General features: G+C 35.1%; 2 protein-coding genes across 7 annotated transcripts; both read left to right on the forward strand.

Annotated features, from left to right (window-relative positions):
• The first annotated feature begins 2,810 nt into the window (after nucleotides 1–2,810).
• On the forward strand, nucleotides 2,811–74,778 carry LOC123550870 (two pore channel protein 2-like). Its single transcript, XM_053540021.1, has 24 exons — nucleotides 2,811–3,346; nucleotides 12,891–12,940; nucleotides 15,862–15,938; nucleotides 16,418–16,595; nucleotides 18,082–18,198; nucleotides 18,909–19,015; nucleotides 28,811–28,961; nucleotides 31,040–31,127; nucleotides 31,600–31,665; nucleotides 40,881–40,945; nucleotides 41,687–41,814; nucleotides 44,705–44,823; nucleotides 47,492–47,496; nucleotides 49,343–49,399; nucleotides 49,675–49,803; nucleotides 53,416–53,462; nucleotides 56,288–56,387; nucleotides 57,486–57,557; nucleotides 58,726–58,808; nucleotides 59,640–59,703; nucleotides 62,567–62,649; nucleotides 63,501–63,582; nucleotides 64,164–64,276; nucleotides 64,918–74,778. The coding sequence occupies exons 1-24, from the start codon at nucleotides 3,034–3,036 to the stop codon at nucleotides 64,994–64,996; spliced, it is 2,373 nt and encodes a 790-aa protein (XP_053395996.1). The 5' UTR covers nucleotides 2,811–3,033; the 3' UTR covers nucleotides 64,997–74,778.
• A 5,015-nt stretch (nucleotides 74,779–79,793) lies between these two features.
• LOC123550871 (outer dense fiber protein 3-like) lies at nucleotides 79,794–113,147 on the forward strand. Of its 6 annotated transcripts, none has more exons than XM_053540235.1 (6): nucleotides 79,794–79,952; nucleotides 90,585–91,003; nucleotides 94,536–94,660; nucleotides 97,746–97,886; nucleotides 101,771–101,877; nucleotides 111,280–113,147. In XM_053540235.1, exons 2-5 carry the CDS (start codon nucleotides 90,604–90,606, stop codon nucleotides 101,858–101,860), a joined length of 756 nt encoding a protein of 251 aa, XP_053396210.1. In that variant the 5' UTR covers nucleotides 79,794–79,952; nucleotides 90,585–90,603; the 3' UTR covers nucleotides 101,861–101,877; nucleotides 111,280–113,147. The 6 variants fall into 6 exon arrangements, with proteins under 6 accessions (XP_053396210.1, XP_053396209.1, XP_053396205.1 ...); XM_053540234.1 differs by lacking the exon at nucleotides 111,280–113,147 and adding an exon at nucleotides 102,820–104,692; XM_053540230.1 differs by lacking the exon at nucleotides 101,771–101,877.
• The last annotated feature ends 9,136 nt before the right edge of the window (nucleotides 113,148–122,283 follow it).

Here is a 122,283-nt window from a genome sequence, read left to right on the forward strand (position 1 = left end):
GCATCTAAAGTGTTGAATTTTATATAAAATAAAGAACAATTTTATTGATATAAAAAACAAAGACAAATATCAAACAGGGAATGCCACGCACCAAAAACGCAGCCTCCTCCAAACGAAACCCACAGCACGCAGACGCGTGCACCACACACACACACACACACACACACACACACACAGCCAACACATTAAAACCTTAAATGTGTCTTGTGTCACAGTCTGTGTGTATTTTTCTTTGCTTTATGTCTGTTCTTTCGCATTTGTTTTTATCGTTGCTTTTATGTACATGTCTAAGACTGCTTCCCCTGTTGCCAGTCACTGATGCCCTTTGTGCTTTTATCTATTTGCCATAGAAAAGCCTATCTGTTGTCGGCTGGACGAGTACACTGGCTGGGCAGATTAGACGTTCAAATGTCAGTAAGAGCCAAGTGATCTGGTTTGCAGTAGAGACAGTGTGTTGTTTGTTTGTTGATGTTTTAAACATAGTTTGTTCATGTTTTAAACTTAGTCTTATATGTGCTTTAAACATAGTCTTTTATGTGCTTCCTTTTATATGATCTAGAGGAAGGTGCTAAGGGCTACACCAACCTTAGTAAAATGCTACCAGCATTCACTAAATCTTAAATGACTTTAAAAATATTCTTTTGCATTTTACTTGTCTTTTCTATATTGCTGCTGCCAAAATTCCCTGTAAACATGAAGTCATTGGGCCAACGACGGAAAACCGTTAATGGATAATAGTTGTTGGGCCACTGCTGACCCAATATTGATTAATAAGTATTGTAATACAGCTGTTGGGCCTATAGTGAACCAACCTTAAATTTCAATCAGAGATATCTCTGCATTGGCCCAATATTGATTTTCAGGGAAAGATTTACACAGAGAAAACATCGTTGGTCCAACATTGGCCCGTTAGAAATAATATTATAATAATTATATATTTTACAGGTTACTGTTCTATCACAAGCCCCTACAGCTTAACACGTTGTGTAGGTGTAACATGCAGTATTTAATTAAATACTTTTCTGCACCAATTTGTAATCATAGTTTGGACTAATTAAACTTTATACTTATCTGCAGCCATAATGATATTTTGAACTATTTCAAATCTATTACCTGAATAATCTAATTTGTGAAAAAAAAAATATTTGAAGAAAAAACTGCTATAATAAATATTTAATTTTGTACAATCATAAAATGTTTACAAGAAACCTGTTAAACGTCCCAGATTATGAACTCTCGTTAACCCGAGTTATGTAAGAAATCCCAGAAAATGTGGTTAATTTTACTCTCTAGGCGAGATTTCTATTTGTGTAGACATGTGAAGTAAAAGAAACTGTTATACATGTGATAGATCTAGATTTAACAACAACCCAGTCTACTAGCTATAAACTGTAAGTAAAAGTTTTTGAATACCTTTTATAAAGTTGTGGAATCTGATAGAGAATGTCATTTATAGCCTGTATGCATGTAGTACCCATGTGACTTGAACATGTGTTAAATACTTTTATCTAAAACTGTCGGATGGAACTAGTGTTGAGTATCTAATTCTGTAAATAAAAATAACTCATATTTTTATTAATCTTAACATTATTTTTCTCCGTTAAATACAGACAAAAAGAAATTCCATACATTTACGCAAGTTTACGTCTAGAGGTTTATGTGCATCTGTAGTTATTAATTGTTATCAATTTGACGTAGATGGTTAAATCATCATTGTGATTTTCGATTTTTTACAGGGTGCTGTTCAAGAGAGTAATAATGAAGCGCCCAGCACTGTAGTGCACAGGAAAAAAGAAGAGATAGAAAGCTGCAACTTCAGTGGGAACAGAAAACAATCAGACAGAACTTGAATGTATAAGAAAAATGGTTGATTTATAAAAGACTGGAATCAACATTTGACATGTTGCAGTGATGAAATGTTCGGTTATATTTCTTCAGGAAACTTGCAAACAAACTTTAAATAAATAAATGTTAGATTTCTTCTTGTTAAATGTTAAACAAAATCACAATTATTTGAAAATAAAATGTGTACTAAATAATATTAGTTTTAGGGGTTTTTTTGGAGTTTTTTTTTTCAAATTCATAATCGTTGGGATAGCTTTGGCATCCTTCTTTTGACCAACAAAGAAACAGAGTTGGCCCAACGTTGGACCAACCATGATAGACGAAAAATGCTGTTGGTCCAATGGAGGGCCAACGATAAGTGTAGGATACCAGTTGTTGGCCCAACAGAGAGCCAAAGATGAGTGTAGGATACCAGTCATTGGCCCAACGGTGTACCAACCGTTGGGCCAATGTTGCGCCAATTAGCAAAATGGCATTTGGCCAATGTTGGCAATCTTCGTTGGGCCAACGAAGAGTATGTGGTTGGGCCAACGTTGGGCCAATGCCTGTCTGCTATCTGGGTTAGCACCTTTCTATTCAATAAACTCACTATGTAGTGTATTATATGTATGTCATTTCCCTTTTTACTTATGTACTTATTTTTACAGGTTTGTGCTTATATGTGCTATGTATGTAAGTTTCTTTATAATTATTTAACCATGACATTCTTAACCGCTGTCATTTCATTTATGTTTTAATATGCCTAACTTTCGCTTATCTTTCTTTTATCCGCTTTATTTTTGTTATTTCTGTTTTCTTTGTTTGTCGGGAAATAGCTCATGAGCTAATGTTTTTTGTTATACTTTATCCGACGTAAAATAAAGATTCTTGTATCTTGTATCTTGTATGCTTATATACAGCAGTGTTGCTGGTCAATAGTAAGTAACATGTTCTGTAGAATGGTTTGCAGAAAATACGCAATCAGATGTGCAGACGAGGGAGGTTACTCTGAGTGGACTAAGGAGAAAAAATAATATCAGTTTAAAGATCTGTCATTTCCCTCATTCAAAACATATGACAGGAAATGTGTTACATATCCGGGAAAATTGAAATTTACATTGAACATATTCATTTATTTCAACGTATTTTGTCTTCCCCGAAGAGAATCCGGATGTGATTTTCAAATTTTGATTTTTATGATAAAAAAATATGGATTCAGGCATTGAAACTTCTCCTATCCCGTCTTTTGAGCCTTCAAAACAGGCTGAATTGAAACCAGAGGATAAAAGTTCTGGAGATAAACTAAAAAGCGATGACAGTGAGGATCCAGTAAGGATATCGGTGTATGATAGCAACTCGGAGGCTGATGAAAATGATGACAAAGAGTTTCTCATTCCAGATCCTGTACCAAACAGGGGTTTTGCAAATGAAGGGGCAGTGCCAGTTTCCCAGTATGGCTCTATTCAGGCTGGGCATACAAGGGTGTCATCAAGCACTACTGGTTCATCTTATGACAATAATGGTAAGATGTAGTTTTTTGAAATGTGTGCCAAATTAACTTCTTTTCAGCGTGTTCAGCATATATGTCTAATTTTGTTTTCATAAACCTATGAAAAGGTAATTAAAATATCTGTTTTATTAAAAGTGATCATTCCCACAATTAGCCCAGTCAACTTTTAAAAGTGATAAATAGCATTTGACACCTTTCAGTCAGCCCATTCATTGAAAGTTAAGGTGATTAATCATCATTGAATTTATAACACATTTTCAAATACCCCTTGAATAGTTATAATTAAGTAACTGGCAAAAATACTAAATATTACTATTAAGATAAGATAATCTTTTATTAGACTGACATGTGTGTGGCATCGTAATATACATAAGATATATGAAATAATACAAATTATTACAACACCTGGTCCAACAGGTCTATCATGTCACCTTTCATAAATACTCAACAATATTTCACGGATACACACACTAGAAGTATGCAGTAATGAACAAGGTCATAAATTTTAAATTCAAAGTGCTTGAATAATTGTTAAGTTATTTCGTCATTCATATATATTTGACAATATAATCATGATAATGTAATGATATTAGTTAAAGAAAGCAGGGTATCAGTGTTGTTGTTTGTATGTCTTTACGTAACTATGATTTACACAAAATATTTAAGTATATATACCGTATTTTCCCATATTAACGCCCCCGGGGGCATAACATTTTCCAAAGAGGGGTCGTTTATTTGAGGTAAAAAAATAAAAAATGAAAATTTTACAAAACTTAAAAACATCGTTCAGACTAGCTGTAAAGTGTTTCTGTGTTGTTTAATCCCCACAAAACGTAATTATTTGGCATCCAATTTAATGCAGTGTGTCTTTTATGCATTTAGATATGGTACCTCGTGTACTCCATGTCTGGCTTTTGACATGCTCGCGACACTACACATTACGTCATGACCCAAACAGCTGTGTACTCCGATAACATTTTCCTTAGTACATGCGGGTAGCTAATAGCGCAATACACAATGTCAATGGTTTGACACGCTGCTGTGCCTGCTTTTAAATTAAAAGTTCTTAAAACTGCCGAAGAAAAGGGTGTATCGTAAACACATTGCTGCAAGTTTGTTTAAAGTCGACAGGAAGCATGTGCGCGAGTGGTGTAAAAACAAATCAAAAATGTATTTACCGTTTAATTTTCTGTTTGATGACTGGATATGTACCGTACTTAGTACAAATGTTTTGGACTTACAGTACATGGACTGTTTAAAAGTGTGTTTAATTTTTAATACATTGGTCTTTAGTACTGTAAATTACTTATTATATGGACTTATAAAAATGAGGTAGGTGATTTTTCCCCTCCAAAATGGGTGGGGGGCGTTAATTAGAGGGGGGGCCTTAATTCGGGAAAATACAGTAGATCTGTTAACATTTATATAATATTTTCCTGTATCCTGAAAACAGCTCTGTAAGTTACCTGAAGAGTATTACAAAATATTCTAATTATTCTCCAGTTAAAGGTTTTAAAAAGGATGTACTTTATGATGTACTTTAGGTTGGATGTTTACAAACTACATGTATGATGTACTTTAGGTTGGATATTTACAAACTCAATAGTTACAGAGTATTGTTCTTGCGTGTGCATTTTAAACAATCAAGAGTCCATGGCTACATTACTAGTATAGCGAAAACGAACTACACACACACAGTTCCATAATTGCCTGTAAAAATCGATTTGTATATGATTGGAAACATATTCTCGAAACATATTTACAATAAAAACAATTATTTGCATTTGTATTATCACATAATGTATGTTATGTTGTAGTCACAAATTTCTCGTGACCACTTTCATTATCGAGGTATTTGAATATTCGGATAAAACGATTCGGATTACTAGCAAGCTGTGTATCATGTTCAGATATTTATGTGTGATATACATATTATTTTTGGGGGACATCTATATGTCTGCTGTTGGTATCATTGTTGAACATGAAAATGGTTTTTGAAATAAATCATTTACATTATTAATATCATTTTGGGGGGGGGGGGGGGCAATAGATTGTGAAACTTTGACCATTCTGTAAGTTTCTAGGACTGACAGAAACCCTACTTGCTAAAGGATGTATATCAGTTTTTACAGTACATCAAATGGTGTGTCTCTTGAACTTTAAAGTTATTGCGGCACTAAGAATTTGACTAAGAAACAGTACATTGACATCCCATATTCAGTCAAGCTGCAGGATACCCGAAAGTACTGTCCATCCAACAGCAACTACAATTAATATACAGGAAAATCATCGAACGTGAAAACATGCATTGACAAAGTTTACAGAAAGTTTCATTCAATGTTCTTTTAATTATAAAAAGTAACACAAAGTGGAATTTACACAAAATTACTGTGATATATTTGCTAAAAGTCTTGACCAGTTTAATATATATTAAAACATTACCATCTGTATTATGATGATATTTTTTTATGAAATTAAAATGTATTCTAAATATTTTAGTCGGCATCTGGTAATGTTTTAAACTAAACAATGTCTTTTATATGAAGTATATCACTGTATGCATTTGCTTTTAAAAACACTACACTATGATTGATGAACATTCACAACATTGTATCATCATACTGATTGTTGAAAATTAAATTGCTATATAATTTTATGCGGAGACTGAAATAAAAAATGAAAAAAAACCCTGAATTTCCTTGAATTTTCCTGTATTATGGCAGTGCCTGTTTGCACTATACAAAAACTGATGACAGAAATGGATTCTACAGGAAAATTCCTATCTGACTGTGAAGTTTCATGAGTATAGCATAAAAAATAAAATAGTTATGAAGATTTGATGTTGAAAATTTCCCTTTCTTCGGTCCATGAACGCGAGTTGATTTCCTATATACATGTAATATACTGGTAAAAATTTCCAGAAAAATGCGACTTTTTCCAGACTTCAATTCTTAATAACTTTTTTATTTTTTAAGGTATTTCAAAATTTAAACTGTTCTGAGTTAGGAAAACACAGCCCTTTAAGATGTATTTAATTAATTTGCAATATTTTGATTTTAAAAATTTAGCTGGGGTTGCTACTTGAATGGTGTGTCCTATAGCTCAACAATATCCATTTATTTTGTGCAAATTGCTTTTCAAATGACCAAGTTATTTCAAATTGAAAAACATGCAGTCATAATTATACACTGACCAATTTACTAGTCACATTGTAAAATGGACGAAAAGACTGAAATTTGTAGCTATATTAAATGCCGCATTAGGCTTGATATAGATTCAAAGCAGATATTTGAAGAATTGTGTGGTATATATGAACCTCAGACCATTTCATTGCGCACAGTTTTTAGGAGGGTTAAAAATTAAAGCTTTTAAAGCTGGAAAATTATCTGTCGAAGATGATACCCATTCTGGTAGGCCTAAAACCTCTGTTACCAAGGCAAACATCGTTGCTATAAAAGTTGTTGTCGAACAGCAGTGCTAGCCCTGGCTGTTATAAATTATTAGCCACTTTTTTTTTTCAGGGAAAAAATTAATAGACAAACTTGGTGTGCGCATTATTCACGTGCGCTTTCGCATTTCAATAAAAAACATAAAACAGGGCATTTTATAACTATTTATTCTTTTTTTGTTCATGGACCACTTAAACACACATTATTTTTCAATTATTATTATTCATGGTTATCAAAAGTCATAAAACAGTATGTATTTATTAAATAAACATGAATAATGTTTTTTTTTTTCTTTTTTTTTCATTCGAATTCATTGCAAGTTTCTTCTACTGTTCTAGTGCAAATCTGAATACATTTTCAATGAATGTCATTATACATCATCATATCACTGAACATACCGTTGATACTCGTGTAAAATGCGCAGATTTATGACCCTCGGGACCAACCCTGAGTCGTGAATGCATAATATTCACGGGTATAGACAATTTTATTTTTGCCATTTCGGTAAAGGGAAACTACTCTCAGCGCTTACTGTCTACGCTAAAATCTAAGATTGCAGTTACATACTGTAAAAGAGCGAGTTTTTTTTTTTTGTTTTTAAACAATTTTAATTTCATATAAATTTGATATTATTTTGATGAAAGAAATAATATAAAAAAATCATAGATATTGTGATACTAATTAAAGATCGAGTGTTATCTCCAACCGAGATTAAACTGTGAACAACAAAACTGACACGAGGTGTCACGCTAATTGCCGATAATTACTGGCCATTTAATAAACAGCAGACTGTGTTCAATTAAGCGTGTCAAAGTCACTGTTTTGAGGGGTAATTGTGCCTCTGGGCAAATACACTTCCTGCTACCGACTTCGCACGTTTTTGTTGATAAAACTATGTATATTCCAGCTGTTTATGGACAATTTTTCGCAATATTTTTTGTAGCATTTTTATTAGTTAATCGCCATTTTCTATCGCCAAAAATTGCATTTTAATCGACTTAAGAATAAAATAATCGCCATTTGGCGATAATGTCGATTGGCAGCGCGAGCACTGGAACAGGATGCGTGATTGTCAGCGAAAGATATAGCCAGTTGTACTAGCATATCAGAAAGCAGTGTGCAAACAATCTGAAAAAGCGTTTGGACCTGAGAAAGGTTTGCGCTACATGTAGGTGGGTACCTCATAAAATTCGCAAATTGTAAACCATTTGCCTTATTCATTGACCTGAATCCCTGTTATTTTTTTTTATTTCCAAGGCTTAAGAGAATGCTTTCTGGATAGAAATGTAAGTCCAGAAGTTCTTTTGGCCGCGCCATTTATCAGTGTCTTCAACAGATACCAAAAGAAGAATATTTATCTGATTTTCATGATTGGATAAAAGGTTACAAAAATGTGATTCAGTAAAGGGGGGAATACTTTGAATGTTTGTAATAAAAATAATTTTGATAAAACGTAGGGCTTAAGAAATCCGAACCCAATGACAGATCTTTTTGCAGGACCCTCATAGAAAGAAATGTCTCTCATATATATTTATTTCTTTAGATATTTATAAATAAGTAAGTGTTAAAGCAGCATTGTAATAAGTGTGATTGCACAGTAAGGTATGATTTATGCAACTGGTAAAACTAGCTAACTGCTATAATTATGGTAAAGGAAGAAAACCAGTCAGACTAGTATCTGTAAAAAAAAATAAATAAACAAACAAATATGTTCATTTTGTAACAATATCATATCTGACACTCAGTTTGGTTTCAAATAGGGACGTTAATCCACTGATGCTTTATTTGTTTAATGAGTACTGTTCAAAAATATCTAAGAAAAAGGGTTCTATTGTACATTTGTTGATTTAATGAAGTGTTTTGATACCATAAATAGAAATTTTAGTTTTAGTAGTTGTACAAAACAGGTATACAAGGCAAAGTATTAAGAATTGTAAAGGATATGTATCAGAAAGCTAAGTCTTGTGATAGAAAGTGTAACACTTATTCAGAGTTTTTCGAACATGCAGTTGGCTTAAAACAAGGGGAGATGATGTCCCCAATACTATTTTCAGTATTCATAGAAGACTAAGAGCTGAAGTTACAAGAATGAGTTGTTTAAAGTATAATGTGATCTTCATTAATACATTAATAAAATTAGGCACTTGGACAGTCAGTAGATTTTGATGACATATATTTTGATCTTTTTTACAGTTTTTTACATGCATGTTATTCTTTCAATATATTTTTTCCCCAGGCCGCTCCCAATAAAGGGGTAACCCCAGGTATTTTTCTCGTCATTGGTATACTAGGGGTCGAGGAGCATCTGCCTACCAGCCAAAAAATGAAACGTGTAAATTTAAAAAAAAACAAAAAACAACAGAGTTGTGATTTTAGCAAAGTATTCTTGAGAGTTGTATGAGTGAACATCTGTACTTTAGCATACAAGTTATGATAATTAAAACTGAGCATTCATATAACAGTCATTTTTCTGGAAAAAAACAACAAAACAAACAGATATTTCTCTTATATTGTTCCTAAATGTTGTAAAATAAATTGATGTGATTAATACGAAACAAATATTTGACTGTAATATCATTGACTTGTCCGAAAGGGGAAAGCAGACATTAGGATGAAAAATGAAACATAACTGTATTGTATAAAAACTTTTTGTTATACAAGCTATATTTTGCTGTCAGTTCTAAAGCTCATCAAGTTTCAGGCCTAATGGTCTTGCTGATTTTAAATGAAAATTTATGTTAACAGCTTGTGGTATATAATTATCCTGTGCTTCTGGTTGGTGCATCTGGCTTGTGCATCAGCCTTGTGCTTACAGATGGTATTTCTGCCTTATGCTTCAAGTTGGTGCTTACAGCTGGTGCTGACAGTTGGTGCTTTCACTGGTGCTTCTAGTTGGTACTTCTGCCTTTTGCTTCAAGCTTGTGCTTCTACCTTGTGCTTCAAGTTGGTGCTTACAGCTGGTGCTTCTGCCTTGTGCTTCAAGTTGGTGCTTACAGCTGGTGCTCCTGCCTTGTGCTTCAAAGTGGTGCTTCATGCTGGCGCTTCTACTTTGTGCTTCTAGATGGTGCTTACAGCTGGTGCTTCTGCCTTGTACTTTAAGCTGGTGCTTCTGCCTTGTGCTTCGAGCTGGTGCTTCTGCCTTGTGCTTAAATGTGGTGCTTACAGCTGGTGCTGACAGTTGATGCTTACAGCTGGTGCTTCTGCCTTGTGCTTCAAGTTGCTGCTTACAGCTGGTGCTGACAGTTGATGTTTACAACGGATGCTTCTGCCTTGTGCTTCAAATTGCTGCTTACAGTTGGTGCTGACAGTTGATGCTTACGGGTGTTGCTTCTGCCTTGTGCTTCTAGTTGCTGCTTACAGATGGTGCTGACAGTTGATGCTTACAGCTGATGCTTCTGCCTTGTGCTTCAAGTTGAAGCTTACAGCTGGTGCTGACAGTTGATGCTTACAGGTGGTGCTTCTGCCTTGTGCTGCAAGTTGATGCTTCTGCCTTGTGCTTCAAGTTGCTGCTTACAGCTGGTGCTGACAGTTGATGCTTACAGCTGGTGCTTCTGCCTTGTGCTTCAAGTTGAAGCTTACGGCTGGTGTCGACATTTGATGCTTACAGGTGGTGCTTCTGCCATGTGCTTCAAGTTGACGCTTCTGCCTTGTGCTTCAAGTTGCTGCTTACAGCTTGTGCTGACAGTTGATGCTAACAGCTGATGCTTCTGCCTTGTGCTTCAAGTTGCTGCTTACAGCTGGTGCTGACAGTTGATGTTTACAACTAATGCTTCTGACTTGTGCTTCAAATTGCTTCTTGCAGCTGGTGCTGACTGCTGGCAGTTGATGCTTACAGGTGTTGCTTCTGCCTTGTGCTTCTAGTTGCTGCTTACAGCTGGTGCTAACAGTTGATGCTTACAGCTGATGCTTCTGCCTTGTGCTTCAAGTTGAAGCTTACAGCTGGTGCCAACAGTTGATGCTTACAGGTGGTGCTTCTGCCATGTGCTGCAAGTTGATGCTTCTGCCTTGTGCTTCAAGTTGATGCTTACAGCTGATGCTTCTGCCTTGTGCTTCAAGTTGGCTCTTACAGTTGGTGCTGACAGTTGATGTTTACAACAGATGCTTCTGCCTTGTGCTTCAAATTGCTGCTTACAGTTGGTGCTGACAGTTGATGCTTACAGGTGTTGCTTCTGCCTTGTGCTTCAAGTTGCTGCTTACAGCTGGTGCTGACAGTTGATGCTTACAGCTGATGCTTCTGCCTTGTGCTTCAAGTTGCTGCTTACAGCTGGTGCTGACAGTTGATGCTTACAGCTGATGCTTATGCCTTGTGCTTTAAGTTGCTGCTTACAGCTGGTGCTGACAGTTGATGCTTAGCTTACAGGTGGTGCTTCTGCCTTGTGCTTCAAATTGGTGTTTCTGCCTTGTGCTTCAAGTTGGTGCTTATAGCTGATGCTGCTACCTTGTGCTTCTAATTGATGCTTACAACTGGTGCTTCTGCCTTGTGCTTCTAGTTGATGCTTACAGCTGGTGCTTCTGCCTTGTGCTTCTAGTTGGCTCTTTCAGCTGGTGCTGACAGTTGGTGCTTGCAGCTGGTGCTTTTCGTTGGTGCATACAGCTTGTGCTTCTAGTTGGTGCTTACAGCTGGTGCTTCTAGTTGGTGCTTACAGCTGTGCTTCTAGTTGTTGCTTTCAGCTGGTGCTTCTAGTTGGTGCTTACAGCTGGTGCTTCTAGTTGGTGCTTACAGCTGGTCCTTCTAGTTGGTGCTTACAGCTGGTGTTTCTAGTTGGTGCTTACATCTGGTGCTTCTAGTTGGTGCTTGCAGCTGGTGCTTCTAGTTGGTGCCTACAGCTGGTGCTTCTAGTTGGTGCTTACAGCTGGTGCTTTTAGTTGGTGCTTACAGCTTGTGCTTCTAGTTGGTGTTTACAGCTGGTGCTTCTAGTTGGTGCTTACAGCTGTGCTTCTAGTTGTTGCTTTCAGCTGGTGCTTCTAGTTGGTGCTTACAGCTGGTGCTTCTAGTTGGTGCTTACAGCTGGTCCTTCTAGTTGGTGCTTTCAGCTGGTGTTTCTAGTTGGTGCTTACATCTGGTGCTTCTAGTTGGTGCTTGCAGCTGGTGCTTCTAGTTGGTGCTTACAATTGGTGCTTCTAGTTGTTCCTAACAGCTGTGCTTCTAGTTGGTGCCTACAGCTGGTGCTTCTAGTTGGTGCTTACAGCTGGTGCTTCTAGTTGGTGCTTACAGCTGGTGCTTCTAGTTGGTGCTTACAGCTGGTGCTTCTAGTTGGTGCTTACAGCTGTGCTTCTAGTTGTTGCTTTCAGCTGGTGCTTCTAGTTGGTGCTTACAGCTGGTGCTTCTAGTTGGTGCTTACAGCTGGTCCTTCTAGTTGGTGCTTACAGCTGGTGTTTCTAGTTGGTGCTTACATCTGGTGCTTCTAGTTGATGCTTGCAGCTGGTGCTTCTAGTTGGTGCCTACAGCTGGTGCTTCAAGTTGGTGCTTACAGCTGGTGCTTTTAGTTGGTGCATACAGCTTGTTCTTCTAGTTGGTGTTTACAGCTGGTGCTTCTAGTTGGTGCTTACAGCTGTGCTTCTAGTTGTTTCTTTCACCTGGTGCTTCTAGTTGGTGCTTACAGCTGGTGCTTCTAGTTTGTGCTTACAGCTGGTCCTTCTAGTTGGTACTTTCAGCTGGTGTTTCTAGTTGGTGCTTACATCTGGTGCTTCTAGTTGGTGCTTGCGGCTGGTGCTTCTAGTTGGTGCTTACAATTGGTGCTTCTAGTTGTTCCTAACAGCTGTGCTTCTAGTTGGTGCCTACAGCTGGTGCTTCTAGTTGGAGCTTACAGCTGGTGCTTCTAGTTGGTGCTTACAGCTGGTGCTTCTAGTTGGTGCTTACAGCTGGTCCTTCTAGTTGGTGCTTACAGCTGGTGCTTCTAGTTGGTGCTTACAGCTGGTGCTTCTAAATGGTTCTTACAGCTGGTGCTTCTACCTTGTGCTTCTAGATTGTGCGTGTAATTGGTGCTTCTTGTTGCTGGTTCTAGTTGGTGATTCTTGCTGGTACTATGTAGTGTTGATCCAATTATCATACTGTCTTATTGTTGATCTGATGAGGTATCTTAAACATTACATTTTTTTTTTTTCAGAAAACCTGTGTTTGTTGCAAGCTCAAGTGTTCCTGGAAGATGCAGCCATGGTATGTTAATTGCTACAGGATATTTATACCAATATAATTTATTATATTCATTTTTACCAGAATATGGAAATCAGCTGTGACCTGTTAAGCAATGGAATACAATATATCAGAAATAAATATGACTTTTGTATTGCAGTTTATATCTGGTGACTTTATTTTTGCCATTCATATTTATGTGTGTCAAAAAATGAATGTTGTTGATAACATGACCAAAATTAAAAGGGTTGGTAGGCAGTTCTTTTATGGCAACTACAAATGTAGTCGAAGTGTGACCTGATAGCTTAGGGTCATGTATCTATATACGAAGTATAAGGAGAGCTATCCTACTCGACCCGGCGTTGGCGTCCTTCCGCATCCCCATCTTGGTTAAAGTTTTTTTACACTTTCTCTTTTTTCTACTTATCTCTGTAATTACTTGATGGATTTGATTCAAACTTAAAATAGTTATTCCTCATCATCACCCACATCATCTGAGATAAGGGCACCAAAATTTCATGATTTATCCCCCTTTTCATTTAGATTTTCAGGTTAAAGTTTTGATGCACTTTCACTCTATCTCAGTTATTACTCAATGGATTTGATTCAAACTTAGAATAATTGTTCAGCATCATCACCCACATCATATGACATAAGGTGCATAACTCTGACACAAATATTTCATGAATTATTCCCCCTTTTTACTTAGAATTTCAGGTTAAAGTTTAATGCACTTTGACACGCTATCTGTGTTGTTACTGAATGGATTTGATTCAAACTTAAAATAATTGTTCAACATCATTACCCACATCATATGACACAAGGTGCATAACTCTGGCATCAATTTGTTCATGAATTATGCTCCCTTTACTTAGAATTTAAAGTTAATTTTGATGCATTTTCACTATTTCTCAGTTCTTACGAAATGCATTTGATTCAAACTTGAAGTAGTTGTTCCACATCATCACCCACATTATATGGCACAAGGTGCATAACTCTTGCACCAATATTTTATGAAAAATGCCCCCTTTTTGCTTAGAACTATACTTATCTAGTGTTTGGATACACTTTATCTTTAGGTCTCTCATTACTTAATATTTTTGACACAGACTCAAGCTATTGTGCAATACTTCCATCTACCATTGACGTCATTTAAAACACTCCAGTGACAGCTCCAGTTTCCGCAGATGTGCCCAGTTTCACTATCCAGCATCGAAATTGTCGAGCGCGCTGTCTCCTGTGAGGCTCTTGTTATAAATTATGCTCCCTGAAGGGGAAGTATTAAAGTCACTGCATTGTCCATCCGTCTGTCCTGCTTTATTCAACAGTGGTATACACTTATACGCACTCTAAGTCAAACATTTCTCACCCGATCTTCACCAAACTTGAACAAAATGTGTCTGACCATAAGACCTTGGCCAAATTCGATTACTAGCCAAATCGACCCAGGCACTTCGGAGTTATGGCCCTTGAATTACCGAAAAATCCTCGGAGCACATGCGCTTTCGTGCACCCAAACCATACCTTACACTACTTTTATTAGGGTACATTTTGGTTGCAAGAAAGCGCATGCATAAGTAGTATAGGGTACATTGTGGGTCCAAGAAAGCGCAGACTGACTTACTATTTAGATGATTAGGCAGTTGTGGGAGACATGCGCTTTTCTCAAAAGCATCTCTAGTTTTTGTCCAGAGTATTTTCTCAGCAACCACTGGTTGGAATCTATCGATACTTTATAGGAAGCTTTATCTTTAGAGGAGGTGCACATATTACCTTCATGTTTTGGTTGGATGATTTTTATACACCCAAAGGGAGGTATTATTTTATAGTCCCGGTGTCTGTTTGTCCATCCATTAACAATTTCGTGTCTGCTCTGTAACCCTTGAACCCCTTGAAGGATTTTGAACGAACTTGGCACAAATTTTTACCACATCAAGACGACGTCCAGAGCGCATGTTTCGGATGGCTGGCTTCAAAGTCAAGGTCACACTTAGGGGTCAAAGGTCATATGGCTTTGTTTCGTGTCCGCTGTGCAACTCTTGAACTGCTTGAAGGACTTTAAAGAAACTTGGCACATATGTTCACCACATCCAAACGACGTGCAGAGCACATGTTTCGGATGGCTGGCTTGAAGGTCAATGTCACACTTAGGGGTCAAAGGTCCTATGGCTTTGTTTCGTGTCTGCTCTGCAACTCTTGAACTGCTTGAAGGACTTTAAAAAAACTTGGCACATATGTTCACCACATCCAAACGATGTGCAGAGCACATGTTTCGGATGGCTGGCTTGAAGGTCAATGTCACACTTAGGGGTCAAAGGTCCTATGGCTTTGTTTCGTGTCCACTCTGTAACTCTTGAACTGCTGGAAGGATTTTAAAGAAACTTGGCACAAATGTTCACCACATTGAGGTGACATGCAGAACCCATCAAGGTCAAGGTCACATGTAGCAGTCAAAGGTCATATGATTTTGTTTCGTGTTTATATTGCTCTGCATTGCGTTTCTCTTATTTTTATTTGGCAGATCCCTTTTTTGTTCACTTGCTATAATTCTTTTTTGAATTACTTCCCTTTTATGTTACTATAAATAGTTTTTGGAATTTCTTCCCTTTGTTTATCCTGTCCTTTGGGTTTCAACAGTCAAGTTCTTTAAATTTTGCCCCTTCCTCAGATAAAACCCTTCGGGTGAATGTTACCCCACTTGGCGGAGCTCTTGTCCACTGATTTATTGCTGTTTGATTATTCAACATTTAATTAGTAAACTATAGTGCCATCATATGATGCAAAGTTTAGTTTGAAACATTTACACTGACCTATATTCACTGAACTTATGTTAGATTTTCACTGGAGATCAGTCAGCACCAAGCTGTTTGCTTGTTTGAATGAACTTCCTGTGCAGTGTTTTCTTTTCAGTGGGTAAATAGATTATAAAAACTTTTGTCTTTCAGTACCGGTCTATAGATCATAAAGTAGACTTCAAGTCTCTGAAGGTGTACCAGTTCTATCACTCAAAGCCATTCTCTTTGTAAGTATAACATACTGTCTTTACAAAAGTGAGGTAGGCCTTTTGTTTGTTTCAGTTTAAGATAGAAATATATTTCACCAAGTGGACACCATAATTAAATATTTTCACGAGTGGAGCAGCCACAAGTGAAAATGTAAACTATGGTTTCACAAGTGAAATATATTTCAATCTGAACTGAAAAGCATAGAATAAAATGTATTAAACAGTTGAGCTATTGAAATAAAATAAGATCTATAAATCCCTGTAAGAATTTTAATAATTATAATTATGTTTTATTTAAAAAATGTTAAAGTCAGTTTATGGGATGAAAAAAAAAAAGATCACTATAATAGAAATTTTGTTGAATTTATGGAAGTGGCATTTTTTTAACAGTTTATAGATATATTCATAATGTTTGTGCAATATCTTGTTGCTTGTTAGTGCTTAAAATATCATTGTTTATGTGTTGATTTTAAAAAAAAAACTTCTGTAACTTTCAGATTAAGAAGTTTTGTGATACTAGTTCTTCATATGTTGGCATTTTTTGAATTTCCATCTTCTCTAACATGGACGTCAGACATACGCACGAGGGATGAAAGAGTGGAATTTCCTTGTGGAGTCACTGAGACTTTAGAATTATTTTGTTTAGTTTTCTTAATTGCAGACATATTTATGAAGGTAACCTATTTCCGCAAACAAAAGATTTGGAAGAAAATATTACATATATGTAATTAAAGTACACTGCTGTTTGATTAAACATATTTGTAACTTGGTATCGTTTTGTGAATTTTGGCTTTATTTTGCCAAATCAAGATGCCACTAGCCCACCTGCTTAGCTCAGTAGGTAGAACGTTGGTCTACGGATCGCGGGGTCGTGAGTTCGATCCTCTGGCGGGGCGTATGTTCTCCGTGACTATTTGATAAGCGACATTGTGTCTGAAATCATTAGTCCTCCACCTCTGATTCATGTGGGGAAGTTGGCAGTTACTTGCAGAGAACAGGTTTGTACTGGTAGAGAATCCAGGAACATTGGTTGGGTTGACTGCCCGCCGTTACATGACTGAAATACTGTTGAAAAACAGCGTTAAACCAAAACCAACAAACAGACAAGATGCCACTTCTACACTGTTCTAGGGATGGTACTAGGAACTTCGTTAATTTCATAAAAGATATTTTCAGTAATGCAACTTTTGTTATTAAAAATCTATGTTTCTTAAAAACACTGGCCTCCAGATTATACGACGAAAAAGAAAAAAGAGACAGTTTTTAGGTATCAGGAAATTTATGTTATATTTCTTAAGAAAGCTTTAAAACTTATTTAATTATAAATACCTGTATTTAACAAACGTTTAATACACATTCCTCTGTGGTATATTGGTAAAGACAGCGGGGAAGATTTTATTGTCGCGGCAGCCCAGGTTTGATTCCCGACTTGGGCATCTTTTTTCTCTTGATTTAGCATTTTTGAGATAATTTAGAAACAAAACTCATATTCTAATGTTCATAATATGACCATACTTCAATTCAAAGAAAGATCATTTTTAGCCAAAATCTGGAGGTCATTGCCTTTAAAAACAAACAAAGCTGTCATTTTCCTGGAATAAAATGCAAGCACATATAATAAGTGAAAGAATTTATTCAATCTGATTAAAATCTCAATCTTCTCGTACATGAAGCCTCAGTCGTAATGTTATTCTGGCTTGTCTCCTGGAAGATATGACAGCAGGGCCTCGCCATGTATATTTACTGAAAACACACAAGCAAAACCTCTTTGTGCATATTTTCTGCAACTTGCTGGCAGAGCCTAACAGTGTATGTTAGCTGCAAGCTGCCCACAACACCTCATAGGCAAAGTCCATCTGTATATACTGATTGTGACATTCCTGATTAAATTACAGAAAGGCAGTAACCTAATTTTTAACATAAATCATATATACAAACAGCTTGTTGATAGCAAAAACTTGACAATTTTCAAACTTCCTTTTTATTCTGAAATCACTTGCTTAAGCTTTTATCCATAATTTATATCTGATCCATATTTATGACACTTTTTCTTACTTTAGTGTTTTTAATTTCTGTATTCAAATAAATACAAATAGTTCTTTTCTTTTATGTTTTTTTTTCTGTAACATAAAATAAAAGCAAAATAAATGTCTAATTTCAGTCTCGTATCTATGGAAACCGGTATCTACTGACAAACAGATGGTTGTTAGTAGCTGAGTTTATTCTAGTGGTGTCATTAACAGACTGGATAGTGTCATTATCTATGGGTTGTAAAGAGGTAAATATCTTCTTGTTTGTAGCTGTGTTTTTCTAAGAGTGTTATTAACCTTTAGCCTGCTGGCAGCAAGTGATTTTGCCTTTGTGACCAGAGCAGACCAAGATCAGCCTGCACAGATGTGCAGGCTGATCATTGTCTACACTGTTCGCTATTCAGCCAGTAAATTTTCTGTGAACACACCTTCGAATAATAAATGGTACTGCCTACATTGAATGATGGACCAGTCCATTTTAGAAATTTAGCAGGGTAAAGGTTAATGATATAAGCACTTAGCTGCAGGTCGTGCTGATGTGACTGTCTTGTTGTTTGTAGCTGTGTTTAGCTGTGTCCTTGCTTGTAGGTCAGGCATATATAACTGTCCTGTTTGTAGTTGTGTTTATTTTAGAAGTGTCATTGATGGACTGGACTGTGTCCTTACCAGTAATTCAATGTAGATGTAAATATGTTGTTGTTTGTAGCTGTATTTATTTCATGACTGGCAATGCCATGTCCTTGTATTGTAGGTAATTTTTAAAATTATTGTATCATTTACAATATGTAGTAACTTAGTACATGTATCAGATATTTTTGAAATTAAGATAATTTCATTTTTTTTCTCTAAAATTAAAATCTTGCTGAAAGTGAAATTACATTTAACATATATTATTTGACTTGGGAGAAAACTGAGCTACTGGTACTCTTTGTTATGATATAAATTGTCTCTGTTTTAGGTGGTTCGTGTAAGAAGAATGTTGCGTCCTGTATTTATTATACAAAACTCTTCTCTGATGAAGAAAATACTCAACTGTCTGAGGAAAACTTTATCTCAGATTCTAGGGTAAGGTTATACAAGGTGTTTTTCTTGAAGAAATTACTCTTAACCCTCAGCATGCTGGTGGCAACCTGATCATGGTCTGCACTGTTCGCCATTCAGTCAGTATCTTTTTGGTAAGCACCCTTTTTAACAGTTAATGGTACTGTCGTCCAAATTGAAAGATGGACATATTTTTTGTAGAAATTTAGCAGGGTGCTTATTAGGGTTAAACTTAGCATTGTTTTAAAACAGTATCTAGGTACTAGTAAATAATAGGTTTGCTGAATACCTGAGAAATAATTTATTTAGTGATAAAGTAAAGTAACAACTGTTAAAGGTTGTGAAATAAAGTATTTTTTATAGATATTGTCACAAGGTTTTCTGTGACAATATTTCTCTCAAAAGTAAAACACAGGAATTATTACTTGATTTTTAGCTGGACTATACGAAGTATAAGGAGAGCTATCCTACTCTCCCCGGCGTCTTTCCGCGTCCCCACCTTGGTTAAAGTTTTGGTGCACTTTCTCTTTTTTCAGCTTATCTCTGTAATTACTTGATGGATTTGATTCAAACTTAAAATACTTATTCCTTATCATCATCCACATCATCTGACATAAGGGCCATAACTCTGGCACCAATATTTCATGAATTATCCCCCCTTTTCACTTAGATTTTCAGGTTAAAGTTTTGATGCACTTTCACTCTTGAAAACCTGAGTTATTAGATTGGGGTATGTCATTGGTCAGCCGGGCGGGCGGATGGACGGGCGGCGGCGTCAAACTGGTGTTTCCGGTCAATAACTTTTGTTTCGGTAAAGATATTTGAATAAAACTTGGTGTGTATGTAGCTTATATCAAGACAAAGGCTGGGATTGATTTTGGGGTTTCTGGGGTCAAGGTCAAGGTCACTGTTACTTAAAATAGAAAAAGGGTTTCCGGTCAATAACTTAACTTAGGAATGAGCTATCATGATGAAACTTGGTGTATAGAAAACTTATATAAAGTTGTAGCTTGGGATTGATTTTGGAGTTTCTGGGATCAAGGTCAAGGTCATTGTTACTAAAAATAGGGTTAGGGTTAGGGTTTTGCTTTAAAGTGGTGCACTGTGATTCAGTATACTTTTTATACGCCCGAAGGGACGTATTATGTTATGACGCTGGTGTCCGTCTGTCCGTCCGTCTGTCCGTTAGCAATTTCGTGTCCGCTCTGTAACTCTTGAACCCCTTGAAGGATTTCAAGGAAACTTGACACAAATGTTCACCACACCCAGACGACGTGCAGAGCGCATGTTCCGGATGTCTCACTTCAAGGTCAAGGTCACACTTAGGAGTCAAAGGTCATATCAGTTTGTTTCGTGTCCGCTCTGTAACTCTTGAACTGCTGGAAGGATTTCAAAGAAACTTGGCAGAAATGTTCACCACATTGCAACGATGTGCAGAGCGCATGTTCCGGATGTCTCGCTTCAAGGTCAAGGTCACACTTAAAGGTTAAAGGTCATATATGACTTTGCTTTGTGTATATTGCTCTGCATTGCAGTGCTCTTGTTTTTAGCTCGACTATTCGAAGAATAGTCTAGCTATTCTACTCACCCTGGCGTCGGCGTCGGCGTCGGCGTCACACCTTGGTTAAGTTTTTGCATGCAAGTACATACAGCCATCAATTAAAGGCATATAGCTTTGAAACTTATTTTTTCTTTTTCTAGGTCAATTACCAACCTCTCTGGGTCAAGTCCCATAACTCTGACATGTATTTTGAGCAAATTATGCCCCCTTTTGGACTTAGAAAATTTTGGTTGAAGTTTTACATGCAAGTTACTATCTCCAAAACTAATGCAGATATTGTTTTAAAACTTCATATGTGTCTTCGGGGTTATAAAACTAGTTGATAGCAGCAAGTCCCATAACTCTGACTTTCATTTTGGCCAAATTATGCCCCCTTTTGGACTTAGAAAATTCTGGTTAAAGTTTTGCGTGCAAGTACATACAGCTATTTCTAAAAGGCATATAGATTTGAAACTTATTTTTTCTTTTTCTAGATCAATTACCAACCTCACTGGGTCAAGACCCATAACTCTGACATGTATTTTGAGCAAATTATGCCCCCTTTTAGACTAAGAAAATTTTGGTTAAAGTTTTACATGCAAGTTTCTATCTCCAAAACTAATGCAGATATTGAATTGAAACTTCACATGTGCCTTCGGGGTTATAAAACTAGTTGATAGCAGCAAGTCCCATAACTGATATGCATTTTGGTCAAATTATTCCCCCTTTTGAACTTAAAAATCTTTTGATATTTAACCTTTTTGGGTAATATTTTCCTGCTTCTGGGACAATATTTTGAATAGTCGAGCTTGGCTGTCCGTTAGCAGTTTCGTGTCCGCTCTGTAACTCTTGAACCCCTTGAAGGAATTCAAGGAAACTTGACACAAATGTTCACCACACCCAGACGACGTGCAGATCGCATGTTCCGGATGTCTCACTTCAAGGTCAAGGTCACACTTAGGAGTCAAAGGTCATATCAGTTTGTTTCGTGTCCGCTCTGTAACTCTTGAACTGCTGGAAGGATTTCAAAGAAACTTGGCAGAAATGTTCACCACATTGCAACGATTTGCAGAGCGCATGTTCCGAATGACTCCCTTCAAGGTCAAGGTCACACTTAAGGGTCAAAGGTCATATATGACTTTGCTTTGTGTATATTGCTCTGCATTGCAGTGCTCTTGTTTTTATTTGGCAGATCTCTTTTTCTTGTACTTACAATTATTTTTTTGAATTGCTTCCCTTTTATGTTACTATAAGTAGCTTATTTTGAAACGTTTTTATTATTGGCCGTAGGGAAAAACCGAGACCACTTTTCTGTGGTACAACATGGATGGTACCTCCAATTTTAAGGTGTATTTTTACATACATGTACCTGACAAGGATTTTTTTGTAGACTTTGAATTTTTTTTTTAGGACTTAGATTTGTTTTTAGCTCACCTGTCACAAAGTGACAAGGTGAGCTTTTGTGATCGCGCGGTGTCCGTCGTCCGTGCGTGCGTCCGTGCGTGCGTCCGTCCGTCCGTAAACTTTTGCTCGTGACCACTCTAGAGGTCATATTTTTCATTGGATCTTTATGAAAGTTGGTCAGAATGTTCATCTTGATGATATCTAGGTCAAGTTCGAAACTGGGTCACGTGCCTTCAAAAACTAGGTCAGTAGGTCTAAAAATAGAAAAACCTTTTGACCTCTCTAGAGGCCATATATTTCACAAGATCTTCATGAAAATTGGTCAGAATGTTCACCTTGATGATATCTAGATCAAGTTCGAAACTGGGTCACGTGCCATCAAAAACTAGGTCAGTAGGGCTAATAATAGAAAAACCTTGTGACCTCTCTAGAGGCCATATATTTCACAAGATCTTCATGAAAATTGGTCAGAACGTTCACCTTGATGATATCTAGGTCAAGTTCGAAACTGGGTCACATGCCATCAAAAACTAGGTCAGTAGGTCAAATAATAGAAAAACCTTGTGACCTCTAAAAACCATATTTTTCATGGGATCTGTATGAAAGTTGGTCAGAATGTTCATCTTGATGATATCTAGGTCAACTTTGAAACTGGGTCATGTGCGGTCAAAAACTAGGTCAGTAGGTCTAAAAATAGAAAAACCTTGTGACCTCTCTAGAGGCCATATATTTCACAAGATCTTCATGAAAATTAGTCAGAACGTTCACCTTGATGATATCTAGGTCAAGTTCGAAACTAGGTCACGTGCCATCAAAAACTAGGTCAGTAGGTCAAACAAAAGAAAAACCTTGTGACCTCTCTAAAGGCCATATTTTTCATGGGATCTGTATGAAAGTTGGTCTGAATGTTTGTCTTGATGATATCTAGGTCAAGTTCGAAAATTGGTCACGTGCGGGTAAAAACTAGGTCAGTAGGTCTAAAAATAGAAAAACCTTGGGACCTCTCTAGAGGCCATATATTTCATGAGAACTTCATGAAAATTGGTCAGAATGTTCACCTTGATGATATCTAGGTCAGGTTCGAAAGTGGGTCACGTGTCTTCAAAAACTAGGTCAGTAGGTCAAATAATAGAAAAACCTTATGACCTCTCTAGAGGCCATACTTTTCATGGGATCTGTATGAAAGTTGGTCTGAATGTTCATCTTGATGATATCTAGGTCAAGTTCGAAAGTGGATCACGTGCCATCAAAAACTAGGTCAGTAGGTCAAATAATAGAAAAACCTTGTGACCTCTCTAGAGGCCATATATTTCACAAGATCTTCATGAAAATTGGTCAGAACGTTCACCTTGATGATATCTAGGTCAAGTTCGAAACTGGGTCACGTGCCATCAAAAACTAGGTCAGTAGGTCAAATAATAGAAAAACCTTGTGACCTCTCTAAAAACCATATTTTTCATGGGATCTGTATGAAAATTGGTCTGAATGTTCATCTTGATGATATCTAGGTCAAGTTCAAAACAGGGTCATGTGCGGACAAAAACTAGGTCAGCAGGTCTAAAAATAGAAAAACCTTGTGACCTCTCTAGAGGCCATACTTGTGAATGGATTTCCATTAAAATTGGTCAGAATGTTCACCTTGATGATATCTAGGTCAAGTTTGAAACTGGGTCACGTGCCTTCAAAAACTAGGTCAGTAGGTCAAATAATAGAAAAACCTTGTGACCTCTCTAGAGGCCATACTTTTCATGGGATCTGTATGAAAGTTGGTCTGAATGTTCATCTTGATGATATCTAGGTCAAGTTTGAAACTGGGTCAACTGCGGTCAAAAACTAGGTCAGTAGGTCTAAAATTATTAAAATCTTTTGACCTCCCTAGAGGCCATATTTTTCAATGGATCTTCATGAAAATTGATCTGAATGTTCACCTTGATGATATCTAGGTCAGTTTCGAAACTGGGTCATATGCAGTCAAAAACTAGGCCAGTAGGTATAAAAATAGAAAAACCTTGTGACCTCTCTAGAGGCCATATTTTTCATGAGATCTTCATGAAAATTAGTGAATGTTCACCTTGATGATATCTAGATAAAGTTCAAAACAGGGTCACGTACCTTCGAAAACTAGGTCAATAGGTCAAATAATAGAAAAACCTTGTGACCTCTTTAGTGACCATATTTTTCAATGGATCTTTATGAAAATTGGTCAGAATTTTTATCTTGATAATATCTAGGTCAAGTTCAAAACTGGGTCACATGAGCTCAAAAACTAGGTCACTATGTCAAATAATGACGTCATACTCAAAACTGGGTCATGTGGGAAGAGGTGAGCGATTCAGTACCATCATGGTCCTCTTGTTTGAAGTTTTCCTTTTGTTGTTCCAGTCCTTTTGGGCTTCAGCAGTCAAGTTCTTAAAATTTTGCTCCCATCCTATGATGTAAGCCTTCGGGCGTATATTGCCCCACTTGGCGGTGCTCTTGTTTATTCTTATGAAAAGTGTTGAAAATCTGGTTTCCTGGCATTGCCGCGTTTCTTGTTACTGAATGGATTGATTCAAACTTAAAATAGTTGTTCAGCATCATCACCCACGTCATATGACACAAGGTGCATAACTCTGGCACCATTTTTTCATGAATTATTCCCCCTTTTTACTTAGAATTTCAGGTTAAAGTTTTGGTGCACTTTCACTCTACCTCTGTTATTACTGAATGGATTTGATTCAAACTTAAAATAGTTGTTCAGCATCATCACCCACATCATATGACACAAGATGCATAACTGGCACAATTTTTCATGAATTATTCCCCTTTTTACTTAGAATTTCAGGTTAAAGTTTTATGCACTTTCACTCTATCTCTGTTATTACTGAATGGATCTGATTCAAACTTAAACAGTTGTTCAACATCATTACCCTTATCATATAACACAAGGTGCATAACTCATGGACCAATCTTTCATGAATTATTTCCCCTATTTACTTAGAATTTTAGGTTAAAATTTTGGTGCATTTTTACTCTACCTCTGTTATTACTGAATGGATTTGATTCAAACTTAAAATAGTTGTTCAACATATCACCCACACCATATGGTGCAAGGTGCATAACTCTCGCACCAATTTTTCATTAATTATTCCATCTTTTTACTTAGAATTTGAGGTTAAAGTTTTGATGCACTTTCACTCTGTCTCTGTTATTACTGAATGGATTTGATTCAAACTTAAAATAGTTGTTCAGCATCATCACCCACATCATATGACACAAGATGCATAACTCTGGCACAATTTTTCATGAATTATTCCCCTTTTTAGCCCACCATCATCATGATGGTGGGCTATTCAAATCACTCTGCGTCCGTGGTCCGTCTGTGTGTCATTCCGTCCGTCCGTTAACAATTTCTCGTTATCGCATCTCCTCAGAAACTACTTAGGGGGATTTTGACCAAACTTTGTCAGAATGATGTATTGGTACCCTAGTTGTGTCCCCCTGAAAATCAGACGGGTTCAACAATCGTTTAGTGAGTTATGGCCTTTTGTTTATTTCTATAATTTACATATATTTATATAGGGAAAAACTTTGAAAATCTTTTTGTCCAAAACCACAGAGCCTAGGGCTTTGATATTTGGTATGAAGCATCATCTAGTGGTCCTCTACCAAGATGATTCAAATTCTTTCCCTGGGGTCTAATATGGCCCCGCCCCGGGGGTCACATGTTTTATATAGACTTATATAGGGAAAAACTTAGAAAAACCTCTTATTCAAAACAACAGGGCCTAGGGCTTTGACATTTTGTGTGTGACATCATCTAGTGGTCTTCTACTAAGATTGTTCAAATTATCCCCCTAGGGTCAAATATGGCTCTGCCCGGGGGTCACATGGTTTACATAGACTTATATAGGGAAAAACTTCTTGTCCAAACCACAAAACCTAGGGCTTTGGCATTCGTAATGCAGCAGCATCTAGTGGTTCTCTACCAAGTTTGTTGAAATTATCCCCCTAGGGTCAAATATGGCCCCGCCCTGGGGGTCACATGGTTCATATAGACTTTTATAGGGAAAAGCTTTTAAAATCTTCTTGTCAATAACCTACAACATTCAAATTTGGACCACATGTATGGTTTTGAGTGGCAAGATGAACCTTGACATGAGTTGACCTTGATTTTGACCTAGTGACCTACTTTCACATTTCTCAAGCTACAGCCTTCAAATTTGGACCACATGCATAGTTTTGTGCACTGAAAAAAACTTTGACCTTGACATTGACCTAGTGACCTACTTTCACATTTTTGAAGGTACAGGCTTCAAATTTGGACCACATGCATAGTTTGTGTTCGAAATGAAATTTGACTTTGATTTTGACCTAGTGACCTTCTTCCACATTTCTCAAGCTACAGCCTTCAGATTTGGACCACGTGCATAGTTTTATGAACAGAAACAAACTTTGACCTTTACATTGACCTAGTGACCTACTTTCACATTTTTGAAGGTACAGGCTTCAAATTTGGACCACATGCATAGCTCTGTGTTCCGAAATAAAATTTGACCTTGACATTGACCTAGTGACCTACTTTCACATTTCTCAAGCTACAGCCTTCAAATTTGGACCACTTGCATAGTTTTGTGTACCGAAATGAACTTCGACCTTAAGATTGACCTAGTGACCTACATTCACATTTCTGTAGCTACAGGCTTCAGATTTAGACCACATGCATAGGATTGTGTACCGAAACAAACTTTGACCTTGACATTGACCTAGTGACCTACTTTCACATTTTTGAAGGTACAGGCTTTGAATTTAGACCACATGCATAGATTTGTGTTCTGAAGTGTAATTTAACCTTGATTTTGACTTAGTGACCTACTTTCACATTTCTCAAGCTACAGCCTTCAAATTTGGACCACTTGCATAGTTTTGTGTACCGAAATAAACTTTGACCTTAAGATTGACGTAATGACCTACTTTCATATTTCTCAAACTACAGCCTTCAAACTTGATGCACATGCATAGTTTTGTGTACAAAGAACTTTGTCCTTTAAATAGATCTAGTGACCTACATTCACATTTCTCAAGCTACAGCTTTCGAATTTGGACCACATGCACAGTGTTGTGAAATTTGACCTTGAGCTAGCCAATAAGTCTTGAAATTTGGAACACTCAAAAATGGCACATTGGTGGGTGCCAACATCACTCTGTGATCTCTTGTTACTTAGAATTTCAGGTTAAAGTTTTATGCACTTTCACTCTATCTCTGTTATTACTGAATGGATCTGATTCAGACTTAAACAGTTGTTCAACATCATTACCCTTATCATATAACACAAGGTGCATAACTCTGGGACCAATCTTTCATGAATTATTTCCGCTTTTTACTTAGAATTTTAGGTTAAAGTTTTGGTGCACTTTTACTCTACCTCTGTTATTACTGAATGGATTTGATTCAAACTTAAAATAGTTGTTCAACATATCACCCACACCATATGGTGCAAGGTGCATAACTCTTGCACCAATTTTTCATTAATTATTCCATCTTTTTACCTAGAATTTAAGGTTAAAGTTTTGATGCACTTTCACTCTGTCTCAGTTATTACTGAATGGATTTGATTCAAACTTAAAATAGTTGTTCAACATCATCACCCACACCATATGACACAAGGTGCATAACTCTGGCACCAATATTTAATGAATTATGCCCCTTTTTGCTTATATAGTGTTTTGATACATTTTATTTTTACCTCTCTTATTACTTTAAGTTGATATTTTTGACGTAGACTCAGGCTATTGAGTAATATCTTCATCCACAATTGGAGTCATTTAACACTCCAGTGACAGCTCTAGTTTCCTCAGATGTGCCCAGTTTCACTATCCAGCATCGAAATAGTCGAGCGCGCTGTCTCCTGTGACAGCTCTTGTTGATTTTCTCAAAATTTTTCTGCTAGAATATGTATTTTCAGAAAAATCCAATTTTGTTACAACTTATTATTATCCTCTTAAAAGATTTCTTACTAATTTACAGACATGTTTTAACTTTGACCTAATATGTTTTAGCTTTTACTGTATAATTTTATTGTGTTAAAAACATTGCTATTATGCTCATTATAATGTTGATTGGTATAATGATTATGTATGATTAACTGTTATACAAATTGAAATTTATCTTGACCAATTCTTACTGTAAGAGTCTATACTTGTTTAGAAATGTTCTTTGGCATATATGTTCCCTTGCCAACATAATATGCTATATAAAGCATGGTTTTGAATGAAGAAAAAAAGAAGAAAATATTAGGACTCAAAAGTAAGAACTGAGACAATCTCTGCAGAGTTGAAATTTATGTCAGGAATATCTGTAGTTATGTAAAAAGTAAACTTTTATATGGAAAATCGTTTGGACATTCATTTTGAAGTCAAGATTTAATTGTCGAAAGAACTCGTATTTATTTGTTATTTATATTTGTGTTGATTTCAATGCATGACGTTTAAAACAGAGTTGGAGTTATTCTTCAATTTTGCTGATTCCCCATCAGCGAATCAACAACAGTCGCTGAGCATTTAGCTCTATCACAATATATATTAGTTTAGTCTGTAAATTATAGCTTGATTGTGAAGAAAGCTTCAAACTTATTTGAAGCACTCCCAAGTTTGTTTCCTGGAAAAACAGTTCTGGTGCAATATGACAAAGCATTGTTGTGACCCCAGATGGACTTGAACCCACAACTCCCCGAGTTGAGCAGCAGACACCTTAACCACTAGATAACAGCCCCTCCCCTGCCCCCCACTACATAAAAAAAAATATTTGGCATCAGCTGACTTTGTTTTTATTACACTGATTATCTGGGTTGGGAAGGGTGCCATCCTTCATGTTTTCTATGAATCTTCTATTTCAGTGTGCTGCTACTGATGGCATTACACCTGTATATATTTACACTATTTGGAATGCTGTTATTTCCCAAGCAAGGTTCCACAGATGCCTCAGTAATTGATGATGGTCTTGATATTGAAGGTTCCCCTGGCAGCCAAAGTGGAAATGGTACCCAGGTGAAGTTTGGTCTAGATGAAGGGATATTGTCACTGGATTTTTGATAGAACTGAAAAATTTCAGATGCATGCATATACAGTTGTTTGATATTAGAAGTTTCCAATTTCTAGTTGATTCACATGGTTTATATGTGAGAATCACAGTGAACAGAAAGATTTTGACATTTTTAGCTCGACTATTCAAAGAATAGTCTAGCTATTCTACTCACCCTGGCGTCGGCGTCACACCTTGGTTAAGTTTTTGCATGCAAGTACATACAGCTATCATTTAAAGGCATATAGCTTTGAAACTTATTTTTTCTTTTTCTAGGTCAATTACCAACCTCACTGGGTCAAGTTCCATAACTTTGACATGTATTTTTAGCAAATTATGCCCCCTTTTGGACTTAGAAAATTCTTGTTAAAGTTTTACATGCAAGTTACTATCTACAAAACTAATGCAGACTTCACATGTTTCTTTGGGGTTATAAAACTAGTTGATAGCACCAAGTCCCATAACCCTGACCTTCATTTTGGCCAAATTATGCCCCCTTTTGGACTTAGAAAATCCTGGTTAAAGTTTTGCGTGCAAGTACATACAGCTATTACTAAAAGGCATATAGATTCGAAACTTATTTTTTCTTTTTCTAGATCAATTACCAACCTCACTGGGTCAAGTCCCATAACTCTGACATGTATTTTGGGCAAATTATGCCCCCTTTTGGACTTAGAAAATCCTGGTTAAAGTTATGCGTGCAAGTACATACAGCTATTATTAAAAGGCATATAGATTTGAAACTTATTTTTTCTTTTTCTAGATTAAATACCAATTTCACTGGGTCAAGTCCCATAACTGTGACGTGTATTTTGGGCAAATTATGCCCCTTATTGGACTTAGAAGATTCTGGTTAAAGTTTTACATGCAAGTTACTATCTCCAAAGCTAATGCAGATATTGAATTGAAACTTTACATGTGCCTTCGGGGTTATAAAACTAGTTGATAGCAGCAAGTCCCATAACTCTGACCTTCATTTTGGTCAAATTATGTCCCCTTTTGAACTTAAAACTCTTGATATTTAACCTTTTTGGGTTATATTTTCCTGCTTCTGGGACAGTATTTCGAATAGTCGAGCTTGGCTGTCTTACGGACAGTTCTTGTTGTTCTATGAAAATTTGATTTTCTTTGTTAAAATTTTTGTTTAGATCCACGTTTTAGGTCAAAAAACTATAAGAGCTACAGCTTTGAAGCTTTGCACATTTGTTTATCATCATTAGATGAGTAAGTAGACCAAGAACCATAACTTAAACCTGCATTTTGTGGGAACTGTTGCCCATTTTGTAGTTAGAAAATTTGAATTTCTTGGTAAAAATTTGTGTTTAGGTCCTTTTTACTTGAATACTACAAGAACACTAGCTTTGAAACTTTGTAGACTTGTTTATCATCATTAGATGAGTATACATAATTTAAGAGCCATAAGTCTGATATGCATTTTATCTGAATTATGGCCCTTTATGTACTTAAAAATATGAATTTCTTTTTATTTAGGTCCACTTTTCTTGAATTCTGTAACAGCTATAGCTTTGAAACTTTGTACACTTGTTTATTATCATTAGATTAGTATGTAGGTCAAGAACCATAACTCTCTCTTGCATTTTGTAAGAATTATGGGCCTTTTTAACTTAGAAAATCAGTATTTCTTGGTTGTTTTTTGTTTAAGTTCACTTTTGTTGAATACTTACTATAATTTTGAAACTTCATACATTTTTTTTGTCAGCAATTAAGATGAGTAAGAAGGCCAAGAACCATAACTCTTTTCTTACATGTTGTCTAGCACCCGCAGGCAGTGCTCTTATTTAATGTCTTAGGAGTATGGTAGTCTTAGTCAAATATATAAAAATAAGTGTATACATACAGGCCAACAGTTGGCTACAGGTTTACATATGAAATCCTCATCAGTGTATCAAATGGTGGAAACAAAACTATTTTATCTAATTCTTTGTTTTTTATAAGGTAAATATTTTGAAATAAAATAGTGAAGGTTTTATCCCCAGTTATGTGCATAACTGTTGTATTTTAACAAAATTTGCTACCTTTTCAGGGTCACTCGGAGTCCGAGTATTTCCGAACATTGACAGATTCCTTCATGAGTTTATTGGTGCTTCTGACTACTGCAGATAATCCAGATGGTAAATAATTTACAGTTTTCTTATGGCAGATTGTAATGTCCACAACTGAATGGATATTTTAATATTACATGATCTGCATAATTCATTTATTATTTATCAAATAATCAAGGTCTGATTTATCAGAGTTCAGATTTTCACAGGAATTGAACCATAATGGCGTTAACCTAAGTGGTTAAAGATCTAAGCATCCTAACAATTAACAGTTGTATATCACACAATAAAGCACAAAAGGCCTTGTTTATTTTCATCCTTACATGCTTGTAATAATTATGCTAAACTTTTTTCATCTGAGTACATGTAGTAATAAACTGGATGTCATGTGGCTGTTTGACATAATAATTGATGTTATAATGGCCTGTCATCAGTCTGCGAATCAGCTGTTATTTATTGCAGAATACACAACACTTCATTTTTTTCATTGTTAAAGTGAGAAACAAGCATTATTGAAATGAAAGTTTAATTCTGATTTCAGTGACATTACCAGCCTATAACAGGAACAGATTGTATGCCGTATTCTTTATTGTATTTCTTATCATTGGTAAGTTCTTACACAGAAGTGCAGAAAGTATAGTATTGTTTGTAAGCAAATTGACAGTTTTGAAATTACTAATATTCTTTGGGGAATAATTCATTGTGGCAGTCCACAAAGTTAAATGCAAATGTTCATTTTAAATTCCCATGTATTTTTATGCCCCCTTCGAAGAAGTGGGGTATATTGTTTTGCAGATGTCGGTCGGTCGGTCTGTCGGTCGGTCGGAATGTAGACCAATCCGTTTCCGGATGATAACTCAAGAATGCTTGGGCCTAGGATCATGAAAGTTGATAGGGAGGTTGGTCATCACCAGCAGATGACCCCTATTGATTTTGCGGTCTGTATGTCAAAGGTCAAGGTCACAGTGACCCTGAATAGTAAAACGGTTTCCGGATGATAACTCAAGAACGCTTGGGCCTAGGATCATGAAAGTTGATAGGGAGGTTGGTCATGACCAGCAGATGTCCCCTATTGATTTTGAGGTCAGTATGTTAAAGGTCAAGGTCACAGTGACCCTGAACAGTTAAACAGTTTCCGGACCGGGCAATAACTCAAGAACGTTTCGGCCTAATGTCAGGAAAATTGATAATTAGGTTGTTCATAATCAGCAGATGACCCCTATTGATTTTGAGGTCATTAGGTCAAAGGTCAAGATCACATTGGCCAGGAACAGTTAAAACAGTTTCTGATCTTCTTGCCTAAAACCACAGAGCCTAGGGCTTTGATATTTAGTGTGAAGCATCATCTAGTAGTCCTCTACCAAGATGATTCAAATTATTGCCCTAGGGTCTAATATGGCCCCGCCCCGGGGGTCACATGGTTTATATAGACTTATATAGGGAAAAACTTTGAAAAACCTCTTGTCCAAAACCACAGGGCCTAGGGCTTTGATATTTGTTTGTGACATCATCTAGTGGGCTTCTACTAAGATTGTTCAAATTATCCCCCTAGGGTCAAATATGGCCCCACCCCGGGGGTCACATGGTTTACATAGACTTATATAGGGATAAACTTTGAAAATCTTCTTGTTCAAACCACAAAGACTAGGGCTTTGATATTTGTAATATAGCATCATCTAGTAATTCTCTACCAAGTTTGTTCAAATTATCCCCCTAGGGTCAAATATGGCCCCGCCCTGGAGGTCACATGGTTCATATAGACTTATATAGGGAAAAGTTTTTAGTCTTCTTGTCAATAACCTACAACATTTAAATTTTGACCACATGTATGGTTTTGAGTTGCAAGATGAACCTTGACATGAGTTGACCTTGACCTTCATCTAGTGACCTACTTTCACATTTCTGTAGCTACAGCCTTCAAATTTGGACCACATGCATAGTTTTGTGCACCGAAATAAAATTTGACCTGGGGTCTGTATGTCAAAGGTCAAGGTCACAGTGACCCTGAACAGTAAAACGGTTTCCGGATGATAACTCAAGAACGCTTGGGCCTAGGATCATGAAAGTTGATAGGGAGGTTGGTCATGACCAGCAGATGACCCCTATTGATTTTGAGGTCAATATGTTAAAGGTCAAGGTCACAGTGACCCTGAACAGTTAAACGGTTTCCGGATGATAACTCAAGAACGCATAGGCCTAGGGTCACGAAAGTTGATAGGGAGGTTGGTCATGACCAGCAGATGACCCCTATTGACTTTGAGGTCAGTATGTCAAAGGTCAAGGTCACATTGAACTGGAACAGTAAAGTGGTTTCCGGGCAATAACTCAAGAACGCTTGGGCATAATGTCAGGAAAATTGATAATTAGGTTGTTCATGATCAGCAGATGACCCCTATTGATTTTGAGGTCATTAGGTCAAAGGTCAAGAGCACATTGGCCAGGAACAGTTAAAACAGTTTCTGATCTTCTTGTCTAAAACCACAGAGCCTAGGGCTTTGATATTTAGTGTGAAGCATCATCTAGTAGTCCTCTACCAAGATGATTCAAATTATTGCCCTAGGGTCTAATATGGCCCCGCCCCGGGGGTCACATGGTTTATATAGACTTATATAGGGAAAAACTTTGAAAAACCTCTTGTCCAAAACCACAGGGCCTAGGGCTTTGATATTTGTTTGTGACATCATCTAGTGGGCTTCTACTAAGATTGTTCAAATTATCCCCCTAGGGTCAAATATGGCCCCGCCCCGGGGGTCACATGGTTTACATAGACTTATATAGGGATAAACTTTGAAAATCTTCTTGTTCAAACCACAAAGACTAGGGCTTTGATATTTGTAATATAGCATCATCTAGTAATTCTCTACCAAGTTTGTTCAAATTATCCCCCTAGGGTCAAATATGGCCCCGCCCTGGAGGTCACATGGTTCATATAGACTTATATAGGGAAAAGTTTTTAAGGGGATGCATACTTTGAAATTAGAAAAAAGTGGGTAGGGTATGATAAAATTTACCTGCAAAAAAGTACAAGGTTTTGGTACATGAAATGGATACTGTTTCAACTGTTATATAAGTACATAAAGGATTGCTCACTAAAATAAAAATGAGAAAACTGAAACAAGAAAGTTATTGTTGAATTACATAAGACTTATTGCGTACATTCAAAGTCAACAATTAAGACTTTTTGGTGCGAGAATAATAGTGCTTCACCTTGTCCAAACATTTATCAATGTCCTACAGATTCTAATTTAAAGAAAGAATGTGAAATATGGTCACTGTATTGCTTTTCATTTCGCATATGTAAGCTAAAACACATTATTTAGTTTGTTTACAAAGTAGTGCATAAGAAAAGATACGGTGGTCAAGGAATGCCACATTCCAAAACTAAAAGAGTATATTCCCCTTAATACATTAAACATTTATCGTTACAGAAGTCTAGTGGCTTACAATAAGGGCCTAGAAATGTTGCAATTATTAATTTTTAACTTGATATTCATGAACTTCAATGCACTTAAATATCAAAACACATTCAACAAACTTTTGAAAATGTATTGTCTTAAAAATCCCTAAAATAAGGTATGAAATTTGGTTGAGAGGTCCAATCAATGTGTATATGTGCAAAAGTAACATTTTAATCTTGTTCACAAAAGTTACTAATACACAGCAGGCATGTCAATGATCAAAACTGGACGAATATACAGTTATCCTCACTTTAATGTCATTTATAATTTGTCCTTGAATTCTCCACCATACTTTTCATAACTCTGTTTGCACGAGTTGCACGAGAATGCTGTCATTCACGTAAAAAATGGGGTCAAATAAGTTGTAAATGCAATATAACGTAATTAATGGATTATGCAGTTCAAGATAAACTTTATCTCATAACGTAACGAACATATATAATGTTGTAACAACAACTTTACTTACACTTATTTAAGTAGCAGTCGGTCTATAAGTGACTATTGATTCATTTTGTGTTTTGTTATTGTTGTCAAAAAGTATAACGGAAGTGCCTCACAACTGAAGCGGAAACCAGTTTGATGCACAAAGTAGTCCAGTGTAAGTAATATTTTTTGACAAAATGTCCACAGAAATTAATAATTTTCTAATATTAAAGACGAATATCTGAATAGGATTCATTATTTGATAAGAAATTATAATCATCGACATGTTTTTTTTAAAAATCGTACACCTGCTGACACCTAAGTTGTCTCCCGTTGTTTATTAGAGTTACCTTTCGTCCGGCGCAGTAATACATTTGCAGTGAATCGCCGAGAAGTCGTGGGAAAATTAAAAACCATGTAAATAAACTAAAATTAACCACCTTTTCAAGATGAATTTCAAGTGATCGCCATTATGCATTTAACCCGCCTGACCTGTGTAGCATCTTAGATATCTGTTCTAAGGTATTCATTGTGTAGAATGTCATGTTATGCCCTTGCAATGCTAATCCCACTCTGATTTTTTTTGTTTACATTTTTATCAATGAGAAATATGGCGTCCATCCCGAGCTGAAATGACGTGGCGTTAAATTTTTACATGTTTAAGCAAACCTGGTGTGTTAGAAAGAAAATCTCATCCCTTCAACATTATTTGGAACACTGTTATTGTAAAAAAACCTGTTTTTTCCTTATACAAAAGCTTAATATTTTGTGTTGAATGTACTTTCACAAAGGCGTCTGTTTTCCTATTACATTCATAGTACCACATCCTTATCCTCAAAATACTGAATATTACAGGTGTCCATCAGTATTATATCAGTTTAGGAATATGTTTTTTATTTTCCCACCATTGATTTCTTGAATATGCACCCCTTCCGCATTTCTGTATGAACTGTGAATGTAGCAATATGCGTCCCCTTAAAGTCTTCTTGTCAATAACCTAAAACATTTAAATTTTGACCACATGTATGGTTTTGAGTTGCAAGATGAACCTTGACATGAGTTGACCTTGACCTTCATCTAGTGACCTACTTTCACATTTCTGTAGCTACAGCCTTCAAATTTGGACCACATGCATAGTTTTGTGCACCAAAAAAATATTTGACCTGGACATTGACCTAGTGACCTACTTTCACGTTTTTGAAGGTACAGGCTTCAAATTTGGACCACATGCATAGTTTTGTGTCAGATTAAACCAGAATGGTACAACTTTTGTTTACAGTGAGCATATAATTTCTGTTCCTTGAGCAATTACTAAATGCATCAAGGGGGGCATTTCGTGTTCGACGAGCTCTTGTATCCTCAGAAGTTGAAATCAAGGTAGTCATATCCCACACAATTTAACACCCAAGAAATCAGAGGTTAAGCAGTATTTCTTAGCAGCTTACAAACATACATCTATCCTTATTTTCTTGATATCAGCAGCCCTTTCTTTTTTTATGTTGCTTTTGTCTAGCTGCTCCTGGTGCTTGTTTTGGCCTGTCACGATCTAAAATTGACAGGACTTTTTACTTGTCATAATCTGTACTTGAAATCATTAATCAGAAGATTATTAACAGTAACTTTTGTATTTTCTAATGTTTATTAGCTCACCAGTCATGAAGTGACAAGGTGAGCTTTTGTGATCGCGCTGTGTCCGTCGTCCGTCCGTGTGTGCGTCCGTGCGTGCCTCCGTGCATCCGTAAACTTTTGCTTGTGACCACTCTAGAGGTCACATTTTTTGTGGGATCTTTATGAAAGTTGGTCAGAATGTTCAACTTGATGATATCTAGGTCAAGTTCGAAACTGGGTCACGTGCCATCAAAAACTAGGTCAGTAGGTCTAAAAATAGAAAAACCTTGTGACCTCTCTAGAGGCCATATATTTCAAAAGATCATCATGAAAATTGTTCAGAATGTTTACCTTGATGATATCTAGGTCAAGTTCAAAACTGGGTCACGTGCCTTCAAAAACTAGGTCAGTAGGTCTAAAAATAGAAAAACCTTGTGACCTCTCTAGAGGCCATACATATCATAAGATCTTCATGAAAATTGGTCAGAACGTTCACCTTGATGATATCTAGGTCAAGTTTGAAACTGGGTCAGGTGCCATCAAAAACTAGGTCAGTAGGTCAAATAATAGAAAAACCTTGTGACCTCTCTAGAGGCCATAAATTTCATGAGATCTTCATAAAAATTGGTCAGCATGTTGACCTTGATGATATCTAGGTCAAGTTCGAAAGTGGGTCACGTGCCCTCAAAAACTAGATCAGTAGGTCAAATAATAGAAAAACCTTGTGACCTCTCTAGAGGCCATATTTTTCATGGGATCTGTATGAAAGTTGGTCTGAATGTTCATCATGATGATATCTAGATCAAGTTCGAAAGTGGGTCACGTGCCATCAAAAACTAGGTCAGTAGGTCAAATAATAGAAAAACCTTGTGACCCCTCAAAGGCCATATTTTTCACGGGATCTGTATGAAAGCTGGTCTGAATGTTCATCTTGATGATATCTAGATCAAGTTCGAAACAGGGTCATGTGCGGTCAAAATCTAGGTCAGTAGGTCAAATAATAGAAAAACCTTGTGACCTGTCTAAAGGCCATATTTTTCACGGGATCTGTATGAAAGTTGGTCTAAATGTTCATCTTGATGATATCTAGGTCAAGTTCGAAACAGGGTCATGTGCGGTCAAAAACTATGTCAGTAGGTCTAAAAATAGAAAAACCTTGTGACCTCTCTAGAGGCCATATTTGTGAATGGATCTCCATAAAGATTGGTCAGAATGTTCATCTTGACAATATCTAGGTCAAGTTCGAAAGTGGGTCATGTGCCTTCAAAAAGTAGGTCAGTAGGTCAAATAATGAAAAAACGTTGTGACCTCTCTAGAGGCCATATTTTTCATGGGATCTGTATGAAAGTTGGTCTGAAAGTTTATCTTGATGATATATAGTTCAAGTTTGAAACTGGGTCAACTGCGATCAAAAACTGGGTCAGTAGGTCTTGAAATAGAAAAACCTTGTGACCTCTCTAAAGGCCATACCCTTGAATGGATCTTCATGAAAATTAGTCAGAATGTTCACCTTGATGATATCTAGGTCAAGTTTGAAACTGGGTCACGTGCCTTAAAAAACTAGGTCAGAAGGTCAAATAATAAAAAAAAACATTGTGACCTCTCTAGAGGCCATACTTTTCATGGGATCTGTATGAAACTTGGTCTGAATGTTCATCTTGATGATATCTAGGTCAAGTTTGAAACTGGGTCAACTGCGGTCAAAAACTGTGTCAGTAGCATATTTTTCAATGGATCTTCATGAAAATTGATCTGAATGTTCAACTTGATGATATCTAGGTCCATTTCGAAACTGGGTCACGTGCGGTCAAAAACTAGGCTAGTAGGTATAAAAATAGAAAAACCTTGTGACCTCTCTAGAGGCCATATTTTTCATGAGATCTTCATGAAGATTAGTGAGAATGTTCACCTTGATGATATCTAGATAAAGTTCAAAACAGGGTCACGTACCTTCGAAAACTAGGTCAATAGGTCAAATAATAGAAAAACCTTGTGACCTCTCTAGAGACCATATTTTTCAATGGAACTTCATGAAAATTGGTCAGAATTTTTATCTTGACAATATCTAGGTCAAGTTCAAAACTGGGTCACATGAGCTCAAAAACTAGGTCACTATGTCAAATAATAGAAAAAACGACGTCATACTCAAAACTGGGTCATGTGGGAAGAGGTGAGCGATTCAGGACCATCATGGTCCTCGTGTTTTTTGGTAGTCAGGGTTGTGAAAATATCTGTTAATAGCTGGTCTTTGTTGTATTACAGGGAAATACTTAATCTTCTCTACTCTCTGTGGACAGAAATATCTACCTGTCCAGGGAGCTATTGCTAACCCCAGATTTTGGTGTCTGTTCTAGACACCTTGTTTGTTTATGACTTTTGGCAAGCTCATATTCTGTGTTATTTTTCATCAGAACCACATGCTGCCCCCATAATAATACCAAGAAAAATACCTAGGCATCATAACTTTTGCTTTCATTTTCCCAGAGAGGCAAAACAAGTATTTTTGTGCCCCCCATGTGTGGTGGGGGCATATAGATTTGCTCTTGTCCGTGCGTCCGTCCGAAGTTCGTGACACGCCTAGCTCAAAAAGTATTTGTTATCAATTATTGAAACCTTGCCTGAGTCTTTATCATGATATGAATTTGCGCACCTTCTATTTTTCGTCTGGCTCTGCCCCCTAATTTTAGAGTTATGGACCCTGAAATAGTCAAAAATGCACATTTTCACCTTATGACAAGCCTAGCTCAAAAAGTATTTGATACAGATTCATGAAACTTTGCATGAGTCTTAATCATGATATGAACTTGCGCACCTCCTATCTTTCATCTGGGTCTGCCCCCTATTTCTAGAGTTATGGCTCCTGAAATAGTCAAAAATGCATATTTTCACCTTGTGACACACCTAGCTCAAAAAGTGTTTGATATAAATTGATGAAACCTTGCATGAGTCTTTATCATGGTATGAACTTGTGCACCTCCTATTTTTCGTCTGGCTCCGCCCCCTATTTTTAGAGTTATGGCCCCTGAAATAGTAAAAAATGCACATTTTCACCTTGTGACACGCCTAGCTCAAAAAGTATATGATATAGATTCATGAAACCTTGCATGAGTCTTTATCATGATATGAACTTGCGCACCTCCTATTTTTCATCAGGATCCGCCCCCTATTTCTAGAGTTATGGCCCCTGAAATAGTCAAAAATGCATATTTTCACCTTGTGACACGCCTAGCTCAAAAAGTATTTGATATAAATTGATGAAAACTTGCATGAATCTTTATCATGATATGAGCTTGCGTACCTCCTATTTTGCATCTGGGTCCGCCCCCTATTTCCAGAGTTATGGCCCCTGAAATAGTAAAAAAATGCACATTTTCACCTAATTATGTGCCTCGCTCGAAAAGTATTTAAAGTAAATTCATGAAACCTTGCTTGAGTCTTTATCATAATGTGACCTTGCACACTTGGCATTCTTCTTGAGAATTTTAGCATTTATTACAGAGTTATGGCCCTTGAAATAGCCAAAATAGTGGATTTTTTGTTTGTGATGCTCATAGCTCAAAAAGTATATGGTATAGAATAATGAATCCATTTCATAATATTTTTTTGAGGCTATACCCCATTAAGACTGCAAACATTTGAATGATTTCCCCTTATTTGTGACAAATGTACCAGTGGGGGCAAACCCTGTGTCCTACAGACACATTCTAGTTTTTCTGCTTTGTCTTTCAGTTTCTTGTGTTTTACGATGTTATTTCTTGCTATTCCCTTCATCCGTTTAACCTTTTTATAAATCATCAGTTGCGAGCTCAGTTGTCTACTGACAACTCTTTTGTCCAATTTGGTATTGAGGTTTTTTTGTTTGTTTTTGGTTTTATCCAATTTCCCCACAGTATTTTAATTATCTAAGGGCAGTCAGTAACCCTTACCAGTGTTTGTAGGTTTCGTACCAGCACTGACTGTTCTACGCAAGTAAATGACAACTTCCACTTTTGAATCCATGGTGGAGATTGAATAACTCTTTGCCTTGCCTGGGAAGCAATTCACATTCTGTTTGAAAGCCTGTTTCTGCTGTCTGAGCATAAGTTTCAATTTTATGGCATAATCAGTTTTATGGCAGATATCTTAAAGTTTCAGTTTTATGGCATATATCTAAAAGTTTCAGTTTTATAGCATATATCTTAAAGGTTCAGCTTTATGGCATATGTCTTAAAGTTTCAGGTTTTTGGCATATATCTCAAAATTTCAGTTTTATGGCATATATTTTAAAGTTTCTGTTTTAAGGCATGTATCTAAAAAATTCAGTTTTATTGCATATATCTTTATGTTTTTGCAGGTTTATATTGCTTCATGAACATGTTGACTGCCATCATATACAATCAATTCAGAGGATATTTTCTGGTGAGTCAAATTGTTTAACTACCGTAGATACCTGTGTATAATGCGCACCCATGTATAATACACACCCTTATTTGAATAAGGTTGTTTGCTGCCAAGTAGTTAAGATCACTTCACCCTCACCATGTTGGAAACCTGACTTCAGGTTGCGGAGCTAGTTTTCTGTATATGGAAAACCTTAAAATTTTTCTCCTCTGGAACTGCTGGCCTGATTTCAAAATAATCTCACACAAATGATCCTTGGGCGATCTACCAAATTCTTTCAGATAACTCTATACTAAAAGAAGATATCTGCAGTGGGGGTGGGATGAGGGCAGAGGCAAGTTTTTCTTTTGTCACTTTACTAAAAGCAAAATCTTGAGAACCTTTTTGTCAGGAACTGCTTTTTTTTCAGAATAATTTCACAAAAATGTTTCTTTGGTGAACCTCTCTCAAACTCCTTCAAATTATTCTGCATTGTTAAAAAATGATGGGACAGATTTTCCCTATATATTAGCAGAGAAGTTGAACTGCTGCTAACCTGATTTCATTATGATTCTACTGAAATGTTCTTATGTCACCCTTCCTCTATATAATCCTTCCTCTATATAAAGTCTGCATAGCCCCATTCATAATTTTCAATGTATGTTTCTCTGTATATGTTTACATTTACTACAACATCCTATATTCTAATACCCTGGAAGACATGTGTTTTTTTCCGAAAAAGCTCCCTCCCTCTCAAGTTATACTTAACTTCACCCACAGAATTCCATGCAGAGCAGTTTGATGAGACGTAGACTTGGACAGAGAGCAGCTTTTGAAGCCCTGAAGAACAAAACAGTGCCAATGAATCAGTCGTCTATAGAGATAAATGAGTTATTTGATGTTCTCAAGTGAGTAATTGCCTTTTATTTAATGCTTATGAATTTTCTGTTCCAGCTGCAACATGTATTTCACTAAAGTCTGTCCCATCTCATTTTGGACCTCAAATTTGGGCTGATATATGAAAAAATGAAATGGGATTAAAGGACTTAATAAAACATGTTTTTGTAAATATAAATATTGTGATCAAACTTAGTACATATGTAGCTTTCTAGGAAACAGGTATGTGTTCTGACCACTGGGGTCAAGGTCAAGGTTACTGTTATTAAAAATTGAAAATTGTTTCTGCTTCTGTTTAACTTCTAAACTTAACTTGTGACCAAACTTGGAATTTAGGAAGCTTGCAGGGATGCCAGGGTTTTAGTTGTATTTTGGGTTGCTTGGTCAAGATCAAGATCACTGTGACTGAAAAGTAAAAACTGATTTTCTCACACTACAGCTAGGAATCAAATTATCCAACCTGGCAGTTAGGTCGTTTTATTAGGGAACAATGTTTTGGTTGTAATTTAGGCAGTTTGGGTCAAGGTCACTGTTACTTAATGTAGAAAAATGGTTTTCAATCAGGAGTGAGAAATTAAGACCAAACTTGGTACAATAGGTAGTTTTCATGGAGACCAGAATCCAGATGTATTGTTGGTTGTTTTGGTTTAGGTGAGTGGCAGTGTTTTTAAAACTAGAAAAAAAGTTCTTGATTAGTAACTTCAGTAAGGAATGAGACATAAAACTTTACACTAAACTTGGTACTTAGATATATTGCAAATAGTCCATGGTTCAGTTGCATTTTGGTTTGCTTGGGTCAAGGTCATTGTTATACAGTTCTTAAAATTTAGAATGTTGTTTACTCAAACAACTTCTGTCAGAAATGAGGTACTTTTGATATAGACTTGTATGGTGTTTCAGCTTGATAACTTGAGTTAGGAATGACACATTGAGACCAAACTGACACTCATTTTGAAAATATAAATGCATTTTGTAAATGCCTCAACAATACAGAAACGCCAGAAAGGCCTTTAGGGAACACGCCAAAAGCAAACAAGAAAACGGAAACAGTAAACGGATTGTCAGAAATAAACTATACGTAAACAACAGAATCACAAAGAAATACGTGGACGGTAAGATCTATGACCAAACATACAGTGCGAAATAGGAAAGTCATGAGAAAGACATCATAATACTTTCTTGGAATGTGCACGGATTAGCACGAAAGATACATGACCTTGACTTTGTTGATATTATTAGAAAGTATGACATAATATTTTTGCAAGAAACTTGGATATCTAGTAAAAGTCATATTAATTTAGGTATAAACGGCCAACATTAAAGAAATTTGAATAATTGATGTCTTCCAAAAGTCATAGAATATTAAATAGTGTTGCGAAATATTTATATTTTGCGTTCAAAGAGCGTCATGTATGAATGTCATAATACATTGAAATATGACTTCAGTGTGTTACATTATATGTATATTGTGTAATAATGTGAAATTCTTTATTGATTTTTAGCTCATCTGATTTTTTGAAAAAAAATGATGAGTTATTGTCATCACTTGAGCGGTTGTCGGCGTCGGCGTCTGCGTCGGCGTTGCCTGGTTAAGTTTTATGTTTAGGTCAGCTTTTCTCCTAAACTATCAAAGCTATTGCTTTGAAACTTGGAATACTGTTCACCATCATAAGCTGACCTGTATAGCAAGAAACATAACTCCATCTTGCTTTTTGCAAGATTTATGGCCCCTTTTGTACTTAGAAAATGTCAGATTTCTTGGTTAAGTTTTATGTTTAGGTCAATTTTCTCCAAACTGTCAAAGCTATTGCTTTGAAACTTGGAATACTTGTTCACCATCATAAGCTGACCCTGTACAGCAAGAAACATAACTCCATCTTGCTTTTTTACAAGATTTATTGCCCCTTTTGGACTTAGAAATCAGTTTTCTTGGTTAAGTTTTTGTTTAGGTCAGCTTTTATCCTAAACTATCAAAGCTATTGCTTTAAAACTTGCAACACTTGTTCACCATCATAAGTTGACCCTGTACAGCAAGAAACATAACTCCATTCTGCTTTTTGCAAGATTTATGGCCCCTTTTGGACTTAGAAAATATCAGATTTCTTGGTTAAGTTTTATGTTTAGGTCAACTTTTTCTCTTAAACTATTAAAGCTATTGCTTTGAAACTTGCAACACTTGTTCACCATCATAAGCTGACCCTGTACAGCAAGCAGCGTAACTCCATCCTGATTTTTGCAATAATTATTGCCCCTTTTGGACTTAGAAAATCATTTTCTTGGTGAGTATTTGTTTAAGTCAACTTTTCTCATAAACTATCAAAGCTATTGTTTAAAACTTGCAACAGTTTTTTCACCATCATAAGTGGACACTGTACATCAAGAAACATAACTCTATCCTGCTTTTTGCAAGAATGATGGCCCTTTTTAGACTTAGAAAATCATGGGTAGGACAATATTTCTATTACACAAAAAAAATCAGATGAGCGTCAGCACCCGCAAGGCGGTGCTCTTGTTATATACTTATATTAACATCATATATGATGTACCACATCGCAATGAATGTTCCTATTATTTTTGTTGTACTGAACTGAGATCTCCGTTTCATAAAATTTTGATGATATATAGTCTGTGTATTAACAGGAATTTCTCTGTAAAACGGTTAAAGAAGTTGTGAAACTTGATTATGTATTTACACATTACATGTATGAATATTGTGGCTATAAATGTGCTATTGCAGTTTAATGCCAAATAAAATATATGTTATGTTAAATAGAGAATGTTTTTCAAGGGTAAAACTTTTATCCTATTTGGGGAATTTTCTTGTTTTGATAATTTAATAATTATATTTAGTTTGTTTGAAATATTCATTATTTGTACAATTTCCCTTTTGTCAATTTTCAGTGATGGTGTGAATGTACGAGACTTGAAACTTGTTGTATCTAGAGCTAAAATATCAGAGGAGATGAAAGTAATACTAGTTGATGTAAGTGGACATATATCTTCTTTAACATGGTTTTTTTGTGAATATTTATTTTATTTGTTTGATAATTTGTTTTAAAATTCTGCATTGTTTGTATTCTTTAGGTCCTTTTTTTTTGCTATGTTCACGTGGGAAAACCTACCAAATGTAGGTAGGTAAAAAAAAACCTCAAAAAAGTTCCCAATTTTAGGTCTCATTTTTTTAAATTTTGTCGTTTTTTTGGGTCGACCCGGTTTGCGGAAGCGAAGACTTAGTTGTTAAATGGCTGTTTGTTGTATGCCCGTGCACCCAAATCTGGTTTTGTTTTTTCTTTCAATAACTTTGCCAAAAGGGTAATTTTGGTTGATATTTGTCAAAAAGGGTTAACCGAAAACCCCGGTTTCCGGTCTAAAAAGGTCAAGGTCCCCATTTGGGGGGGGCAAAGGTCATTTTCGATCTTGCCCGACCAATTTTTTGACTTTCTTTGGGGGAACTTGTTTATATTTGGCAAGAATTTTAACCTTAGTGAGACAGAGTGTCATGCGAAAACCCGGTTCCATTCTTTTGGTCGGGGGTCACGGAGGGCAAAGGTTTCATGAAAGGTCTTGCCCGGGCCCCATAACTTTGCATGTATTGGGGAATCTTGTTTTTTTTTTGGCATGAATGTTTAACTCAATGAGGTGGATTTCTTATTTTAAAGGTCACAGTTAGGGGAAAAAGGGGGGCTTGAAAATTTTTGCCTGTGGGCATTAGTTTAAATTTTGGCTGTGAACATTTTAAAATTTAAGCATTTCTAAAATCAGCGGGGGTTTTTATTTTCACCCCCTACTGGACCCCCAAGGCTTTCATGAGCATTATTTTTCAGAAAAAAGACGGGGTTTTATAACAAAAATCAGATGTTATCGGGAAAAAATTTTTCTCTCTTTTTCTGGCATGGGGAAATTTGGGATAAAAAAAACACAGAGGTAATGTTTCGCCTTTTTTTTAATTTCTTTGCTAAAACTTTTACTAAAGGTTTTTTAATTTAATGGAGGACACCTACCAGTACCAAAACCCGAAGTGTTAGAGTTATGGAGGGGGACTAGATGTTTTTTTTCCCAGTTATTTTAAAGCCCCTTTAACTGATATTTGTAGGTAATTATATATTTAAGGATTTTTGGGGGATTTTGAATTTAAAGGTATGAGTTACTATTTTAATTTATTGATACTGCAACATTTAGGGAAAATTTAAAAAAGGGTTTTACACAGTAACCCAAGAGTTTGGTACAAAAAAATTGCAGTACAATTTTTGATGTTAAATGACTCCCCTTGTTTAATTATTAAAACCCGTTTGAAAAAAAATACAAAAAAAAATTTTGATTGTTTTTTAATTCTGTCTTTTTCACTTTAAATTTTTTTATACCCAAACTGCAGTGGCCCAATGAATAAAAGGGACCTGCCCCGCAAACGGGGGGTCGGGAGGTTTTAGCCCTGTCAAAGGGGGGGGTTTTTTTATGGAAAAAAAGACTGGTTTGGGGAGCCGCCCCGCTATTTTTAAAAAATGGTTACCGATTGCCTACCCGCCTGGTTTCCTGGCATTAAAAAATTTGGAATCGGGAAGTAATGTGTTCAATGTTTGTTGGTGTCTTTAGCCAAAACTTGGGGTGGCCCTTTTAGTAGGATCACCTATAAAAAATACTTTACTTTACTTTTTATGCTTTTTTTTTTGTTATGGTCAAATATTATTTTTTGGAAAAACCCAGTATCGATGGTTCCAACATCCCGACATTTTGGATGCCCCGCAGAAAATTGTGTGCCATAAATATTTTTAGTTAATTTTGGGAAAATTTATGGCTTTGTCAAGTGGGGTTTTATATCCCGGGGTGCTTTGGGACAACTTAACTTTTCGTATTTTAAATTTCTGAGCCTTCTAAAGAAAAAAATAGTTTAAATTGCAGTCAATTTTTTTAATAAAATTTTTATATTCACAAAAGAAAGTTTTATTTTTCCCCCTTTTTTTGTATCCCGCCAAATTGAACAAAATTATGTTAACCGAGTATGAAACTTTCTTCCACTGTACATTATTACATTATTTAAAACCAGCTATATTTAGGGAATGCTCATTAATGCGAATATGGCTTTGTTCAATATGTTAAAATAAAAATTTAAAGCCCAAAAAACTGAAAACTAATTTATCCTATTAGGTAGTGTGAAACTTTAAAGGGATTTTTACAAGGTTTTTTTTTTTTAGTAGATATGAAATTTTCTTTTTATTTTTTTTTGGAGGTATGTAAAAAACTGCATGTACTAAACTGTAGTCTTAAGTTTTTTGCAAATTTAAAGAAAAAAAAACTTACTCCTGGTTAAAAATGAAGATGGTAGAAATGTCCTAAATTTTTTATTCAGAAGTTTCTAAAATTTCTTTTTTACCTTGTTGCTAAAAAAAATCTGTTTCTGCATTCTGCTGAAAGCAGTGGACTTGTCATTATTAGATATTTTGTAAGAACACCAATTTTATAGTAAAATATTTTGTCCCAGCAGGTTAAGTTTACAATTTCATCTGGAAATATTTCAAGGGGAGATTTTGCAGTGGTGGGGGTCTCATGCCTGTTCTACACCTGGTTCTTTAATAGGGATACATTATTTTCTGTACCTCGGCCTACCAGCCAAGTTTCAGAATTTCATAGATACTTTTCTCAAATCACAATCATGTTAAATTACTAGAATTTAATCTCCTTGTATATTGCTAGTACTTGTTAGCTCATCTGATTTTTTGAAAAAAAAATGATGAGTTATTGTCATCACTTGAGCGGTTGTCGGCGTCGGCATCGGCGTTGCCTGGTTAAGTTTTATGTTTAGGTCAGCTTTTCTCCTAAACTATCAAAGCTATTGCTTTGAATCTTAGAATACTTGTTCATCATCATAAGCTGACCCAGTATAGCAAGAAACATAACTCCATCTTGCTTTTTGCAAGATTTATGGCCCCTTTTGTACTTAGAAAATATCAGATTTCTTGGTTAAGTTTTATGTTTAGGTCAACTTTTCTCCTAAACTATCAAAGCTATTGCTTTGAAACTTGGAATACTTGTTCACCATCATAAGTAGACCCTGTACATCAAGAAACATAACTCCATCTTGCTTTTTGCAAGAATTATTGCCCCTTTTGGACTTAGAAAATCAGTTTTCTTGGTTAAGTTTTATGTTTAGGTCAGCTTATGTCCTAAACTATCAAAGCTATTGCTTTAAAACTTGCAACACTTGTTCACCATCATAAGCTGACCCTGTACAGCAAGAAACATAACTCCATCCTGCTTTTTGCAAGATTTATGGCCCCTTTTGGACTTAGCAAATATCAGATTTCTTGGTTAAGTTTTATGTTTAGGTCAACTTTTTCTCTTAAACTATCAAAGCTATTGCTTTGAAACTTGCAACACTTGTTCACCATCATAAGCTGACCCTGTACAGCAAGCAACATAACTTCATCCTGCTTTTTGCAATAATTATTGCCCCTTTTGGACTTAGAAAATCATTTTCTTGGTTGAGTATTGTTTAAGTCAACTTTTCTCATAAACTATCAAAGCTATTGCTTTAAAACTTGCAACAGTTTTTCACCATCATAAGTGGACACTGTACATCAAGAAACATAACTCCATCCTGCTTTTTGCAAGAATGATGGCCCTTTTTAGACTTAGAAAATCATGGGTAGGACAATATTTCTAGTGCTCAAGGCGGTGCTCTTGTTTTCTACTGGAAGAGAACTCAAACTAACTTAGTAATAGCCAGTCTTCTTTCAACCAAACTTAAAATTTTAAATAGTCAGCTGTAAAAAGAAAAAAGGAAATTAAAAAGTTTAAAATTTAAATTTCAACCAAGCTTTGAATATTTGTATAAACTTGTTATTACTAGACCTGATTGTTGTTAAAAGAAAACATTTTATTTTAATAAATTCATCGCAAAAAGAAAAATTAAACAATGAAACAAAAAGTCAGTTTTTCTCATAAATGACTAAGGAAAATTACAGACTGAGAAACTTAATTATTCAGGAGCTTTTTAGCTTCCTTTCTATTCAAGTGTAATACAGAACTGAACTTTGTTCGCTACATATTCTTGTCTTCCTTCTTCTCTGGCTAAACAGTCATATCAGAATTTTTATTTCATTGAACCATGTTAGATTTTATAAAGTTTTGTAAGAAATATCTTTATGCAGCTCATATACAAGTTATATACTGTAAAATCATTTAATTTCGTGGGCATGAAATTTCGTTGTTTTGGTCAAAACAGCAATTTCGTGGGGATATGAATTCGTGGATTTCAACTTTTGAACATAAAATGAATGGGAATTTTACTTGTTTGTTGGGATTAAATTCGTGGACTGACTCAACCACAAAATCCACAAAAACTAGTCCCCCATGAATATTAATGATTCCAGAGTAAGTGAAATTTTATTTTTCTTCAAATATGCATTTGAGCATATTTGATTTTGTTTTTGTTAAAAATTGTTACGCAAAATGTATTTCTATATTAGTTCGTAGGTTTGTTGTTCAAGAGAATATGAAATTGTTACATTTGATATGTCAGCTTAGTGTCATTTTTACTTGCAGTTTGAGTTGGCAACACAGTATGACAAGTCTCTCAACTCCAGTCAGTCTACTTTAAGGGTTAGTAAAACATTTGTTGCAATAGATACTGCATGATGTTTGTGCAAAAATATTAATGTTGACTACATTTATTTAGGTTACCGGTATTTATCATTGTTCTGTACAGTATGGTGAGTCCAAATGGCCATTCAAAAAAACATATTTTCTTGTCCAGTATGTTTTTCAGATGGGTACCATGTTAGTTTTAGATGTAAATGAATATTACACATTGTACCTTAGTGAAAATGGATGCATTTTATCCATACTACATTTTCAAATTGATGTTTTTCTTTCAGATCATCAATTTTCTGTTCATCATATACTACGTAGTGGAGCAAAGTCTCATTATACTGTGTATGGGTTGGAGAAGATATCGGTATAGCTGGGCTAACTTATATGATGGTGCTATTGTTGTTATATTGCTTGTAAGTCTAATGTTTAATCCTTTAAGGTAACAGATTACCAGTTTATAGTTATATCTCTATAACCAGTCAAATCCTTTATGTGGTGTAGCTTGGCAAATCTATACAATAGCGCTATAATTGTTATAGTGCTTGTATAAACTTCTACCTGTTTAGAGTTAGTTTATACAAATGTCATACAGTCAACATCATACTTGCGACCACCTCTATTAAGCGATTTTTGTATTAAACGACCGGTCAAAATCCCTCCCTAACGTTTTCAGTACTTAAATTCATTCCATTAAACGACTAGCGACCACATTAATGTAGTCCCGACAGTTAAAATATTCGACAAAAGTATCTATTAAGCGACTGGGTACCAAAATTCTACCGGGCATTTCTTCATCTGTGTAATTAGCAAGTACGTTTTGCATGTGACTGAATACAATTAACCTTTGTATCAGTCGATCTGACAAACAATCTAGCCATAATTTTCATGGTATGTGGACTTTGAAAGTGTTCACGATGTTAAAAAAGATTTTTAAACCATACATGCATGTTCATAATAAATACAGTTACATTAACAGTTAAAAATAACTTTTCTTTTCATATGACTGAAATCCATTAAGAGACCACTTCTTAGCAGTCCCTTGGGTTGTCTCTTAATACAATGTCAACTGTAGTTTATTTTAGGTCGATTGTGAAGCAAGTTCTATAACTTATATTAATCACTCTTGACACCTCATTCCTGATGGAATCCATCACCACGTTGGTATGAGAGAAGAGAAGCCAGTTTCCCTTTTAATGCAATGCGTCAAGCCAGGGAGCTACTGGTACCATTTTTAACGTCTTTGGAATAATGCGGCAGGGAATTGAACCCACGACCTCCTGCACTCGAAGCAGACGCTCTACCACTAGGCTGTCGAGGCAGTTTAAAGTTACCTGATGAATGTTAGCAGTATGCAGTTATATCTCAGTAACTACAAGGATTGTCCCAGAAAATTGCGAACTTTTTTGTATTCTTTCGAAAAAAAGTGCTGCATCAAATAATTATTTTATTTTTAGCTCACCTGAGCACAAATTGCTCAAGGTGAGCTTTTGTGATCGCCCTGTGTCTGTCCGTCCGTTCGTCGTCAACAATTTGACTGTTAATACTCTAGAGGTCACAATTTTGGCCCAATCTTAATGAAACTTGGTCAGAATTTTATCCTCAAGTTTTTGATATTTTAAACGAGGTTTGATATTGGGTCTTCTGGGGTCAAAAACTAGGGTCACCGGGTCAAATAAAAGGGAAAAGCTTGTTTAACACTAGAGGTCACAATTTTGGCCCAATCTATGAAACTTGGTCAGAATGTTACCGTCAATAAAATCTTGGATGATTTTTTGATATTGGGTCATCTGGGTCAAAAACTAGGTCCCAAGTCAAACAAAGGAAAAGCTTGTTAAACCACTTAGAGGTCCAATTTTGGCCTAATCTTAATGAAACTTGGTCAGAATGTTACCCTCAATAAAATCTTGGACGAATTCCATCTTGGGTCATAAACTAGGTCACCAGGTCAAATAAAAGGAAAAGCTTCTTAACACTGTAGAAGCAGCATTTATGATGTATCTTCATGAAACTTGGTCAGAATGTTAATCTTGATGATCTCAAGGTCCAGTTTTAATCTGGGTCATTAAGGTCAAAAACTAGGTCACCAGGTCAAATCAAAGGAAAAGTTGGTAAACACTGTAGGGGGCCAACATTTATGATCATATCTTAATGAACATGGTCAGATGTTAATCTTGATGTTCTATAGGTCAAGTTAAAATCTGGGTCAGGTGGGGCCAAAAACTAGGTCACTAGGTCAAATCAAAGGAAAAGCTTGTTAACACTCTAGAGGCCACATTTATGACTGTATCTTCATGAAACTTAGTCAGAATGTTAATCTTGATGATCTTTAGGTCAAGTTTAAATCTGGGTCATGTGGGGTCAAAAACTAGGTCACCAGGTCGAATCAAAGGAAAACCTTGTTAACACTTTAGAGGCCACATTTCTGATCATATCTTAATGAAACTTGGTCAGAATGTTAATCTTGATTGGTCAATAGGTCAGGTGAGCGATACAGGGCCTTCATGGCCCTCTTGTTATAATATGACAGATATTCAATTTTAAACTCTATAGTCCTGTATAGTATACATTGAAATAACATCAGTTAAAAATATTTATTTGATGCATCACTTATTTTCGAAATAATAAAAAAAGTTCGCAATTTTCTGGGACAACCCTCATATATAAGACTGTGTTTGGAATATGCAATATTTGATATATGTAGACAAACATGTCTAAGTATACATTTATAAAGATTTAAATTGTACCCCCTACAAACAAGTTGTAAGGGGGGTATATGGTTTCAGGTTGTCTGTCTGTCTGTCTGTCTGTTGTCCGTCTGGCCCGTCTGTCCGTAGACGCAATCTTGTGCACACCATCTCTCCTTACCCCTTGACAGATTTAATGAAACTTCACACAAGTGATCAGTACCAACAGTAGTTGTGCAGAGGGCATGAAAAGGTTCTTTTAGAAAAAAAATTTGCAGAGTTATGGATTTTTGTTTTTTGTTACTAAAACTATATACATAGACACAATCTTGTGCGCACCATCTCTCCTCATCCCCTTGACACAATTTAATGAAACTTCACACAATGATCAGAAACAAAGTATTTGTGCAGGGGGCCCATGTTAGGTTCTTTTAGAAAAAAATTTTGCAGAGTTATGGGACTTTGTTTTTTTGTTACTATACTATATACATAGACACAATCTTGTGCGCACCATCTCTCCTCATCCCCTTGACACAATTTAATGAAACTTCACACAAGTGATCATTAACAAACAGTAGGTTGTGCATGGGGCATGTTAGGTTCTTTCAGCGAAAAAAATTGCAGAGTTTTGGGACTTGTTTCTTGTTAACATACTATGTACATACAGTCTGCATATGCAATCTTGTGCGTGCCTAATCTACCAAACCCTAAAACCCCAATTTAATGAAACTTCACACAAGTGATCAGTACCAACCCTATTTGTGCATTGTGCATGTTACATTCTTTTAGATAAAATATTCTGGCATAGTTATGGACTTTGTTTTTTGTTAAATTTACTGTAAATACAGTCTATATACATACAGCCACATAATTAGCAATCTTGTTCGTCAAATTGCAATGTACTGTGTCAGTGCATGCGGGGGGTACATTCATCACCTTTAGTGATAGCTCTAGTTCGTTCAGTAATGAAATATATCTTTTCTTTTGCTGATACAGTGTATTTTTTTACCATCCAAAATTTAAATATTTTGAAATAGTGATTGATGTCTAGCAATAAATGCTATATTATTTTGCTACATGCATGTGTTTGTTCTACATAAAAGTTTGGTTTAGTGTAAGGTAAGAGACTATTCAGAATTTGACAGTTTTACGTTTTACTCTCTTCTCAGTTATTAACAATTAAACAACTGCGTAGAATACTTCCATTCAGATCTCATGTACTGGCATTGGCAATATGCAGAGATGAATAGATATGATATTATGCAGTGTGGTAGTGTATTAACTAATTAAAGTCTTCAAAAGAAAACAATTAATGATCAATCTTGTATTCTGATTATACAGCTGAGTGAATTGATTACAGTTGCCATGTACGGATTTCCATTCTTCAGGTAATATATCTAACATTTTTGTGCTTCCCCTAAATTTTTTAGAGACACTTAGATTTGCCTTTGTTGGAACATCTATCTGTCTGTCTGAATTTTTATCATGCATATCTCAAAACATATTGCACCTGAAGTCGTCAAACCTCACAGGATTGTTATTCAGTATGTGTTGTGCACCTGTTAATTTTTATGAGGGGTATATTGTTTTGCTGGTAGGCCGGTTGGTCGGTCTGTCTGTCGGTCGGAATGTAGACCAATCCGTTTCGGATGATAACTCAAGAACGCTTGGGCCTAGGATCATGAAAGTTGATAGGGAGGTTGGTCATCACCAGCAGATGACCCCCTATTGATTTTGAGGTCTGCATATCAAAGGTCAAGGTCACAGTGACCCAGAATAGTAAAACGGTTTCCGGATGATAACTCAAGAACGCTTAGGCCTAGGATCATGAAAGTTGATAGGGAGGTTGGTCATGACCAGCAGATGACCCCTATTGATTTTGAGGTCTGTATGTTAAAGGTCAAGGTCACAGTGATCAGGAACAGTAAAATGGTTTCTAGGCAATGACTCAAGAACGCTTGGAACCCGCCCGCTTAGCTCAGTAGGTAAGAGCGTTGGTCTACGGATCGCGGGGTCGTGAGTTCGATCCCCCGGGGGGGCGTATGTTCTCCCGTGACTATTTGAAAAAACGACATTGTGTCTGAAATCATTAGTCCCCACCTCTGATTCCCTGTGGGAAGTTGGCAGTACTTGCGGAGGAAAAGGTTTGTACTGGTACAGAATCCAGGAACACTGGTAAGGGTTAACTGCCGCCGTTACATGACTGAAATACTGTTGAAAAACGGCGTTAAACCCAAAACAAACAAACAAACAAACAAGAACGCTTGGGCCTAGTGTCAGAAAAATTTATATTAGGTTGGCCATGACCAAACAGATGACCCCTATTGATTTGGGGTTCATAAGGGCAAAGGTCAAGGTTGCAATTTGGCCAGGAACAGTTAAACGGTTTCTGATCTTCTTGTCCAAAATCATAGGGCCTAGGGCTTTTATATTGGTAATGTAGCAAAATCTAGTGATCCTCTACCAAAATTGTTCAGATTATTTCCCTGGGGTCAAATATGGCCCCACCCTGGGGGGGGTTACAAAGGTTTATAATAAGACTTATATTTGGAAAAAAACTTTGGGAAAAAACCTCTTGTTTCCAAACCAAAAAAAAGGGCCCCAGGGCTTTGATATTTTGTGTATGACATCATTAGTGGGCCTCTTTACTAAGAATTGTTCAAATTATTTCCCTAGGGTCAAAAATTTGGCTCCGCCCTGGGGGTCACATGGTTTTACATAGACATATATAGGGAAAAACTTTCAAAATCTTCTTGTCCAAACCACAAAGACTATGGCCCTTTTATATTTTGTAATGTAGCATCATTTTAGGGGGTTTCTCTACCCCCAAATTTGTTTAAAAAAAATTATCCCTCTAGGGTCAAATTATGGCCCGGGCCCCCGGGGTCATTTGGTTCATGTAGACTTATATAGGGAAAAACTTAGAATCTTCATGTCCATAACTTACATCATTCAAATTGGACCACATTTTATAGTTTTGGTGGCAAGATTTACCTTGACATGAGTTGAACCTTGATCTTGCCTAGTGACTACATTTACATTTTTGTAGCTACACCTTCAAATTTGGCCACATGCACAGGTTTGTGTACCGAAAAAAACTTGACCTTGTTATTTACCTTGTGACCTACCCTTTTACATTTTTGAAGGTACAGGCATCAAATCGGACCACATGCATAGTTTTTTGTTCCCAAAAAAAAAATTTGACCTTGATTTTGACCTAGTGACCTACTTTAAAATATCTCAAGCACAGCCTTTCAAATTTGAACCACAAGAAGTTTTGTGTACTGAAATGAACTTTGATCTTGAGATTGACTTAGTGACATAAATTTCCCCATTTCTGAAGGTACAGGCTTCAAATTTGGACCACTTGCATATTTTTGTGTTTCCGAAATAAAATTTGAAATGATTTTGACCTAGTGCCTAAATTTCAACATTTCTCAAGCTGCAGCCTTTCAAATTTGGACCGCATGCATATTTGTGTGTTCTGAATTGAAATTTGACATTGATTTTTTACCTGTTACCTACTTCCACATTTTTTTTAAACTACAGCTTTCAAATTGAAGCACATTCAAAAGTTCTGTCTACCAAAATGAAACTTTGACCTTGAAATTGATCTAGTGACCTGCTTTCCAATTTCTCAAGCCACAGCTTTCAAATTTGGACCCAATACACATTGTTTTGTACCGAAATGAAACTTGGCCTTGATTTTGACCTTGAGCTAGTCTTGAAATTTGGAACATTCGAAAATGGCTCAGTGGATGGCGCCAAGATCACTCTGTAATCTCTTGTTAGGTTAATAGGTTAAAGGTTAAGGTCAGATTTAACCAGAATGGTAGAACTTTTGTTTACAGTGAGCATATAATTTCTGTTCCTTGTGCAATTACTGAATGCATCAAGGGGGGCATTTCGTGTTCGACGAGCTCTTGTTTAAATTGGGATTTCACCCAGCCAGGCCCCCTTGACAGTAAAAGATACACATACAGTGATAGAAGTAGTGGCACCTGTTGTTGTACAGACACACATCTAGTTCTTACTTAAATTGCTATTCCCTTTGGATATTGTTTCATTCCTGTATTAAAATACAATCACAGAATTGTACAGTGTTTGATAATTGTGGATTTATGCTGAAATAATTTTTATTAATGTTTACTTTTGTGTGAAGAAGAGACAATAAAGTGAATCTTAACTTATATATTTATTTTTATATTTACAGTCAGAAAGAGACTCACGGGAATTTTACATTGTGGAACATTGTCAGAGTGATAAATATTCTCATTATGTTCAGATTACTGCGTGTTATATGGCATATAAAGGTAAATTTTGCAGGTTGACATTTCAGTATATGAACCTTCAATTCTGTATGTACAAACTAATTACTGAATTTAAAAATGATTTGCTAAATTTGTACAGTATATATGTGAAATGTCTTATAGCAGTTTTTTATTTCCAGAATATATTTTTATGTATAAGACTGTTGAAAATTTTGACCTGCCAGAAACTGATTAAATTATGAGAAAGTATCAGCTCTACTGACAAGAGCTCTTTTTGAAACAAATATCTCCCCCATGATAGCCTGTCTGAGGTAACCAAGTCTGTAATTTTAACAGCCATAAACCCAATCTTTCTGAACTTATTGAATGTAAACTGTTTTCATTCTCAAGGTCAATGTGACCTTTACCAATCTCCTTCTGTCGTGCCATCTGCTGGCTGCCGACAATAAAAAAAAAACATTCTCCAGGTACTGGTCAGAAACCATCTTAAGTCTTAAGGTCACAGTGACTTTGACCTTTGACATACTAAATTACTAACCCTCAAAAAGAAAGTGGTGATATACTGACAACAGGCAACTGTCCTGTATGCCAAAGCCTTACCTGGTTAGTGTCAGTTTTGAGGTCAATGTGACCTTAACTTTTGACCTACTGACCCCCAAAAACAATAAAATTCATTTGATGATAGATAATCATCCTACAAATGTTGGCCATGGTAGGCCAAAGCCTTCTCCAGTTATTAAATGTAAACTGTTTTCAGGCTGTAGGTCACTGTAACCTTGATCTTTCACCTACTGATCTTCAACATCATAGGGATCATCTATGTATAACAGACAACCATACTGTAAAATTGACCAATGCGGGCCTTAGCCTTCTCCAGCTGTTGAGAAAAATGTGTTTTCAGTCTGAAGTTCTCACTTTGGAAAGTCACCATATGACCCTTGTTTTATATGTGGCAGAACAAATAAAATATATTATCAAAAGTTGCTAATTCAATTCCAGTACAATAGGCATTGTCATGCATCTAAAATCATTGAATTTCTTTTTGTTGTAATGTAGATCAGTGTTTCCTAGTGTTATGGCTGTTCTTTAAGTTCTTTGTTAGGTGGATTTCTATACAAAATAAACTGTGTTTTGTTTCAGACTATGGCAATAGTGGCACATACTTTATTAGATCTTGTGAAGAATCTGAAATCGTTTGGAGGAATCCTTATTGTAAGTTGCTACAGCTACAATTTTTCAGTCTTTTGTTATTTCATTTTTAGCGGTATCTGAGTTGGGCAACAGTATGGTAGTTTTCGTTTTTTGAGACAGCTTGCAAGTTAGCTTAGTAGATAGAGCTTGTCAGTTAGATTTGTTGACAGAGCTTGTCAATTAGCTTAGTAGATAGAGCTTGTCAGTTAGATTAATTGACAGAGCTTGTCAATTAGCTTAGTAGATAGAGCTTGTCAGTTAGATTAATTGACAGAGCTTGTCAATTAGCTTAGTAGATAGAGCTTGTCAGATTAATTGACAAAGCTTGTCAATTAGCTTAGTAGGTAGAGCTTGTCAGTTAGATTTGTTGACAGAGCTTGTCAATTAGCTTTGTAGATAGAGCTTGTCAGTTAGATTAATTGACAGAGGTTGTCAATTATATTAGTAGATAGAGCTTGTCAGTTAGATTAGTAGATAGAGCTTGTCAGTTAGATTAATTGACAGAGCTTGCAGATTAGCTTAGTAGATAGAGCTTGTCAGTTAGATTAGTTGACAGAGCTTGCAGATTAGCTTAGTAGGTATAGCTTGTCAGTTAGATTAATTGACAGAGCTTGTCAATTAGATTAGTAGATAGAGCTTGTCAGTTAGATTAGTTGACAGAGCTTGCAGATTAGCTTACTGGTAGTAGATTTATACCAGTTAGTTTTGTAGATTGGTTTGCCAGTTAGCTTAGATTTAGCTTGTTGGTTAGCTTAGTAGTTAGGGCTTGTGGGTTATTTTTAAAATTATTAAAAGTTCAAATGATTGTTATTCTGACTAACTGTAAAAATAGTAATTTGATTTATTTGGAGGATAAAGAGAAAAACACCAGTTTTCAAGAATTGCATGGAGCGCAGGAACACATCTTGAAGTTAGATAGAGGCTATAAAGTGAAATCTTCCTTATTAAGAAACCACAGTCAGTCACTATGCTCCCTCACTATTATTTTCAAATGATGAGATTTTCACTTCTTAACCTCTGTCCTGTACATAAAAACCAAGACAAAATAGTTGAAAAGTTACTGAAATACTCCTTTAAAGATTTAAGATATTAGATATATAAAGTACAATTTTTCGCTTTCACTAACATGATATATCTTTCATAAAAAATTGAAAATCAAAACTTACTAGATCTACATGAACAATTTCAGGTGATATATTATTTTTTTGCAATACTTGGTATGGAACTGTTCCAGGACAAAATAACATTCCCAACTGACAAAGGCAATGCCAGGTACACATATTATATGTAAATACAGTAAAACTAGGATAAATATTTGAATTTCTTATACATGTCATGTTATTGAAATAATGCAAACAAACTTTATTGTGGTATATTAGAGAAATCTAAATGATAATCTGGTTGGCCAGGCAGAAGAAATTGTGGCATGATTTGTTGCCACATATTATAAAGGGATTCCATTGGTACTTAATAAATATGATCATCATGATCATCATGAAGTGTAGATGTACAAGGCACTTTTTCTTTCTCTTTAAACCGGAATCGCCTGTCCTGTTGTCCGTCCCACAAGGCCGTCGCCTCGAGAACCCCGGTTGGGTGGCTCCTGGAGGGGAACCGGTACCCCACTGCTCAAACTGGTAGCTCACACTGGTAGTTTCAAGCATTGAAGACACCCTTGACTGAAAAATATGTATACTGCATAGACGTTTGTGGCTCGAAATGCCACCAACATTTTTGATGGATTCAAATGAAACTTCATACATGCTTTCACCATGAAGTACAGATGTGCATGACCTCTTGGTTTTTATTCAGCTGAAGCATTTCTCTAACAGAGCAAAATTTTGGGGGTATTAAGCGCTTCTAGAATCTTTTCCAGTAATAGTTCTTTTTTGTCAAAGTAGGTTTTTCTCTATACCGAAGACTTCTGTAGTATTATGAACAAAACCCCATCATTTTTATTTGCTGAATTTGGTTTATACTTAACTGTTGTGCGAAAATCACTATTTGAATTCTGTAATTTCAATTTTGTATTATTATTTGATATGAATGAATGCTGTGTATTGAGTATGGCGATTAAATTAACACACTTATTTTGTATTCTAGTCAGAGTGTGTGTGGAACATATGAACAGTTGAATTACTGGGCAAACAACTTTGATGATTTTGCTGTAAGTATTATGTTACAACAGTGACAAATATTTACAGAAGATTGTGGTTATTGATATTTATTGAAACTTTGATTTACATGTATAACAGTGATACTGGTGAAACAAAAGTGGCAAAAGTGGTGTTTCAGGACAGGTTGTTGCTAAATACAGGTTAATTTGCTTTGAAAGGGTTCGAAATTGGAAATAGCAAATATGGCTTCATAAGACAAATTGTTGGCTTACTATCAGTTTAAGGTTTAGCAGTATATCACAAAACAACAGAATTTTTTAGTAAACGAGCAACATCTTGACAAACAACTTATCTGTCCAATACTTGTTTACTGTTCTGTCCCATAGAATTGGATACTTAAAGTATTCTAAAGAAGTTGCCCCCCTTTAAAATAAAATGCCATTTGTAAAGAAATAAATGTAAACAATTGTCAAAAACAATGTTTTACATAGTTATGATAAGTTTAAACACTGGTACATTGTTGCAAATGCATCAAAACTAAGAAATGTAACTGTTTTTTAAAAAGGTGCTGAACTGTCCAGAAGTGTGGCCCCTTCATGCAGTCCATTTCCGGAATTCAATTCATGTATGAGTAAATTGACAATGGTTTTGTAGAATAATAAAAAATGTTTTATATGCTGTTTAATTTTCATGTAAAACAATGCTTTCTTTCTATGATTTGGTGATCTTCAAACTTTTTTCTCCGAAACATGGACCTTAAACTCTTAACGGGATTGCTTTTGATATCATGGGGCTTTGTTTTATTAGCTCGACTATACGAAGTATAAGGAGAGCTATCCTACTCGCCCCAGCGTCGGCGTCGGCATCTTTCCGCGTCCCCACCTTGGTTAAAGTTTTGGTGCACTTTCTCTTTTTTCAACTTATCTCTGTAATTACTTGATGGATTTGATTCAAACTTGAAATACTTATTCCTCATCATCATCCACATCATCTGACATAAGGGCCATAACTCTGGCACCAATATTTCATGAATTATCCCCCCTTTTCACTTAGATTTTCAGGTTAAAGTTTTGATGCACTTTCACTCTGTTATTACTGAATGGATTTGATTCAGACTTAAAATAGTTGTTCAACATCATCACCCACATCATATGACTCAAGGTGCATAACTCTGGCACCATTTTTTCATGAATTATTCCCCCTTTTTACTTAGAATTTCAGGTTAAAGTTTTGGTGCACTTTCACTCTTCCTCTGTTATTACTGAATGGATTTGATTCAAACTTAAAATAGTTGTTCAGCATCATCACCCACATCATATGACACAAGATGCATAACTCTGGCACATTTTTTCATGAATTATTCCCCTTTTTACTTAGAATTTCAGGTTAAAGTTTTATTCACTTTCACTCTATCTCTGTTATTACTGAATGGATCTGATTCGAACTTAAACAATTGTTCAACAACATTACCCTTATCATATGACACAAGGTGCATAACTCTGGCACCAATTTTTCATGAATTATTTCCCCTTTTTACTTAGAATTTTAGGTTAAATTTTTGATGCACTTTCACTCTGTCTCTGTTATTACTGAATGGATTTGATTCAAACTTAAAATAGTTGTTCAACATCATCACCCACACCATATGACGCAAGGTGCATAACTCTGGCACCAATTTTTCATTAATTATTCCCCCTTTTTACTTAGAATTTTAGGTTAAAGTTTTGATGCACTTTCACTCTGTCTCTGTTATTACTGAATGGATATGATTCAAACTTAAAATAGTTGTTCAACATCATCACCCACACTATATGACACAAGCTGCATAACTCTGGCACCAATATTTAATAAATTATGCCCCTTTTTGCTTAGGATATACTTATATAGTGTTTTGATACATTTTATCTTTACCTCTCTTATTACTTTAAGTTGATATTTTTGACATAGACTCAGGCTATTGTGCAATATCTTCATCCACAATTGGAGTCATTAAACACTCCAGTGACAGCTCTAGTTTCCTCAGATGTGCCCAGTTTCACTATCCAGCATCGAAATAGTCGAGCGCGCTGTCTCCTGTGACAGCTCTTGTTTAGGTCAAGGCCACTATCAAAGATGCAATATTAAACAGACAAATTTTTATGTGTTCATCAGTCAGGGGTGTAACTGTTTCAAGTTATCGCAGTGTTATAACCCATTTGAGTTATTGCTTAAACTTTCATAACTTGTTTCAGTTATCATAAAATATTATAAAGTACTCCTGTGCCAAATCCTCATTTTGAATGAGACTTATGCAATTATTTCCTGAATCCTTGACCTTTCATCTTTCCAGCTATGCATTAAAATTTTTACGCAAGGCTCATAAAGTTTTACGCAAAAGTTTTAAAGCTATAAAACTCTTAATATCCTATTAATATCCCATTATGCTTTTCAGGTAATGCTCAGACTAAAAGAGAATTTGATTAACCACAGTTCCCTACTATTTTCACTTTAAAGGTCACTTTGTGGGAACAGCAAAAAGACTTTTTGAATAACTTACCCGAGTTAACTATATTTTATAACTAATATAGGTTATAAAATGCTTGAAAAGTAACTGAAATAGGTTACATTACTTAAAACAGTTACACCCCTGACTTTTCATCACTTCTTTTTTGAAATCCCACTTTTTATTTTGATATAACTAAGTATTACTGTTTATCTGTTTGAGACAATTTTCAGAAATTGCATTCATACTATCAGTTACTAGATATTGAACATGTCACTTAATAACTGTATGCCATAGGGACAAGACCTAATTATTAAATGCATTTTAAAACTGAAAGGATAAAAATAATTGTCTATCTAAAACTATTTGTTCCTTATTCCATTGTGTCTACATGTATGTCTTCTCATGAATACTCTGGCTGTTTATTTCAGGCAGCCATTGTAGTGTTATGGGATGTAATGGTCGTAAACAATTGGTTTGTGTTCCTAGATGCATATGCCAAATATACCACAAAGTAGGTATTCCTGCATTTCTAATGGTTTTGTGTGATTAATTTTTTAGTGAAGACAGTCTATAAATACGTACATTAATTAATTTTACATCAAACATTTTCTATTGATTAATTTAGTAATGTGTTACCACAGTTCTAGACCTGCCATAGTTAAGTTATAAGCCTGCATTGTTTATACAAAGACAATTACATATAAGTTAAGTTCATGAAACATAATACGGGTTCGGTTCCTACAAAACCTGGCTATCCAGACCACGTGGTTTGTACACTAAAATGTGCCATGATGTTTCTATTAGGCTATTTGGCAAGTCCCACAGGTCTGCCGAGTTGATGCACACAACTAGCTCTACTGAAACGAGTGCAAATGTACCAGGCAAAGTTGAGTACACATTCAAGCTCACCAATATACATGTATATCTAAATAATCATGGCTACACTATAATTCAATTTGTAGTGGCAAGTCGGTCTTTCCAAGATGTATACAAATAGAGAGTCATAAATGCCTATTTCATTGAAAATTAAAGTTTGTAGTGTTAGGTTTTGGCTGTATTGAAATTAAAAACTAAAAAGTAAATAGCATAACTGTTCATACATGAATATATGAGCCATGCCATGGGAAAACCAACATAGTGGCTTTGCGACCAGCATGGATCCAGACCAGCCTGCGCATCCGCGCAGTCTGGTCAGAATCCATGCTGTTCGCTAACAGTTTCTCTAATTGCAATAGGCTTTGAAAGCGAACAGCTTGGATCCTGACCAGACTGCGCGGATGCGCAGGCTGGTCTGGATCCATGCTGGTCGCAAAGCCACTATGTTGGTTTTCCCATGGCACGGCTCATATCGTGTTCTTTCAGGTGGTCATATTTATATTTTATTGTGTGGTGGCTTACATCAGTAGTGATTGTCCTCAACTTATTCACAGCTCTCATTCTAGAGGTAGGTCAATTTCGATATTCTGCTTTTACCTCAGTCCGCTCAGCACAGTTTTCCATGCACAGACATTTTTAGCTTGACTAGTTGAAGATTGAGGGTTATTGCACTTGCCTCGGCATTGGCATCTGCTGTGGTTAAAGATTTTTATAAGTCCAATATCTTCTTCAATGGTTAGAAAATTCAATTGAAACTTGCTGTACTTGCTCATAGTGAACTGTTCATATATCTAATATGATAAAAATATGGAAATTTTTGATAAAAATTATTGTTCTTGGCTTTGTAATTGACTTAAGCTTGTTATAACATTTTTTTTTGTGAATGCACATTTTGAATTTTGTATGACATGAATTACAGCACAAGCTGCAAGTACAGAGTTCACAATGGTCATGCTTTAAGTATCACAAAGAAAAAACAAAGTCATATTGAATCATATTTAAGGAACAATAATAATTGAATATCAAATTTTTCCATACAAGTTGCAAGAATGAAGCAATTGCCATATATGAGTGGGGCATTATTAAAGTCCTTGAGTGTAATTGTATTATAGTGAAATGGATTTGAAGTAGAAAAATTATTTATTTCAGAATTTCATAATGAAGTGGGATAAATTTCACACTCCAGCACAGCCTGTACAGAGGCGGCGAACTTGGTCAAACTCATTGAGTATCAATACTCTTACAGTACATGACATATTCAAGTAAGTTGGTTTTAAATGTATGTTTTGTTACATGACATATACAGGTAAGTCGATATTAAAATGTGTATTTTGTTTGTGTCTCTGACAGAAAACGCACACAATGCCACAACTGTAGAAGCAAAGGTTTTTTTGTAATAATTTTTTTCTGCAAGCTGAGCAAATTTATTATTTGTTGATCGTTGCTGTACTTCAGTACTGCAGTCGTTTTGTGATTTATGATTTACAAAATGCTTGAAAAGTCAGCATGCATGAACAATTTGTTTGCATTACTGAGTGATTGTACATGGGAGTCTTTGTTAGGGTAACTGTGAATGTGTTCACCGTATCACATTCTTGAAAATTTTCAGGACAGAATTTATCATTTGAGCCACACCATGAGAAAAACAACATAGTGTGTTTGCTACCTGCATGGATCCAGACCAGCCTGTGCATCCGCGCAGTCTGGTCAAGATTCATGCTGTTCGCTTTCAAAGCCTATTGCAATTGGAGAAACCATTAGTGAACAGCATGGATCCAGACCAGACTGCTCAGATGCGCAGGCTGGTCTGGATCCATGCTGGTTGCAAATGCACTATGTTGGTTTTCTCATGGTGCAGCTCATTTGAAATTTGTTGAACCCTGCCTCTTTTTTCTATTTTTAGATCCAACCTGAAGGAACCAACAGAAGAGGATATTTTGCAGAACATGTCGAAGTTGAACTACTTTAATGTTCAAACATAGACTATTACTGTCTCTTATTTTTGTTATTGTACAAGAAAATGTGCTTATTATCAGGATATGGAATACGGCAAACAGAAGAAGAAATTTCATGTCACTGCAGTGCAATTTTGTACTCCACAATAATTATTACCTGTGTAAACTGACGCTGTGTACAATAATATTGCAGTGCATATTATGACACAAGTATAACTATCATTTTTGTGAAAAATGAGATGTTTGGAAATTATTTTGTATAAAAAATAAATTTATAAGCATGTAATGGTATATAAAATAATGGAACATTGGGACTATTTTGTTGGTATTTATCACTTTGTTGCTTGTTTAAGCCCCATATAATGCTTCGACTTTGGTCTGTGATAATACTGGAGTTGGGATTTCAAGACATACCTGTGTGCAGTAAACTTCTATAATTCTTAGCTCACCTGTCACAAAGTGACAAGGTGAGCTTTTGTGATCGCACGGTGTCCGTCGTCCGTCCGTCCGTGTGTGCGTCCGTAAACTTTTGCTTGTGACCACTCTAGAGGTCACATTTTTCATGGGATCTTTATGAAAGTTTGTCAGAATGTTCATCTTGATGATGTCTAGGTCAAGTTCGAAACTGGGTCACGTGCCATCAAAAACTAGGTCAGTAGGTCTAAAAATAGAAAAAACCTTGTGACCTCTCTAGAGGCCATATATTTCATGAGATCATCATGAAATTTGGTCAGAATGTTCACCTTGATGATATCTAAGTCAAGTTCGAAACTGGGTCATGTGACCTCAAAAACTAGGTCAGTAGGTCTAAAAATAGAAAAACCTTGTGACCTCTCTAGAGGCCATATATTTCACAAGATCTTCATGAAAATTAGTCAGAACGTTCTACTTGATGATATCTAGATCAAGTTTGAAGCGGGGTCACGTGTTGTCAAAAACTAGGTCAGTAGGTCAAATAATAGAAAAACCTTGTGACCTCTCTAAAGGCCGTATTTTTCATTGGATCTGTATGAAAGTTGGTCTGAATATTCATCTTGATGATATCTAGGTCAAGTTCGAAACTGGGTCACATGCGATCAAAAACTAGGTCAGTAGGTCTAAAAATAGAAAAACCTTGTGACCTCTCTAGAGGCCATATATTTTATGAGATCTTCATGAAAATTGGTCAGAATGTTCATCTTGATGATATCTAGGTCAAGTTCGAAAGAGGGTCACGTGCCTTAAAAAACTAGGTCAGTAGGTCAAATAATAGAGAAACCTTGTGACCTCTCTAAAGGCCATACTTTTCATGGGATCTGTATGAAAAAGTTGGTCTGAATGTTCATCTTGATAATATCTAGGTCAGGTTCGAAACTGGGTCATGTGCGGTCAAAAACCAGGTCAGTAGGTCTAAAAATAGACAAACCTTGTGACCTCTCTAGAGGCCATACTTTTCATGGGATCTGTATGAAAGTTGGTCTGAGTGTTTATCTTGATGATATCTAGGCCAAGTTCGAAACAGGGTCATGTGTGGTCAAAAACTAGGTCAGTAGGTCTAAAAATAGAAAAACCTTGTGACCTCTCTAGAGGCCATACTTGTGAATGGATCTCCATAAAAATTAGTCTAAATGTTCATCTTGATGATATCTAGGTCAAGTTTGAAACTGGGTCACGTGCCTTAAAAAACTAGGTCAGTAGGTCAGATAATAAAAAAACCTTGTGACCTCTCTAGAGGCTATCCTTTTCATGGGATCTGTATGAAACTTGGTCTGAATGTTTATCTTAATGATATCTAGGTCAGGTTTGAAACTGGGTCAACTGCAATCAAAGACTAGGTCGGTAGGTCTAAAATTATTAAAATCTTTTGACCTCACTAGAGGCCATATTTTTCAATGGATCTTCATGAAAATTGATCTGAATGTTCACCTTGATGATATCTAGGTCAGTTTCGAAACTGGGTCACATGCGGTCAAAAACTAGGCCAGTAGGTATAAAAATAGAAAAACCTTGTGACCTCTCTAGAGGCCATATTTTTCATGAGATCTTCATGAAAATTAGTGAGAATGTTCAGCTTGATGATATCTAGGTAAAGTTAAAAACGTACCTTCGAAAACTAGGTCAATAGGTCAAATTATAGAAAAACCTTGTGATCTCTCTAGAGACCATATTTTTCAATGGATCTTCATGAAAATTGGTCAGAATTTTATCTTGATAATATCTAGGTCAAGTTCAAAACTGGGTCACATAAGCTCAAAAACTAGGTCACAATGTCAAATAATAGAGAAAACGACATCATACTCAAAACTGGGTCATGTGGGAAGAGGTGAGCCAGTCAGGACCATCATGGTCCTCTTGTTTATATAGTTGTAACAATCTACTGAAAGTTGCTTGAAATATTTAATGAAGTTGCTCACCACACAAATATCTACATGTTTAAAACTTCACATTGAGATTTTTAAAGTAGGGTTTGAAAATACACAATCATGTGAAAATTTCAATGTTCCGAATTTTGACATCTCAAAATTTTAATACATGATAGAAATAAACCCACAAACTCTACCTCTCTGTTCTTTTAACAGTAATAACTTAAGTAATAAAAGCACACACAACAATGAACTTATGTTATCTTTCCTATATATATATTTGTTGTGGTTGAAAAATGTAATAGGAGTCATTATTTTTGTTCGACTAGGACAATTTCAGATGTTTGTTTTCAGTAAGAGAAGCGTTTGCACATCTGCAACCCAATTTGGTTTTCTATTTTTATAGCACACTTGTTCACTGTGATGATGTGACATGCAGTGATCAGGTGCTATAAATACTTCGCATTTCTACAAAGCAGTGCCCCTTTTTCAACTTAGCGGATTTATGAAAAGTTCTTGTATGTAAGGAAGTATCTCAATAAACTGCTTGTGGAAACTGATTGAAACTTCACATGCTTGTTCACTGAGATTAACTGACATGCAGTGCTCAGATTCCATAACCCTTGTTCACAAAGAAATGCTCCTTTTTGATTATCATAAGACTTTGTCAGAATGTTTGTCTTAATGACATTAAGGACAAGAACAAATTGAGTTACATAAGATAAAAAACTAGGTCACTAGGTTAAATCATAGAGAAAAACCTTGTCAACACTCGGAGGCCACATGGTCTACCCTATCATCATGAATCTTTGTCAGCATGTTTATCCTTATAATGTCTAGGTCAGATGTGAAGGTTGGTAAGCGGAGGTGAAAAAATAGGTCAAGTCATAGAAAAACTTCATAAACATTCTAAAGGCCATTATGTTTTCCATTTCATCATCACATATATTTTTAGCTTGACTATTCAAAGAATAGTAGAGCTATTGGACTCACCCGTGCTTCTGCATCGGCGTCCCGATTTGGTTAAGTTTTTGTATGTAAGCTGGTATCTCAGAAACCACTAATGGGAATGGATTGAAACTTCACACACTTGTTCACTGTAATAAACTGACTTATACTGCACAGATTCCCTAACTCTATTTTGCTTTTTACAAAATATGCCCCTTTTTCCACTTAGAAATTTTTGGTTATTCACTGTCTTGATTTGATGTGCACTATGCAGGTCCCATAACTCAACTTTGCATTTTTTCAAAATTATTCCCCTTTTCGACTTGGCAGTATTTGGTTAAGTTTTTGTATGTAAGCTGGTATCTCAGTATCCACTAATGGGAAAGGATTGAAACTTCACACACTTGTTCACTGTCACTCTACTTTGCATTTTTAGCTCGACTATTCGAAGAATAGGGGAGCTATCTTGCTCGCCCCGGTGTCGGCGTGAGCGTGGGCGTCACACAAATGTTAAAGTTTGCGTACCACCCCAAATATTTTCAAAGTCCATTGAGCTGTTGCTTTCATATTTTGCATACTTATTTACCATCATGACCCCAGTCTGTAAAAAGGAGGAGGCAACTCTATCAAGCATTTTGACTGAATTATGGCCCCTTTTTGACTTAGAATAAATGTTAAAGTTTGTGTACCACCCCAAATATTTTCAAAGTCCATTGAGATATTGCTTTCATATTTTGCATACTTGTTTACCATCATGACCCCAGTCTGTAAAAAGGAGGAGGCAACTCTATCAAGCATTTTGACTGAATTATGGCCCCTTTTCGACTTAGAATAAATGTTAAAGTTTGCGTACCACCCCAAATATTTTCAAAGTCCATTGAGATATTGCTTTCATATTTTGCATACTTGTTTACCATCATGATCCCAGTCTGTAAAAAGGAGGAGGCAACTCTATTAAGCATTTTGACTGAATTATGGCCCCTTTTCGACTGAGAATATGCTTATTGTAATGTTAAAGTTTTACTCATTGCTGAAATTATACTATCAAGCACTGAGAATAGTCGAGCGCGCTGTCCACAGACAGCTCTTGTTTCAAAATTATGCCCCTTTTACAACTTAGCAGTTTTTGGTTGAATTCTTATATGTAAGCTGGTATCTCAGTACCAACTAATGGGAATGGATTGAAACTCCACACACTTGTCCACTGTTGTGAGCTGATAAGCACTGTGCAGGTTCCATAACCCTATTTTGCATTTTTACAAAATTATGCCCCTTTTTTGACTTTTGTATTCATTCATTTGACAAGGCTGTTGAATAGTCGAGCGTTGCTGGCCTACGACAGCTCTTGTTCATAATCATTAATGTCACTCTGTATGAAATATAGGTCAAGGTAAAATTAATTGAGATAAAAAAGGGTTACTTGGTCAAATCATAGAAAACCCTTGTTAACACCCTGCAAGCCACATTTTCAACTTCAGTATCATAAATCTTTGTAGGAATACTGGTCTGTATGAACTCTAGATAAAGTTTAAAATATGCGATACCTGAGATCAAAATCCAAGTCACTTTAAAGTCAAATCATAGAATATCCTTGTTAACTCCCTAGAGACCACACTTTCTGTTTGATACACATAAAACTTTGTAGGAATGTTTTGTTGTTTCTTTCTAGAAAATCTAGGTCAATGTTGAAACTGCATAATCTATGTCAAATCAAGGGGCCACTTTTTCCTGTATGGCAGTAACTATATAGAAAATGAAATTTTTTTAAAAATTCTTCCTCAGAAGTTAAGGCCTAATTTTTTAGATACAATTCAAATTGAAATATGCGTTATTTAGGTGACCATGTGTGAAAATTGTTCAGTCCAGCTTTGAAACTCGGGTGATAAATCTAGGGCATCACAGCCATATTGTCTGATGTCAAGCAGTTGGTGCACTGGTTAGACTTTTGGATTTATTCATTTAATTTTTTTAGTGGCAAGGCTTTTGAATAGTCCAAAATTGCTATTCTCCAACAGCTCTTATTGTACTACGGCTTTTCATCTTCTTTATTTTTTTTAATTTATTGATGTTTTTGTTTATTTGATATTGATAATTTGTGCTTAAATTGTTTAGAGAAATGCTATTTTGTTCATTTTAGACCAATTTTAAACTAATTTCTAGAATGAGGTCAAGCTAAATTTGCTGCATATTTACTGTGAAGTTTCATGTTATTGTTAGGTTCTGTATATAGACAGTTTTATCCTTAAATACTCCACAACCTGCTATCTTCTCTATTCATGTATGCCACGATATAAAGTCATCTTTCACTACCTCCGCTATACATTTTTCCTGATTTTTCCAAATAGCAGTTAAAAATGACAAGAAAATCAACATTGATGTATCTATATATGAGCCGCGCCATGAGAAAACCAACATAGTGCGTTTGCGACCAGCATGGATCCAGATCAGCCTGCACATATGCACAGTCTGGTCAGGTTCAATGCTGTTCGCTTTCAAAGCCTATTGCAATTAAAGAAACTGTCAGCGAACAGCATGGATCCTGACCAGACTGCACGGATGTGCAGGCTGGTCTGGATCCATGCTGGTCACAAACGCACTATGTTGGTTTTCTCATGTTGCGGCTCATATATGTATGGCCAAAATAGCCTATAGTTTCGGACAGGATTTTAACAGATTTTCACTATTTGATAACAGTTTCCATCTTAAAATCTATTGGGTATTTTTATTTACACACTTCTAAATCAACAGACAGTTGTGTAAAGTAGTTGTTCCTTGTTCTGTTAGTTTGGTCTCAGCACAATAGATTCATCAGTAATGTCAAATGAATGTTCTTGTTCTTTCATAAATATTAGTTAAGAAAATTATGGCCAATAGGTGTCCCAAACTGTCTTATACATAGCTGTTAGTAATCCAATCAGATTTTCCTGAAAACAAATGATCATATACAAAAATTTATCATAATTGAAAACAAAAGTACACTGAATAGGGCTATGTATTATTTTTAACACTTTACATAGTCAATTTTAAGACCTTGGTATCAGTCGAAAGTTTCCCATATTGTAAATAGTTCCCTTCAGGCATGATTGCAAACGCGCTATGTTATAGGTGGTAAAATTTGTATATACATGTATATATATGTGTTGAATTTTTAAAGCCAGGTGCTATGATTTTTAAGCAAGATGGTGCAATACAAATGAGCCGCACCATGAGAAAACCAACATAGTGCATTTGCGACCAGCATGGGTTCAGACCAGCCTGCGCATCGGCGCAGTCTGGTCAAGATCCATGCTGTTCGCTAACGGTTTCTCTAATTGCAATAGGCTTTGAAAGCGAACAGCATGGATCCTGACCAGACTGCGTGGATGCATGAACCCATGCTGGTCGCAAATGCACTATGTTGATATACATAAAACTTTGTAAGAATGTTTTGTTGTTTTTTTTTTTCTAGAAAATCTAGGTCAATGTTGAAACTGCATAATAAGATCCATGCTGGTCGCAAACACACTGTGTTGGTTTTCTCATGGTGTGGCTCAAATGATAAATTTGAAGAAATACTCTTTTCTTCATATAATCATGTTCTCTGTTTGAAATTGTGCAACTCCAAATATAACCAGGAAAATCAGCAGGTATGCAAAACATTTCCTGATTTAGAGGAGCTATCATGGTTTTTGTTGGTGTGTCTTTTGTTGAGATTTTTATTTATTAGTGAGGATTTTTACTAGTGTACTGGCATTTTATTTTATGTACATATACTGGTTAATAGTGTGACTTTGCATCACATAGTTTCCCCATATTGTTAGAACAAACTATCTTTGTCTTGATTAAAACATGATCAATGGTTTTTTTTTATTTGATAGATATATTTCACCTTTTGAGTTATTAATGGATTAGGCGGTCTCCTTGGCCGAGTGGTTAAGGTCGCTGACTTCAAATCACTTGCCCCTCATCGATGTGGGTTTGAGCCTCACTCGGGGCATTGAATTCTTCATGTGAGGAAGCCATCCAGCTGGCCTATGGAAGGTCGGTGGTTCTACCCAGGTGCCCGCTCGTGATAAAATAATGCACGGAGGGGCACCTGGGGTCTTCCTCCACCATTAAAGTTGGAAAGTCGCCATATGACCTATCATGTGTCGGTGCGACGTTAAATCTACAAAAAAAAAAAAAATTAATGGATTAAGTACATATAGTGCAATGTAAAACCAAAGTACGAGTTTTGAAGGGGCCACAGTGGCTGAGTGGTTAAGTTCACTGACTTTGAATCACTGTGGGTTTGAAACCTAGCTCGATAGGTATTATTCTTCATATGAGGAAGCCATCCAGCTAGCTTACAAAAGGTTGGTGTTTCTACCTAGGAGCCAACCCATGCCTGAAACAATGACCTAAGGGGCTGCTGGGGTCTTCCTCCACCATCAAAAGCTGGAGAAATCTCAATATGGCCTAAATTGTGTTTGTCTGACTCTAAACCCAACAAAAAATGTGTTTTAAAACATAATGAAATTCCTGCATGTGGATTTTTTTAGCTCACCTGAGCAATGCTCAGGTGAGTTTTTCTGATCACTCGATGTCCGGCATCTGTCTGTCGTCTGTCCGTCAACATTTAGCTTGTGTATGCGATAGAGGCTGTATTTTTCAACTGATCTTCATGAATATTGGTCAGAATGATAACCTTGATGGAATCTAGGCCGAGTTCGAAAATGAGTCATCTCAGGTCAAAAACTAGGTCACTAGGTCAAATCAAAGAAAAACCTTGTGTATGTGATAGAGGCTGTATTTTTCAATTAATCTTCATGAATATTGGTCAGAATGATAACCTTGATGAAATCTAGGCCGAGTTCGAAAATGGGTCATCTAGGGTCAAAAACTAGGGCACTAGGTCAAATCAAAGAAAAACCTTGTGTATGCGATAGAGGCTGTATTTTTCAATTGATCTTCATGAATATTGGTCAGAATGATTGCCTTGATGAAATCTAAAGGCAGAGTTCGAAAATGGGTCATCTCGGGTCAAAAACTAGGTCACTAGGTCAAATCAAAGAAAAACCTTGTGTATGCAATAGAGGCTATATTTTCAATTATTCTTCATGAATATTCGTCAGAATGATAACCTTGATGAAATCTAGGCCCATTTTGAAAATGGGTCATCTCAGATCAAAAACTAGGTCACTAGGTCAAATCAAAGAAAAACCTTGTGTATGCGATAGAGGCTGTATTTTTCAATTGATTTTCATGAATTTTGGTCAGAATAATTGCCTTGATGAAGTCTAGGCCGAGTTCGAAAATGGGTCATCTGGGATCAAAAACTATGTCACTAGGTCAAATCAAGGAAAAACCTTGTGTATGCGATAGAGGCGGTATTTTTCAATTGATCTTCATGAATTTTGGTCAGAATGATTACCTTGATAAAATCTAGGCCGAGGTCGAAAATGGGTCATCTGGGGTCAAAAACTACGTCACTAGGTCAAATCAAGGAAAAACCTTGTGTATGCGATAGAGGCTGTATTTTTCAACTGATCTTCATGAAATTTAGCCAGAATGATTACCTTGATAAAATCTAGGCAGAGTTCGAAAATGGGTCATCTGGGGTCAAAAACTAGGTCACTAGGTCAAATCGAAGAAAAACATTGTGTATGCAATAGAGGATGTAGTTTTCAATTGATCTTCATGAAATTTGGTCAGAGTGATTGCCTTGATGAAATCTAGGTCGAGTTTGAATATGGGTTATCTGAGGTCAAAAACTAGGTCACTAGGTCAAATTAAAGAAAAATTTTGTGTATGCGATAGAGACTGTTTTTTTCAATTGATTTTTATGAAATTTGGTCAGGATGATTGCCTTAATGAAATCTAGGTCGAATTTGAATATGGGTCATCTGAGGTCAAAAACTAGGTCACTTGGTCAAATCAAAGAAAAAACTTGTGTATGTGATAGAGGCTGTATTTTTCAATTGATCTTCATGAATTTTGGTCAGAATGATTGCCTTGATAAAATCTAGGTCGAGTTTGAACATGGGTCATCTAGGGTCAAAAACTAGGTCATATCTAAGAAAATGCTTGTTTTATCGCAAGAGACCAATTTTTTGGTCCAATCATAATGAAAATTGGTCAGAATATTTGTTTCCATGAAATCACTAGGTCAAACATGTTTTACACTGTTATGGTGTGTTTCTCAGGTGAGTGACCTAGGGCCATCTTGGCCTTCTTGTTTTTTATACTTGCATAAATCCTGGGATTTATTGTAGTTTCTAGTTCATCCAATCATACTGGATAGCTTTGTATAGCTAGGTCTGTACTGAAGAACAGACATGTATAAGTAAATAGTGCTTTGTAAATGTTCATAAGGGACAGGAAGTGATAATTTTATATATATGTAGTCCTTTGCATAAAACTTGCACTTGAGATAAAATGCTTAATGTAGAAAGTGCCAATGAAAAAGAAGTAGTTGTTTTTGTTATTCTGTTAAACACAGAAATATATATTGTTATTATAGTCATAATTTATTTTACCAGAATAAATGTTTGCAAGAAACTATTTTTACTTTCCATAACAAAATGGTTCAGTTGAAAAACTATATGCCTGAAATGTGTTTCATCAATAGATGTATGTTGCTAAATTTGGACACTATAATACCTGAGACTGAGAAATCTTAAGTTTACAGACAGGTGGACAACCAAGCAAATACAGAACCTCTTAAGGCATTTTCCTGCATAAAATTGGTGTATTAAAATAACCTATTCTCGGTGGAAAAAGTATGGTTTTTCCTCCAAAAATACAAAAATTACAAGTTCAGAGGTGAAAATTCACTTACCAAGCATACTTTTATTACTGCTTAGCTTTTGTGTTTATCACTGTATAAAGACATTTGTGTAGAAGACACTTTATGCTGCTTTCTCGTGGATTTAGGTAATTGTATTGGTGATACACATTCCATAGAATTTATTCCATAACCTTTAGCATGAATTTGGCTTTGTGACCAGTGCAGACCAAGACCAGCCTGCACGAAGAGAGGTTCCACTGTATTTCAAAATAATTTTGCAGACATTTTCCTTGCATAGCGATCAACTAAATCTGTTCTTGAAAGTAAGTGATGTAACTCGGGTAAGGGATCTAAGGCCATCATGGTCCTCTTTTATTAACTTAACCTTATTATAACTTCATCATAACTACATTATAAAGACTTAATGAATCTTCATCAGACTTGGTTTGTAGCACCATTATAGGATCCTCTCTAAAGATTATAAAGTGGAGAAGCTCAGACCCTTTTAGGGGCCAATAGAGCTAAAAATAAAAATACTGTCAAACTACTTCTCATTAACAACTTGATGCAACTTCATTTCATTTCACAAAGCTGAGCTTTTGTGATCGCGCGGTGTCCGTCGTCCGTAGTCCGTCCGTGCGTGCGTGCGTCCGTAAACTTTTGCTTGTGACCACTCTAGAGGTCACATTTTTCATTGGATCTTTATGAAAGTTGGTCAGAATGTTCATCTTGATGATATCTAGGTCAAGTTCGAAACTGGGTCACATACCTTCAAAAACTAGGTCAGTAGGTCTAAAAATAGAAAAACCTTGTGACCTCTCTAGAGGCCATATATTTCACAAGATCTTCATGAAAATTGGTCAGAATGTTCACCTTCATGATATCTAGATCAAGTTCGAAACTGGGTCACATGCCTTCAAAAACTAGGTCAGTAGGTTTAAAAATAGAAAAACCTTGTGACCTCTCTAGAGGCCATATATTTCACAAGATCTTCATGAAAATTGGTCAGAATGTTCACCTTCATGATATCTAGATCAAGTTCGAAACTGGGTCACATGCCATCAAAAGCTAGGTCAGTAGGTCTAAAAATAGAAAAACCTTGTGACCTCTCTAGAGGCCATATTTTTCATGAGATCTTCATGAAAATTAGTGAGAATGTTCACCTGGATGATATCTAGGTAAAGTTTAAAACAGGGTCACGTACCTTCGAAAACTAGGTCAATAGGTCAAATAATAGAAAAACCTTGTGACCTCTGTAGAGACCATATTTTTCAATGGATCTTTATGAAAATTGGTCAGAATTTTTATCTTGATAATATCTAGGTCAAGTTCAAAGCTGGGTCACATGAGCTCAAAAACTAGGTCACTATTTCAAATAATGACGTCATACTCAAAACTGGGTCATGTGGGAAGAGGTGAGCGATTCAGGACCATCATGGTCCTCTTGTTAAGGGCTGGTACAGCTAAGATTAGAATTACTTTTAATCTGAACTACTGGATGGATCTTTGTCAATCTTGGTATGTTGGTTCATTGTTACATCTTTTCCCATTTTTTAGCTTGACTATTCGAAGAATAGGGGAGCTATCCTACTCGCCCCGGCGTCAGTGTGAGCGTCACACAAATGTTAAAGTTTGCATACCACCCCAAATATTTTCAAAGTCCATTGAGATATTGCTTTGATATTTTGCATACTTGTTTACCATCATAACCCCAGTCTGTAAAAAGGAGGAGGCAACTCTATCAAGCATTTTGACTGAATTATGGCCCCTTTTCGACTTACAATATGCTTATTGTAATGTTAAAGTTTGCATACCACCCCAAATATTTTCAAAGTCCATTGAGATATTGCTTTCATATTTTGCATACTTGTTTACCATCATAACCCCAGTCTGTAAAAAGGAGGAGGCAACTCTATCAAGCATTTTGACTGAATTATGGCCCCTTTTCGACTTACAATATGCTTATTGTAATGTTAAAGTTTGCGTACCACCCCAAATATTTTCAAAGTCCATTGAGATGTTGCTTTGAAATTTTGCATACTTGTTTACCATTATGACCCCAGTCTGTAAAAAGGAGGAGGCAACTCTATCAAGCAATTTGACTGAATTATGGCCCCTTTTCGACTTAGAATATGCTTATTGTAATGTTAAAGTTTGCATACCACCCCAAATATTTTCAAAGTCCATTGAGATATTGCTTTCATATTTTGCATACTTGTTTACCATCATGACCTTAGGCTGTAAAAAGGAGGAGGCAACTCTTATCGAGCATTTTGACTGAATTATGGCCCCTTTTCGACTGAGAATATGCTTATTGTAATGTTAAAGTTTTACTCGTAGCTTATATTATACTATCAAGCACTGAGAATAGTTGAGCGCGCTGTCCACTGACAGCTCTTGTTTACAAACAGAGGCACTCAGCCTCATGTAGAAGTCACCAGAGACCTTTAAACAACTAACTCTCAAAAAAAACGCTTGATAGATCTTCATCAGACCTTGTCTGTAGCATCATATATAAGGTCTTCTTCCAGCATTATTCAAATGGGGACTAGAGCTAAAAAAAAAAAAAAAAAAAAGAATTACCCTTAAACAACTTCTCATCAAAATTTGTCTGTAATATCATTACAATGTCTTTTTCCAATTTTGTTCAAATGGGGGTTCTCCATCCTTTGTATGAATAGTTAAAACTAAAAATATAAACAATTTCTCCTCGAGAAACACTTGAAATGGAAAAATCTGTAAACAACCTCTTATGAACTGCTTCGTAGATTTTCTTTAAGCTTTGTCTGTAGCTTTGTTATAATATTCTGTCTTAAATTCATTCAAATTTGAGGAGCAGCTAGAGCTAGAAAATAGAATATTTTTAAACAATTTCTTTTCCTGAACAGCTAGATAATGACCTTGATCAAACTTGATCCGTAGCATCTTTAAAAGGCCTTCCACCCAATTTGTTTATATTGGGCCTTTGATCTCTTTAATGGGTTGCTAGAGCTAAAATTAGAAAACCTTTGAAAGAATTCTCATGAACTGCATGGTTGTTCTTCATGAAACTTGCTCTATAGCAACATTGTAAAATTCTAAGTGAATCCCCAGATTTGTATAGTGGTGTCACTTGTTCCTTTGTAGGGGCTACTAGCTACATATATTCAAGGTCAGTCAAGGTAAGATAATACTGTTTGAACCATGGCTCACTTGTATTTTATTCTATTAAGAATTTTCAGGGGGATCAGGTGTTGTACAGTATTGACATCATTCTTGCTATTAATACTTACAGTCAGCAAATTATGTGTTCTCGGAGTGAGACTCCAGTCATTGACTTATTTATGTCTGAATAATGCCAGGTTGCCTCACCAGGGTATGTATATAGTCACATGAATATTACATGTCAACTACTTTAAAGGTGGTCAATCATGTTGGAGCAACATTTTATGACATTTTTCAGCTTATATACATTTTGTATACTAAAGTATTTTGTTAGAGATTTATTTAAGGAACAAAAAGACTCATCATAAAGAGTTAGATTCCAATTGGAAATGTATAGATCTAGTTTATTATTTTTTGTGTGATTTTTTGCAATTACCTCCCTTTAATATAAAATTATTTAAAAAGTGGACTATTTCTTTAGATTTCAATATAATTTCTAGTTTTACATTTGCATTTGATAAAATATTGGGATATTTCAACTACCTGACACATATGACAAGTTTTTAAACAGCCTATAGCTTCAGAATCCCATCTAACGTCAGTCTATCTTGGTTGCGCTTGCAAATAAGGGGACTATGGGAGGTAGTGATAATTTAACAAACTTAATTCATTTCTGATAAATTTAGTCATAATATGTACTTGTCAATGCAAATTTTTTGATACATTTAATATAATAATGCTTATATTTATATTATTCCTTTGGCAAAATGTGTTTAATAAATTTATATTTAAACCCTATCTTGGTTTGGCAAACAGGATAGGAAAATTTAATTTTAGAAATACTTTCGGTGAAAATCTAACATGAATTAAGAACTTGGTGAACACAGATAATTATAAATGATTTGATATTAAAGTGGCATAATGCGCATCTTACTGCACACAGTGTATTTTTGGTGACTGTTTTATAAAAGCAATTTTCGGTTGCTGTGCATTTAAATGTGTTAATTTAACGGTAATGCCGCATAAGTATTTGAAGTTGATGCTTAAGAAATAAAGAAATCGGACTAATAAAATAATAGTTCTTTTCTTCAATCTCCTACGCAATGATCTCCCTTACATATAGGTGGAGGTTTCTAAAGTGGAAGGGAAGCAACTCCTTCGTGCAGTTTGACTTTTCTTAAAAAGACTGTCCCAGTCAAAATAAGAAAAGTCATATTTGGAAAGTTATTATTTCGTTCTGGAAAGAGGAAGACTTTGGTATATTGGGTTAAAAGCTATTATTTCCTCCACCCTTTTTACACACACATCTATTTCTGCTAGATTTTTAATAGAAAACATGTGCATAATTCCACTTTAACGTTTTGAACAAATCCATTAGTTAACCAAAATCTGATTAACCACCTTTAATGCAAAAGTTATTTTCTACAAAATGCTAAAGATAATGATAAAGATAATAAATGATATTTTAAAAAATTTATGAAAACGTCTACCGCCAGCTAATCGTCGGTATGTTCAGCTGGAAATTAACACTGATCGAAAAGACCGAGAAAATATACGGTTCGAAAATATTTCGTACGAATACGGCCTAATAAAGCGGAAATATACTAGAGTCGCCTCCCTTGTAACTAAGGGGGAAAGCTGACGACGACTGCAACAAATCTGAATTGTTTGATTGGTTAGTTATACCCACGTGGTGTCTGCAGTTGACGTCTCCATGTTTATTTGACAACCTTTGGGTTAGGGGTTTACAGTAAATTAATTGTTCCCATTTGTGATCTTGGTCAATTATTCCAAGATTAAGGTAAGTGATATTTAGTTCTGATATATTTCTATATGTCTATAAAGTTTTGGAGATATTTTCCCCGTTTTAAACATTTTACAGGTATTTTTACTTCAGCTGCATTAAACAAATGATAGCCCTTAATTAAGGCTTAAAGATTTCAAGTAATTTAATTCACTTGGTAAATATAGATTTGTCATTAGTTGTTTGTTAATTTGCTTTATCTGTATGTAAAGTGTACAAGATGACCAATATAAACAGTGGATTAGACACTTCAGATTATTTACTGACAGTCATAAAATTTTAGTGCATAATTTTATTTAACTTTGCTGAGTGTTTGACAAGTCTTCAGAAGTTTTGCATAAATTTTATCTGTATGTATTCAAAGAGGACTAGCCTAGGCTACCTCAATTAAGAAATAAAAGTTTGTTAAATTTGCATTAGATTTATTGTATCAGCAGATATTTTTGACGTTATATTTATGAATCATTTGGCTTGTCGGGATGACTTATGATCTGATATTTTAAAGTTGGCATCCATCTAATGGGACAGTGACAGTCAAATGTTATCACGCGGTCCCAAAGCATCCTATTATTTGGACCTGTAAATGTATCATTGGAAATGGACAGATTTGAGTAGCAAGTATACTGGGCCAGTATTGAAACTTAAGTTAATTATGAAAGCAACATAAATTATTTTTTCCTGACAGTTATGTGTATATTTAAGCCTTACCGGATGTTATCAGGTGGTTTACTCAAATTACTTTAACCTTTCAGCAAAAGGTTTTAAGATCTGTGTTAGTGTCTTGGTGTCAGTTAAAGTATTATCCTATAATGATGTGTTATACTGAAGAACTTTTATTTTGACAGACTATTCAGTGGTCATGACTTTGATAAAATAATTGCACAATATCTATTTTTTTACAATATAATAAGAACACTGGTATCATTCAGTTCATAATAATAATTATTCTTATCATATATGATAATAGTAACTTTATTTAAAGAAAGTAACCAAATTAAGACATATAACTATTCTAAAACAAATTACCCGTCTTAAGTTTCAATGTGGCTTCTGTAAAATGAAAATACAAAAGTTCTGTAAAAATAGATCAAATTGATTATCAAATTTTAATGAAAAACGGAGCAGACTAATGTACAAGTAAATACAACATTGATTTCACTATTGGCAGACACTCCATTGAATTAATTAAAAAGAAAATAATACTATCTTTATTCACAAAAAAGTCATGGCACCCAGATAGACGATAACTAAAAAGAAAACAAAGAAATTGCAGTGAAAGAGAACGTTGCAGCTTATTTATATCCTAACAGATATTTTTATAATTTTTATATGCTTTCGAAACAGGAGAGTGAATCAACACAACAGATATTCTCTGTTGAATGATATTTAAAAACTTTAGCACTAGTGTAGCCAATTTGACTTTTCAAGGACATGTCACAAGAATCTTATTAGTACTAAGTAAGTAAAAGGTGAATTAAAACTAAATATATAAGCTCTGTAGAGACCATAGTTTAAAAAGAAAGTATAACAATAGTTACAATATTAACTTTATTTAAAAAGAGGTAACATATAAAGCATATAACAGTTCTAAAACATTAATCACGTCTTAAGTTTTGTTAAACAACTCAAATAAACAGTCTCACACTGACACAGACAAAAAGACCAACAAAATTTACCTTTTGCAAGCAATACATTCCAGTAACATTGTCAAATTGAAAGTGACACTGAGACAGTGATATTAAGGTGTTCTGCCCAAGCTTTATAGAACACAAGGAAGTGGGAACCAGAATTTGTACATTGAATCTTAACTGTTCAGTTACTAAGTTACAATTTTAAGAAAAACACAACTTGTTAAATTTAAAATGAAATGTGTGATTTCTATCATAGGCTGGTCTAAACACAATCTTAATGTAGAGTTATTGAACTCGATCTAAGCTACTGTGTGTTGGCATCCCACCTTGGTTAAGTATTTGTATTCATGTAAGCTGATATCTGTAAACACATGTGGGAGTGTATTAAAACTCACTGTATTGCTTAAACAGGAACTGCACAGGTTCTGTTACTATTTTGCATTTTTAGCTCGACTATTCGAAGAATAGGGGAGCTATCCTACGCGCCCAAGCGTCAGCGTTAGCGTGAGCGTAACACAACTGTTAAAGTTTGCGTACCACCCCAAATATTTTCAAAGTCCATCGAGATATTACTTTCATATTTTGCATACTTGTTTACCATCTTGACCCCAGTCTGTAAAAAGGAGGAGGCAACTCTATCAAGCATTTTGACTGAATTATGGCCTCTTTTCGACTTAGAATATGCTTATTGTAATGTTAAAGTTTTACTCATAGCTTATATTATACAATCAAGCACTGAGAATAGTCGAGCGCACTGTCCACTGACAGCTCTTGCTTAAAGTAATGCCCCTTTTCCAACTTGGCATTTTTGTTTAGAGTTTGTAAAACTTCATACACTTGTTCACTGTGATTATATATGACATGCAGTACTAAAATATCATAAGTTCATAACTGCTTTACTGTTTTACACATTAAGGCTGTTCTGCATGTTTGGATCGAAATCTTTTCTACAATGTAGAATTTTTTTAAACTCAAATTTTTCAAAACTTCAGAATATACATAGAACATTCAGCGAATAAAAAAGATACGGTTGTGTACTTGATTTTTTGCTAAACTGATTTGAAAAGTTTGGATCTCCAGCGATATTTCATAATGGGAGTCTGTTGGAAAATCATAACTTTCTTAACATTTTTGCGAACAGAAATTTTTCTACAATGTAGATTTTGATGAAACTTCTCACAGCTGTTAATAAACACATGGCCAGTAATTTGGTGAAATAAAATGTATAGGTCTGTGTGCTTATTTTTGAAATATTTGACCATAATTAAGGTGAACCAGACATTTCATGCTAATTTTAAGACATAAATATGAATTTTTTAACCTGTCATATGTTTTAGTATCATATTTTGACATGGAAATATAACAACAGTGCCACTAATAAATTTACTCACAGGTTTTCGATAAATTCATCAAATGATTGTCATTTCCGTACGCGGAATCCAGGATTTATTCTACGTTTTGCAGATAAATGACATTACGCCATCACTTCCGGTTTATCAAACGTGCAGAGTTACCTTAATGCCTTTCACTTGGCAAAGCTGTCTTTTGTGTGTTCCTTTATCTCTAAAGTGTCGTAAGATGGGAAAGTTCTAAGATACAAAATCATCGCTATTTTTGTACTATTTAATGACTATTCTTCCACCATACCACTGCTCTCATATCACTGCCTCCGTTTAACTTACTAACCATTGACTTCATTAGTTTAACTCTTTTTAGGGACAAGCCTTGAGTAGTCGTGTGCTGCTGTCCCTGAAACAGCTCTTGTTACAGGTCATGTACTCATGTAGGTGGTATGTTTACCACTTTCTCACTAGTTGATTGTTTACATACATACATTAAATTCAGTCATTGTATTGTTCACTGCACTTGGATTGAAAATGTGAATAAAATATTGGTACTTTCGAATGTAGACAATAGTGTACTGTATTTAAACTGGGGTGAAATATTTGAACTGTGATGCTAATTGAATTCTCTTTCATTTTGATCAGTTATTGTAAAATCGGAAATCATTGAAAAAGAATTCTGAATTAAATGAGCATTTGTAAAAATTTCTTCTTTTAGGCTGAACTTTTTTTCTTGTGTAATAAAAATATTCAGTAATTTTTTATGGTTTAATGGACTTTTGACAAAGAGAACACTGACTTCTAAGTATGTTTCTTAAGTCTTACGATAAAAGACAGGGTCTCGATATGATTATCTCATGAATATGCATCTTTTTGGTCAAAGTATTATCTTACACATTAATTTTAAGAAAATTTGTTGGGATGAAAAAGTGCTGGTTTTTTGCACTAATGATGTACATTAAAGAAGAATTAATTTTAAACCTCCATTGTATTTGATTTAGATAGATTACAGCACTTTTAGGTATACCTGTATGTTATACCACTTACCGTATTTCAAGTAATCATGTAGTGTCTTGTGCCAGCCCTAATCATTTAATCCATCTCAACATTTGATTAAATCTATTGTCTTCATGTGTTTAAGATATATATTTAATTCCCTGACAGATATCATAATCCTTCTTCTATAGTTGATAGTCTATACAATACAGGGATCAGCCTAGGTCAAAATTTTAGGGAGAAGTGACTTCTCCCTCCACAGAATTTAGGGAGAAGTTGAGAAATTTAAGGAGAAGAATCGGCATAGCATTCAGTTTCTTGCCTATATATATCCACTTTCTGTGGGTCTAGCTGTAACTTATAAACAGTAATTATTTAAGAAAATTGATTCTTGCATTATCATTTTCATGAATTTCTAAATAAAGTATAAACTTAGCGATGAAAAAGTCGCCTTTAAATTTTTATCCGAAATTTACATGTCCGAAATTCGTAAATTTAACAGGTGCACGATCAAAACGGCGTGAAAATTTTCATTAATGTTTCGATTCTCGTACTTTTATAATGCCCGATTTTTGCACCAATTTGTTCAGATTTTACATTTAATTTATTCATTTATTATTTTTTTCGAAAATAATACCAAACTCGTAGTTAATGGCGATCTTTTTACAATATTTTGTACGGCAGTTCTGACGTCCGCGAATCATTTTTTATCCACAGTACCGAGCCGTTCATTTACAGAAATTGACCGTAATTATGGTAATTGAAATAATTTTTGAAGTAATCTTTAAAAATGAAAGAATAAATATACAATTGTTGCATAAATCATGCTCTCGTTAAGTTTATCGGTTTTTTTACACGCCGATTGAAAATTTTCAAAATGGCGGCGGCTTTACTATATTATTGATTGACACTGTTAGATATGAACGCTACGATTGGCTGGAGTTTGACAGGCGAGTAGGCGGGGTTGACTATGGATTTATCGATAATTTAATCTAGAATATGCATCAAGTTTTGCAACTTTAAGTAAACAGATAATAACTCGCTGAAAAGCTCGGCGATTTGGATTTCGCCCGGAGGCGATAATTAGGCGAAGTGGCCGACTTTAAAGCGACGATATCGCTCAAATCGCCTTGTAGGCTGTAACAATATTGTATTATAAATTGTTAATTCTGGTTTATTGATAAATTATGTCAGGTAGACATTGTTCCCTGATTTACATGAAATTAAGGAACTGAAATGACTGTGACTATGACTTAGATGTATTTCTAATTTGTTTTAGCAAGCTGGAACTGTCAAGTCTGTTTCTTCTGTTGTTACCAATTCAATCCAGCAGTGTTCTTACACATGCCTACTGTTACTTCTTCCACCATACCACTGCTCCCATACCACTGCCTCCGTTTACTTAATTACTAACCATTGACTGCATGGCAACATGCACTTTCGCTCATACAAGTGAAATTCAATGCTTTTTAGTCATTTTTGCATCATAAGCTATGTCATCTTTAAAATAAGGAGGCAAACTATATTACAATTTACTTCAATTTCATATTCTACACAGGTCCTTAAATCAATTCAAGGAGATAACAGAATACTTACATACCTCTCTATTGTTTGAAACTATTTAAGGAATGAAAGAATTGATAAAATCTTCAATTTTTTTGCATAAATTTAAGTACTTGATGTAATTAATTTTGCCTGGGAAAAGCCATTAAGGCAGATCGATCGCGAGAGCTCAGATAGTGGTTAAGGTGGCAGAATGCTTATTTCAAAAAATGATTTCATGTTAATCTACTAAAGTCTTATAAAACTATAAAACAGAAAATACTCAGTATCAGACAGATTTTCCATAATACATATTCAATATCTAATTGTAAAAATAAACCTAATGAAAAGTGGAAATGTTCAATACAGTTTTATTCAGTTTCTTCGAGGAAGTTCCAGTTGTGAATTTATGTGACAATTTATGACTCTTTCTTTTGGTCACGCAAGAAATGCTTTCCTTTCAATTTGTTTTATGCCCATAAAATGTAATAAATGAACCTTTTTTCCTTGTCCTATTTCAGCATGATCGATCAATGTGAAAATATAATAGCCTGAATAGGTCAGTCAATAAAGACGGATTTTCATTTATACACATTCAATATAGGTGTTCTATACACAACTGCTATTGAATTGCGTTGTATCGAAGCATGGTTGCTTAGAACCACGAACCTAAACAATATAATACAAACAGATTAAAACTATTCAAACACACGTCTTAAAGTATTCCATTATTTATTCATTTAGATATATAGAGTTTAAAAAATTGGATATGCTCTAACAGTGAGTTAGATATTTTACGTTGATATACATGTTTTTTTTATATTAATGTGTTTGTAGAAACAGAAAATAATGTGTGTTTTACACTTAAATAAAATGGATTGAAATGGATTTATAAAAAGGTTTTATCTATGTACATTATCTATATGATTATGAATGCATAGAACCCTAGTGATAGTCTTGTGTAGCATTTTCACTTTTTTTAACCTTTTTAAGTCGGTGTTACCTTTTGTTTGTTTGTTTGATTTCTAAACATAAGTATTTAATATAGTATCGGAATTTTATTCTTAATTTATTTTTCATTTAATTGTGTACAGACTTGTCAGGCAAGTTTTAACCTGTTAGGTTAAACGTAATACACTTTTTTCGTTGTTAAGTCTTAAGTTACAACTGTAAAAAAAATAATCCATTAATTTAATTATTTGTTCTAAATAGTTTTATATACATCAAATATTTTCAAGCAAAGTATATTGATATGTTGAAACAGTCATTGTGAGTTTTAAATGTAAACTTGGGACTTTTTAGGCAAATTATAGGCTCTTTTTGAGTGTTTTTTTTTTTTATTCAATGATCTTTTAATGTAGAATCAACCAGACTTGAGTTGAAATTGTTGATATTGAAATAACTTATGGACATTTTAAATGTGGATAATTCTTGAAGGATACATTAATTTAGAATATTACTACAAGGTTTGTTTCTGAATTCTTTAAATTTTGGTTATATATTTTGATTCATGATATCAACTTAGCAGTGTTTTTAAAATAAATAAAAAATCTACATCAGTATTAATAAAGTTGATTTTCTTACAAGCATGATGTCACAAACATCTAATCTCACATCAGTTTTTTTGCTGTGTGAGTCTATATACCAGCATTTTACTAAGGGGTATTACTGTCAAAAGGCTACTGAACCACGTATAAAATTTATGCTTCCATGAAATTTTGTCGAAGCTATTTTGCTAAAAATTTGAAGTACATAGTTTCTAAATTTCAAATTTTTCTCCATGAAGGTTCATGAACCTCTTTGATTCTTATAATATAATCTGTATAGCAAATATCTTCAAAAACAACACATTTGTCAAAGTAATGTTGCCATGCCAACAATGATAACATAATTTCTTAATGACTTCTGTTCATTTGGGAGTGAAATTCTCTCTCGAAAAAAAGGTGCAATTGCATATTTTTAATATTTATGTACATCAAAGAATGAAAATTTTGGTGTCAGTAGCTGTTATCAGGGGAGTGTTGTCCTGATAAGGTAATGCATACATGATGTCCTTAAGCCTTGAACAAACAGCTTTACAGGTTTCCATAATATTCCTATTATCAGTAACAAAATGAACAATATTTGTAAAAGGAGAAATAATATAACGCCAGATTTATGACTGAATTATTGATAATCTGTCGTTAGTTGTTGACAGAAGTTTCCAGTAGGCTTATAGCAGGCATTTATGACATTGATATCAGAGTTAACTGTATTTGGAAAACTTATCTCTCATAGATTTTACTGTTGTATAAACAAAGCACCTTTATTTATGGATTTAATAAGTGATATACAAATATTAACTAGAATTACTGCACAGAAATTATGCCCAAAGCTTAAAGGAAGTGGATAGAATGTGAACTTCTGAAAATATTTTCTTTAAAGAAAAAGAGCAAAAAAACGTTCCAGCCAAGTTCAGCCTCACCTAGGAGAACCTTAGCCTACAGATACACAACTTGTGCTGATGTGTTTTGCCATTTAATATCGCAGGGTATTGATATTTATAATAGGCTATTAGATTTGTATGGAGATATATTATGCACAAGTTTTGCAGCTAAAATATTGCACGACTTTAGAAGCGTAATATTTTTCCGCAGAACAACGAGTGCTTAATACTTGATGCAGATCTAATAATCTTTTAATTACATACGCATTTATATTTAAAATTATAATTTATTATATAAATGATGTAAATATAAGTTTGTTCTTAAGCTTGAGTAAAATGGAAAGATCGTTATTAAAGAACTTTTAAAAGCACTGAGATACAAAACTTTTAAAGGTGATGAGATACATAAAACTGACATCACAAAATAATGATGTCACACAACCGCTATGAAATTTGAATGTCTGTATGGAAAAATGTTAGGTTCCATTGATTCTGCCTTTGCGACAAGTGTAGATCTTGATAAGCCTGCACATCCATGCAGTCACATCAATATCTTCACTGTTTGCCATTCAGTCAGTATCTTTTTGGTATGCAACCCTTTTAACAGTCAATGTTTATATTGTCCAAATTGAAAGATGGACAAGTTCATTATAGAAATTCAACAGGGTAATGGGCCCATATTTCCCAATTTTATGGAGAAAATAGGCTCTGTTATCAATTCCTTATTTACAGCTTCAGTCTTTCAAATAAAAACTGATTAACCAGATTTTCTTTTACAATAACAATCCCATAATTAGAAATTCATTGCGAACATGATAGCATTTAATACTTCCATTTATTGACCCTGTCAATATCTTCTTGATATTGATTTAAGATACTTTTACGCAATAAATGCTTGACAACCCAATTTATGGCTATTGAAGAAGTAAGAAGAGTCGGGTTGGTAAATATTTGTCAGCTTTTTATATATCTATACAAACACGATCCTGATAGTGTAAGACAGCTAACAGTAAGTGCGACTTTGTGAACCAATGACGGATGGCCGTAATAAGCATTTGTGTATATTATCGCCCACAGAAATAGATAACATTTATATTTCCATATTGATTGGTATAGATAAAGGTAGTTTTTAAAAATCTGACTATTTGTGATCCACTCTGAAAATGTCATAACACTAACATAGTTAAAAGTGAGAAGTGTGATCTTATAAGCAGCACTGTGTGAAAGGTTTATTAACCTAATCCAAGTGGCGCGATTTATTTTATTCTGATAAACTTGACCCAAAATGAATTCTGCCAAGTATGCAACTGTCTTATTGCTACATTTTTTCTTGCATACCAGACGGGGATTTCCGTTATTTTTACCGGTGCTGGAAAAATCCATCTTACACCCCAGGGTGTAAGATGACTCTTGTGCTTTAAATGACGTATTACGAACTATGCATGTATGTAGTATATATTTTATTTCAAAAAACGGAATAAAAATCCAATACCTTGACAGTTCCTCTTTGTTCCTGATGGTATATTTCTCTATTCAAAACACGTTGTTTTATCAAAAAATCATAATGTTACGCAGCAACTGATAAAACAAAACCGGAACTAGACATTGTTATTTGTCTTTGAAATGTCATGACTTCTTTCCCGTTCACGGACGTTGGTTTCCCGCGCTTTGTTTAAATACGCCTCTATAAGAAATAGTTCTAAAAAGAAAGCCATTCGATTGATTTTTCTAAATGTTATTTCTTGATATGGGTATGCAAGAAAAAGATTCTGTCACTGGTTATATAGGTGCAGATAGGAATATTTGGCTCTCGGGTAACTGTTTAGACGGTTACTCTGTAGGAACCTCGTTACCGCCTAAACAGTTACCCTCGAGGCCGGAAATTCACATCTGCACCTACAACCAGTGAAAGAATCTTATAAGATGATATAGTCAAGCTGAACATTGAATGACAGAGGTATTTTGAAAATGGCTTCCGATGAAATAATGTTTTAGAGTATGCTATAAACAATAAAAAATGAATCCAAAAATCATTAGTGTGTTTGATAATGTTTGACTATATGAAACAATTATAACTCTGCCATTTAAAGTATAACTTAAATCCTTTTTTTAGCTTGACTATTAAATTTTGAAGTTTTTCAAAAAATAAAGAGCTAATTTGCTATCACTTATCATGATCTGCACTGTTCGCCATTCGGTCAGTATTTTTTGGCAAACACCCCTTTTAACAGTTAATGATACTGTCCAAATTGAAAGATGGACAAGTTCATTATAGAAACATAGCAGGGTAAGGGTTAATAAAGTAGAAAACCTCTTGTTTTTTGAGTCAGTAAGTCAAAGGTCAATTTCACAGGAGTCTGAACCTTAAAAACAGTTCATTAAATGAATGGAGAACCACTTGACTCAGTATCTTCAATCAATAACCCCTGTTGTTTCGGGGGTTAGCAGGTCAAAGGTCAAGGTCATAGTGATCATGGGACTATAAATGGGACAGGTCATCATGGGGGCATAAGAGTTTTACAAACAGCTTTTGTTCTTAGGTTAGTGTCAGTGGCAGATGTTCATCATTTTAATATCAGTTATACAACCTAGGTATACTGTTTTATGTTACACAGAGTAGAGAGGTTTTATGTGAAATGAACATACTGTTACAAGTATTCCTGTATATTTTATTTATTTTTTTTACTTTCAGGAATTGAGTGTGAACAATCATGGTGTATAATTATACTAAACCGAGGGGGCCAATTGCTGCCATGTACAGCAGCCCCGGCCCATGTTACGCCCTTCCTGGACTTGTAGGACAGAAAACTCATGACCCAAGAAGTGAACATAACAAAGGACCAGCTTATCCATTCGGTGTTCGTCATGGTAAATTTAAGGATGACTGCAGTCCCGGCCCGTGCTACTATCCTTCTCCAAAATATTCAAGAGTTGGGCCAGATGGTACCCCACACTACTCCCTGTATGATCGTATAGTAGATAAGGTACCATACAAAGCGCCCGGACCAGGTGCTTATAAACCAGAAGCAGCAGGACAGTCATCCCATTTTAAGCATCCAGAATATTCTTTCGGAATGAGACATAGAAACAGACGTACTGACAATACACCAGGTAATGTACTTCTGGATAACGCTCATTTTGAGTGAATTACACTACCTAAAATCATATAATGCATTGTTTCATTGTTTTTTGTCCACAGTGAATGTCATTATTTGTGTATGTTTTGGAGATTTTATATGGAAGTAACAACAGATTTTGCAAAAAAAAAAAATGAAATTGTATTAATTGTCATCTGTTGATCAGCCTGATTGGTAACTTGACTACTGTGAATTCATAATATTATTGGTTGGAGATTACAAGATGCTTTATTTCATGTCAGATAGGGTATAACAGTGTTGAACAAACATTGATTAAAAGTTTCATTTAAGAAATAATATATCCCAAACAGTGATTTGTCATTGAAAAAAAATCATTGTTTGGAGTTTAGATGAGAAGGAATTACATCACGAGGGAACAGCTCGTGTGATATAACAATACACATTTAAACAACGATTTCATTCACGCGCAGATCACTGTTTACGATATATTATTTTGATTCTAACACTTTATCAAGGATTGTTATGTACATCCTTAACAACATCCATCAAATATTTGCCTGATTTCTTTTCCAGCGTGCCGCCGTGCCATCTAACACTATGACGTCATAATCGTGATGTCAGAAAAATGAATTGTTGAATAATAACACACAGTTTTCAGCCTTCTTTGTTTAATAGAAAAACAAATTGGGTTGTGTTAGAATAATGCTTTTATCATTATGTCTCCCACCACACAGTGGTGTGGGAGACATATTGATTTACTCCTGTGTGTGTGTGTGTCAGTCACAAAGCTTGTCCGCACTCTCAGTCAAACATTTCCCATCCGATCTTCACCAAACTTGAACAGAATGTGTTTGCCAATAAGTCCTCGGCCAATCAACAACACTAGCAAAAGGATACATTTAAGGTTTTTTAAGAATTACTTCGTTTACATTCAAGACAAATCATATTTTTGCATATTGCTTGAAAATTCAGTAACTGGGAATACATTATCAATAACAGTAATTTTACCTTCAAGTTATTTAACAAATGAAATATTTATGCCCCCCACCCCTTCGAAGAAGGAGGGGTATATTGTTTTGCAGATGTCTGTCGGCCAGTCGGTTGGTATGTAGACCAATCCGTTTCCGGATGATAACTCAAGAACGCTTGGGCCTAGGATCATGAAAGTTGATAATAATGGTGGTTGGTCATAACCAGCAGATGACCCCTATTGATTTTGAGATCAGTAGGTGAAAGGTCAAGGTCACAGTGACCCAGAACAGTTAAATGGCTTCCGGATGATAACTCCAGAACGCTTGGGCCTAGGATCATGAAAATTGATAGGGTGGTTGGTCATGACCAATAGATGACCCCTATTGATTATGAGGTCAGTAGGTCAAAGGTCAAGGTCACAGTGACACAGAACAGTTAAACGGTTTCCAGTGTTAACTCAAGAACGCTTGGGCCTAGGATCATGAAAGTTGATAAGGTGGTTGATCATGACCAGTGGATGACCCCTATTGATTTTGAGATCAGTAGGCCAAAGGTCAAGGACACAGTGACCCAGAACAATAAAACCGTTTCCGGATGATGACTTGAGAACGCTTGGGCCTAGGATCAGTAGGTCAAAGGTCAAGGTCACAGTGACACAGAACAGTTTAGCGGTCATGAAAGTTGATAGGGAGGTTGGTCATGATCAGCAGATGACCCGTATTGATTTTGAGGTCAGTAGGTCAAAGGTCATGGTCACAGTGACCAGTTTCCGGATGATAACTCAAGGACGCTTGGGCCTAGGATCATGGAAGTTGATAGGGTGGTTGGTCATGACCAGCAGATGACCCTATTGATTTTGAGGTCAGTAGGCCAAAGGTCAAGGACACTGTGACCCAGAACAATAAAACCGTTTCCGGATGATAACTTGAGAACGCTTGGGCCTAGGATCACAAAATTTAATAGGGAGGTTGATCATGACAGCGGATGACCCCTATTGATTTTGAGGTCAGTAGGTCAAAGGTCAAAGTCACAATGACCCAGAACAGCTAAAATGTGTCCGGACAATAACTTGAGAATGCTTGGGCCTAGGATAACAAAACTTAATAGGGAGGTTTATCATAACCAGCAGATGACCCCTATTGATTTTGAGGTCAATAGGTCAAAGGTCAAGGTCACTTTGACCAAGAACAGTAGTACTTTTGTGCACAGTGACCAAATAATTTTTGTTCCTTGTGCAATTACTGAATGCATCAAGGGGGCATTTCGTGTTCTACATGCTCTTGTTTATTTCTGAGTTCAGAACGACAGAATAGGATCAGTAAATCCATGAATCTTGCTAGAAAAAAAATTCATTTCTTATATTTAAATACATATTTCCTTTCCATTTGTAAACAAGGTTATGGTATATTATAAATTGCACACATTTTTTTCATTTATCATTTAACATTTAAATCAGATTTTAATGCAAAAAAATGTGTGTAATTTAAAATTTAATCTTGTTTAAAATGGAAAGGAAAGATAATGTAAATATAAGAAATGAAGCTTTTTTTCGGTGTTCATGCGAAATTAACAGCAGAATAGGATTGGCAAAAAACTGCTAATTAATTGACTACCAGTTAAGGTCTCTTGAGAAAATGTTGCTGGTGATGATTTCGCTACCATAGTTAGGGGTGAATATCATTTGTTGCTTTTGACATTAGGAAAATTTGAATTTTAGGGGCAAATACTTATACACTACCATATATGATTGGACAAACTATTCAGAGCAGTAAACGACAGGCGCCATGCTACTCTATGACGGGTAGATCCAAAGTAGGCTCGTTCAGTGAGGACAATGCTAAGGTTTGTCAACTCACAAAATGTAACCATTGTATATTCTGTAGTACTCACTGTAAACTAAATTGCTAACTGTTTTGGGAAAGAATCATTATAGTTGGGTTCCCGTAAATGCAGAGAGCAAGAAGGTTTACATAATCCTGGTAGCCATCTTTGTTGATTCCATTTTTTTTCATTTGTTTACACCATAATGACAAGTTGATAAAACTAACACATCATTTTCTAATGATGAATATGTGATACCTTGAAAAATACAAAAATAAACTTTTTTGACCTTCGATATGGAACTCATGAAAGATGGCTGCCTCATGCTTCTACTGAAAGCCGGCGTGTTCATACCAATTAGATTTTACATCCCATTTTAAATATTTTTTGCACTTGTAGATTCTCTTTGTAATACTCAGTTCTTTTACTGAGTAAGTGATTTTATTATAAACAAAAGCGAGATAACATCTTCGTCTGGTTAGGTTAGGAGGAAGTAATCTTGGGAATTACCTTATGAATTATTAATGTTACGTCGTCAGGTGTAATTGATTTATGATGAAAATTCTTAGAACACCAGTGTTTCCAAACTAACTGTAAAAAACAAGTTTTAGCAAAAAAGTGAATTTTGCAGAATCAAGTAAAGTTTAATTTGGTGTGAATATATACCGGCTTACAGTATTTTATTTTTAATTAGATTTTTTATTTCTCTTATTTCTCTTATTGATGAAATGCTTGGTCTGTTGTCTTTACAGCTGCCAATAGTTACACTTTACCAAATATGATTGGTAGAACCGCACAGAGCAGCAAACAGCAGGCCCCATGCTACTCATTAACTGGCCGTTCTAAAGTAGGAGCATTTAGTGAGGATTTGGCCAAGGTAGGGTGAAGGTTTCAGTGTTGAATTTGTGACATTTGTTTACTGTAATAGTGCAAACTAGTCTAAGAAGTCGTGAATTATTTATGTTTTGTCCATACAAAATATTGTACACATTAAACGTACAGCTAATTAGTGAAAATTGGTACTGATTATATTTCTAATAGTGATTGTAAATTTACTGAATGAAAAAGAAGGTTTGAACTTACTGTCAGGTTAGATTCCTAGTCTTAAGTACAGACAACTTTGGTGTTTTTCACATTTACCAGTTGTAGCTGAGGAATAGACTGTTAGATACTTTTGATATCATCAACCACTACAGTATTCTATTATTTTCTCTTATCTTTGGTAAAAACATTATAGACAGAGGAATATTGCAAGATAGCAGTTTTTTAGCTCTTCTCTACGAAGTATATGGAGAGTTATCCTACTCACCCCGGCATCGGCGTCAGCGTCTTTCCGTGTCCCTTGGTTAAAGTTTTTATGCACTTTCTCTTTTTTCTCCTTATCTCTGTAATTACTTGATGAATTTGCTTTAAACTTAAAATAGTTATTCCTCATCATCACCCACATCATCTGGCATAAGGGCCATAACTGTCACACCAATATTTCATGAATTATCCCCCCTTTTTACTTAGAATTTCAGGTTAAAGTTTTGGTGCACTTTCTCTCTATCTCAGTTATTACTATATGGATTTGATTCAAATTTAAAATAGTTGTTCCACATCACCACCCACATCATATGACACAAGGTCCACAACTCTGGCACCAATTTTTCATGAATTATGCCCCCTTTTTACTTGAAATTTCAGGTTAAAGTTTTTGTGCACTTTCACTTTACCTCAGTTATACTAAATGGATTTGATTCAAACTTAAAATAATTGTTCCACATTATCACCCACATCATATGACACAAGGTTCATAACTCTGGCACAAATTTTTCTTGAATTATGCCCCCTTTTTACTTAGAATTTCAGGTTAAAAGTTTTGATGCACTTTCACTCTATCTCTGTTATTACTAAATGGTTTTGATTCAAACTTAAAACAATTGTTCGACATCATCACTCACATCATATGACACAAGGGTCATAACTCTGGCACCAATTTATCATGAATTATGCCCCCTTTTTACATAAAATTTCAGGTTAAAAGTTTTGATGCACTTTAACTCTTTATCTGTTATTACCAAACGGATTTGATTCAGACTTAACATAATTGTAGCACATCATCACCCACATCATATGACACAAGGGCCATAACTCTGGCACTAATATTTCATGAGTTATGCCCCCTTTTAACTTAGAATTCCAGGTTAATGTTGGTGCACCTTCACTTTATCTGTGTTATTACTTAATAAATTTGATTCAAACTTAAAATAGTTCTTCCACATTGTCGTCCTCATCATATGACACAAGGTCCATAATTCTGGCACAAATATTTAGTGACTTATGTCCCTTTTTTATTTAGAATTTTAGTTTAATTTTTTTTATGCTTTTTCACTATATTTCTGTTGTTACTAAATGGATTTTATTCAGACTTAAACCAGTGGTTCCACATGGTCATCAACATCATATGACACAATGTTCATGAAGCTGGCACCAAAATGCTATGATTTATATCCCTTTTTACTAGAATTTCAGGTTCAAGTTGTGATGCACTTCTGTTCTATCTCACTTACTTGATAAAAACTTCAAATAGTTGCTCCACATTATTAGCCACTGTCCTGGTGCATTATTTTTGCAGAAATTTCCATGAATTATGTCCATTTTATACTTTTTTAATGTTTTGATACACTTCTTTATCCCTGTTAAACAGTCAGACAGTTACATTTGACACAGACTTAAGTTTTTGTCCAATATCTTCATCCACATTAAAGTAATGACAGCTCCAGCTTCCTCACAGAATCACTATCCAGCATTAAAATAGTCGAGCACGCTCTTGTTTTATACATGACCATATTTTATTTATCTTTTGCTTTTATAGTCATAATATTAGAAAATCAGATAATATTGGTAGATAGATTATTTTATGATATTAATGACCTGAGGAAAACTAATTTCACACTTCTGTCCAAAAAGGTTTTTATACATGATACTGTGAAATCAAAAATTTTCATGGGGGACTAATGTTCATGGATTTGGTGGTTGAGTCGAACAAGGAAATCAAAACCCAATGAACAAGAAAAATTTCTGTTAATTTTATTTTCAAAATTTGAAATCCACAAATCAATATTCCCACAAATTAGCCACTTTGGCTAAAAAGCAATATGAAATTTAGTGAATTCACAGTAAAGAAATGTACATAGCCATGCATGCACAAATTGGCTTATTATTACTAAATATTTTCATTTACAATATTTATATAAGACTTTTAGCTGTATAAACGTTAGCTGGGAGACACTGAGGTTTTGTTTATCCATGGACACTGTACAAGTATCATTCAATTTGATGCTTGAATTTATAGAAAACATGGAGTGAAAACTAAAATTTGCTTCTGTTGACTAACAATTACTCTTTTTTTTTTTTTTATAACTTGACAGTAACATCAAATAGTATATTGATGTTTACTAAACAGAATAGGTATGTCAGTGTATGAAATATCAGTTTTGTCATAATATTTGATTACGAAGTAAAAAAAATGCACTCATAGCTTGATGGTTACGAGCAGTGCTTGTCACTGAAGTACAGCTTGTAGGGTGTTTGTTTGAATCTTACATTTCTCATTTCTTTTTTATGTTTGCGTATCATTTTTACATTAAGCCTATTTTGATTTAGAAATTTATAAAGCAGTCTGGGCATTTGTGAATTTCTGAAAACTGCATTGTTTACAAAAGGAATAAAAAAGAACAAGAAGGGACAGTGATACACAAAAATGTTCAGCACAACTTTGCTAGAGACATATATACTAGTATTTAACAAAAAAGGTTAAGCTGAAGTTTGAAAATTTTGAATTTCTACCAAGATATTATTTAGTAAACTTAAAATATTTGACTTTCTTTCACTGTTTAACATTTCAGCCTTTCAACCTCTAGCATTGTCTTTTTGTTTGAACTCGTATTATATGACTGTATGATATTTTTGCTGTGCAGACTCCAGGTCCAGGCACCTACAACACAACGGAACCACAGATTTACAAGGACAAGTCACCTCACTACAGTATGACCAGTCGTAACCCAATGCCGGGCGACACAACCCAGAAACCAGGTCCAGGAGCCCACTCACCAGAAAACGTATGTACTGAAAATAAAATTTTAAAACTTTTTCTCGCATTAATGGTATATATAGATTTTACAAGCCAGTGTCTAACTATTTTTTATGTATGCTTTTCGTTTTTATTTAGCAGTTGGTTAATTAACAAACAAGGGTTTTCATTGTAATTTGTAAATTTGCATGGTATTGATTATTTATTTGTTGAGTTTATTTTTACTTTAATTCAAATGCAGAAGCACATTTAGTTAAATGTGTTATCAGTTTCTTGCAATTATAAAAAAAAAAAAAAACCCTTGTAAGTTAATGACTGACAACAAGGAATTTTTATTGATTTGCATACATTAGAGCTTCAAACAGGATTGCTAGATTAACAGTATAGCATGTAACAGTTTTATATTAGTATGAATTTAATTACAAACTAACATTTGTCTGAATAGAGAAAAATTCTAATATGAAAAAGTTGAAAGAGTGCTAGTACATTTGATCAACTGTTTTATATAAAAGATGTTTCAGAATCGAAATGATATATTGGAATGGCATTACCATTAATTCAGACGCACTGTATAGGTTATTAGGCATGAAAAATAACTCATTAGAAGTCTACGCGCTCCTGAGTTATTCTGCCATACATGTTACTGCACATATTTGAAGTGTTAAAATATGCTTCCATGTTAACATCACAGCGACGTACTATATTTGGTGCCATACATGTGCCATGCGATAGTGCTTTCCTGTTTATTTACTTGTTTACATAAAAGACATATTAGAATCAAAATGATATATAGCAGAATCAATTTTTAATATATCTTAATGTTACAGATTGGTTTTACGCTGTGTGAAATTATTCTGCAGGTGTATAACCTCTTTGGATTGTTTCGATATAATTGAGCCGTGCCATGGGAAAACAAACATAGTGGGTTTGCGACCAGCATGGATCCAGACCAGCCTGCGCATCCGCGCAGTCTGGTCAGGATCCATGCTGTTCGCTAACGGTTTCTCTAATTGCAGTAGGCTTTAAAAGCGAACAGCATGGATTTTGACCAGACTGCGCAGATGCGCAGGCTGGTCTGGATCCATGCTGGTCGCAAACCCATTATGTTGGTTTTCTCATGGCACGGCTCAAATGTTTCATGCCTATTGTTCATAGGGAACATTTTTTATACATTTGTACTAACCTTGGTAGCAGTAAAGGAAATCAGTTGTACTCCATCAGTTGTACTCCATTATCCGCAGTAGCTGTATATAATTATTTATGTGCATTGCTAAAATGTATACACGCTTACAATCACATGAGGCTCATCCAGGCAGCTCCATTTACCAGTGCAGTTGTCTTTCTTTTTTTCAGTTAGCTTTTTACTGAAAATGTTACAAACCCATAAATATCAAACGTATCTTTGCTTATATCACCATTTCAGTTGAGCTTTTTCATATATATATGTGTCTACAATATTACACTTTACACATCACACTTCATTTTGCAGTTTCCATTAAATTTTAGCTTCACTTTAAATCATGCTAAAATAACAACATTCAGCTAGTTGCAGCAGAAACATTCATTCATTTAAGGTAGTTCTGCACATTTGGTCAAATATTTTCTGCAATGTAGAACTTCAGAATATACTTCGAAAATATGGCAAATAAAAAGGTTGGGTCGTGTACTTGATTTTTAGCTAGCATGATTTGAAAAATTTGGACTCAACTGGTTGCCATACTGGAAATCTATGGGGAAAACAAAGTTTTGATAATATGTTCCTGAATAGAAATTTTTCTAAAGTGTAGATTTTAGTGAAACTTCTCACAGTCTTAAATTCACTTTTGTATTGTGATATGGTTAGATAAAATGGGCATTACTTTAAACGGTTTATCAAACATGCAGAACTACCTTAAAGTCTTGTACAATTTCATATTTCACCATAGTTACTTCATTATTCTTCTAACTGCCTGAAAAAATCTTTGAGGCAGAAGGGGATTCTACATAATATACCAGACCTTTAGATCATCATGTTATTTGCCTTTACTGTTAACCTTTACCCTGCTAAATTGCCTATCATTCAATCTGAACAGTACCATTTAATATTGAAAGGGGTGGTCACTGAAGATTTACTGACTGTATAGCCTGCAGTGCAGAAAAAGATCAGCCTGAACAGATCACACGCTCACAAAAGTAGAATGACTGCCAGCAAGCTATAGATTAAGTAGAGTATAAGTCATAAGCTGGTTATAGCAACATATGAGCCATGCCATGAGAAAACCAACATAGTGGCTTTGCGACCAGCATAGATCCAGACCAGCCTGCGCATCCATGCAGTCTGGTCAGGATCCATGCTGTTTGCTAACAGTTTCTCTAATTGCAATAGGCTTTGATGGTAGGCGGATGCGCAAGCTGGTCTGGATCCATGCTGGTCGCAAAGCCACTATGTTGGTTTTCACATGGCATGGCTCATATTATCTTTTTATAATGCAAAATTTCAATTTTTATCTAAATTGAGACCATCATCCTGCCCAAACCACTGAACTGATTTGGCAGCGAATCCCCTCAAATTCTAGTTCAGAGTCTTAATACAAAATTTAAAGATCTAGTTTCATTGCAACAGAGAAAAAATGTCCTTGAAAACAGTCAGTACAGCTGATAATGCACAGCTGTATGCCATAATCATAAAAATTGATGTCCTTGGTAACTGGACTGTCCATGTTCAATCTGATGTCAGCATCATACAGGCTAGACTCTTCCAGTGTTTATACTTGTATTCCCTAAAACAGGTCAGTGTAACAGACTACATACAGGCTGATAGGGGGATAGTTAACAGAAATTTGGGAGTCATTCATATGGCTGTCCGCTATGTTAGACCCTCTTATCTCAGCATACACGCATGCTAACACATAATGATGCGACTTTCAGCATGTACACCTTAATGTCTTTTGATATAAAGTTAACCTTGCAGGCTTGCTCGCTATAGAGACATCAGTAATATAAAGCCTGATATAACACTAAAGCACATTAATTTTTGCATTTTTTTTTCTTGCTTTTTGCTGTTCTGTCAACTTATTTTTCTGTTTAAATATTATATATTTATTAACATTCTTACCTAGTTGCAGAATTGCATATAACTTCATTCATTTACAATCATTTTGATACGTTAAACAATGGATATATTTATTAATTTTTGTACAAGTTTATGAAAATATGTGCATTGAACTTACATTCAGAAAATTAAGTAGTTTAAATCGTCTGCTTAATAATTGTATAGTCCAGTGTAGCTGATGAAAACAGACAAAATTACTAAGTATGAGTTTGAAGGTGGTCAGTCTGAATCACGATAATTTTTTCCCAGTTATAAGCATAAAATTATTATAATCAAAACTTACTGAAAAATTTTAAACATATTGGAAAGGCTGCATTAAAATTTTCACCGACTGGCATAAAAAAAGCTTTTTTGCAAAATATTTAAAGAAAAAGATGGTACTTTTCTTAAAGTCAGATTATCTTTTTTTGTCTGTCTTGGTTGTGCAAGATTTATAGATAAAATTTAATTCTGAAATGAAAAATAGTTACAGAATGTATCAGCTAATTTATTTATTTTATTTTTAGCCTAATCAGTGTCACAGGGAACAACTGAACTTGACATTTTGTTAAAATTGAAAGAAAAAAATGTTGATTTACAAAAATTATCCTTTAAATTAAGATAGAAAAGAACAAAATTTTATTAACAGTTAAAAAAACATTTAGTTCTAATGTCTATTTAGCTCTGTGTAACAAGCCATATGTAGTGCTCAAATGAGATTGACCGCCTTCAACACTGATGATTAAGGCTTGTTGATACAAAAAAGGCAGTTTTAGTTTTCCATAAAAAGTTACATACTTTACTGAAAAGGAACTGATTTTGAGTGATTTATGCCTTTGCAGGTTTATATACATAAGAGAAAAGCGCCCAACTTCAGTTTTGGTATCAGGCATTCACAGTATACGGCACCACTTATTGTGGGAGCAGATTAAATGGATAAATTTGTAACGTATGTAATGGTAACTTTTAATTTGTAGCGTATGTAATGGTAACGTTTTGTGTTGCACCATTTATTGTGCTCTACAGTGATTTAATCTGCCATTTGCATGATCAGTATTTTATCTTGTGAGATAAAAAATTTATTTCAAACTGTTATGGAAGCAAAGTGTTTCTTAGGTACATCAGAACTACAAATCTGTCTTATTTCAAAATAATACACCTCACAAAATGCAACATACATAACAAAAACTCTTGCTGTACACTGAATTATAAAACTTGTCTCATCATTTATATACATGTAAGGTTCTGAAGTGTAAAATCAGGCCATTCTTTTAATAAAAAAAGGAGAATGACTTTAAACTGATTTCCTTTACCGCTTTCCAAGGTGGAGAAGAAAGACTCCTGAAGACTGTAAAAAGACTTGTCATTCTTCTTTTTACCCTAACCATAGCCTTGATCTAACCATTTTTGCTATATCATGCTGCTGTGTAACATGTTGCTAACTAAACAGATTTTGCAATACAGGTTAAAGGTTGTTTTTTTTTTTGGTTTTTTTTCCAGCTAGGGGTGTTTAAAGGGTGCTGAAATTATCACGAGTTTTTGTCATAAATGTCATGCTACTTATCAGTTTCATTTCTTGTTGCCTAGCAACAAGAAAGTATTGTCAAAAACTCTTTTATAATTATATATTAGAGATATTATATTGACATAATTGTGATTATTCAGGATAATATTTTGTATGCCCGTTTGTTTGTAGCTGCCTAGCTGCTAAAATATCTTCCTTTGCAATGAAAATATCTTGTCTTGCAACAAAAATGACTTGCCTGGTAGCAAGGCAAAAAGCATTACCTAGCTGGAAAAGTGAATGAATTTTTAGATGTTTTAGAAAAGAGGAATATGTGCTAGTATTTTATAGATGTGTGTTTCCATGAGCTAAAATTATATGTTTCAGGTATATTTGCATAAACGACAAGCTCCTCAGCCCAGCTTTGGCATCCGTCACACCCAGTATATGGCTCCTTTAATCGTTGAAGTTAGAGATTAAATGTATTCAGATTTAGAATCAACTGACATTTTTTCAAAAGCCTTTGTGAACACTGGTTATTTATTACAACAGAAAAAAGTGATTTTTCATTCTTTTCAGAACATATGTATTAGTTTATATATTTTATGATAACATTTTGTATAGTCATGGAGTGATAACCATTACTTTTGCTATAATGCTTGCATTTTCTAATAAATGATAAAACGTTAGAATGCTTGGTGTTAATATGTGGCATAGTTTTTATATGAAGTACTGTCAGTGTTGCAATTTTTTATGACTTTTATATCAACTGAAATTTAAAAAGGAAAATAAAAAAATGTAAGTTTTCAGATTGTCTCGCCGCTTGTTAAATATTATGTAAATTTCCCAATACTTTCGGTATATCAATTGGAAAGAAATTGCTATGAAAAATTGCAGCACCTGGTAATGTGCTAATGGTTGCTTGTTTATGCTTTTTTTTTTTCTGAGGGATTTGAGACCTAGAATCATGTGTTATAAAAGAAATTTCACCAGTAGTTTGGTTTTTTCTTTATAAGTCTGATAACTAAATGTTCTCGTGCGTGACTTACCTGTGATATCTTGTTTGACGACAAGTAATCCGCTTGCAGTCCATGACATAAATGTGGACAAAGAAAAGTAACTTCCCACATAGAAGTATTATTTATGAAAGGGTATTTGAATGTGTCTGGAAGATTGAGAGTATTTTTATACTGTTGTAATATACTTTTCATTTTTCAGTATATTTTATGATACATATGTATTGTCTCACTAAATTGTGCTCCTTATTTAAAATACTGGCACATTTCATGTGAAAAAAAAAACTTCTGTTAAGCAGGGATTTTAAACAGCATTACACACACATTAAGTATTTCCAAAGTATTACACATTTTTATGTTTTGTTTCCAAGACTGTACATACTAGCATGTCAAAGAATAGTATTACAACTTTTCTGTATTTCATAATGAAGGCAGTTTTGGTACAAAATAATTTTAAGTGACTATAGAAGTAGGTACATTCTAGGTATTTTTGTACACATTTGGATTAGTAATAACCTTCTTTTTGAGTATATACACATTTTACCAAGTTGTTTTTCTTTTTTATTATACATATAATATACATGCTATCTGTTATATATTGTTATAATTCATAATTTCCGTCCAAGTATACATTGTTGTCAAATATTTTAATTATCACTTGTATACTAAAAGTTTGATACTGAAACGGTGTCAGACTTGAGGTGTATAAAGTGATAAAATCACAGTATTTTTGATAATGTTTCACGAAAGCTAATCAGTATTTGTTCTATTTTGAATGTAGTATTATCTATCCATACAATCCTGTCTAGTTTCTTTTATTTTCTTGCTCAAATCTGTGATAAATGTTGACTTGTTAGATGATAAATTTTTTCATTTTTGCATCATGCAAAAGTTTTCTTGGAAGCATAATATTTTCTATAATCTTAGTCTTTTGTCTTTGGTTTCAAGGAAAAATTTCTGTTTTCGAAACTTTAAGTAGAAATTTTCCATTAACCTTCCAAAGCATGTCCATACATTCTATATATAATCATAAAATCATTTTTATCTCAAAAAAGTTTGGTTACATTTTTTCTATATATACAAGGTGCAAATTACGTTTTTGGTCAGTGAAAGAAATCCCATAGAACAAACTAAATGTTGAAAAATATATTTTATAGTTTTAGCTGAACTTATGGTTTAACATGTGATCATCATACATGTATATGTAGTGAGTCTAACAATAAAGTGTCTGATGTTATATATAATGATGTTGTTGCTTGATTTTTATGTTTATATGTAACTGCTAGAAGGAGGGGTTTGCCTTAACATTGCTTTGCTAACATAGAGCCCTTGTTGCTATAGCAATATTTGATTCATTTTGACCTGTTGTAAACAATACAGTAACATTTTCACGAACTGGTAAGTCTGGCTGTAGAGTGTAGTTCTAGGAAAACATGCCTTGTGGAAACTTTGTCTTTATTTAGAGGTTTCATATGCTGAAAAAATTAATGTTAACATATTTTTATTTCTTAATATACAAGGGTCATTCAGTAATATTAGTAGGATGTTATATTAAATGAAGCAAACTGTTGAATTGAAATGGACAGCTCTTTGCTCCATGCATTTGTTAGCTCATCTGAACTTAGTTCAGGGAGAGCTTAGGGAGAGCTTTTAGTGTAGATGGATGGTCCAGCATCCATCATCAACAGTTTAACTTCTCTGAAACTACTTGTCAGAATTACACCAAATTGGCCTGGCGCATTTCGGCAAGGTCTTCTTTAGTTTGTTTAATGGGGGAAACCTAACCCCTTTTTGGGGCTGGTCGAGTTAAAAATATAAAAAATTTTAAACAACTCTTCTCATAAACCGTTTGATGGATCTTCATGAAACTTGGTCTGTAGCATCATTTTAAGGTCCTCATCCAAATTTCTTTAAATGGGGCACTTGACTTCTATTAGGGGCCACTAAAGCTAAAACCAGAAATGCCTTCAACGACTTGGTTCATATTTTGTAAGAGAAAAAAGTGAACATCACCAAAACATAGAAAAGGGTTGTTTTACATGAAAATTGAACAGAATTAAAAAATTTATATTATTCTGCAAAACGACTATCATTTCAGTGAAGTATGACTTTAATTCTGGAAAAGAACTGCATGAAGGTGCTGCACTTTTGGACACTTCAGTGCCATTAGAAACGCATCATTTTTAAAGACATGTTATATTATTTTCATTTTGATGCATTCTGCAATAATGTTTCAGTGATGAATTACCACATAACTAGGTTCAACATCTTTTGCAGCAATTTTGAAAAAAAAAGTTTGTTATTTCTTTACAAATGGCTTTCTGTTTTAAAGAGGAACAACATTTTAAGAATATTTAAAGTCCAAGTAGTACAGTAGTAGTCAAATCAAAGAAAAACTGTGTGTGCAATAGGGGCTGCATTTTTCACTGGATATTGGTGAAATTTGATCAGAATGATATTCTTGATAAAATCTAGGTCAAGTTCAAATATGAGTTATCTTGGGTCAAAAACTAGGTCAGCTGGTCAAATCAAAGAAAAACCTTGAGTTTGCAATAGGGCTGCATTTTTCACTAGATATTCGTGGAATTTGATCAGATTGTTTGACTTGATCAAATCTATGTCAAGTTTGAATATAGGTTATCTGGGGTCAAAAACTAGGTTACCCGGTTAGATCAAAGAAAAACCTTGTGCATGAAATAGGCATTTTTCACTGGATATTTATGAAATGTAATTGATAAACTCTAGGTGAAGTTTGGTTATGGGTCAACTGGGTTAAAAACTAGGTCACTAGGTTAAATCAAAGAAAAACCTTGTGTGTGCAATAGGGGTTGCATTTTGCACCACATATTCATGAAATTTGATCAGATTGTCTTGATGAAATCTAGGTCCAGTTTGAAAATAGGTCATCTGGGTTCAAAAACTAGGTTACCCGGTTAGATCAAAGAAAAACCTTGTGCATGAAATAGGGGCTGCATTTTTCACTGGATATCCATGAGAAAAATTAGAGAACAGTTTCTTCAGTCACACTTTCAGCAAGATTATTCCAGATGTTCCTCAGGTGGGCAACCTAGGATTATTTGGTCCTCCTGTTTTATATCCTTGGAAATAATAATTTTGATTTTGTATACCTTACACATAATAAAAGCTTTTTGCATACTTTTGCCTTCCAATTTGAACCTTTTCATAATTATCCTCAGTCCTTAAATGCTCCTACTTTTGGAGTACCAAGGAAATTAAGCGGCCAACCATTTGATAAAGGGGGGGTGGGAGGGGGGGAGGGTTCTGTGTTCTGTAATTCTGACTATGATAATTTTAGTATATGAACAGTAATCTATACTGTATACATAGGTGTAAGTGCAGGGAGGTGGGTTAGGGGAGCACCATCTTTTGCATACATATATTTCCTTCTTATAAGACCATTCTGATAATTTTATCCTAAAAGCTCACCAGAACTGCAGCATTTGGCATTTGAAATATTCAAAAACATCTGCAGTACCACTTACAACAAGGATCTTGCACTCTAATAAAATTTCTACTCAAAATACCTTTTTTTCCCAAGGCTTGTTGACATTATTTAACTTAAACCTAAAGTAATCAACAACAATAATCAGAATTCATGATTTGGCATGCACAAATTGCAAAATTTTATGAGGGGTGGGGTGGGGTGGGGTATGGGGTCACATACAGAAATATTACAACAAAATAAGATGGCCAGTTTTATTGAGAACAGCTCTCAAATACATAGACCAAAACATGTGAATAACAGTGTTTATAACTTTTAACTATAATAACAATTTCATTTAAAATACAAACTTTTCTTCAGGTAAAAAAAGTAAAACACTTGTGAAACTTTAGTTATAATGACAGAAATGACTTTCTCTTAAGACTTGGCAGAATGCAGGATTTGGTGTTTAAAATACCAGAATATTGCAGGGTGTGGTTTCCCCGCCCTTCTACACCCTGGTATACATACACACATATATATAATACTGTATAAACAGCTATCTGAGTCAGGGATGCACCCAACACACCATTGTTCCTAAAAGACTGCAAGTATACATTCTTTAAAGCATAGAATTCAGATCACAGAGCATTTTAAAAGAAATTTTCTGCTCACTCTGCTGGCAAGTCTAGTATCAGTAGTATCGTATTAAGCGAGTAGAAAACAGACCCACTGTCTTTTAGTTATACAAGATATTTTGCTTCTTTTCCCTTTCTCTACCCATCAGACTGCTTGTACCTTGTATTACGTCTAGACAGTTAACACCTTTGTTTTACCTAAAAGCAATTATTATTCAAATATGTGGCTGAACTGTATGTTCTGCATTTTCCCTGGGAACATGCCCCCGCATCCACCACATCCTCTTAATATATCAACTGGCTTCGTTTCTTGGGGCCCATGTATCTTTCAGGTATCAATTATACAATTTATGTTCATATACATATAAAAACCTTTTTTACCAGTTTTTCTTGGCACAGTATGTTACTATGCTCAAAATATGGAACTGTAATTTTGATCAAATTGCTTATTCAAAAATTTAAGGTAGAATGCGCCTATTTTGAAGTTGCTGGGTTTCGTTTCGACATTTTGTTTAAAATTAAAATTCAGCATATTCCTCATATAATGCGTATTTTACATTTTTGATATTTTTGTAACTTTTTTTTTCTACAAACCAAACACGACCGTGGACGTCCATAGTTGATGAACTATGATTTCACGTCCGTCAGGCAGTTTTCGTAAATCATTCTATTCAGTCAACAAGTATCGATTTGCTTGTTACTCATCATATTTTCATTTAAAAATGTCTTTGAAATGGTGTATGATTTGTGGAGATCATTTTGACGCTGAAGTCGATATTTCATGTGTGCTTGGGCATATTATTCATTACAAAATGTATGTCATTATCGTGCTTGTTAGTTTTGAATAACACAAGTATTACAGAAATATTTTGAAAATAAACCCAAAGAAATTGTCATTGGTTTACTGTGTTCAAGTTCTGAAAAACAATTGACTTTAATAGAAGGCAAAAACAATTTCTTGGCTGTATGTAAGATCTCAGGCCTCCAACCCCATAAGTTCAAATGGTCGGCCCTTAAAATCTCATAATTTGAACCTCTCGGTTACATTATTTTTTACATCTTTGGTACTCTAGAAGGAGGATTTGCAAATCATTGGATAGACATATTTATTAATTTGCTTGCCCATTTGCTCTTCTGGAAAAACTTGTAATTCAAACTGGAAGTAGAGGAAACTCAATTTTTTGGGGGATTACTGAAACAAGGTCATGGTTACAAAGCTAGTCTACCCAGTTTTTTCTGCAATGTAGAATTTGATCAAACCCTCCTTTTTTAAAAACAAACTTCAGACTATACTAAAAATTCGGCAGATGAAAAAAAGATAGGATCGTGTGCTTGATTTTTCGCTTGATATATTTGAAAAATGGACCTCGCACAAGTTTTCATTATGGACGTCTATGGGAAAATCACAATTTTGATAACATTTTTCGTAAACATACATATAGTCTATAATATAATGAAATAGAACGTAAAGCTCTGTATGCTTGTTTTATTGAGGTATTTGCCCAAGACTAACGATCCGCATTTAAGACATTATTTGGAATTATTTAATGCATTAAACGTTTTTAGCCCCACTATTCGGAGAGTAGGGGTGCTATTCTACTCGTCCCGGCGTCGGCGTCGACGCCAACATCGTCGGCGTGAGCTTTCTTGTTTTTTCGGCAACCTTTGTTTTCTCTGTTACTATTGCTTATATCTTACTATCTTACTGTATCTTCACATTAACATTGTTCAGCATGCAAACAAAGTATGTGCAGGGGCTGGGCCCATTATACCCAAGGTCAAGGTCACCAAGTTGTTATACTTGAAATTATTTTCATGTTAAATTTTTTCGAAAACTTCGTTTATAGACATAACTTTGGTACTTTAAAATATAATGACTTGAAATTAAAAGTATTTCTTTATAATCATCATCTGCATGTGTGGTTACAATCCTCATACTCTAATTGTATTTTTTGACAGAATTATGCCCCTTTCATACTTAAAGGTTTTTTGGCAATCTTCGCTTTCTGGATATAACTTTAGTACAATATAAGATAATGACTTGAAACTTAAAATGTATCTTTATCATATCATCATCTGCTATAATAATAAATAAAATAAACAAATAAAATAAAAATAAATAAAAAATAAATAGAAATATAATTTGAGTTTAGCAAAGTCTTTGTACTTTATGTGCATCTAGTTTCTTGGACTTTTTTTCTGATATAATTTAATCCATCAAAATAAAGAATGTCAGTACACCTTCCATACTTGACCTTTAACCCCTCTTAGTAGTAGGGTCTTTTTATATCTTGGTGTATCTTCCTTTTAATGTAGAGGTCTCTTGTTGAGACATAAATTCATTTTACTGTCAAATCTCTGAATAGTGGAGCGCGCTGTCTTACGGACAGCTCTTGCTATATCATATTTCATCTTTAGAAAGAAATCACATGGCCATTCGCGGGTTTCATTATTTCAAAGAACGATTTTCATATCCAGGCTTAATTATACGTTATCCGGATAAGTGACGTTACACCATACCCCCGGTTTATCAAACGTCCAGAACTACCTTAAGTAGTTATTCTTCATCACCATACACATCATATGAAACTAGGGTCTTAACTTAACTCCTGCACCAACATTTCACGAACTATCCTTTTTACTTCAAAGAGTCGATACACTTTCACTATACCTTTCCCACTGAAAAGAAATCAATTGTCAGCAGTAAATCGTAGATCATATCAAAAACTCAATTACCCCTGATAAGAAATCGAGGTCGTATCAAATATTGATTTACTCACCTTTTTTCGGATGTTTTCAGCAGTAAATCGTATTAAATACTGCAATCGACAGTTAATTAAATCGTAGTTTGCGCCAGTTAAGCCTGTTACGTACATTTGAACCATGTGCCAGTACTTTATTTACTGATGCAACTTACCAAAGAAATGAGACTGTATTGCGCGACTGTTTTAATGAAGTCATGTCGAATGATTTTAGCGCATGATCGGTGCAAACTAATATAAAGTATCGATTGGTAGGAAAACAGTCGATGCGAACTGGCTGTCCACAGTAAATTAATCGATTGGATTAGTATAAAATCGAGAGGCCGTCCACAGTCAATCAATGCAAACTGGTATGAAATCGGGAGGCCGTCCACAGTTAATCGATGCAAACTGGTATGAAATTCCATATACTGGATACTCAGTCATGAATTTGGCATTAGTATAATTCAGTAACAAACTGTTTCAAAAGCTACCCTATGTACATGTCTGACACAACGAAAGCTTGTCCGTCTGCTTAAGATTTAATTTTTTTCACAAGGTTATGTTGTCCTTGGATGCTAAGTATTCAGAGAGTAGTTGTCAAACGCGTCGGCTTTTGTGACCATTCGCTTTTGTAAAAGTATACGTGAAATGTTTTCTGCTCTTTATTCGTCATATTATATTTTAACATTTGATAGCTTGCTTAATAAGAGCACAACCCTTGCAAGCAAAGGAAACGCATACATAACCAAGTATCTCAAAGCGAGGCACTAGTAGGTAGACTCTTAAACAAAGTGTTTCAGTACAGAAGAGTACCGCACAATGACGGACATTAGCTAAGACAGCACATGTTCACAGGCAGCAATAACCTAAAATGCCATAAATGACGAAACAACAACTCTTAAACACTACAATTTTGCCCCCAAAAAGTACCCTTTGTTATATTTTTTTTATATTTCTGTTAACATTATACGAATACCTGTTTTCCATTTGTTATTGTTATTCCACAGGTTTGGGAGCACAAGGTACGACGTCCTCAGTACAGCTTTGGTATACGACACACACAATACGAGGCTCCCCTGATTGTCGAAGTAAAAGATTAAACAACACATCATCGTGCAAAACCGACAATCGTGGTTCAAAACATGTCATAAATCAACCGAAAAAACATTTAATTACGCTACAGTCACAGTTTTAGCTATTTGTCAGTGACATGTGCCATTTGTGTCGAAATGGGTCAACTCCATGAATATTGTTAACCTTTTCTGAGTTACCGTTCTTCCACGGGTAAAAACAAGGAACGACAACTCTGTGAAGGTTATGTGTGTACGCGTTGTAACAGTTCAGTTGGTTTATGATCTGTTGGAAATACGGTTGCCTAATCATATTCTTTTCAACATGTTTCACCTTAATAGCACAACATATCGTTTAGTTTCTTTTCCAAAATATTAAGAAATGATATCATTTGAATAATTAAAAGTCTTTTGAAAATGTCATCTTTCTAACAGGTGGTGGAAATCCATCTTACCAACAGGAGTGTTAAAGGAAAACTCTAAATTCCTGGAGAAAGGATAGAGAACTCTATTGTAATGCTATTATTTCTTTCCATATAAGTGCGCTTATTTATATTTTTGTTTTCAATGCTATTCTTCTCTTTTTTCATTGTGCGAGTGTTTTCATTTTGTTATTCATGTACTAGTATTTTGTTTTCAAGTATTTCCTCAAGCCCGGTCAGAACAGTATTTCATTTAACTACAATTTAATCAGTATTTATTTTATACGAAAATTTCTGTAATTATTCATATCTCTACATCTGTTGTTAATTATTGATGGCCAATCAATGTGTTATGTAGTATGTTTGCAAAAAAGTATTAGAGTGATATTTAAGTAACCAGTAGCAGGTTAGATTTACATCTTGTTCTTAAAGTATTAATTCCAAATAAGTATTAGCGATACAATGTGCGGAAAGAAATTCGGATTGATTTACATTCGTATTTAATTTTTTACCTTTTCAATCTAGAACAAAAGTTTGGCCAATTGATTATTTTACTTTCTGATCTAGCTTTGACAGGACATATAGTAACATGTCCTTAAATGGTATTGCATTTAAGGATATGATGTGGTGTCCGCACAAAATTGATAAAGCTTTTGGTCAAACAGTTCTTTAATCTATAGTTACAAAGATTCGTTCAAACAAAAATTACACGAAATTCCCCTTCGTTACTTTAACTACAAGAATTGTACCAAATGCATTATATTAAATATCGTTATGTGTGGCAGAAGCCAAAATCATTCCATGGTTTTGAAAGTTTGTTGGATACTTATACAAGGTTACATGATTTTTTTTACATTATATAAATATATGTATATATTTGCGTCGCACAGTATTATGTCCCTGTGATATATTGTTACAGTAATAAATTATTTGATTCGTTAGTTTTAGGATAACAGTAGTTTTAAAAACGTTATTGCTTGAATTTTACATTTCTTCTTCTAAGCTGATCTCATGGTGTTTGACTAATGCCATGTTTTCGTATCTCAGTTTTGCACCAAAAATAGAAACATAGGCTTTAAATAGAAAATACATACACACGACACCACGCGCTAAAAGTAACGGACTGATGTTGTGCAACCACTACATGGCGCGCTTCTACCAAAGAAAACATATATTTACTACATTTAGAATGAAATATTTGTTTCTTTGTTGTTTTCCTCTTAATTTTGAGCCTGAACACATATGTTAATTTGTGATTGGAGATATCAAATATGAGTTGAAATATATTTTATACTGGCATCAGAACTGCCTGTATGCCAAACATGTAAGCGTATATGTGAAAGAAGTATTTTAGTGGAACTAATTAAAACGTATTTTAATTGACTTGTCCGCGTTTTTCTTTCATGTTGAAGTTTTGCTATGGCAGGAGACATTTTTTAAAAAAGATATTTCATCTGGTGTATGTTATTAGAATGATGGAACAATGAAAGAATGATAATTCACTGATTGTTGGAATGGTGTTTGACTGGTGATTGTCTCCCCAAAAGATGGTAGTGGCATTACTCCAAGCAAAATAATAGACGTTTTGAAAAGTATTTGTTTAGTTCAAACGCATATAAATTTTGTTTGATAAATTAATGTTGTTATCAATGCAATGTTGTCAGATGAAAACTATTTGATAGAAAGCTTATTTGTAGCCGCCTGGGTGACTCACACCATAAGAATATTTTAATGCTAAAGGGAGGAGAGTGCAAGTTATAAAAGACGTTCAATACCATACCAGAAGCTTTCCTGGTTCTTTAGCGTGCAAGGTGTAATGCACCCATACAGGGACTTATGTACGTTAGTCATTTTTAGTTGGAACTGGGAACCCTGGATTCGTTGTCAGACATTGCTACCATCGGACCTCCGCGTCTACTCTGATAAAAATATAGTCAATTATTTTATGTGACAATTTAATCATAGCATCTATAGCGTAACCCTGGTATGAATTTCAATGATAGTCACTACTTAGATTAATCTACTGTAGACAGGTTCGGTGTTTCCGGACACCTCTTCTGTCTTCAACGTACACCTGAGGAGATACAACTACTTTCAAATACTAGTATTCGTTTATTGTGCCCTTGAAACATGTCTTACGACCACTTACTCAACGTTCTCTCTTACAAAACTCATATACAGTAGCTCCTTAGGGATATGTTTGGATATGTTTGTAGGGCATATACTTATAACATATACCTTCCATTCGACCTAGTCTTTTAGGAGCATAGCTGAAATACACTTGGAACGTCAGTTTTTGGCGAGGAATACTTGTCAGGGACACTGTCTAGCAATCCGATCTGTCGGGTACAAATAACTAGTATGTGAAAGTGATTCCGTTGTTCTTCACGACTAATGTATTTGATCCATGTTTCAGATGCGATCAGGAACTTAGTTCTGTTTCGTCCCAAAGGTCTTCCCCAAAGACTACCTCTTGGCAATCCTATGTCTGACTTAAGTATTTGGTATTTACAATAAACACAATGTGTCATACAAGTTAGAGTTTGATTTACGTGTTAGTCTTTGTAGTCAACAGTAACATAAATTGTTTTCCAAGCCTTTAAGACATAAATAAATTGTGAAATACAGATGGTCAAAAGTCAAATATATTGAAGCCTCTGATTACAATGTCTCTCAAAAGTAATCATCGTATATTAACTTTATGATGACTTTACGTAAATACCAATATGAACAGCCGCGTGACAAAAATCCAGTAGGAACAGTCGCGAGACAAAAATCCAGTAGGAACAGTCGCGAGACAAAAATCCAGTAGGAACAGTCGCGGGACAAAAATCCAATAGGAACAGCCGCGTGACAAAAATCCAACAGTCGCGGAACAAAAATCCAATAGGAACAGCCGCGTGACAAAAATCCAACAGGAACAGTCGCGATACAAAACTCCATTAGGAACAGCCACAGGGCAAACATCCAATAGGAACAGTCGCGGGCAAAAATCCAATAGGAAAAGTCGCGTGACAAAAATCCAATAGGAACAGTCGCGAGACAAAAATCCAATAAGAACAGTCGCGGGACAAAAGACCAATAGGAACAGTCGCGGGACAAAAATCCAATAGGAACAGTCGCGGGACAAAAGACCAGTATCAACAGTCGCGGGACAAAAGACCAATAGGAACAGTCACAGGACAAAAGACCAATATCAACAGTCGCGGGACAAAAGACCAATAGGAACAGTCGCGGGACAAAAGATCAATAGGAATAGTTGCGGGAAAAAAGACCAATATCAACAGTCGCGGGACAAAAATCCAATAGGAACAGTCGCGGGACAAAAATCTAATGGGATCAGTCGCAGGAGAAAACCAATAAGATCATTCGCGGGACAAAATACCTGTAGGAACAGTCGCAGGTCAAAAGACCAATAAGAAGTTCAATCGTAGGACAAAAATCCAATAGGAACAGTCACAGGGCAAAATACCAATAGTAACAGTCGCATGACAAAAGACCAATAGTAACAGTCGCGGGACAAAAATCCAATAGGAACAGTCGCGGGACAAAAATCTAATGGGATCAGTCGCAGGACAAAACCAATAGGATCATTCGCGGGACAAAATACCTATAGGAACAGTCGCAGGACAAAAGACCAATAGGAAGTTCAGTCGCAGGAAAAAAATCCAATAGGAACAGTCGCAGGACAGAAAAACCATAAGGACCAGTCACAGAACAAAAGACCAAAAGGAATAGTCGCAGGACAAAAATCCAGTAGAAACAGTCGCGGGACAAAAATTCAACAGGAACAGTCGCGGGGCAAAAATCCGCTAGAAACAGTCGCGGGACAAAAATCCAACAGGAACAGTCGCGGGACAAATCTAACAGAAACAGTCGCGGGACGAAAATCCAATAGGAACGGTCGCGGGACAGAAATCCACTAGGAACAATCGCGGGACAAAAGACCAATAGGAACAGTCAAGGGACAAATATCTAATAGGAACAGTCGCAGGACAAAACTCCAATAGGAACAGTTGCAATTATGTCATAAGCCCGGGATTAAATGCAGTGTTGTTTGGCTATATAAGCACGTATTTCCCGTGCAATTTTCTCAGTCAAGTTTGGACACGCTCTCGCCGCATACAACAAATTACCCACCCGCTACACTATTAATCTTGTCACATTGTGTTCTCTATTATAACTATATTAATGAAATGTATTATCTACATTTGTTTAATATCGTAGTTAATATACATCTATCTGCTGTGACGCCTGAGCACCGGAACAAGAGCCAATGCTGACAACATTTGGTTCAAGTGTGCACGTGATCAATATAACTGGTGTATAAACTAATCGCCGTGCTTCATTCTGTTTGAACAATATTTATCAAACTGTGTTGTCTTGGGTTCGTGTGTGTTGGGTTTTTTTATCAGAGACAGAAGTTCGGTGCTTATAAGTTATAGCCATTATAGACATTTACTTGATGCATACTTAATATACATTGCAGAAAAATGAAATACGCGTAATTTACTACAAATATTAACTGCCCTTGTTCACCAGAATTATGAATAACGATGTATATACTATTTAATTTGAGTTAGGCTAGAGCCAGATGAGGTTGCATACAAGGTCTGTCGCTCATTGTGCCATGAAATTCTTTGAACCGAGAGGTAATCAGACGTGTCATAATGACTAATTCTGCGTTACAAATCTTAAACCCTGATTAAGGTCTCACTTCTCGTGACGGAGCACCCATCAGGGTAGGCCAACCTTTGCACAGGATGTAATTGAGAGGTGTATCATACAGTTAGTCAAATGGAATACTGGAACAGGAGTATTGCGCTGTTTGGTTTTGCCCTCGGTACTTGGCAATTCCTGTATAGCGTTGCGGTGTATAGCCTTGTCGTACAATGACTCGGGTTGTGGTTTCTATTCATGCGTTGAGGGTACTCATTGATGAATGGAATCTTCAATTCGGCTGTCATTTGCGGTATTTTGACCGATGAACACTGCGTTGTTGCGTTTGCGTTGCGTTTGTATGATACTGTTTGGGGTTGTGATAACGTTTGTTTGCGAATCTGTCTGCCACTAGGGTTAGTATTTAGAGAAACTTGATTATTGCATATGGCATGTCTGTTGTCTTTTCGGTCGAGTACAACTTTCGAGTTTCGAGCGGCCAATAATAGTATCCAACATTCAATAGTATTTAATGTAAATTTTACGTTCGGTAATCGCCATGCGCTTGATTGCTTTTTTACGACCATTATTTATTAAAGCTATAAACATATTTTTTTCATCCACTAAACTAACGTTTTACTTCATCAACGCCAGTATACACGTACTATTCCAAACAGTCAAAAAAAGTCATTACATTACTGTCCTCTTTCCTTGAAGAATACTTCACGTAACATTTAAGAAGAATTCATAATCTGAAACATTTTCATGGACACAGCAATGATCAGAACGGGAATGTACCAAACACAATTATATAAGAATTTGAGCTTTCACAAAAGGTAATTAATACCCGCAGGTACAGCTTTGATACAGGGACCAAAGTTGTGATCATGACCTTCGACCATCAAATGTGACTTTGACCTTGGATCTGATGATTGGAATCTGCACTCTGTATGTCGTCTGTATGAGGTTTACACCTGATGCTAGTTGTATGGAAATCTATGCAGTGCTTAAGACGGTATGGAACGTACACAATTTTAGCTATTTTTGACCTCTAAGCGTGACCTTGACCATAGCCCTATTTACCTGGATTGTGCACTATGTCTGTCGTCTTAGTGAGATTAATAATTTGTACAAATTTTATGATAATTCTACACGTGATGAGGTGGTTAAAAATATATTTTTGAGCTGTTTGATTTTCGACTTGTGAGCGTGACCTTGACCTAGTGACCTGGGCTGTGCACTCTGTACGTCGTCTTAATGAAGTTAACTATTTGTGCTAGTTTTACGAAAAACCATCCAGGGATTAAGAGGACATAGAGCTGACTCAATTTTAGCAGTGTAACCTTGACATTGGACCTTTTGACCTAGGTTGTGCGCTCTGATGAAGTATATATTTGATGCTAGTTGTAGAAGATATGGAGCGGACACGAAATTAAGCTTTGACCTTTGATCTCCAATTATGATCTTCACCTTGAACTTAGTTACATGGGTTTTGCGCTGTGTACGTTGTCCTGATGAAGTAAATATTCAGCGTAAGTTTTATGAAAATCTCTCGTGCAGTTAAGAAGATATGATGCGGCCACTTAAGCTCTTTGACCTTCAACTTCCAAGTGTAACATTGGACTGAGTGACCTGGACTGTGCAAATCATCTTGATGAGAAAAACAAATGACGCTAGTTTTATGAAAATATTCCCAGCGGCTAAGAATATATGGAGCGGACACGGGCGAAAGTACGAACCGAACGTTCTAACGAACGAACACTTATTGGGTATTTCAGTAAACAGAAAGTCAGTAAACAGTACGGACTGGTTGCCTGCCGTCTTCAGTTTATGATGCCAATATAGCCCCCATATACTTTATATCTAGGGGTATGGTAACTATTGCATTATAAATTCGGATAGTCATAAAGACTATACTTTATTATGTATACATTAGTCTGGGTTTCCACAGACCGTATACAATGCATGATATGTTAGAATATTTTTACAAACTTATATTTGTAACAACAACGATCCATAAATAATAGACGCTACGTTTTTGTGCACACACTTTATTACTCTGAATATTTCAACAGAACCCATATATTATTGGACTAGTATTAAGTTAACTGTTCCACATGAGGAAATTCTACTGACAATATACGAGGGTTGATTCAAAAGTAATGTCATTGGAGCCATGATGAAAAGAAAACAACAAAGGTTCTTGCACAAGTACCTTGACCTATTTGCAATATATTTTGAAAATATCATAAAAATTATTGCTTACTTATCGAGATATCGGCATGCTCGTCAGATATTTATATTTTTGTCACTAAGCAATAGAAAGGGTTACCACCAAACAGCGAAATTTATCATGCAGGGATATCACTATAGTTTTCACCGTTGGTTGCTGAAAGACGATACTTCACATCATTATAATTTCATATGTTAAGGTGTGTTAATTTTGATGTTAACAGGTGTTTGTCTTTGTTTAGTTGTTTACTTTTCGTTTTTTTGTGTGTGTGTTTTTTTTTTTTGGTTTATGAAAGAAACTCTAATTTTGTGTGCGGCGAAATGTCGTCAGGGGTGAAATTCGAAGTTCTGTGCATTTAAAACGGAACAACCCCAGGAAGTAATATTTACCCGTGTATTCATAACTGACTTAGCTTACATTTTGATATAATTTCTATAATAATATAACAATGAATACATTGGAAGTGGGCGCAGTGACATTAATTACTTCTGGATCAACCTTCGTATAAGTGCTTGCATAACATAGACAAAAATATTAATCTCAGTTCAGTCGAAATTTTAAAAAGAAACTCTCTGTTTTGTCTTGATCAATAAAACACAATGACAAAGTTCCCAATAAGAACAACCACGTTCATAGGACGCAGCCTCGCCCTTCAAACAATCAGCGTGTGTATGCTATGTGTAAACGGTAGACATATACACATTTAAGATAGACAAAGTAACAATTAAACAATTAGACAACGAGGACCAAAGAAACGCACTATGGAAGTAGCATTTGTAAAACTAATGGTAACAGTACAAGCTGCATTCAAGCATTGCTGCAAATATGTCATACTAAGTTAACAGACTGAAAATCAGAAGAAGATAAAGAAACTGAATAATTTATCGACCCTAAATGTTACAACATCAAAGATCTAAACATTTGTTGCCACGTAGGCATTTGTTAGAGACTGAAACTTCAGAAACGTGTCAAATTGTCCTGGTTGATGAAGACTGCAATTAAAAGAATACAATCGATATGGTTTAGTTTAAATTTAGAAGCAACCTTTTCACCTACATTTTCATAAAAGTTGTACTCACTGATCCATTTGCTGTGTACATTTTTATTCAAGCTTCTTTAATTCTGCAGAAGTCAAACGAGAATGTATGAACTGAATATCTAAGATAACTATGCAAAATTTAGAATTTTGAAACATATATGTAAATAATTCTAGGACTCATTTGTCACTGATAATTTCTGTAAAACATAAATAAAAAAAAATACGTTCTCACTTGCAGACCATGCATCTGCGATGGTCATTATGTTACTAAGCAGCTTGGAAAATATGGCGGTACTGTCATATGCTACAATAAACAACAAATAACATTTATAAAGGAGCTTATCAAATGTATCAAATGCTTGACGTCGTGGGAGTGAAATAAAGCCATTATATAAATATGGTGTTGCCGTTGTTTTAAAGTGGCATAATGCGCATCTTACTGCACATAGTGTATTTTTGGTGACTGTTTTATAAAAGCAATTTTCGGTTGCTGTGCATTTAAATGTGTTAATTTAACGGTAATGCCTCATAAGTATTTGAAGTTGATGCTTAAGAAATAAAGAAATCGGACTAATAAAATAATAGTTCTTTTCTTCAATCTCCTACGCAATGATCTCCCTTACATATAGGTGGAGGTTTCTAAAGTGGAAGGGAAGCAACTCCTTCGTGCAGTTTGACTTTTCTTAAAAAGACTGTCCCAGTCAAAATAAGAAAAGTCATATTTAGAAAGTTATTATTTCGTACCGGAAAGAGGAAGACTTGGGTATATTGGGTTAAAAGCTATTATTTCCTCCACCCTTTTTACACACACATCTATTTCTGCTAGATTTTTAATAGAAAACATGTGCATAATTCCACTTTAAGTATTGGAGACGTTGGTCGAATTTACTTGGTCTATAACATGTAAAGAAAACGAAATTTTGATGTTTCAGCAGGAGAAGCTTACACGTTATAAAAAGAATATTATATTTATGTCTTTCCACATTGAACTTATTAAAGTCATTGAATGAAATTGATAAAATGCTCGGCAGAGCCTCGCATTTTATTATTTTATTCAATGACTTTAATGCATTCAGCATCAAAGGACACTCACGTAATATCCTCTATTTATAGCTTACGTTGCCTCATTGTCACAAACTCTTTGCTGTAACTCGTAGTTCAAAAGTCATGCTTGACGAACTTTACCCTTTTAAAACGCTTGACAGTATTAAGCAGAGGATGTATTTGTAAAGTTAGGGCGTATAGTAATAACGAGAGATGGATAATTCATTCTGCTTCAAATAAAGGAAGACAGTGGTCAAACATATAAAACGTACATTACGACACAGATAAAATAGTATATAGGATAAAACACAGAAACAACAGCTAGTAGACTTGCATGTTTGTAAACAATAAAAATTACACTCCCCTGCTAGAGGAAAGAAAAGAAAGTGTCATCTTTCTTCAATACTTCCACTAAAAAAGTAGTACAAAAAGTGGCAACCTTTACCATATGCATATAATAATGCTTGCAATAGTATTAAAAAACAATAAAAATGTTTCTGTGCAAATGGCAGACTAAAACCAGCATATTAAGGCAACGTATAAATATGACAAATATTTACAAAAATAATGGTTTGCCTGAACACAGTGTCTGAGGTAGCAAGCCTAAATATAAATATATAAAGTAGTAACAACATTACAATAATAAATATATGTACAAGTACTCTAGAGGTATAATAGACTGATAATAGATTTATAAATAATGCAACGTGTAAAATAAATTACTAAAAATGTACAAGTTTTAACGTTTACGCTATTTGAAATTGTGGAGTTCATTGTGTTCCCTTTGATAAAAGGTCGTTGTCGCTCAATTATTAAATAAGAGTTTAGCCGTATATCACAATAAAATATGTAAAAAGATCCATTGGAAGCATTGAATGCAACCAAAAAAGATTAATAGCAGACTAGGTTTGATTGAGTCTGTTCACAAACCATAGAAAGGAAGACAGATGTGTTTTATATAAATAATGAACATCAAATAAAACATTTTTATTGTGCTACTAAAGAATTGTCGTGGTATTGACACAAACCTTTGAATCCGGAAAAGGACTGCATTATGAGGGATCACACTTGATCAAGTACTTTTTCAGAATTCAAGGCACATGTCAATTAATTGACGATTGTTCTGCAGAATAATATACAAGTTTTACAAGCTGTTCAATTTTCATGTAAACTAACTATTTCTTTCTATGATTTGATGTTTAAATTTCAAAATTTCAGATATACACCTGAAAGTTAATATTTTCACTAAATACCATAAAATATATAAAGTTCGGTAATTAAAACACTGTATCCTTACAACGTTCTTTTATCATATTCGAGTGATCAACCGGATTTTGGTCAATAATTTGCTAAAACGTTTAAGAATGATCAAGTGTGCTGATTTATATTTATTGGAATCTTGGTCTGTATGGTCATTTTTGTTCCTTTAATAGATCTCTGAACAGAATGTACAGATTTTAAAAGGGTCAATGCCAATTAAGCATCAGTTTATAACATTTTAAACTTATCGCGCTTTTTAAAGCACATTAAAGGCCAAATACAGA

This window comes from Mercenaria mercenaria, chromosome 4 (genome assembly GCF_021730395.1).
Source record: "Mercenaria mercenaria strain notata chromosome 4, MADL_Memer_1, whole genome shotgun sequence".
Taxonomy (NCBI): Eukaryota; Metazoa; Mollusca; class Bivalvia; order Venerida; family Veneridae; genus Mercenaria; species Mercenaria mercenaria.

Coding starts and splice junctions, on each gene's coding strand:
- LOC123550870 (XM_053540021.1), top strand. CDS start 3,034: ATGGATTCAGGCATTGAAACTTCTCCTATCCCGTCTTTTGAGCCTTCA. Junction 16,596..18,081: donor TTGCAGACATATTTATGAAG/GTAACCTATTTC, acceptor GTCTAATTTCAG/TCTCGTATCTATGGAAACCG. Junction 63,583..64,163: donor TCACAGCTCTCATTCTAGAG/GTAGGTCAATTT, acceptor TATTTATTTCAG/AATTTCATAATGAAGTGGGA.
- LOC123550871 (XM_053540230.1), top strand. CDS start 90,604: ATGGTGTATAATTATACTAAACCGAGGGGGCCAATTGCTGCCATGTAC. Junction 94,661..97,745: donor TTAGTGAGGATTTGGCCAAG/GTAGGGTGAAGG, acceptor TTTGCTGTGCAG/ACTCCAGGTCCAGGCACCTA. Junction 97,887..111,279: donor GAGCCCACTCACCAGAAAAC/GTATGTACTGAA, acceptor GTTATTCCACAG/GTTTGGGAGCACAAGGTACG.